At 41.8% G+C, this 128,973-nt stretch overlaps 3 protein-coding genes across 3 annotated transcripts; 1 reads left to right on the forward strand and 2 right to left on the reverse strand.

Annotated features, from left to right (window-relative positions):
* Positions 1 to 37,886: 37,886 nt before the first annotated feature.
* On the forward strand, positions 37,887 to 67,581 carry LOC130550687 (RNA-binding motif, single-stranded-interacting protein 2-like). Its single transcript, XM_057328187.1, has 14 exons — positions 37,887 to 38,046; positions 40,961 to 41,077; positions 58,437 to 58,495; positions 58,574 to 58,665; positions 58,789 to 58,946; positions 59,549 to 59,628; positions 59,714 to 59,823; positions 59,911 to 59,954; positions 60,080 to 60,173; positions 64,143 to 64,193; positions 64,287 to 64,397; positions 64,481 to 64,555; positions 64,643 to 64,731; positions 65,263 to 67,581. Exons 1-13 carry the CDS (start codon positions 37,910 to 37,912, stop codon positions 64,715 to 64,717), a joined length of 1,203 nt encoding a protein of 400 aa, XP_057184170.1. The 5' UTR covers positions 37,887 to 37,909; the 3' UTR covers positions 64,718 to 64,731; positions 65,263 to 67,581.
* Positions 67,582 to 73,736: 6,155 nt separating this feature from the next.
* On the reverse strand, positions 73,737 to 75,383 carry faim2b (Fas apoptotic inhibitory molecule 2b). Its single transcript, XM_057328188.1, has 6 exons — positions 75,360 to 75,383; positions 74,899 to 74,936; positions 74,456 to 74,543; positions 74,190 to 74,285; positions 74,001 to 74,054; positions 73,737 to 73,886 (listed from the first exon to the last, which is right to left on the reverse strand). Exons 1-6 carry the CDS (start codon positions 75,381 to 75,383, stop codon positions 73,737 to 73,739), a joined length of 450 nt encoding a protein of 149 aa, XP_057184171.1.
* Positions 75,384 to 77,406: 2,023 nt separating this feature from the next.
* nr1d4b (nuclear receptor subfamily 1, group D, member 4b) lies at positions 77,407 to 95,802 on the reverse strand. The gene is made up of 8 exons (XM_057328186.1): positions 95,335 to 95,802; positions 86,646 to 86,969; positions 86,470 to 86,558; positions 86,215 to 86,359; positions 83,710 to 84,191; positions 83,428 to 83,613; positions 82,903 to 83,113; positions 77,407 to 78,748 (listed from the first exon to the last, which is right to left on the reverse strand). The coding sequence occupies exons 1-8, from the start codon at positions 95,348 to 95,350 to the stop codon at positions 78,552 to 78,554; spliced, it is 1,650 nt and encodes a 549-aa protein (XP_057184169.1). The 5' UTR covers positions 95,351 to 95,802; the 3' UTR covers positions 77,407 to 78,551.
* Positions 95,803 to 128,973: the final 33,171 nt, after the last annotated feature.

Genomic DNA, 128,973 nt, shown 5'->3' on the forward strand with positions numbered 1-128,973 from the left:
ATTAGTCGCTACTGGGATGTCTGGGTTATTTTCCATAGCTTGTTTTACTCCATTTGGGGCTCCTGTCATAACTGCTGTTCTAAATATGTCTCGTGTCACTGGGTTGTTTAAACTATTTTCCTCCACCATTTGTTCCCACTCAGCAGTACAACGGAAATAATAGGCTGCTCCAGTCTCACCAGGTTTAATGCGGAACTTAATGTTTTGGTATACTGTTGGTGGCACAGGATATAAACGGCGCAGCGCTTTGGCTCACAGCTGTAATCACTCTAGTGAATGGCGTCTCATTTGCATCATTTGTGGTTTGGGCATCTAGCTCTAGATTTTGCATCTGTGATGCTGTTAATATCTGTCCTAACAGACATCTTAGGTCACCCAAAGCCAACTCAGTTCCATGACATAATGCTGTCAGCTTACTCAACCATCTGCTGCCCCCAGAAGTAATGGGTGGCAATTTGCTTGCTATTGCTGTCATGTCACTATGTGACCATGGCTGGTACAGGCGATTTCCACCTGCTCTCACTACTAATGGTGCCTGTATTTGGGGAATTTGTAATTGATGGCTCGGCGTATAATCTATGAAATTTTCTCCCAGGGATTCTAGTAATCTCGGTTCACCACTAGGATGACCTGCAGTACCACTTCTAGTTCTCTTAGCAACGGGTTCATACACTGCCATTTCTCCAGTGATTTGAATTTGTAATGGGCTCCCTTCTATTGTTTGTCTGTGTGGGGTCACGTGTGGTGACTGCACTGGGCTTGGTTGTGGTGTAATGGCAAATGGGGTACCGGGTGGTGGCTTGGTTAGGAAAATACGTGGTGAAGTTGATGGCCACATTTGTATGGGTGTTTTACGGCCTTGTCTCAGCTCACCATCATTTTCCTCCTTGTCTTTTACCTCTTCAATATCTAAGGGCCCACCCTGTGCTCCCTGTTGGCCCTTCAATTGTGGTTCATTTGGTTCATTGTATCTCTCTTGCTTTAATTCCTGTACTTCTCTACGTAACATGCTCAATGTATCTGTTATTTTGTCTAAGTTCACATCTACTGCTCCATCCTTGATCTCTACCACCACCTGCTGGTTCTTAACCTCATACGGAGGGGGAGGATTCAGTGACGGATAAATTGAGGGTATGTGTCTCTGAGGGGGAGGAGCAGAGGGGGTAGCCTGAATGCTTCCTGATTTTTCTCTCTTTTGCTCTCTGGCTACTAGTGGTCTGCTTTTTCTTAATTATTTATGTCTTATACACAACCTTTTCTATCTCCTTAATTTTCCTATTTAACTCTGCCCTTAATAACGTTTGCTTTTACTTTTATTTCCTATGCTATCCTTACTGTCTGCTCTTTGGTCTTACATGGCCCCATCTNTTCTTCTTCTTCTTTGGTTGTTTTTTCTACTGTTCTATCAGTGTGATGTACTAAGTGTCTTTCCCATACCTCATTAGTCGCTACTGGGATGTCTGGGTTATTTTCCATAGCTTGTTTTACTCCATTTGGGGCTCCTGTCATAACTGCTGTTCTAAATATGTCTCGTGTCACTGGGTTGTTTAAACTATTTTCCTCCACCATTTGTTCCCACTCAGCAGCACAACGGAAATAATAGGCTGCTTCAGTCTCACCAGGTTTAATGCGGAACTTAATGTTTTGGTATACTGTTGGTGGCACAGGATATAAACGGCGTAGCGCTTGGCTCACAGCCGTAATCACTCTAGTGAATGGCGTCTCATTTGCATCATTTGTGGTTTGGGCATCTAGCTCTAGATTTTGCATCTGTGATGCTGTTAATATCTGTCCTAACAGACATCTTAGGTCACCCAAAGCCAATTCAGTTCCATGACATATTGCTGTCAGCTTACTCAACCATCTGCTGCCCCCTGAAGTAATGGGTGGCAATTTGCTTGCTATTGCTGTCATGTCACTGTGTGACCACGGTTGGTACAGGCGATTTCCACCTGCTCTCACTACTAATGGTGCCTGTATTTGGGGAATTTGTAATTGATGGCTCGGCGTATAATCTAGGAAATTTTCTCCCAGGGATTCTAGTAATCTCGGTTCACCACTAGGCTGACCTGCAGTACCACTTCTAGTTCTCTTAGCAACGGGTTCATACACTGCCATTTCTCCAGTGATTTGAATTTGTAATGGGCTCCCTTCTATTGTTTGTCTGTGTGGGGTCACGTGTGGTGACTGCACTGGGCTTGGTTGTGGTGTAATGGCAAATGGGGTACCGGGTGGTGGCTTGGTTAGGAAAATACGTGGTGAAGTTGATGGCCACATTTGTCTGGGTGCTTTACGGCCTTGTCTCAGCTCACCATCATTTTCCTCCTTGTCTTTTACCTCTTCAATATCTAAGGGCCCACCCTGTGCTCCCTGTTGGCCCGTCAATTGTGGTTCATTTGGTTCATTGCATCTCTCTTGCTTTAATTCCTGTACTTCTCTGCGTAACATGCTTAATGTGTTTGTTATTTCGTCTAAGTTCACATCTACTTCTCCACCACCGATCTCTACCACCACCTGCTGGTTCTTAACCTCGTATGGAGGGGGAGAGTTCAGTGACGGATAAATTGAGGGTATGTGTCTCTGAGGGGGAGGAGCAGATGGGGTAGTCTGAGTGCTTCCTGATTCTTTAGTTCTCTGTCTTCTAGCCTCTGAGGCGTCAACTTCCTCTTTCTTTCCTACACTGTGTTTTCTCTGTGCTCTCAGAGCGGTGGCCGTTAAAGCAACCCTAGTCCACACTCTAAGTTTCTTTTTTAAACTCTCTCCCTCACTCTCATGTTTTCCTAATTTGTACCATTTTATTTTATCTTTCCCTTCTATATGTCTGTTCCACTTACCGTGTGCTTTCTTTTCCATTTCTCTAACTTTCGGTGCCAGAGGCACTCTTACTTCCTCTGCATTTTCCCACCCATAATCATCACATAATGCTACCCAACATTTGTCTATCTCCTTTTGTCTCTGCTTCTTATCTTTTGGTTCTGTCTGTGCTATCAACATATCAGTAACATTTTGCCATTGCACCATTACTGGTGGACAACCATATTCATCACACTCCTTTTGAAATTCAGTCATTTCACACACTTTTCACAACAAGCACAACTACACTCAGTTTTCAAATATCCCGCACACCACACACACAGATCACAATTTCTCACATACAATCACAACCCTTCAGCAATCCTTATTAAAATCGTCAATAATACGATTCACACTGTTTATACAAGAAAATTCACTGTAACATACATACGGCCGTTAAAACCACTTTGTGAGGTCTCTCACTCACGGAACTTCAACCAAACAGAATTTGTGATATATTCAATCACGGGACTCTAACCCGACAGAATTCTAATATATTTCAATTACGGGACTCTAACCCAACAGAATTATTCTTTTAACCGAGCCTCAAACCCGGAATTCCTCAATACCCTTCTTTTCAAATCTGATTTTTCCAAACTTCAGTATCTTATTCTTTAAATTTATCCTTTAAATTTATTCTCGAGATGATCATCAAATTCAACACAATAATTTAGTCTTATTCAATAGCAGAATTTGAATAAACAGGCTTCTGCTTACCTTTTTATTTGTTGGTCATGACCTTTGTGTTGAATCTGAATCTGCGTCTGCGAAAAATGCAAAATAAAGCAGGGCTCGACAACAAGGACGCATTTTTCAAGAGGACGCAAAAGAGAACTCGATTCGGTTCTCACGACTGTTTGAGATATGCTGCATCTTAGACAATGCACAAAAAACTGAATTAAGTTCTCTTTCATGTCTTCTTTTTTTGTTGGTTTGTTTCCTGTTTCCTGCATCGCTGCCGGCAGCTTGTTTGTATCAGTGCGCTTACCACTTTGCTCTAATATTAGTGTATTTTATTATCGTTAATTATTATTGTCGTTGCTAACTTATCCTGATATCTCAATAACCCTGTTCCTGTTATTTACTTGGAAGAGTCTAAACCAAAAGTGATAGTTAACTTAACGCCGTTAGCATAGCAATAGCGTGTTAGCTTGCTTTCTGTTCACACTGTGGAATATCATCTTGCCTCTGGTTTGTCTTGTGTGCTAACTGTTTCTCTTTTTAAGCGAGTATACTACGATCCATCGAGCAACCTTGGTAAGTTGGAATTGCACTTCAAATCCGGTGAGTTATGGCTTCTATTCCTATTATTGTTACTTGCACCTCATGTCATATGTTTAGCTTAGCCTTCTCTGTCAGCTGCGAGGGCTTTATATGCGATAAATGCAGGGAAATAGTTAGGCTGACAGAGAAGATCTTAGAATTAGAGTCTCGCATCCAATCTTTATCTGAGGATAGTAAGAGTTTAACGACGATAGAAAACACTTTGGATGCGAGCAACATTAGCGCACACAGCTCGGTTCCGGTTGAAAATCCCCCGCAGCTGGGAAACTTCGTGACTGTGAGACGGCGTAGTCGCAGGACAAAACATCACTCGACCGTTCCGATTACAGTCTCGAACAGGTTTGCCCCGCTCAGTGACGCACCGACTGAGAAACCTGCTGAAAGTGCCCTAGTTATCGGTGATTCTATTGTTCGGAACGTTAACATAGAGGCACCAGCCACCATAGTCAAATGTTTACCGGGAGCCAGAGCGCCTGACATCAAGTCAAATTTAAATGTGCTGGCTAAGGCTAATCGTAAATTCAGTAAGATTGTCATTCACGTCGGCACAAATGATGTTCGACTCCGTCAATCGGAGATCACAAAAGATAACATTAAAGAGGTGTGTGAGCTCGCAAGCATGATGTCAGACACTGTAATATTCTCTGGCCCCCTCACTGCTTATCGTGGTGATGAGATTTATAGCAGATTATCATTCACNATGCTTATCGTGGTGATGAGATTTATAGCAGATTATCATCACTAAATGGCTGGTTGTCTGAGTGGTGCCTGCAGAATGATATAGTTTTTATAAATAACTGGAAGAGTTTTGAGGGCAGACCTGACCTGTTGAAACGAGATGGTCTCCATCCCTCCTGGGCTGGGGTTTCCATCCTGTCTAGAAATATGGCAAAAAGTCTTAATGCTAATGCTAAAACTTGACTCGCTGGGGCCCAGGTCAGGGAGCAGACAGTATGGCTTAACCAACTGTCTGCTTGCTGTCTCACGTCGCAGAATACACAAAATGTACAAACATCACAAAATAGAGACTGTGTCTGTCCCCCGGATTAGCAAACATAAAATAATGCGTAAACCTCTTGAAAGTAATTTAATAAACGTTAAACAAACTAAACATGAACAAAATACAGATAATCAACTGTTACGACTCGGATTGCTAAATATTAGATCTCTCTCTAATAAAGCACTTTTTGTTAACGATATGATAACAGATCATAAAATAGACATGCTCTGTTTGACAGAAACATGGCTAAAACCAGATGATTATATTGCTTTAAATGAATCTGTCCCCCAAGATTATTATTATAAACACGAGCCTCGTCTAAAAGGCAGAGGGGGAGGTGTCGCAGCACTTTACAATAACTCTCTTAGCATTTCCCAGAAGTCGAACTCTAAATATAATTCTTTTGAAGTCATGGTTCTTCATGTTTCAACACCTAATACTAAAGATAAAACACTTTAAAAATTGATTCTAGCTATTGTATATAGGCCTCCAGGGCACCACACAGATTTTATTAAAGAATTTGGTGGGTTCTTATCAGAACTAGTACTGGCCGCAGATAGACTCCTTGTTCGTTGGTGACTTTAACATCCATCGTAGATAACGTTACAGATGCCTTAGGAATGGCTTTCAAAGACACTCTTAACTCCATGGGCGTTAGTCAAATGTATCAGGACCCACTCACCTTCGTAATCATACTTTAGATTTAATACTGTTTTACGGTATAAATGTGAGACGATGTTAAAATCCTTCAGCAGAGTGAAGACATTTCGGATCATTATCTGGTATTATGCTTATTTCACTGGCCTACGGCTGCAAATAAAACTCATTGTTACAAATATGGTAGAAAATAACTTCAACTACCAAAGATGCGTTTCTCGATAATCTGCCCGAATTGTCTCAAATCTGCTAGCATGAGAAATAACGTTGAAGATCTTGACATTACCACTGAAAATTTTAATTCCACCTTCTCGGTAACGCTAGACAACAGTTGCTCCTCTACGTTTAAAGAAGATTAAAAATGGCAGCCCCACACCGTGGTATAATGAACACACTCAGGCTCTAAAGAAAGCGGCCCGAAAAATGGAGCGCAACTTTAAGAAAACTAAATTAGAGGTATTTCGTACAGCATGGAAGGATAGTATTCGAAAATACAGGAAAGCCCAATAAACTTCTAGATCCGCCTACTTTTCATCACTAATAGAAGAAAACCAGCACAACCCATAGGTTTTTATTTAACACAGTGGCTAAATTAACAAAAAATAAATCGTCAGTGACTTCTGATCCTGTATATCAGCATAGCAGTGATGAATTTATGAACTACTTCACATATAAAATCCAAGATATTAGAGAAAAAATTATAACAATGCAATCAGAAGTGAAACCCGCTGAACAAACTAACTACAGCGCCCTTAAGGAGAAAATGCAATTATTTTATACCGTAGATCAAGATGAGCTGTCTAAAATTATTAGATCATCTAAATCAACAACATGCATACTAGACCCTATACCTACAAATCTACTGAAAGAGATGCTCCCAGAAATTATAGATCCTCTTCTTGGTATTATTAACTCATCTCTGACATTAGGACATGTGCCTAAAGCATATAAGTGGCTTTATAAGGCCCCTTGTCAAAAAAACCCAACTCGACCCTAGAGAACTAAGGAACTACAGGCCTATATCGAATCTACCTTTCATATCTAAAGTTCTGGAAAAAGTAGTTCTCTGTGGTGTTTGTTGAATAGAACACTCTGAAAAATAATGTAGAACTGGTGTAGCATCTTTTATTTCTTCCCCCTCATCCGTGATGTAATCACTTATTTCACTATTGCCATCTAGTGGACAATAATAGGAACATCAACTAATCACTACATCTCCTTTCTTTTGAAAGAAAACACAAAATGTAGTGCAAAAAACAGAACGTATAATATTGTCACTAAACAGCCATTTAAAACAAAAACAAAGCATTTGTTTAGTTCTTTGCAAATGTAACTAGGCATAGTCATTTACAAATTCAGTCGATCAGGTTTCTTTATAATACGCGATGATCTTCTTAGTATAGGAGAGTCATCATTGGTTTCTGCAGAATGACCATTATCCAAGGGAATGGAAGAAGACTGCAAACTTGGTGGTATTTGTTCTCCAGGTGAGACCAGAATTTCCGCTCCTTTCGTGTTAGCCAGTGTGTTGTTTGTTTCTTGTGTCTTAAGAAGACTTCTGCGATTCCTCCTAAGAATTTGTCCATTCTCTGTTTTGACAACATATGATCTTGGATTTACTTCTTCCAAAACAACAGCCTTCTTGTCCCAGCAGTTTGCATCTTCTACTCTCACAATGTCATTCGTTGATAACACTTTCAGCATCTTTGTTTGTTTGTCATAGTTTGTCTTTTGTCTCTTTTGGAGAGCTTTCTGTTGCTGCCTTACAGTTACACTGCCCATGTTGTCCTGTTTTGAATTCATTCTGAATGGAAGCGTTGTTCTTATCTTACGATTCATTAAGAGCTCTGCAGGAGATGCACCATGCTCAAGAGGTGTTGCTCGATAGCTCAGTGAGGGGGCCAGAGAATATTACAGTGTCTGACATCATGCTTGCGAGCTCACACACCTCTTTAATGTTATCTTTTGTGAACTCCGATTGACGGAGTCGAACATCATTTGTGCCGACGTGAATGACAGTCTTACTGAATTTACGATTAGCCTTAGCCAGCACATTTAAATTTAACTTGATGTCAGGCGCTCTGGCTCCCGGTAAACATTGGACTATGGTGGCTGGTGCCTCTATGTTAACGTTCCGAACAATAGAATCACCGATAACTAGGGCACTTTCAGCAGGCTTCTCAGTCGGTGCGTCACTGAGCAGGGCAAACCTGTTCGAGACTGTAATCGGAACGGTTGAGTGATGTTTTGTCCTGCGACTACGCCGTCTCACAGTCTGTCTTGGTTACGGATGTAACCTATCATCTTCTGAGTATTTAGAAAAGGCCAATGAAAATTGGCGAATGAAATTTGCATGCCGGACTCCTCCCCGGATGTCCGGGTATAAGAGGGTCATTCATTCACCTTTGGTCTGAGGAGCCTTAAGCATCCTCCCCCGACCGCTGGGGTGGGCGGCCAGTGTTGTGGCATGAGGGACACAACGTCTCATTCCCTCCATCAGGGAACCGAGGTTACATCCGTAACCAAGACGTTCCCTTTCTGTCGGTCTCTCGACGTTGTGTCGAACCGACAGAATGGGGTTCCTATGTAAGACGCCACAGCACTGAGCCGCGTCACACTCTCTAGCGGAGCGACGTTGACTGGCCTGGGCGAGTCAGACGAAGACGCTAACGCGAAATTATGACCATCCAGTGAAGAGGAAGGGGGACCCAGAGCTTTACCACAAAGTTGGGAAGCGCCTGGCGGAGGCCTAGTTCTCTAAATGGCGAGAAGCCGCCCGGCACCGTAAGGGCCACTGGGTAAGCATTATTCCCCCTGGGGGAAAAACGCTGAAGAGACCACTACCTACCGTAGGGAGGAATTAGTGGAGACACCACATGGTCTCACCATCAGGGGAGAACTCATGGGAAAATGTGCGGACTGCAGGAGTTAATCGCAAGGTGGGAGTCCACCTAGGGAGGTCATGGGTTGCCGAGGTGGGAACCATTCATGAGGATACATCAGACAAACAGCCCACGGAGGGGGGGTTACCATGTCTGGATCACTAGGTCCGGTTAGAGCTATGTGGGAGATAACTCAACTGTTCCCCGGCCTAAGAGGGCAGGGCTGCTCTGCCCAGCCTGCCCCGAGGAAGGTCCTAGTGATGGATAAAATGCCTGTTCTTTACCCAGTGGCAGAAAGAGGGGAGGCGTAATAGCCGCTGATCCCCCTAAGGAAGGGGGAAGGGATTTCGCAGGCGTACGCCCTACCGGCTGCCAGTCCTACACCTTGCCAGGATACGGGCTGACACCGGTTCCGCGCGTAGGTATTAGAACCTCACGGAGTTGTTGGGCATAGCCCAACCCGCAGCTCTGCAGATGTCTGCTAGAGAGGCGCCCTGAGCCAGTGCCCATGAGGAGTAACCTCACTCCCAACGGGCAAGGGCGAATTGAGATCGGTATGCCCTAACGAGGGCATCCACGATCCAGTGCGCCAGCCTCCGTTTGGAGACAGCCCTCCCTTTTGCTGACCTCCGAACAGACAAAGAGCTGCTCAGAGCTTCTGGGCTCTGCATGCGGTCCAAGTAGAAGCGCAGTGCGTGTACTGGACACAACATGGAAAGGTTGGGTCTTCCTCCCCGGTGGGGAGCGCCTGCAGGTTCCGAGAAGCCTGCAGGAATCCCGGCCCCGAGTTCTAGGCAATCTGTGGACACAGAGGGCTTGCAGATGACCTACCCTCTTGGAGGTGAGCGCCATCAGGAAAGCCGTCTTTATCAAGACTGAGAAAGAGCGGCAACCCCGAGAGGCTCAAAGGGGGTGGGGCCTCTTGAGGCCCGCCACCTAGGTCGCAAGAGGGTACGGAGCGCGGATAAGGTGGTCACCCTCTCGCACCCCTTAGGAACCTAATGACCAGGTCGTGCTGTCCCAGAGGTTACCCAGCACTTGGGTCATGATGAGTGACCGTAGCGGCTACATACATTCCCAGTGTGGAGGGGGAGAGGTTACTCCCCAGTCTCCCTTGAGGAAGGGACAGCTCGTACCCGACCAAGCAACTCCGCGGGTCTTCTCGCCAAGAAGAGCACCAGGACGAGAAGAGGCGCCACCTATGGGCGTATAGCCGCCCAGTGGCCGAAGCCCTTGCCTGAGTGACGTCCCAACCAGACCGGGGGTGGGTCACTCAGGATCTCCTCGTCCCGTCCAGACATGGAGACCAGGTTCTGCCTGGGATGCCGCAACGTGCCCCTTCCCCTGGGAAAGCAATTCGCCAGGGGGAGCGGCCAGGGGGGAGTTGTTGCCAGAGCCTTAGCTCCGAGAACCAAGTCCTGGTTAGGCCAAAGGGGCGTAACTAGTACCACTTGATGCTCCTCTTCCCTGGTCTTGCACAGGACCTGTGCAATGAGGCTCACTGGGGGGGAAGCGTACTTCCGCTTGTCCCGCGGCCAGCAGTGCACAAGGGCATCCGTGCCAAGGGTTGCCTCGGACAGGGAGTACCAAAGCGGACAATGTGTGGAGTCCGGGGAGGCAACAGGACCACCTGTGCCTGGCTGAACTGCTCCCAAATGAGCCGGCTGCGCGGGGATGGAGTCGCCACTCTCCGCGAGGCGTCGACTGACGAGAGAGCACATCGGCTGTCTGGTTCAGGATGCCTGGGATGTGTGTGGCTCGCAGGGAACTGATCACCTGCTGACTCCAGAGGAGGAGGCGCCAGGCGAGTCATGTTAGCTACCGTGAGCGAATGCCACCAATGATATACGCCACAGCAGCTTGCTGTCCGACCGGATCAGCACGTGCTTGCCCTGCACGAGAGGTAGTAGCCTCCTCAATGCAAGTAGCACAACCAAAAACTCTAGGCAGTTGAATGCCAACGCAGGCGGGGGCCCGTCCACCGCCCCGACACTGCGTGCCCGTTGCACACGGCACCCCAACCCTACAGGGAGACATCCCTAAGGGGACCCCTGTCCGCAAGAAGGTCATGGGAGACCAGGGGGTTAGGGTGTGTCGGCAGAAAAGCGTGATGACCATACGCCTGCTGCCGGTGTGCCAGGCTCTCCAAGGAACTTGACTCTGTAGCCAGTGTTGGAGCGGTCGTATGTGCATTGACCCAAGGGGGACCACCCCCGCCGAGGATGCCATGTATCCCAGGAGCCTCTGAAATGTGTCAGGGTGACCGCTGACTGCCTGAGAGCTTCAGGCAGTTCAACACTGATCGGGCGCGCTCTGTAGTCAGACGCACTGCCTCTGGGAGGCCGCGAGGGCGCAGGCTTCCTTGTCGCGGGTCTCGCGCCCCCCGTGGGGGGTGAGCGGGGCCGCTCATGAGGACAGAGTCGAGTTCCATACCGAGAAAGAGGACGCTCTGCACCGGGGAGAGCTTGCTCTTCTCAGTTGACCGGAGCACCAGGTCCCTGTGTGTACACAACAGATCTCGAGAGTGCGCCAAGCTGAGCCAGTCATTGAGATAGTTTAGTACCTGCACACCTCCTTCCCTAAGGGGAAGGAAGGTGGCTTCCACGACCTTCGTAAAGACTCGTGGAGACAGGTACAGACCGAAGAAGAGGACCCTGTACTGATATGCCCGTCCCTCGAACGCGAACCATAGGAACGGCCGATGTCGAGGGAGGATCGAGACATGAAGTAAGAGACCTTCAGGTCGATTGCCATGAACCAGTCCTGACACCTGACGGACGTCAGGATGAGCTTCTGCGTGATCAACCTGAAAGGCAGCTATTGAGTAGGTGCCTGTTCAGAACACACAGACCCAAGATAGGGCGCAACCCCCCGCCTTTCTTGGGGACAATGAAGTACAGGCTGAAAAACCCGTTGAACATCTCGGCTGGTGAGATGGGCTCGATCACTCCCTTCGTCAGAAGGGTGGCGACCTAGGCCCGAAGTACGGAAATATCCTAGCCTCTGACTGAGGTATATCGGATGCCCTGAACTTGGCGGGCGTGAGGCGACTGGATCGCGTAGCCGAGACGGATCGTCTTCCCTAGCCAGCCTGACAGTCTGGGAAGCCGGACAGGCTCCCAAAATGAGACAGGGGGACTAAAGGTACGATCTTTTTTATTGTCCCCCCCGGGGGGTGGTTCGATGGCTATCAGTACCGCTTCCTTGCCGGGGGAGGTCCCCCGGGGAGGAGATCGGCTCTGCTGTTTTTCCTGCCTGGCGACTGCGCAGCTCAACGCACTGTCTGACTGAGAGTGCTGAGGGCTGGTATTTATACTCGACATTGCGATTCGCCATGACACAACGTCGAGTTTGCCGTTCACTGTCGTGCAGAGGGTGGGAGCGGCTGTGATAACCCAGAGAGAGAGGAAACTCTCTTTTTTGAGAGTAAGTGGGCGCCAGCCCCCCGGAGGGGGCCAGCAGATGGAGAGACGGGGCAGGATCCGTCCTTATCCGACTTCCCAGCGATGTGGCTGGGGTCGGGCCCAATGGTAGCCTCGATCCCCCTGAGGTCTTCCCATGAGGGCCGCTTCGCCGCGGCTGCTAATGGGGCGATGGTCTCCTCTTCGCTGTTTCCTCCAGGGGGGGCCACCTGAGTGGGGGGCGCCAGAGCTGGAGGGCGTCGAAGAGGACCATGGCTGCTGGGAAGCAGCACGGAGGACTACTTCTTTACTGTCGAGAACCCTCCGAAGGAGGACGCGTGTGGGTCTCATGCCCCCCGACAGGCGGGGGTTGAGCGGGGCCGCTGCGGCTCGACAGTAACACCAACCAGCCTCCCCTTGCGAGATGGGTGCGTCGAGACCGTTAGCTCAACGAAGTGCTCAGCAATGCAAAGAAGATCTGTCATATCGCTTATATATTACTTTTTTTAATCTAAAAAAACACCCATATTTGCCGGCCAAAAATCCTCACTGGCGCCATTTTGTGCAACTAGCTGCGCTGTCAAAACAATAAATATGGAGAGTGACACCGAAGTTAGCAGTGTCAACAGTAGGGCAGAGCTCTGATGACGTGGAGGACTACTGGTCAGGAAATATTTTACAGTTTTTCTCGATTGCTTGAACACATTTCTTGAAATTATGCCTCATATTCTCAAAACAGTAAACACAAATCCATAATATCTCACCCAACTCCCCAAACATCCTATTTTCAGGTCAAAATGAAGCTCTCTTCTCAAAACCATTCAAACTTGCTGAAAAATCAAACTTTTCCCCCAGATATGACACACAAGCTCTCAAAATCACCCACACTACAACATAGTCTTAGACACTGGTGAGATCAATTCAAAACACTGTTACTAAAACCTTATTGAAGTTCAAGAATAATTTGACAGCTTAGTGTTTACTAGAATATACAACATAAAAGAGTGCACAGAGCAAAGTGCAAGAATGAGCTTTAGGAAAAAATAAAAATAAAACATTACACTACTGTAAAGTTGATGAAGATGATCTTACAAGACAAGAGAAGTTCAAAAACCAAAGAACAATATACAGTAAACTGGTCATGCAACACAATACGGTACACAACTGCACAAATAACATTTACATTCAGGCATTTAGCAGATGCTTTTATCCAAAGTGACTTACAGAGACGATGAAGGAAACAATAGGAGGCAATGTAAAAAAATATGGCATCCTCTGCACCTTTGGCCCAATTTTGTAAAAGTATTCCGTATTTTCTGCAAAAATACAGAACCGGTAAAAAGGGTGTACACGTGCTGCAGTTTACTGGATACAGAATAGAAATTTCTCTCATATAAAGTTATACTGTATGTTTACAGTAAGTAGTATAAAGCTCTGTAGATGATTCTAGGATGCACAATTACCTGTGCTCCTATTGATATTATATCCTGAGATCTGATTGGTGTGTCATCAGTTTTGCAACTGAATGTTTACTGATGGACAAATGTGTGCTATTTGAGTTTACATATTGACACTTCAGTTCATTATATTGTGTGTTTGTGTTTTCTGAATGAGAACATGGTTAAACCTTTGCAAATTGAGGCTGTTCTTAGAATGTGTTTATAGTTGTCAGAAAATGGTGAGTTGTTTCATGAATTGTGTGTTAGCAATTGAGAAAAACTGTAAATGTGTTTTTTAAAGAAAACAAAGGTGTGTTATAGGCTATATAGGATTGTTAAATGCATTACAGTGTTAAACACTAAAGAACAGCAAAGTATGGAAAAGCATGAGAATCAGTTAGGTGAGAAAAAGTATTGTAAAAGTACTTTCAGTTACTTTCCACAAAAAGTACCCAAGTAACGTATTTAGTTACTTTTTTATAGAGTAACTCAATATTGTAACTAGTTACTTTTAAAAGTAACTTTCCCCAACACTGGTTACCACACATAGCCTACATACTCTTTATTAGAGACATTGCCGTAAAACATTATCCGATCGAGATATCTAAAATGTCTTTGCACACATGAACAGAAACTGCACAACAACAGGTCTGCTATGAGACACTTGGAAGAATACACTTGGACATGGAAGCGTGTGAAATTATCCACTAGTAATCACATTTAATGTAAATGCACTGGATGAAGCTGATAAGAGCTTGAGTTGTTTGTCAATGAGACTCGCACAAACCAGCTCAGAACGCCGAGAGAAACCAGCGCATTTCACAGAAGTCTACGCAAGCATTATGATCAATGCGTTTGAAACTAACTTTGCAATGCATAGCACGTGGCATTTCGAATGCTTAAATTATAACGCATATTTCATAGATGCTGCTCTTATATACTAAGAGTTTAATGAAAAGTCATCAATTGGATTTAGGGATCCGGGATTGAATCAAACCAAAAGTGCATGCTCATGTAAACGCAGTGAGACACGCATCTCACGCCATCGATACGTGCCTATCATGCCCATTCAAACAGCACCGTTAGGTAGCCTACAGGTACATCTCAAAAATTTGAATATCATGAAAAAGGTCAATATTTTTTGTCACTCATTTCAGAAAGTGAAACCCATATATTATATAGATTCATTACACATAGAGTGAAATATTTCAAGCCTTTATTTCTTGAAATTTTGATGATTATGGCTTACAGATAATGATAACCCAAAATTCAGTGTCTCAGAAAATTAGAATATTAATAAAGAAAAAGGATATTTTAAACAGAAATGTCAGGGTTCTGAAAAGTATGTTCATTTCTATGTACTCAATACTCGGTTGGGGCTCCTTTTGCATGAATTACTGCATCAATGCAGCATGGCACGGAGGCGTGTAATGGAAGCCCAGGTTGCTTTGATAGCGGCCTTCAGGTCATCTGCATTGTTGGGTCTGGTGTCACTCATCTTTCCTTCAGCGTCTGCGTCTGAAGCCACAAAGATGTTGTGCTGTAGTAGTAGTTACAGCAATGCTACACAGCATTATTATAAAAATGTAATTACACATAAATAAGGAAATAAAAGTATAAATACTCATTTACTTTTGCTTTTTTACATTTCTTCATGGATTTATTTTTGTATTTTTTATTAAGTCAGGTTTGGAATTCCATAAACCCTGAACTCTCGGTTGATTAACCCAAACCTTGCTTACTCGGGGTATGTCGGTTCCAAATCACCTGAGAAGAGTTAGTTTAATCAACCTCCCCGAAAGATACCCAGAGTTAACACGCGCTCACAGAAACAACATGAAGACATTGTCAATGGATCACAGATTTCACGAGTCACCATGGAAACGGCCGGGAAGCTTAACGTTTTTGACTGTAAAACAACGTTATAAATCAGAGTTAGACTTAAATCTGCATCAGTGTATAAAGTGTGAGAGAAAAATCATAAAATTAAATTATTTAGGTTATGTGTTTATAAAACTATAAACGCTATAAATTAATTATTTAATTAAAGATATAAATATTTTAAATATATGCACTATTTTTATACTATAATATTTAAAATATATACTCATCATGGCTATCTTTGTTACATAAACTGTAGATTTGTTGAGATGTTTGTAACTGTAATTTTAACGTGTTTACCATGGTATTTTATCAAAATTGTGTTGTGTATCACATTGGTCATTTTGAAGGCAGTATTAAACCTCTTTTTTGTTCCTTCTCTGTATGTTCCTTAAAAAATATACCTTTATTTGGTTTTCTGAAAACTGACTTTGCATTGTATCCGCTTTATTTGCAACAGTTGCTGATGTAGTCATATTAATAGAGACTCTTTTAATTCTAGAAACATTGGTCATAATTTTGGAAAAATAAAATGTGCAATGCTTTTCAGTACACTACACTATGTATGATAATTAATTTACAGCAGAGGATGAAGGTCTGCTGTGACATGAGGTAGAGGTTTAAAATGTTAGGCCCAGTCATATACTGTATACATAATAATCATGTAGGCTTTATATATACCTTTCAAATACACATACATTTTGATTTTTTGTTTGTTTCTTTTGACTTTGTTTGCTAGAAGGCCATGGCTTTCCAAATGTTAAAAGAGGTGGAAACGGCCTATCCTGAAAGGCTAATTGTAATTTGGAGAAAGGCCTTTCAATGCTAAACTGTAGGAGGAGGCTGATGATCAGAAAGACATTTTTATGGAATACAGTCAGTATGAAACACCTCAAGTCTAAGTTTTTTTATGTATTTTTTATGTAAATTGATTTAAAATTATAATAAGAATTTAAATATGTGAACAATATGCCATGGTAATCCCATTGGGGCGTCACCTAATAAAGCCTTGGAAACCTGCCAGCCTGGGAATCGAACTTGCAACCTTTGACGTTTTAAATCTGTCTCTCTGACCATTAGGCCACAACTATCTTTCACCCAATGCATCAAATATTGCCTAATAAGTGAACAAGAGTAATGATATGCAATCCTCGGGAGTTAAAATACTTCACTATTAACATCCTTTAACTGTTGGAAATTGTAAGATGTGTATATTTATCCAGTGATATTTGGAGATGTTTTAATAAACCTAATTCAAAGTATATACAATATTTAATATAAATTGCCTACATACAGTTTAACAATAACAGCTTACATTATTTTATTTAAAGATTATTTCATTTTAAAAGGTTAAATTTGAAAGTTAATAAAAAATTAGTTGTGAATGCTAAATTGCGATGGGTGAGACTGGAACTGTAATTGTAATATTGCTGTAAAATTATAATATATTATACGTAATCTGTGCTTCCACGCCCACTTGACGCTCATCAAAAACGACATTTCCTTAAAATGAACTAACCCTGGAACATGACCTGCTCCGGAGTAGGTTATCTTCAGAGAGTTAGTTGCTATGGTTACTTGCATACACTGAAAGTTATCTCTGTTTTGGAACCGAAAGTTGGGGTTCCCTTTCTGTCGGTCTCTCGACGTTGTGTCGAACCGACAGAATGGGGTTTGTCTTGAGAACCTATCATCTTCTGAGTATTTAGAAAAGGCCAATGAAAATGGGCGAATGAAATTTGCATGCCCGGCTCCTCCCCGGATGTCCGGGTATAAGAGGGAAGCCGGCGTGCTCATTCATTCACCTTTTGTTCTTCAGAGCCTACGCATCTGATGAGCTTCTCTACGATCTTGGTGATCATTCTTTCTGCTGGAATCTACGACGTGGACAGCGGACGGTCCCTTCCTACAGTGACTCTCCCCTGGGCGTCTCGGCAGTTCCGGAGGTGTTCGAGCAAATTTCCTTTTCTAAAAGAGCAAATTTCTCCTGCGTGGCTTGTCTGCTGTTCTCATGGGTGCAACACACTCATCGAGGAGGGGGACGGACACAATGCCTGCTTCCAGTACGCTGGGGCAGACGTTGTGGATACGTCCTGCCCGCACTGCGGGCGGTGACGATTCAGACGTTGCGTCACAGGTGGCTGTGTTCCCACGGGACTCAGCCACCACCTCGTTTGCTCCCCGTTCCGTGGCGGCAGGACTACGGCCCTGCCGTCCACTACGGCAAGCAGCGAGGGTGATATGGGGATTACTGTGAGCGATAATCCGCCAGCCACGGGCTCACAGACCGTTCACACCTTGTCTCGCTCGTCTGACCGTTCCCCAGGAGACAGTCCGCCGTCTTATTTCTCAATCACGTATTCGGACACGATGCGTGATGATGAGATGTCTCCTGCAGCATCGGGGGGTGACGTACTGCCATCCGACTCCGACGATTCCTCAGGCTCCCTCCCTCGGGGGTCGAGCCCAGGAAAAAGCGGACGTCGAGATGTCGGCCATGCTTTCCCGGGCCGCTGTGAGTGTTGGGTTGCAGTGCCCGCACTGCCTCTCCCGGCGCTCGCGGCTGGCTACATGGCGCCTCGGGCTACATGGCGCCAAGCCGTGCACGCCCCCAGTGCCATGTTTACCGGAAGTGCATGAGGAACTTTGTAAGACCTGGAAAGCCCCTTCCCGGCACGTTTCACGTCAAACAAAGTTCTGTCACCCTCTCTTCCCTCGAGGTTGAGACAGCTGGAGGATATGTCGGTGTTCCCCAGGTGGAGTATGCCGCCGCGGTGCACTCGTGCCCGTAGGCGGTGGCCACCTGGGGGGCTCGACCTAGAGCATGTGGTGTCTCGGAATCTCTGGTGTCGAGAGCTTACATTGCGGCGGACCAAGCTGCCTCCTCTCTCCACGCTATGGCTCCTGCCAGGCCAGGGCGTTGAGAGAGCTCCACGAGGGTAAGACCGACCCAGCGCTTATGCAGGAACTCCGCGCCGCCACCGACCTCACTCTACGGGCGACCAAGGTGACCACGCGGGCCCTGGGTCGGACGATGTCCACACTTGTGGTCCATGAGAAACTCCTCTGGCCGATCCTTGCACAGATGAGTAACGCTGACAAGGTCCGCTTTCTCGACGCACCCGTCTCGCAAGGGGGGGCTGGTTGGTGTTACTGTTGAGCCGCAGCGGCCCCGCTCACCCCCGCCCGTCGGGGGGGCGCGAGACCTGCACGGGGCCTCCCGTGGAGGGTTCTCGACAATAGGAAGCAGTCCTCCGTGCCGCAACTCGGCCGCCTCGGCCTGGTCCTCTTCGATGCCCTCCATTCTGGCGCCCCCCACTCAGGCGGCCCCCTGGAGGAGACAGCGAAGAGGAGACCATCACCCCATCAGCAGCTGCGGCGAAGCGGCTGTCATGGGAAGACGTCAGGGGGATCGAGGCTACCATTGGGCCCGACCCCAGCCACATCGCTGGGAAGTCGGATAGGGACGGATCCTGCCCCGTCTCTCCATCTGCTGGCCCCCTCCGGGGGGCTAGTGCCCACTTACTCTCAAAAAAGGAGAGTTTCCTCTCTCTCTGGGTTACCACAGCCGCTCGCACCCTCTGCACGACGGTGAACGGCAAACTCGACGTTGCGTCATGGCGAAGCACAATGTCGAGTGTAAACACCAGCCTTCAGCACTCTCAGACAGACAGTGCATCGAGCCGGACAATCGCCAGGCAGGAAAAACAGCAGAGCCGATCTCCTCCCCGGGGGTCCTCCGCCGGCAAGGAATCCGTACTGCTAGCCATCGAACCACCCTCTGCGGGGGCGATGAAGCAGATCAAACCTCTAGTCCCCCTGTCACAGTTCTGGGAGCCTGGTCTCAGCTTCCCAGACTGTCAGGCTGGCTGAGGAAGACGATCCGTCTCGGCTACGCGATTCAGTTCGCTACACGTCCGCCCAAGTTCCGAGGCGTCCTTTTTACCTCAGTCAGAGGCAGGGATGCCCCCGTACTTCGGGCGGAGGTCGCCTCCCTTCTGGTGAAGGGAGCGATCGAGCCCGTCTCACCGGCCGAGATGTTCAGCGGGTTCTACAGCCCGTACTTCATTGTCCCCAAGAAAGGCAGAAGGTTGCACCCTATCTTAAATCTGCGTGTTCTGAACAGGCACCTACACAAGCTGCCTTTCAGGATGGTCACGCAGAAGCGCATCCTGGCGTCCGTCAGGCGTCAGGACTGGTTCATGGCAATCGACCTGAAGGACGCGTACTTTCATGTCTCGATCCTCCCTCGACATCGGCCGTTCCGACGGTTCGCGTTCGAGGGACGGGCATATCAGTACAGGGTCCTCCCCTTCGGTCTGTCCCTGTCTCCACGAGTCTTTACGAAGGTCGTGGAAGCCGCCCTCCTTCCCCGTAGGGAAGGAGGTGTGCGGGTACTAACTATCTCGACGACTGGCTCAAGTTTGGGCACACTCTCGAGATCTGTGGTGTACACACAGGGACCTGGTGCTCCGGCACCTAGATCGGTGGGGCCACAGGTCAACTGAGATAAGAGCAAGCTCTCCCCGGTGCAGAGCATCCTCTTTCTCGGTATGGAACTCGACTCTGTCCTCACGAGCGGCCCCGCTCACCCCCCGGGGGGGGGGGGAACCCGCGACAAGGAAGCCCGCACCCTCGCGGCCTCCCAGAGGCAGCGCGACTGACTAGCGCGCCCGATCAGTGTTGAACTGCCTGAAGATCAGACAGTCAGCGGTCCCCCTGTAACAAGAGGCTCCTGGGATACATGGCATCCTCGGCGGGGGTGGTCCCCCTCGGGTCGATGCACATACGACCGCTCCAACACTGGCTGCAGAGTCAAGTTCCTTGGAGAGCGTGGCACACCGGCAGCAGGCGTATGGTCACACGCTTTTCTGCCGACACACCCTAACCCCCTGGTCTCCATGACCTTCTTGCGGACAGGGGTCCCCTTTGGGATGCCTCCCTGCAAGGTTGGGGTGCCGTGTGCAACGGGCAAGCAGTGTCGGGGCGGTGGACGGGCCCCCGCCTGCGTTGGCATTCAACTGCCTAGAGTTGTTGGTTGTGCTACTTGCATTGAGGAGGCTACTACCTCTCGTGCAGGGAAGCACGTGCTGGTCCGGTCGGACAGCACAGCTGCTGTGGCGTATTCTTTCACTCACAGCAGCTAACATGACTCGCCCGACGCCTCCTCCTCTGGAGTCAGCAGGTGATCAGCTCCCTGCGAGCCACACACATCCCAGGCGTCCTGAACCAGACAGCCGATGCGCTCTCTCGTCAGTTGACGCCTCGCGGAGAGTGGCGACTCCCTCCCCGCGCAGCCGGCTCATTTGGGGCAGTTCGGCCAGGCACAGGTGGTCCTGTTGCCTCCCCGGACTCCACCCATTGTCCGCTTTGGTACTCCCTGTCCGAGGTACCCTCGGCACGGATGCCCTTGCGCACAGCTGGCCGCGGGACAAGCGGAAGTACGCTTCCCCCCAGTGAGCCTCATTGCACAGGGCCTGTGCAAGGCCAGGGAAGAGGAGCATCAAGTGGTACTAGTTACGCCCCTTTGGCCTAACCAGGACTTGGTTCTCGGAGCTGAGGCTCTGACAACAACTCCCCCCTGGCCGCTCCCCCTGGCGGACAGCTTCCCCAGGGGAAGGGGCACGTTACGGCATCCCAGGCAAAACCTGGTCTCCATGTCTGGACGGGACGAGGAGATCCTGAGTGACCCACCCCCAGTCTGGTTGGGACGTTACTCAGGCTAAGGGCTTCGGCCACTGGGCGGCTATACGCCCATAGGTGGCGCCTCTTCTCGTCCTGGTGCTCTTCTCGGCGAGAAGACCCGCGGAGTTGCTCGGTCGGGTACGAGCTGTCCCGTCCTCAAGAGAGACGGGGGAGTAACCTCTCCCCCTCCACACTGGGAATGTATGTAGCCGCTACGGCCGCTCATCATGACCCAAGTGCTGGGTAGCCTCTGGGACAGCACGACCTGGTCATTAGGTTCCTAAGGGGCGCGAGAGGGTGACCACCTTATCCGCGCTCCGTACCCTCTTGCGACCTAGGTGGCGGGCCTCAAGAGGCCCCGCCCCCTTCGAGCCTCTCGGGGTTGCCGCTCTTTCTCAGTCTTGATAAAGACGGCTTTCCGCATGGCGCTCACCTCCAAGAGGGTAGGGGATCTACAAGCACTCTCCGTGTCCACAGATTGCCTAGAACTCGGGGCCGGGATTCTCACGTTATCTTGAGACCCCGCCCCGGCTACGTGCCCAAGGTTCCCACCACTCTCCCGAGAGACCAGGTGGTGAACCTGCAGGCGCTCCCCACCGGGGAGGAAGACCCAACCTATCCGTGTTGTGTCCAGTACGCGCACGGCGCCTCTACTTGGACCGCACGCAGAGCCCAGAAGCTCTGAGCAGCTCTTTGTCTGTTTCGGAGGTCAGCAGAAGGGAGGGCTGTCTCCAAACAGAGGCTGGCGCACTGGATCGTGGATGCCCTCGTTAGGGCATACCGATCTCATTTTGCCCCTGCCCGTTGGGAGTGAGGCACACCGCTCATGGGCACTGGCTCAGGGCGCCTCTCTGGCAGACATCTGCAGAGCTGCGGGTTGGGCTATGCCCAACAACTCCGTGAGGTTCTAATACCTACGTGCAGAACCGGTGTCAGCCCGCATCCTGGCAAGGTGTGGGACCGGCAGCCGGTAGGGCGTACGCCTGCGGAAGCCCTTCCCCCTCCGGGGGGAGCAGTGGCGATCCCGCCTCACTTCTTTCCCCTCGGGTAAAGAACAGGCATTCCATCCATCACTAAGCACCCTTCCAGGGGACAGGCTGGGCAGAGCAGCCCTGCCCCCTTAGGCCGGGGAACAGTTGAGTTATCTCCCACATAGCTCTAACCGGACCTAGTGCTCCAGACGTGGTAACCCCCCCTCCGTGGGCTGTTCCGTCTGATGTATCCTCATGAATGGTTCCCACCTTGGCAACCCATGACCTCCCCAGGTGGACTCCCACCTTGCGGTTAACTCCTGCAGTCCGCACATTCCTCCCATGAGTTCTCCCCTGATGGTGAGACCATGTGGTGTCTCCACTAATTCCTCCCTACGGTAGGTAGTGGCCTCTGCAGCGTTTTTCCCCCAGGGGGGAATGATGCTTACCCAGTGGCCCGTACGGTGCCGGGCGGCTTCTCGCCATTTAGAGAATCAGGCCTCCGTCCGTGACGGCCGGCGTTAGGGGGCTTCCCAACTTTTTGTGGAAAGCTCTGGGTCCCCCTTCCTCTCCACTGGAAGGTCATAATTTCGCGCTAGCGTGTTCGTCTGACTCGCCCAGGCCAGTCAACGTCGCTCCGCAGAGATTGTGACGCGGCTCAGTGCTGTGGCGTTTTCCATAGGAACCCCATTCTGTCGGTTCGACACAACGTCGAGAGACCGACAGAAAGGGAACGTCTTGGTTACGGATGTAACCTCGGTTCCCTGATGGATGGAACGAGACGTTGTGTCCCTCATGCCACAACACTGGCCGCCCACCCCAGCGGTTGGGGGAGGATGCTTTAGACTCCTCAGACCAACAAGTGAATGAATTAGCACGCCAGCATCCCTCTTATACCCGGACATCCAGGGAGGAGCCCGGCATGCAAATTTCATTCGCCAATTTTCATTGGCCTTTTCTAAATACTCAGAAGATGATAGGTTCTCAAGACAAACCCCATTCTGTCGGTTTGACACAACGTCTCGTTCCCTCCATCAGGGAACCGAGGTTACATCCGTAACCAAGACGTTATCATCTAACTAACCCTTAAACTTACCCAGGTATGTCACATAACCACCTTTCTGGAATACCCCCCTGAACAGGAACGTAAAAACAAAGACCGACCCCAAACAAAGGAAACACTAGGGCATAAATACACTGGGATAACAAGGAAACAAGAAACACCTGGGGAACTAATTACACAAAAAACTACAAAAGACTACAAACATGGTACGCAAACAGGAAGAATATGGTGCGGAGATTTTAATGCACATAATAATCTATGGAGAAGTAATCACACACATAAAAATGGAGAATTAGTAGAAGAATTAATGTATGAGAGATCACTTGTTTGCCTTAATGGTGGAAGTGGTACTAGGGTAGACGCTACAAGAAACACAGAATCATGTCTAGACCTTACTTTAGTCTCTGGAAATATGAGCAATTCATGTGAATGGAAAATATTGAATAACATTAACACAGGTAGTGATCACTATATGATATTATGCACAATTAATTTTGATCTACATGTACAGGAAGGCTACAGAATAGAGAGATGGTGTTTTTCTAAAGCGGCATGGGAGAAATTTAGAGTACTGTATGCTGCAAGGAATCTGCTGAAACTATATCAATGGAAGGAGATGTAGATACCTGCACTAGTGCAGTGAGCTGCTCAATTATTAATGCTGCATCAACTTGTATACCAAAAAGCATAGTGAAGGGGAAAAGAAAAATGGTTCCATGGTGGAATAATGAATGTAAAAATGCAATAAAAGAAAGAAATCATGCATTTAGAGTACTAAGGAAGTATTTGAGTCAAGACAATGTGATTGATTACCAAAGAAAGAAAGCTAAGGCACGAAAAATAATTAAGTCAGCAAAGAAGAATGCATGGAGACAGTTCTGTTCAGCTATTGGTAGAGAAATAGATTTGAATGTTATATGGTCAATGATTAAAAAGATGATTGGAAAAAGGAAATCTGTTAAAATCCCTGTGTTGGTAGATGGAGAATACTTGGCAATAACAAACAAGGAGAAAGCAGATTTATTAGGTAAGAAGTTTGCAAGTATTCATAGTGGAAGTCACTTAGATGAAGAGCATAAACAACGGAAAGAGGATATTATTAGGAAATGTTCTGATGTATTAAGGAAAAAGGACACTGATGGATCAGCACTTGACATGGAATTCACAATGCATGAGTTGAAAATGGCATTAAAGAAAAGTGGTTATACAGCTCCAGGGCAAAATCAACTGTGTTATGCTATGTTTAGACATTTACCAGACGAATTTATGGAAATTATAGAAAGGCTGTTTAATAAGATATGGAGAGAAGGCAAATTGCCTCATAATTGGAAAAATGCTTTGATATTGCCTTTTAGTAAACCTGGTAAAACCCCAGACAATGCAGGAAATTACAGACCTATAGCGTTAACATCTCACTTGTGTAAATGGATGGAAAAGGTAATGGTTTACAGACTGTCATATTATTTAGAACAGAAAGGATTGATCTGTGCACAAGAAAGTGGTTTTCGCAAAGGTAGATCTATAAAATAGATGCTTTAGTGAAGTTAGTAATGAAGCTGAAAAAGCAATTAGTATGAAAGAGGTCATGGTTATAGTATACTTTGATATAGAGAAACCATATGACTCAATGTGGAGAGAAGGACTACTGATTAAATTACAGAATTTTGGTATTGGTGGAAGGATGTATAACTGGATTTTAGACTTTTTATCAAATCGGACATTTCGTGTTAAAGTTGGAGATGATATTTCAAATGATTTTAATATAGTAAATGGTATTCCGCAAGGTAGTGCTATTAGTCCAATTCTGTTTAACATAATGATAAATGAGATCTTTGAGAATGTTGGTACAGGTACTGGGTATGGGTATTTATCTATTTTCATTATTGGTAATGATCAGAAAGACAATTTTATTTTACCTTAAAATAAGGTAATTTTATTTACTTTAGGTATAGCACTAAAGTCACTAAGCCGAAGTGTAACTTTAAATCTTTTTTATTGAAGTGTAACAATCCTATTCTGCCAATAGAAAATGTAACAAATAACCAGCAAACACTTGAATATGTTCCCATTCTTGAACTTATGACTTAGTGTCCCCCAAAGTAACCAACCCCCCACTTTTTTAAGGAACTTTTTAACACCTTTGTGTGCGTGCGAGCGTGCGTGTGTGTGTGTGCGCCTGCCCGTGCTCGGGCGCAGAGGTGGACAGTAACGAAGTAAATTTACCCGAGTACTGTACTTAAGTACACTTTTTGAGTATCTGTACTTTACTTGAGTATTATTTTTTCTGTACTTGTACTTTAACTTCACTACATTTGAAAGACAAATATACTTTTTACTCCACTACATTTATAAAAAGGTCCAAAAGTAGAAAATGGTTTCTATGCAGCGGGGTTTCCTGTGTGCGCAATTTATCTGGCTTGCGATCTGCCAGGACCTTTTACTGTTGCCAAGTATTTCAGTTTTTCTAAGCTTGCGGTTTTCTGGCAAGCTTTGAATGGCCATTTGGCAGATTTTTTTAACGCAAATCTAGCAACTCTGGGATTTTTCCCGCTAAACTAATGTAAACGTTGGCGCTGCTACACCATTGATAGCGCTCTAAAAAGGCAAATAGAACAATAAAAGACGAAAAAGCCACATGTTAAAGTGTGGTGTAATCATCTGTTAGTTACGATCAGTCAAAGATCGTAGAAACATTGTCATAAAAATGATCGGCATAACGGCTAAACGGTAAATAAGCATCACATACACCTTGAGCTACGTGTGCGTGTTAACTTCTGATCTGCTGCTGTATCATTTAAAGCTATTTGGAAAATGAATGATGTTTTTACTGAAGTAACTATAGTTGAAGTATTCCTGTTGAAATAAAAACAGTAGAACCCTGCCCAAAATACAACATAAAATGGATTTAATGGTTATAATGGGAATTGTACTATCGATACTTGTTGTCTACTTGTATGTGATGGATTCTATTGCTGGGATGGTAAATCCTATTGGAATTAAACCCAAAACACACTACAAAGAGGAATTTAATTTAAAAATCTCATTCTAATTCAAAAATCCACTGTTTTTTTCAGCAGGGATGGTATTTGCAGTAAAACCACAGTATCCACAAATTTACCTTTTTCTATATACAGGAACCATACTCCAATTAATAATCTTTAGTAAAACCACAGCAACTAAAAATACCATAGTTTCATTATACTAGCTATAGTTTATGTTTGCAGTTAAATTATGATAATACAAATGGTAATAAATCCAACAAACACATGGCTTCTACACTTTACTATTTACAAGAACCTTACTACTTACTGGTAAATTGCTGCTAAAACTGGTAAAGGGAATATACAAAATAAAAGAACACTGCTCATAAATACATATAGGACTAGGGTTCTAATTAGGATAATTAGGCTAAATGATCATACAGGATTATATCTAAACTAAACATATATGTACTAAACATATGAAGCTCTTAATGGAGTTGCTCACTGCAAAATTTGCCCCCATTGACTTTCCATAGTAGGAATAAAAATTACTATGGAAAGTCAATGGGGGCAAATTTTGAAGTGAACGTCTTGGTTACGGATGTAACCTCGGTTCCCTGATGGAGGGAACGAGACGTTGTGTCGAACCGACAGAATGGGGTTTGTCTTGAGAACCTATCATCTTCTGAGTATTTAGAAAAGGCCAGTGAAAATTGGCGAATGAAATTTGCATGCCGGACTCCTCCCCGGATGTCCGGGTATAAGAGGGAAGCCGGCGTGCTCATTCATTCACCTTTGGTCTGAGGAGCCTTAAGCATCCTCAACTCAACTCAACTTTATTTATATAGCGCTTTTACAATTTTCATTGTTACAAAGCAGCTGTACAGGAGACACATTGACTACAAGCAAAACAATCAAAGTTGTACCTGCAAAAACAAGAAAAGGTTGAAAACACAGAAGACAGACACACCCACACACAAAACACTCCACACACACAACACGCACACACACCAACACACACACACACACAGACACACACACACACACACGTACGTACACAGACAAGTACGCACACACACACACGCTCAGTGAGAGCACACATTTAGGATAAAGGAGAGAGAAGCACAGGTCAAATATAACAGATAATAAATTCCTATATGCAATATTAATTAAGTAAAACTTTAAGATTCTAAAGCAGCCCCCCCGGTCAGGCAGATAGTGCAAAAACAGTATGCAAACGGTGGCGAGGAACCCAAAACTCTAATCGAGAAAAAAAACCTCAGGAGAACCCAGGCCCAACCAGGGGATTCCAGTTCCCCTCTGGCAAAAGCTGCTGCCTCTGCACAAGCTCCAGAGAACTTGCACAACAAGGCTAAATAAAATAAATAAACTTAATAATAAAATAAATTATAGTTTAAGATTATCATTAATAATCTAATAGCATTTGAAATTTTGTGGTGAAGACATGTCAAGAGACCGCGTCCTTCTTTATCCAGCTCTATCATCTCAGCTCTTGTCAGGTCCCCACTTCCCATTCTCCGCTCTACCATCAGGTCAGGCCATGAACTGCATCCTGCTCGCTGTGGTAACCTTGGAACAATGAGACAAGACTGGCTGAGAGTAGAGTACTGTTCTGTACTCTTTGATGCAACAAGTACATCAGTTGTGTTTTTGGTTCCGGTTGATCTAACTAATGCAGCCTAAACCCTCTGAAGATTTATATTATGGAAGAGTAGTGTATGCAAGATTAAAAAGATGCGTCTTTAGTCTAGATTTAAACTGACAGAGTGTGTCTGCCTCCCGGACAGTGCAGGGAAGACTATTCCAAAGTTTAGGCGCTAGATAGGAAAAGGATCTACCACCTGCACTTGATTTTGAAATTCTAGGTATTACCAACTGACAGGACGCCTGAGAGCGTAATGCACGTGAAGGACTGTAATACAAAAGGAGTTCATTCAAGTACTGAGGAGCTAAACCATGTAAGGCTTTATAGGTAATAAGCAAGATTTTAAAGTTAACGCGATGCTTTATAGGTAACCAGTGCAAGGTTGACAGAACCGGGCTAATATGTTCATACTTTTTTGTACGTGTAAGAACTCGAGCTGCCGCGTTTTGGACCAATTGGAGTTTTTGTAATAAGCCTGCAGGGCAACCACCTAACAGTGCATTACAGTAATCTAGTCTTGATGTCATGAATGCATGAATTAACTTCTCTGCATCTGAGATTGACAGCATATGACGTAGTTTAGATATATTCTTAAGATGGAAAAACGCAATTTTACAGGTGTTGGCGACGTGGCTCTCAAATGACAGATTACTATCGAATAGAACGCCAAGATTCTTTGCTGACGACGAGGGTTTTATGGAACATCCGTCAATAGTTAAACAGTATTCTTGGTTGTTACTTATAGCAGTTTTCGGTCCAATAAGTAACACTTCCGTTTTGTCCGAGTTCAGTAATAAAAAGTTGTTACTCATCCAGTTTTTTATATCGACTATGCATTCCATTATTCGATGGAACTGCTGTGTTTCATGAGGCTTCGAGGAAATATAAAGTTGAGTATCATCAGCATAACAGTGAAAGCTAACTCCGTGTCGCTTTATTATATCTCCTAGAGGTAGCATGTATAATGCGAAGAGCAGAGGCCCTAAGACTGAGCCCTGTGGTACACCGTACTGGACTTGCGATTTGCGTGACACCTCATTGTTTATTGCTACAAATTGAAAACGGTCGGATAAATAAGATTTAAACCATTTCAAAGCTATTCCCTTAATGCCGACATAATTTTCGAGTCTATGTAGGAGTGTGCTGTGGTCAATGGTATCGAATGCAGCACTAAGGTCTAGCAGCACCAATAACGAGATACAACCTCGGTCAGACGCCAATAGCAGATCATTTGTAACTCTGATCAAAGCAGTCTCTGTACTGTGACATGCTCTAAATCCAGACTGGAATTCTTCATTGATGTCATTCCTTTGGAGGAAGGAGCATAATTGAGTTGAAACTACTTTTTCCAGAACTTTAGATATGAAAGGTAGATTCGATATAGGCCTGTAGTTCCTTAGTTCTCTAGGGTCGAGTTGGGGTTTTTTGACAAGGGGCCTTATAACAGCCACCTTATATGCTTTAGGCACATGTCCTAATGTCAGAGATGAGTTAATAATACCAAGAAGAGGATCTATAATTTCTGGGAGCATCTCTTTCAGTAGATTTGTAGGTATAGGGTCTAGTATGCATGTTGTTGATTTAGATGATCTAATAATTTTAGACAGCTCATCTTGATCTACGGTATAAAATAATTGCATTTTCTCCTTAAGGGCGCTGTAGTTAGTTTGTTCAGCGGGTTTCACTTCTGATTGCATTGTTATAATTTTTTCTCTAATATCTTGGATTTTATATGTGAAGTAGTTCATAAATTCATCACTGCTATGCTGATATACAGGATCAGAAGTCACTGACGATTTATTTTTTGTTAATTTAGCCACCGTGTTAAATAAAAACCTAGGGTTGTGCTGGTTTTCTTCTATTAGTGATGAAAAGTAGGCGGATCTAGAAGTTATTAGGGCTTTCCTGTATTTTCGAATACTATCCTTCCATGCTGTACGAAATACCTCTAATTTAGTTTTCTTAAAGTTGCGCTCCATTTTTCGGGCCGCTTTCTTTAGAGCCTGAGTGTGTTCATTATACCACGGTGTGGGGCTGCCATTTTTAATCTTCTTTAAACGTAGTGGAGCAACTTTGTCTAGCGTTACCGAGAAGGTGGAATTAAAATTTTCAGTGGTAATGTCAAGATCTTCAACGTTATTTCTCATGATTTGAGACAATTCGGGCAGATTATCGAGAAACGCATCTTTGGTAGTTGAAGTTATTGTTCTACCATATTTGTAACAATGAGTTTTATTTGTAGCCGTAGGCCAGTGAAGCAAACATAATACCAGATAATGATCCGAAATGTCTTCACTCTGCTGAAGGATTTTAACGTCGTCCACATTTATACCGTAAGACAGTATTAAATCTAAAGTATGATTACGAAGGTGAGTGGGTCCTGACACATGTTGACTAATGCCCATGGAGTTAAGAGTGTCTTTGAAAGCCATTCCTAAGGCATCTGTAACGTTATCTACGTGGATGTTAAAGTCACCAACGACAAGGAGTCTATCTGCGGCCAGTACTAGTTCTGATAAGAACCCACCAAATTCTTTAATAAAATCTGTGTGGTGCCCTGGAGGCCTATATACAATAGCTAGAATCAATTTAAAAAGTGTTTTATCTTTAGTATTAGGTGTTGAAACATGAAGAACCATGACTTCAAAAGAATTATATTTAGAGTTCGACTTCTGGGAAATGCTAAGAGAGTTATTGTAAAGTGCTGCGACACCTCCCCCTCTGCCTTTTAGACGAGGCTCGTGTTTATAATAATAATCTTGGGGGACAGATTCATTTAAAGCAATATAATCATCTGGTTTTAGCCATGTTTCTGTCAAACAGAGCATGTCTATTTTATGATCTGTTATCATATCGTTAACAAAAAGTGCTTTATTAGAGAGAGATCTAATATTTAGCAATCCGAGTCGTAACAGTTGATTATCTGTATTTTGTTCATGTTTAGTTTGTTTAACGTTCCTCCCCCAACCGCTGGGGTGGGCGGCCAGTGTTGTGGCATGAGGGACACAACATCTCGTTCCCTCCATCAGGGAACCGAGGTTACAACCGTAACCAAGACGTTCCCTTTCTGTCGGTCTCTCAACGTTGTGTCGAACCGACAGAATGGGGTTCCTATGTAAGACGCCACAGCACTGAGCCACGTCACAATCTCTAGTGGAGCGACGTTGACTGGCCTGGGCAAGTCAGACGAAGACGCTAACGCAAAATTATGACCATCCAGTGGAGAGGAAGGGGGACCCAGAGCTTTACCACAAAGTTGGGAAGCCCCTGCCACCGGCCGTCACGGGCGGAGGCCTAGTTCTCTAAATGGCGAGAAGCCGCCCGGCACCGTAAGGGCCCCTGGGTAAGCATTATTCCCCCCCGGGGGAAAAACGCTGCAGAGATCACTACCTACCGTAGGTAGGAATTAGTGGAGACACCACATGGTCTCACCATCAGGGGAGAACTCATGGGAAATTGTGCGGACTGAAGGAGTTAACCGCAAGGTGGGAGTCCACCTAGGGAGGTCATGGGTTGCCGAGGTGGGAACCATTCATGAGGATACATCAGACGGAACAACCCACGGAGGGGGGGTTACCACGTCTGGAGCACTAGGTCCGGTTAGAGCTATGTGGGCGATAACTCAACTGTACCCCGGCCTAAGGGGGCAGGGCTACTCTGCCCAGCCTGCCCCGAGGAAGGTGCTAATGATGGATAAAATGCCTGTTCTTTACCCATTGGGGGAAAGAGGAGAGGCGTAATAGCCGCTGATCCCCCTAAGGAAGGGGGAAGGGCTTTCGCAGGCTTATGCCCTACCGGCTGCCGGTCCTACACCTTGCCAGGATGCGGCTGACACCGGTTCCCTGCATAGGTATTAGAACCTCATGGAGTTATTGGGCATAGCCCATCCCGCAGCTCTGCAGATGTCTGCTAGAGAGGCGCCCTGAGCCAGTGCCCATGAGGAGTGACCTCACTCCCAACGGGCAGTGGCGAATTGAGATCGGTATGCCCTAACGAGGGCATCCATGATCCAGTGCGCCAGCCTCTGTTTGGAGAAAGCCCTCCCTTCTGCTGACCTCCGAACAGACAAAGAGCTGCTTAGAGCTTCTGGGCTCTGCGTGCGGTCCAAGTAGAGGCGCAGTGCGCGTACTGGACACAACACGGAAAGGTTGGGTCTTCCTCCCCGGTGGGGAGCGCCTGCAGGTTCACCACCTGGTCTCTCGGAAGAGTGGTGGGAACTTTGAGCACGTAGCCGGGGCGGGGTCTCAAGATAACGTGAGAATCCCGGCCCCGAGTTCTAGGCAATCTGTGGACACGGAGGGTGCTTGCAGATCCCCTACCCTCTTGGAGGAGAGCGCCATGCGGAAAGCCGTCTTTATCAAGACTGAGAAAGAGCGGCAACCACGAGAGGCTCGAAGGGGGCGGCCACCTAGGTCGCAAGAGGGTACGGAGCGTGGATAAGGTGGTCACCCTCTCGCACCCCTTAGGAACCTAATGACCAGGTCGTGCTCTCCCAGAGGCTACCCAGCACTTGGGTCATGATGAGCGGCCGTAGCGGCTACATACATTCCCAGTGTGGAGGGGGAGAGGTTACTCCCCAGTCTCTCTTGAGGAAGGGACAGCTCGTACCCGACCGAGCAACTCCGCGGGTCTTCTCGCCGAGAAGAGGCACCAGGACGAGAAGAGGCACCACCTTTGGCTTATAGCCGCCCAGTGGCTGAAGCCCTAGCCTGAGTGACGTCCCAACCAGACCGGGGGTGGGTCACTCAGGATCTCCTCGTCCCGTCCAGACATGGAGACCAGGTTCTGCCTGGGATGCCGTAACGTGCCCCTTCCCCCGGGGAAGCAGTTCGCCAGGGGGAGCGGCCAGGGGGGAGTTGTTGTCAGAGCCTTAGCTCCGAGAACCAAGTCCTGGTTAGGCCAAAGGGGTGTAACTAGTACCACTTGATGCTCCTCTTCCCTGGCCTTGCACAGGACCTGTGCAATGAGGCTCACTGGGGGGAAGCGTACTTCCACTTGTCCCGCGGCCAGCTGTGAGCAAGGGCATCCGTGCCGAGGGTACCTCGGACAGGGAGTACCAAAGCGGACAATGGGTGGAGTCCGGGGAGGCAACAGGATCACGTGTGCCTGGCCGAACTGCTCTCAAATGAGCCGGCTGCGCGGGGATGGAGTCGCCACTCTCCGCGAGGCGTCGACAGACGAGAGAGCGCATCGGCTGTCTGGTTCAGGACGCCTGGGATGTGTGTGGCTCGCAGGGAACTGATCACCTGCTGACTCCAGAGGAGGAGGCGCCGGGCGAGTCATGTTAGCTGCCGTGAGCGAATGCCACCAATGATATACGCCACAGCAGCTGTGCTGTCCGACCGGACCAGCACGTGCCTGCCCTGCACGAGAGGTAGTAGCCTCCTCAATGCAAGTAGTACAACCAACAACTCTAGGCAGTTGAAATGCCAACGCAGGCGGGGGCCCGTCCACCGCCCCGACACTGCTTGCCCGTTGCACACGGCACCCCAACCCTACAGGGAGGCATCCCTAAGGGGACCCCTGTCCGCAAGAAGGTCATGGAGACCAGGGGGTTAGGGTGTGTCGGCAGAAATGCGTGATGACCATACGCCTGCTGCCGGTGTGCCACGCTCTCCAAGGAACTTGACTTTGTAGCCAGTGTTGGAGCGTTTGTATGTGCATCGACCAGAGGGGGCCCACCCCCGCCGAGGATGCCATGTATCCCAGGAGCCTCTGAAATTGTTTCAGGGGGACCGATGACTGCCTGAGAGCTTCAGGCAGTTCAACACTGATCGGGCGCTCTCTGTAGTCAGTCGTACTGCCTCTGGGAGGCCGCGTGGGCGCGGGCTTCCTTGTCGCGGATCTCGCACCCCCCCGGGGGGTGAGCGGTGTCGCTCATGAGGACAGAGTCGAGTTCCATACCGAGAAAGAGGACGCTCTGCACCGGGGAGAGCTTTGCTCTTCTCGGTTGACCTGTAGTCCCACCGATCTAGGTGCCACAGCACCAGGTCCCTGTGTGTGCACAACAGATCTCGAGAGTGCGCCAAGCTGAGCCAGTCGTCGAGATAGTTTAGTACCCGCACACATCCTTCCCTAAGGGGAAGGAGGGCGGCTTCCACGACCTTCGTAAAGACTCGTGGAGACAGGGACAGACCGAAGGGGAGGACCTTGTACTGATATGCCCATCCCTCGAACGCGAACCGTAGGAACGGCTGATGTCGAGGGAGGATCAAGAAATGAAGTACGCGTCCTTCAGGTCGATTGCCATGAACCAGTCCTGACACCTGACGGACGTTAGGATGCGCTTCTGCGTGATCAACCTGAAAGGCAGCTATTGTGTAGGTGCCTTTTAAGAGCACACAGACCCAAGATAGGGCGCAACCCCCCACCTTTCTTGGGGACAATGAAGTACAGGCTGTAAAACCCGTTGAACATCTCGGCTGGTGAGACGGGCTCGATCACTCCCTTCACCAGAAGGGTGGCGACCTCGGCCCAAAGTACGGGAACATCCTAGCCTCTGACTGCGGTATATCGGATGCCCTGAAACTTGGCGGGCGTGAGGCGACTGGATCGCGTAGCCGAGACAGATCGCCTTCCCTAGCCAGCCTGACAGTCTGGGAAGCCGGACAGGCTCCCAGAAATGAGACAGGGGGACTAAAGGTACGATCTTTTTCATCTTCCCCCCGGGGGGTGGTTCGATGGCTAGCAGTACGGATTCCTTGCCGGGGGAGGTCCCCCGGGGAGGAGATCGGCTCTGCTGTTTTTCCTGCCTGGCGACTGCGCAGCTCAATGCACGGTCTGACTGAGAGTGCTGAGGGCTGGTATTTATACTCGACATTGCGCTTCGCCATGACGCAATGTCGAGTTTGCCGTTCACCGTCGTGCAGAGGGTGGGAGCGGCTGTGATAACCCAGAGAGAGAGGAAACTCTCTTTTTTGAGAGTAAGTGGGCGCCAGCCCCCCGGAGGGGGCCAGCAGATGGAGAGACGGGGCAGCATCCGTCCGTATCCGACTTCCCAGCAATGTGGCTGGGGTCGGGCCCAATGGTAGCCTCGATCCCCCTGAGGTCTTCCCATGAGGGCTGCTTCACCATGGCTGCTGATGGGGTGATGGTCTCCTCTTCGCTGTCTCCTCCAGGGGGGCCGCCTGAGTGGGGGGCGCCAGAGCTGGAGGGCGTCGAAGAGGACCAGGGCTGCTGGGAAGCAGACAGTGCACGGGACTCGACGGCCGAGGCGGCCGAGTCGCGGCACGGAGGACTACTTCTTTATTGTTGAGAACCCTCCGGAGGAGGCCGCGTGCGGGTCTTGCACCCCCCGACTGGCGGGGGGTAAGCGGGGCCGCTGCGGCTCGACAGTAACACCAACCAGCCCCCCCTTGCGAGACGGGTGCGTCGAGAAAGCGGAACTTCTCAGCGTTACTCATCTGCGCAAGGATCGGCCAGAGGAGTTTCTCATGGACCACAAGTGTGGACATCGTCCGACCCAGGGCCCGCATGGTCGCCCGTAGAGCGAGGTCGGTGGCGGCGTGGAGTTCCTGCATAAGCGCTGGGTCGGTCTTACCCTTGTGGAGCTCTCTCAACGCCCTGGCCTGGCAGGAGCCATAGCGTGGAGAGAGGAGGCTGCTTGGTCCACTGCAATGTAAGCTCTCGACACCAGAGATGCCGAGACCCCAAATGCTTTGGACGGGAGTCTAGGTCGAGCCCCCCAGGTGGCCACCGCCTACGGGCACGAGTGCACCTCGGCAGCATACTCCACATGGGGGACAACGACGTATCCTCCAGCTGTCTTAACCTCGAGGGAAGAGAGGGTGACAGAACTTTGTTTGATGTGAAACGTGCCAGAAAGGGGGCGTTCCAGGTCTTACTAAGTTCCTCATGCACTTCCGGTAAACACGGCACTGGGGGCGGGCGCGGCTCAAAGCCTAGGCGTTATGTAGCCAGCCGCGAGTGCCGGGAGAGGCAGTGCGGGCACTGCAACCCATCACTCGCGGCGGCCCGGGAAAGCATGGCTGACATTTCGACGTCCGCTTCTTCCGGGGCTCGACCCCCCGAGGGAGGGATCCCGAGGAATCGTCGGAGTAGGATGGCAGTATGTCACCCCCTGATGCTGCAAGAGACATCTCATCATCACGCATCGTGTCCGAATACGTGAGTGAGGAATAAGACGGCGGACCGTCTCCTGGGGAACGGTCAGACGAGCGAGACGAGGTGTGAACGGTCCGTGAGCCCGTGGCTGGCGGATTATCGCTCACAGTAATCCTTATATCACCCTCGCTGCTTGCCGTAGCGGACGGCAGGGCCGTAGTCCTGCCGCCACGGAACGGGGAGCAAACGAGGTGGTGGCTGAGTCCCGTGGGAACACAGCCACCCGTGACACAACGTCTGAATCATCACCGCCCGCAGTGCGGGCAGGACGTATCCACAACGTCTGCCCCAGCGTACTGGAAGCAGGCATCGTGTCCGTCCCCCTCCTCGATGAGTGTGTTGCACCCATGAGAACAGCGGGACATGCCACGCTGGAGAAATTTGCTCTTTTTAGAAAGAAAATTTGCTCGAACACCTCCGGAACTGCCGAGACGCCCAGGGGAGAGTCACTGCAGGAAGGGACCATCCGCTGTCCACGTCGTAGATTCCAGCAGAAAAATGATCACCAAAGATCGTAGAGAAGCTCATCAGATGCGTAGGCTCTGAAGAACAAAAAGTTCGAATGAATGAATGAGCACGCCGGCTTCCCTCATATACATCCGGGGAGGAGTCCGGCATGCAAATTTCATTCGCCAATTTTCATTGGCCTTTTCTAAATACTCAGAAGATGATAGGTTCTCAAGACAAACCCCATTCTGTCGGTTCGACACAACGTCGAGAGACCGACAGAAAGGGAACTACTCCTTTAATACAACTGATACTGTGAGCTACTCTGTGTATTCAGTAGGTTGATTCAGAGGCATAAGGTATACGGCAATAAAACAATGCACAACTGACATAAAGGAAATTTACTTTTAATACTTGAGTACTTTTAAAAGCACGTACTTGTGTACTTTTACTTAAGTAAGAATCTGTCTTTACAACTTTTACTTGTAGTGGAGTAATATTTGACCAGTAGTATCTGTACTTTCACTCAAGTAAGGAAGTTGTGTACTTCGTCCACCTCTGCTCGTGCGCATTCGATAGAGGAGCTGCCAGAAAGAGCAGAGGCCCCATGGCTTGTTTAAAAGCACGTTTCGGTGCCCATACTTAAATAACATGTTCATATCGAAATGACAATAAAAATACGATCAATCTTATCTTGAAGCCCTACTTTCTAAACTCATAACTACTTTCTAAAAATATTCAAATGCAACGCTAACTCTGAAACATGGCATTAACTTACCTCTCTTTGTGATGCCTTTGCAGGTTTCTTACAAATTGGATGTCGTCCCACAGGTTTCGGAGAAAGTTTTGTTGCAAAAAGTTTCCTTTTAAGCGCACTGTCGATAAATTCTTTATGGTTTGTAAAACCAATGTTATTATGCCGCTGCTCGCTGACATCGTGCCTGATGAATGATTGATGCTGTTCAGTTCACGCCGCCGACGAATCGTTCATTTGAACCGGTTCTTTATTTTAAGTGAACCTGTCGAACCAGTTCACCTGAATTGTTCGTGTTTGGCGTCTCCCGTAAACACTTAATATTACCCACAAATTAATTCAGTTCTTCACTTTCTGGCATGCATGACAGTCCCGGGGACTTGAACCAATATACCGGAGTTATTTAGTTACACCAAAAGCACACACAGATCTGAACTGCTGTGTGAAGAGAGAACTTATGAACATGTGGCTCTCGTTCTTGAGTCGAGAGTCGGCAACAGTTTTCGGATCACAAGAAGCATGCTCTATCAATGTTTTGTTTTGAAGGAGAAAATATATATACTGTATATATATCTGGACTTGGTCGAGACCACAGACGCAAACAGGAAGTAACCTAAAAGTCCAAAATACAGGGAAACACAGAACAGATCCTAACAACTAGCTTATGTTTGGTTGTGCTTCTGAAGGAATATCTGCACAAAGACCGATATTTAAAAATAGTTTCACCTAAATAGATTTGAATTTGATGTACCAAGTTTGTCTCATAGTGAAAGTGTTGTTTGTTTGTTCTACAGCAGGCCTATGTGTCCTCCACACACCAAATGGCACCGCCCAGTCCCAACACCAGCAGCAGCACAGGTAGTGTGGGAGGCGGTGAACAGCTGAGCAAAACTAACCTTTACATTCGTGCCTTGCATCCAGGAACCACTGACCAAGACCTGGTCAAACTCTGCCAACCGTAAGTCTCAAAAAACACACTTTTAGTGTGCTGCATTGTGCTCTAATGTTATGCAATAAGACATTTCATGTGTTTTGCACCACGCGGCATGTCTCCGGATGAGGCGTTTCAACTTGATGAACATGTGCAACCTGTGTCTTAATGCTTGTTTGTAGTTACTTTAGTAATTCAATTCTTTATGTACAAAATGATCAGACACCCGCTGAAGGGTCAATTATCCTTCTTTTTAAATTCCTCTTTGTGGCAGGTTTTGATACTGTTTTTACCCCTTATTACACGGCTCATTTGAATGCTTGATTCTGATTGGCCAGTTGCGACATTCCAAGGGTTGTTCTTTTCAAAGAACAACCCCTCAAAACAGGGTAACACCCTGTAACCCGGATGCTGCAAATCATTTTGAGAGGGGCAGTTTAATATTACACAAAAGTTAATTATAAATATGTCTTTTAATAACATATGACATTATATTTACAAATGATTAAACCAATTTGCCTGTTCGTGACGTTTGAACATCGTTTCTTACTTTAAAACCGAAAGTAAACGGCTTTTCCTCGCGGAAGGTCTGCATTCGGTAAAAATGAGCTAATAAAATATTTCAAATTCACATTTTATGTCCAGTTTTTTTCTCATGTGGCAAGTAGCCGTGTAATAAGTGGGATAATGTACAAGCAGCTGGCTGTTATCGTGAAATAAGCCCCTTCAGGGGGCTCATTTCTGCGATCACAACCGGCTGCCTGTGCATTATCCCTTACATAACATTCCCTAATGCTACATGTCTGCAGGGACAACTAGAATGCAATTTTTTAATGTACAGATATCCAAGTACATATTTGCTTGAGTGTTTTTAATTTGAATTGTGGGCTTCTAACATAATTACAAATGTAATTGACTGTTTTGAAACTAATTTTAAACTGGCCATTGTTTAGACAAACATCGAGTCCTGTCTCAAATTAAGATCACTGGATTAGCCATTGGTTTTATATCAGATGCAACCTGGCAACTTAAACTAGCAGATTGTTACTTTATTTAGTGCAAAAATCTACTTCACTCCAGACTTTGAAGATTTTTTACATTATGATCTGTGCGATAAATTACGCTTGGGATACTAATAAAATAATGCATGGAGGAGCTTTTATTTAGACACTTCTTAGACATCTCTAAACTTGGACACAACTTGGACTTGGACACAACACTAGAAATCCATTCCAGACCTTTAGCGTGCTTGTTCATATTCTTTGTTTACAGTTCTGAGATCTCAGACTCAGTGTGTGTGTGTTTTTGTTGTTGTTGTGCAATCTGCAGGACACTTTGAGGTTTGAACTTCAGCCATGTGCTGTTCAGAGGAGGAAACATGTGGGTAATGATGGAAAGATCAATCGAATAGGAGGGGCAGAAAGGAAATGATTCAAGCCCTGTTATTATACCAAATTACTTTAGTATTATACAAAGTTATTTAGCTCATTCCTTTAGCTCATTCCTAAATAAAAATCTCAAGTGGAGTCAGTGACATGTTTTCCATGATGGATTGGTCAAGTTTTGTGTAATATGTAATGTATGCTAATGCTTGCGCTATATACTGGTGAGTTTGATTAAAATTGTAAATTCTCTCAGTATATTCTCATTTGATCAATTTCTTAAACCCAAAAACTGGTTTTGTGTGTGCGAGTCCAGACTGATCTTGTGTAGACTCATTAATGCTTAAACAGACACATTCTTTGGTTCAGTTCAGATGTGGGTCAGCGTGCTGCTTGAGCTGTCGGAGATGAACTGGAAAACTGTGACGCTGCTTTTAAACGTTTCTGAGAAAAACCGACACCTCTGATGGCGATTTTCCACAAACATCAGCACAGCCAGGGTGTGAAAAAAGTCTACCCTTCTTAGAATGCTAATGCTTCTAGTGCTATACTGTGCATGCTAATTTGTATGAAAAACATACAAATATTAGAAAAGAGTTACTTCATTAAGTAACAATAATGAAGGCCCAGTCTTTCAGAGGTGGGAAAACAGTTTGCACTTTTGAATGATTGTATGAATTCATATGAATAAACCCCGCCTAGTTACGAATTGTCCTGATATTGCTTTGTAACTACCAATTAAATCTTTGGTTGCCTTTAAACTTCTGTTTTGTTTATGCTGTATTTTGCAGATTAATGTTTTAATTGCATTATTAATGCTCAGTGGTAAGAGCAGGGCGCTAACAACGCCAAGGTCGTGGGTTCGATCCCAGGGGATTGCACATACACATACAGAAACAAAATGTATAGGATAATGCAATGTAAGTCGCTTTGGATAAAAGCTGTCAGGGTTCCTGTCTAGTGTGTCTTTGTTTTCACTCATGTCAATGTTTTGTCTCTTTTTGAGCACATGGTATGGGTTACAGCCTGCCATGTGCTTTTATCTTCATGTCAATGTTTTGTCTCTTGTTGAGCACATGGTATGGGTTACAGCCTGCCATGTGCTTTTCCCTTTATGTCAATGTTTTGTCTCTTGTTGAGCACATGGTATGGGTTACAGCCTGCCATGTGCTTTTCCCTTTAAGTTTGGTGTAACTCCGCCCCCTCGTTACCCTGTTGTCTCCTCGTTATCGGTTAGGTCTTCTCACTGGTACTAATCAGTGTTTTATCTCTTTTCTCTCCTGCCTCGTTTCCCTGATGACTCTCACCTGGTTTGCTCTTTGTCTTCGTTCTCTCCCCTCCTGTTTCTAGTTTGGGTTTTGATCTCCTTCCCTTTATATTTCCTTCTGTTCTTCAGTTCTTTGTCAGACCGTTGCGTGTTTAATGCCAGCTCTGACTGCCACAGTCTTGTTAAGTTTATCTTGTCTTTGTCTTAGTGACCTCCTAGTCGTGTTTATTGTTTCTGTACTGCTCCAGTGTTTTTTGCTCTTGGCTACTCTCTTCTCCCCTGTACCCCTCAGTGTTCTCTGGCGTCTCGGACCTCCGCTCTCATCACCTCCCGGCATCTCCTCACAAGGGATCACCACAGTCGTTCGGATTCTGCCAGCGGGTCGAGGCCCCTCCCCGCTGAGCGTCCGGTAGAGTCAAGGTTTCCTGTCCGGATTCTATTACTGTTCTTACCGTGAGTACCGCTGGGTCGAGTCCTCTCCCCACGGGCTCACGAGGTACCTGTAGCTGGTGATTCCGGTGATCTGTGTGGACTATTGTGTGCAAATAAACCTTCTTTACCCGCATTTGAGTCTCCGAAGCTCTTGTTCCTCCCGAGTTATCACAAAAAGCGTCTGCCAAATGCATAAATTTAAATGTAATTATCATTTGTTTTAGATGTAATGCAATGTGTACACACGATTTGAGGTTCAAAAACGCTGTATTTTCCACATACCTCAACTCAACTTCATTTATATAGCACTTTTTACAATTTTCATTGTTACAAAGCATCTGTACACAAGACATATTGACTATAAGCAAAACAATTAAAGTTGTACCTGTAAAACACCACATACAAAACACTCCACACACACAATATGCACACATACTAACACACATAGACATAGACACACACACGGATGCGCAGACACACGGACGTGCACGTACGCACACACACAGACACGCACGCACACAAACATGCACGCACAGTGAGAGCATCATGAATGCATGCATTAACTTCTCTGCATCTTACATTGACAGCATATGACGTAGTTTAGATATATTATTAAGATGGAAAAACGCAATTTTACAGGTGAAACACAGATTTTTTACAAAGCTCATCGCTCTGAAAAGCGAGGTGTGCTATGATTGGCCAGTTAACCAGTGCGTAGTGATTGGTCGAATACTGCAAGCGTGTGACAGAAATGTAATGCCTCCTACCATATTTTGAACATTAGGTTCTAAAGCAATTCTACTGACAGGTACACCCACCTTACTTGCGTATACATTTGGGCGGTCTTGGTCAAATCATAAAACCAACTGATGTAGATTTGTGGGGGTGTGGTTACACGAGGCGTTTCAGGCAGGTCTGGGTGAGCATTTGCTTTTACATACAATGCATATTTTGTTCCGAGTCCGACACTTAAATTTTTCTGTCTAGTACATGCATGGGCAACTTATGACACACGAAAGACACAGAAAAACACGTATTCACGATATATGACCCCTTTAAAGCTATTGATTTGTAGGGGTGATGAAAAAATCTGTTCCCATATGAATCATGATTAGATTCTTTAAAATGTTAGTTAATATATTAATGTGCTGTTATGGAAACAAAAAAGACAGAAGTCAACTGTGAGAGTGGTGCAGCATCTGGACAGTTAGAGAGTGCTTACCTCACACGCGCATCAAGTGCAATAGAGCAGAGAGGAAGAGAATACCAAAATAAGGCTACATCCATTCCCAAAACTATACTGACTGTTTAGACAAATGAACGTGAATATACTCCATCTTTAACTCTACATGAGACAAATTAAGTTGCCAAAATCACAGCATAGGAAATTATTTTGTCAGATGATGTCACTGTTATAAATCATGGCCCGTATTCACTAAACATTTTATCTTAACACTAAGAGCTCTCCTAAACAGCAGTAAAAGTTTTTAATTAAGACTTTCCACTTAAAACCTATTCACAACGCTGCTGAGAGCAACTTTTACTGAGGAACAGAAAGAAATGTTAAGCTAAGAAAAAGGGCGGGGTTGACCTTGTTGCTATGGCTGATGTCAGCTAGTTTGCTGACTATGACCACAGTGACCTGCTGATAGAAGATGGGTCTCTGTCAGTCGTTTAATCATAGAAATATTATAGAATGAGGTCTCATGCTGACATATTCAAATTAAGATCTTAAAATCAAAATGTAGTCATATTCACATAAAATATTTGAATATATAATTATTGCCGTATTCAAATTAAAATGATAAAATATACACTAAGTTACTAATTCAACAAGTGAAGAGTTCATTTACAAAAACAGATAACTCCATTTTTTTCAAAATTCAAGTTTTTATTGTGCATTCCAATTAATATTAATCAAACTGTTTGTTTTTTATTAAGTAACAATAATTTAAAAAATACACCTAACAAATACAATACAACACAATAAACATGATAGCACAATAAACAACATGATCTTTTTTTTAATAATTAAAAAGAGTTATATTTTACAAAAAACTATATGTTCATATAAAGTATATGTTCAGCTAATTGTAAGCATTTTGCCTGCCTCATGAACAGTTAGCAGATATTAGTAGTCTTTATGGTAAAGCTCATTGTCATGAAATCTTTCTAAAACGTTTCAAGGTACACTGCCAGTGTTACAGCCATTTTAGGATTGTTCCGAGTTGGTCTTAGTGACTTAGGAGTCCTCTTCACTACCCCTAATGTCTCACAGCTTTAGGAGCTATTTTTATTGCTAAAATGAAAAATAGTCTTAGCAAAAAAATTTAGGAGTCCTAAAATAGGACAGACACCCCATTAATTTTAAGAGTTTCTCCTAAATCAGCAAGTTAGGAGCTACTTTTAGCCTTAAAGTGGTCATTCACTGTGATGCCAATTTTCAAACTTTAGTTAGTGTGTAATGTTGTTAGAGCATAAACAATACCTGCAAAATGATAAAGCTCAAAGTCCAATGCCAAGCGAGATATTGTCTTTAACGGGCATGTTCAAGCTCAAACCGGTACGAAACGTTTTGCTATGGTTTCCAGGTTGAACGACACGTTTCCTGGAAACGGTGTCACGGAAAGCAGGAAAGAACCCAAATGCAGGCAGACGGTGGTGAAGGGGTTAAACGCAGATATTTATTAATAACAAATAAACACAAAACAAAAAACCCACAATAGGGTAACGAAGACCGAACTAAATATAAAAACAGAAACAAAAGTACTTCCCACGAGGGGGCAAAAACAGCAGGACCAAAATAGCAAGAACTAACACGACCAAACGTCAAAACACAAGGCTGGACTTACGAGACAAGGAGCACACGAACGAGGTACATGGTATACATGCATACACAACGCAAGAGCACAGGACAATGAAACAAGAGGGCATTAAATAGGGAAGACAAATGAAGGGTAATGACACAGGGCAGGTGAGGGTAATCAGACACGGCCGGGAAACAATACAGGAAACGAGAGGGGCGGGGCCAATGACGAGACACTGGAAAGAACATATATTATTGTCAAAAGGACAATAATATGTTTCTCTCCACACATAACCAAAGGCTTTGTCATGGCTCTGCTACAGGACCAAGAAAGACATGACTAAATGAAGCAGAGCCATGACAAACGGTTTGCAAAGGTGTGCAACAGGGTTTGAGATACGTTTTCTCTTGTTTGGTGGGTGTGTCAAGAATGTCAGCCCAATCAGCAGCAACATGTATATAAGCCACGCGGTATTAAAGAGACAGCTCGCACAATGGGTCCAAGTAAAGTCGTTTAAATGTGTCCGCTGCAGCTCGGTAAACGCAACAATTGCAGATATTAGAAGATATGTATTTTGCAGTATTCAACACGTATTTATACCGATTTCATCAGGCTCCGAAAATTCTTCAAAAAGAACACAAAGAATGGCCTTCTCAGCTGCAATAGTTCAACTCTTGCGTCTTCACAACAGGGTGTTCAACCGCACCACCATTTCCGTTTAAAAAACGTTTTGCAACGTTTTGTCGGGGCTGAATGCAGCCCTGAATTCGCTTTTCAAGGACTACAGAGAACGGCTGGAATCGGACTGCAGCCCTCTACTTCCCGGGTAAATTTTATCACTATTCCCCGTTTTTTAAAAAACCTCCGCCCAAAGCAATACGCCAAAAAGGGGGCAAGGCCTTCCTTAGAGAAGAAGAAGAAGAGCCGCTGGAGTAGTGTTTGGTTATCAGAGATTGTAAACATTTGACTGAGCTATGCGCTAAACTACTTTCACTTTCATCACAGTCCAACAGCTGGTAATAAAAATTCAGCTACACACATTCTAAGATAACCAACGGTCAAATAACAGCTTCCATGACTTTAACATCGGCTGTGAAAGCTGTTCTGTGTAATACACTGATATTGTGTGTGTGTGCGCATACCTCTTAAACACTTCTATGAAACGTCCTTTGAAGTCCTGCTTGCAAATGTCTCCTGGTCAATCTGCTTGTTTTATTATTCAACTTAGGTCCAATATAAAAAGGCAAAACTAACGCTTCTGTTATTAGTGTTAATTAATATAACCGGTGTGACCCAATCGGTCCGGCGTCATTTCCCTCGCCATAGTAGGAAAAAATCGCTATCTCTAACAAAGACTGACATTTGCCCATGCACTAGCAGACCCCCGTTACACTTCGATCGATTCGCATGTTTTTAACTGATAAAGTGAAGTTGACGCCATTTTTTATGATGCCAACTGTTTATTGCTCAAAGCCAAAGTTTATGAATACACATGCACTGAGAGGCATGGGCAGACTGGGATGCAAATTCGGTTCAGTTACTTTGTATTTCTGTTATTTATTGTGTTTTCTTCCTTTTATACAGTTATTTTGCTGTTACTTATAGGCCATGTATTAAAACATGCACACAAATATTGCATCCAGTATTTGTGCCTTTTCATGATATTAAATAAAAAGGATATTGTTTTTTTAATTGTATTTTATCTTCCTTAATGCATTACTTTACCCAAAAATTGCTACTAATTTACTCAAAAGTACTTCTAAAACTTATAATATCAGACAATTGATCACTTGCAAGAGTACACATGTGATTTACATCATCATCTGTCAATGTTCACAACTATATGTTGGCAAAACCACACGTGCATTACGCACAAGAATGATTGAACACACCAGTGCCACGAAGAGACAGGATGATACATCACCAATTTCTCGTCACTTTAAGTCTGCTAATCATTCTTTGAGTGACATGAAGTTCCTGGGCATCGAGAGGATTCCACCTCATAGAAGAGGTGGAGATAGAGACAAAAAAGTTGTTACAAAGGGAGGCTTTCTGGATTTTGAACTTAATTCTTTGTTCCCTGAGGGTATGAATGAAGAATTAGAACTCTCTTGCTTTGCATTTGCAGTTTTCTTTCTTTCATGTATCTATATATTAATATTCATTCATTTATTTATATATGCTTTTGCAGATAATACTTTCTTCGTTGTCTGTTGTATTTGTTTGACCATTCTTTGTATTTTGATGTTGGTTATACTTTGCTGATTAGACCTCTTTGGAATTGAACTTGTAACAATTAAGGTTCACCTGTGTCAATTGAATTCAGCTGACTGTCGTTTGCTGACCTATTTAAAAAGGCTGAATGTTGTCTGTTATGTGAGCACTGAAGATAGTCATGTGCTGAAACGTTTGCTCGTGTGTCTGATTTTATGCACTTGCACTTTTTGCACAATGCAATTCACAAAATAAAAAATATTAATAATACAAACAACATGTCCTTATAGACTTTTTTTAGTCTGGAGTTGGTCAGTGTGCGTCTAGTCATTCTCCTGTCTATTTTCAATTATTCTACTGGCTTTATGCACCTGCAGAACAAGGAATCTACTTTTCTATTTATCTGGAGCGCTACAATATTCCCTCAAGTTCTACTAATTTACTCACCCACAGTCCTCCAGTACATCCAAGATGTGGGTGGCATTGTTTTTTCAAGAAGATATTTATGAAGATATTTGGTTGAGTTAAAGTTAAATCAATAAAAGTAAAAAATGCAAATACTTTCAACACAAAAGTAATCCCTGCCCCTTGTGACATTAAATTTGCTTCTTAGAAAGCGAGTCAATTGATCTGTGCAAGAAACTGAACGCTATTTTCACATCTCCGGGTGAATTCCAATCGCATTCATGTGCCCCACGCACTTGTAGGGCAGATCCTTTGTATAGTGCGAGTTCTGGGGAGATGAACAGCTGTTTTTCGTAAATATAGCCGTTATACATAATGAATGCAGTAATAAAAACAACACCGTTTCCCCCTTATCTGAGACAACCGTTCACGTGGTGTACCCTTCCTACAGTTAGCCTACTTTCAAGGACGCGAAACACATTTAGAACGCGACCTATTGCGTGCGCAAACCGATTGCCTTTGACTGTGCAATGCATTGCTGATTATAACATTGTAAATAACATTAAGTTTCTTGGACTGACCGATCAAATTGCTTTGTAAGACGTAAATCATTATGAGCCGCAGGAATTACTTTCGTATTGAATGTAGCAGCGTTTTGGACTTTTAAAGATGTGGCTTCTCAGGAGGACGTGCATTTAAAGCACACCGTTCTTAAAGTCTCTCCACTTATTTGAAATGTTAAGGCGGGCCAGGTAAAGATGATTGACGGGCCGCCAGTTGACTAGCCCTGCGTTACATGCATACGTGTCCGACTCGCTAATGCCTTCGCATTGTGTGCATTCGCGTTTATAATAAGTCCACAAGTCTGCCACTGGTCACGGCCATAGGCCGTCGGTGGGACAGCCGTTCTGGACTTTGACAGAATGTCCTACTGGTCAGTCCGCCCCTGCTGAGAGGGTCACCGACCAATCACAACAGCCTGAGAAGCGGAAGCTCGCTGATATGGTATGGGTGGGACATCTTCAGAGACACGCTCTAAGCGGGGAACCAATCATGACAGACTGGGTCAGCTCTACTAATCAGAGCGTTTCGGAAGGAGGGACTTTATATAAACCGGAAAAAATCCAGTCGTTTTGTTAGAAGAGGGACAGCGGTGAACAATAGACTTGTGAAATATAAAGCGTTTTTTGAAACTAGAAACATGAACATCCATTGTTAAACACCCAACAAACATAATCAAAGCCTCAAAAACAGCAAAAGAACGCCCCCTTTAAGATGTTTTGTGAATACGGGCCCAGGATTTTAGCGTATTGTGGAAGTGACTGCTGGTTAACATGAAGCATTGAGTCACTTTGTTATGCTTGATTTGAATCAAATCGTGAGGTACCAAATAATCCCACCCCTGCTAGATATATTTTGGAGCAGAGCTAGTACATTGAAATACAGTATATTCAATTCAATTTTATTTATATAGCGCTTTTCACAATGTGCATTGTTCCAAAGCAGCTTCACAGGAGCAAATAAGAAAAACACAAAAAGGTAAAGCACAGCACAGTGCATGGTGTTTATAGACCAAGCAAGATCATTCTAATAAATAATATCTAATAAATAAATGAATAAATAAATGCAGTCTCCCGGTGAGCATATATGACTGGCAGTGTAGATGATAGCAAGGAAGATAATGGGTAACAGTGAATATCAAGGCATAGTTTTTTTTACCTATAGCTTTAAGGTTAAAAAAACAATTATAATATGTATTCTATATATATATATAGTATATAAAATAGGAGCAGAGAAAAGACCACAAGTTGGGAATCAAACTCGGGTCGCCCAAAGTACTGCTGCACAACATGTAGGTGGACAGTCCACTGGACCACGGGCGCCAACAGTACCAAGGCAAAGTTAAAATAATGTTAACTGAGATTAAAAGAAGTTAATGACTTCTTGCATTTTATGCAATAAAGCAGGTCAAGTAGTTTGGCCTTGTAATTTACTCTGCCCTGCTGCTTCAGGAACCTAGAAGTTTCAAATGCTTATTTGTGAGATTGTAAAGGCTTTTCCCTGTTCCTGGTCCACCCAGTTTTTCTCTCCCTGGCAGGCCTTCGGGTAAGAGGAGAGTTAACGGTGATTTCATGATGTAATCTGTGTAAAAGTTCCTTGTTTATGGCCTCACATGCTGTCTCCAACAGTAACAAGAGTGGTCTTTATTCTCCTCAAAATGAAGAAACTTTATCAGACTAAAATGTGGTGTTTTGCGTAGACAGAAGACTTAATAACTAAATCGCCGTAATGCCAGTTTTGATCAATATTTCCTTTATTGTGCGTTATATGTATTATCATTTGCTTCAATGTGTAGTTGGCTAAATATGTGCTTCATGTTTGACTTCAAATACAGTACATTCTTGTTTCCCAGTTTGATGTTGTTACGTATTTGTTTTGGTTTCTCTTTGGTCTGGTTTGTTTTGTATTGTTTTGTACCATGTATTTTTGCAGGTAGAGCTCAAGAAGTGTATTCTGCTCTTTCCGTCTCGGACTGTGAAAATTACGCTGAGGTTAAAACGGCTGTATTGAAGGCATATGAACTGTTACCTGAAGCGTATCGACAAAAGTTTAGAACATTGTCTAAGGGGTCTAATGAGGCACATGTTGAATTTGCCAGAGAGCTTACTACAGCGTTTAATCATTGGTGTATGGCGGCTGAGGTTTCTACCTTTGAAGAGTTGTCTAACTTGATGGTGTTGGAGCAGTTTAAAAACTCTATTCCTTCTCGAATTGCAACATATATAACTGAGCAGAAGGCTGGTAACGCGGCTGAAGCTGCGGAATTAGCTGATGATTATGTCTTGACGCATAAGAGCAACTATTTTGATTTTCGTAAAATTGGAGAAAATTTTGACGGCAAAAATAATCGTATGCCTAGCAGTTCAGGTTCAACTTGTAACTACTGACGTGGAAAAGGCCACTGGAAGAGTGAGTGCCCAGTGCTTAAAGCTAAGGGTAAAAGGGAGGAAATACTTCACATATTAAACCATTTGCTTCGGCTACACCAGTAATTAATTCTGTTAACAAAACTGGTGAGATAATTCCTACTAGGGGGATTCCCTGAAAGATGGAACTTTTGCACCTTTTATCACCCATGGCTCTGTGTCAGTTGCTGGTAGTGACACTAAAGTCAGTGTGACAATTTTAAGAGACACTGGAGCAGTCTTTTATCTTGAAAAACGTGTTGCCCTTTTCTTCAACGAGTTACACTGGTTCTAATGAATCGGATTAGAAGTGTTATCTGTTCCTCTGAATAAGATTAAGCTGACTTCTGATCTTGTAAATGGTGAAGTTGTGATTGGAGTGCGTCCGTTATTGCCAGTAGAAGGAGTAGACATGATTTTGGGAAATAATTTGGCAGGGGAATGGTTTGGCCCGATTTGGTTTTACCTCCTGTGGTACCTACATCTCCTTTTTCAGGTTCTGATCAGAGTGCCAAGATGTTTCCAGAAGTGTTTAAGGCTTGTGCTGTGACTTGATCTATGAATTCTCCACAGTCCAGGTTGTCTCCTGAGGATGCTGTGGTTAAACCAACATTTACCTTACCTAACGATTTTTCTGTTTCCAAGTCTGATTTTAAGGTTTTCAAGGTTCAAGGATTAGAAACTTGATTCTACTCCTCAGAAATTGTTTGAGAGTGTTTTGTCCGAAAATGAAATTCGAAATGTTGCTCATGGTTATTTCTTACAGGATGGGATGCTGGTGAGAAAATTGATTCCTCATGGCAAAGATTTTGCTGGGGACCCTATCATGCAAGTGGTGGTTCCAGTAAAATATCGTTCTATTGTTTTGCAGACTTCTCATGATGAGATTGTTGGCCATTTGGGGGTCAAGAAGACCTATGACCGGATTTTACGCTACTTCTTTTGGCCAAAATTGAAAAAGATATCTCTAGGTATATTAAGACATGTCACACTTTCCAGTTAACAGGCAAGCCTAACCAGAAAATTAAGCCTGCACCATTGTTCCCTATCCCTATTGTCAGTGCTCCGTTTGAGCATCTAATAATTGATTGTGTTGGTCCATTGCCTAGGTCAAAGTCTGGTTGTACTTACCTACTTACAGTTATGTGTGCAACAACTCGTTATCCTGGTGCTTATCCTCTTCGCACCATTACTGCTAAGTCCGTAGTGAAGGCTTTGACTCAGTTTATTGCTATCGTTGGCATTCCTAAGACTGTACAGAATGACCGAGGTTCAAACTTTACCTCTCATTTGTTTTCTCAGGTGCTACGACTGTTGAACATTAAGCACAATCGAGCTAGTGCTTATTTTTTCATCAGACGCTTAAATCCTTACTTCGTGCATACTGTACCAAGTTGCAAGGTGATTGGGAAGAGGGTTTGCCGTGGCTTATGCTGTCTAGCTAGTAGCTGAATTAACGTCATCAGTAGGGGAGAATGAAGGTGTTCGATCCCCTGATGATTCTGTATTGTTGGGTCGTCTTAAAAATTCTGAGTTTCTTAAAAATTTGAGGGTGAGGTTGTCTCATCTATCAGATGGTAAACGTGCTGATTTGATGGCTCTTATGGATAGATACTCTTCTTTGTTTGGGGATGTGCCTACACGCACCCATTGGATTGAGCATGACATTGGCATTGGTGACGCTGAGCCTATTCGCCAGCGGTTTTATCGTGTACCTCCGATTAAGCGACAATACTTGAACAAAGAAGTTCAGTATATGCTAGCAAATGATATTGCTTGGCCGTCATTCTCTAGTTGGACGTCGCCTTGTTTGCTTGTTAATAAATGAGATGGAAGTTTCCGATTTTGCACGGATTATCGAAAAATAAATCAAGTGACTAAGCCAGACTCTTTCCCACTTCCTCGTATGGAAGATTGTGTTGACCAAGTTGGCTCTGCTAAATTTGTGAGCAAATTTGATCTGCTTAAAGGTTATTGGCAAGTCCCGTTGACCCCATGAGGACAAGAAATCTCTTCATTTATTACGTCAGAGGGAATATTTTCCTACAACGTGATGAGTTTTGGTCTTCAAAATGCCCCTGCAACTTTCCAGCAACTTATGAATAGAGTTGTTGCTGGATAGAAGGGATTTGCAGTCTATCTGGATGACGTTGTAGTCTTTAGTGACTCCTGGGAGCAACATTTGTGTTACATTTCAGATTTGTTCACACGTTTTAAAGAGGCAGGGCTGACTGTTAACTTATCCAAATGTGAGTTTGCCAAAGCCACCGTGACATATCTTGGCAATGTGGTGGGGCAGGGTGTGTGTGGCCAGTCCGTGCCAAGGTTGAGGCAATCGATTGTTTTCCTCCGCCGACCACTAAGAAGGGGTTGATGCGGTTTTTGGGTTTGGTTGGGTACTATCGGAGTTTCTGTCAGAATTTTGCTCCTGTGGTAGCTCCACTTACCGATTTGCTCCAGACAAAAGCTGTTTTTGTTTGGACTTCTGCCTGTCAGGAGGCTTTCAAAGCTGTGAAATCCTGACTTACGTCTGCCCTGTGCTAGCAGCTCCACGTTTTGATCATGTATTTAGCTTGTGTGTGAATTCTAGTAATGTGGGAGCTGGTGTAGTTTTGCTAAAGCCTGATGATGAGGTTATTAATCGCTCTGTTAGCTACTTCTCAAAGAATTTCTCTTCATATCAGTTGAATTACTCCATAGTAGAGAAAGAGGCTTAAGCCCTAATAAGGGCTTTACAGCATTTCGAGGTGTACGTTGGTTCGGTGTTGGCTCCATTGATTGTGTACACCGATCATAATACACTTACTTATTTGCATTCTTTGCCGTCCCCTAATCAAAGATTGACTCGTTGGTGTTTATTTCTTCAGTCATATGCCCTTGACATCCGCCACATAAAAGGAACTGACAATGTAGTGGCAGATACGCTGTCTAGAACCTCTTCCTTACCTTGATTTTATCTAACTGTGTTATTTTGGTCTCTTAAACCGCATCTACTGGGCTCGAGGTTGCTGGGGACTAATGAACCTGAAAACTTACATGGTGGGTTCTATCAGTAGGAGTTATATGTGATTTGGGAATAAAGATATTTTGGGTTCCATAAATGGATACCTAAAAATCGTTTTTTTCTATGGGGGAGGATGTTACGTATTTGTTTTGGTTCGTCTTTGGTCTGGTTTGTTTTGTTTTGCAGGAAGCCTCTATTGATGACATAATTGTCAAGAGTGGTTACACCTGGATGAGGCTGAGGCCGGCACTCTCTTAAGCAGCCTCCATTCGCTGCTCTGGGTACTTATGGAGTTACTATGCTTCCGGGGTGCCATTGGCTTCATGTTTGTTTAGTTCCAAGGCTTGTAGGGTGGCTTGTGTTCCTTTGTTCTTAGTTATTTTACCTGTTGATTCATTTACTTGTTGTTATTATTATGTTAATAAATTCATAAGTATTTCAACTATTACCAGCGTGTAGTTTCCTTCTTTACACATGTCACAGCCGGCTCTAAGCAGTGTCAAAGACTAACACTAAATCTTACGTTGACTTCCTAAAGTGGTAAACAATGTTACTCTGTGGGGTTTTCAAAACATTTGTTTGTTTTATTGTCATGACATGTCACTGTGTGTCACAACCAATGGCGTAAGTTAACAGTGTGATTGGGAAACCTGTTTGAAATCACGCAGTGCTGCTTGGTTGTGCTAGTGCGTAACAATCATGTGATTTATTTTTATTATATGTGAATGAATGCAAGACTGTTTGAGTCAGACAATAATGATCAATATGTTGTACAATTTATTTAGTCTCAAAGAATAAATGACGAGCAGCCTTGTTCTCACAATTTTACAATAATTATTTTTTTATTTAACGAATTTCATCGATTCTTATAAAAATAATACAATGAAAATGAAAAATGAAAAATGTTAATGGCTGAATTGTATTATGCAAAATATTCTATAAAATTTCACAATTTTGTTTTAAAAAAAAGTATAAATCCCCGGACTGCTCTTGTCAGGTTTTGTTAAATTTACACTGAGGTGGTGGGAGAACAGCAGCTACTTGTCACGAAATGAGTGGAAGAACCCAGATGCAGGCAGGCAATGACGGGGTTAACAGAAGTTTATTTGACAAGAACAAAACAAAAACCCACAGTGGGGAGACAAAACACTATAACCAAAGACTTCAAAAGATAAACAAAAACTTCCCACACGGGGGCAAAACGGGAACTAAAACAAAAAACAAACCAAACTCACAAGAACCGGACAAGGCAAGGTAGGAACACGGGAGAGGCAGGGACACGAACGTGGAACAAAGAACACGACGAACTGGATACAATAGCAACATTGGACATCAGCACACAGAACGCAAGGACACCACGCACATAGACGGATGAGACAAGACCGACTGAGACAGTGACATGAACAGACAAAACATGGAGAACAAAATCAGTGGCAGACAAGACAAAATAACAAAGGGACTTGGGTGGGACAATAAAAACAACAAACATGGGAGGGGGGGTGGGGGAACAAAAGAGTTCATGGGGGGAACAGTTTTAATCCCCGGCTGCGCTCGAGGGCGCGGAGTCCTGGGGGATTCTGTGGGGGAAGTCCTGGGGGGGACAGTCTTTGGCCCTGGGAGTTTCCCAGGGGTCGGCTTGGCTGCCGGACTGGGGACCGGCTGGAAGACCGGCTGGAATGCCGGCTGGACAGGGCTTGACGCCGGCTGGAAGGCCGGCTGGACAGGGCATGACGCCGGCTGGACGGCCGGCTGCTGTACCGGCTGGATCACCGGCTGGATCACCGGACTGGACGCCGGCTGGATCACCGGACTGGACGCCGGCTGGATCACCGGACTGGACGCCGGCTGGATCACCGGACTGGACGACGGCTGGATCACCGGACTGGACGCCGGCTGGATCACCGGACTGGACGCCGGCTGGATCACCGGACTGGACAACGGCTGGATCACCGGACTGGACGCCGGCTGGATCACCGGACTGGAGGCTGGATGGATCACCGGACTGGACGCCGGACTGGATGCCGGCCTGGATGCCGGCTGGGATGCTGGACTGGATTCCGGCTGCACCGGACTGCATACCGGCCTGGACACCGGACTGGACTCCGGCTGCACCACCGGACGGGATGCCGGCTGCACCGGACAGGACGCGGGACTGGACACTGGACTGGACGCCGGCTGCACCGGACTGGACGCCGGCCGCACCGGACTGGACGCCGGCCGCACCGGACTGGACGCCGGCCGCACCGGACTGGACGCTGGCCGCACCGGACTGGACGCCGGCCGCACCGGACTGGATGCCGGCTGCACCGGCGTGGATGCTCCTCCGCTGCGCCTCTCCCTCCTCCTCCGCACCATCGGATCCATAGCCGACCTTGGCGAATCCGTGGGGACCGGAGGGAGTTCTGCAGCGGAGGAGTCAGCCGACGTCATCCCCGGATTCCCCCTCCCCGCCCGCTACTGGCTCCACCAGAGTGAACGGGGACCGTGGAGCTCAAGCTGGAGGGTACTGAGTCCCCCTGGGCAGCGGCAGTCAGGTCGAGGCCCTCTGGCGTGATCGACTGCGAGGTGGAAGTCCCACGTTGAACCCCACCCCCGAGATCGTCCCGGTTGGCCACGAACCTGACCATTGCCGCGAACCCTAGGGGACCCAGCAGCCTCTTCTCAGATGGGGTGAGGCGCTGAGTGAGGCAGCAGTTGAAGATCGTCTTCAACTCTGCCTCGTTGAACTCAGTCGCCTCAGCCACCGCCGAGAATACCCCGGCGAACTCCCGGTTCCCGTAGTTCCCCTGGCGGAAACCTAGGAGCAAGCGGGCTAGGGCGGACCGTGAGGACGACGCCGTGCCGTCCATCTTGCTGCCCGCTGGGTTCTGATTGGGGTCGGTCATTCTGTCATGAAATGAGTGGAAGAACCCAGATGCAGGCAGACAATGACGGGGTTAACAGACGTTTATTTGACAAGAACAAAACAAAAACCCACAATGGGGAGACAAAACACTATAACCAAAGACTTCTTAAAAAGGTAAACAAAAACTTCCCACACGGGGGCAAAACGGGAACTAAAACAAACCAAGGCAAGGCAAGGTAGGAACACGAGAGATGCAGGGATACGAACGTGGAACAAAGAACACGACGAACTGGATACAATAGCAACATTGGACATCAGCACACAGAACGCAAGGACACCACGCACATACAATGACCGACACAGGACAATGAAACATGAGGGTATTATATAGGGAATACAAACGAGGGATAACGACACAGGGCAGGTGTGGGTAATCAAACACTCAGGGAAAGATAAAAAGGAAACGAGAGGAGCGGGGCCAATGACGAGACACTGGAGAGAACGTATATTATTGTCAAAAGGACAATAATATGTTTCTCTCCACACATAACCAAAGGCCTTGTCATGACTCTGCTACAGGACCAAGAAAAACATGACTAAATGAAGCAGAGCCATGACACTACTAGATTACATTGAGTCGATCAGCGAGTGAGAGAGTTGAGGCAGTCAGCAGTAGAAATTAGAAAAGAATTAGTAGAAACAGGGAAACAAATACCAGAGCATGTGAGGATAAGAACAGCCTTCAGTGATAACTGGGTCATGGTTGAACGCTAGCTGCTCAGAGGTCCCTCACACAAATCTTTTAGTGTGAGAAAAAAAGTATAGCTGTTGATAGGGCTGGGCGATCTTCCCAAAAAAGCAAATCTCGATCCACTGAATTGGTTGTACATTAACTTTTTTGCACATATCACTGGTATCACTTGAGGCACAGGATAAACAGTTGTACAGGTGGCACAAGAATAAAACGTCTGTTATCATATTTAAAAAACACAAATGCAGGTCATCACATAGACTGGTTAACGACAAAGGACATTTATGTTATATACAAATGGATCAATTAGGGCCATATCATTTTTAGTTGTTTTTTTTTTGTTCTGTTTTATCCATTCTTTACTATTCAGTAGTAATACAGGTATATTTGTCCACATAAAAATACAGTACTTTAGTATGCACTAGGCCTATAGTAAACTGCAGTAAAATTCCTAGATAATATAATGTTTTTGAACCTTACTACAGTACTGTCATGATTCTGCCCTTCTTGTCTTGCTTTCCTTGGCCTTGTGGCAGAATGACGGCATAGCCTCATGTTTTGTGTGGAGAGAGACATATTATTGTTATCATGACATAATATGCGCTCTCCAGTCTCGTCTATGGCCCCACCCCCCTCGTTTAGCTTATGTATAGGTGCTTTATTAAAAATTAGTTAAAAAATCTTAGACTCACATCATTAGAGCAAATATTTAGCTTTATTTACAGACTTATTCACAGAAAGTATATGAGGTAGTGATTTAGCTAATTAAAAATCTGAAGTTTATTTGTATATGAACTCAGTTTGAGCAGTTTGATACTGTATGTGTTAGTGACTCATCATGACAAACAAGATTTGACAAGTTCATTGTTGTAACAGAGAAATGATGTGTTAATAACACTCATACTGTTCCAGGAGTTGTATTTCATGTAGAAAGGTAGGCTTCATTTAGTCACTCGTAACTTAGGAGCTTTGCCAAAAGCACTTAACTATGGCCAAATGACAGACTGCTCACATGTCAGCGTGCTAGGAAATGAGTCGGAGACAGACAGGAATGTCTGTGTGTGTTGCCAGAGGCAGTGAAGTGTTCTTTATGATCTTAATACCAGAAGTGTGTGTAAAGTAACTACAGACGAATGAAGGAAGGAATGCAGATTACAATGAGATTTTGGCCATTTTGCGATTAAACGTGACCTCATGAACACAATACTTCAGTCTAAATAATGCGATTAAGCTCATAATCGTAGTAAACAATCTAAGATATACGACCTAATCACAATAAGAAGGCATGTAAACACTTTAATCGCATCTCTTCCATTCTGAGCAAAATGCACATGTGCTTGTGTGACGCACCTTGAGCTCAAATTTGTAGTAACCGTTGTAGTGAATAGCAAATAATGAGTAAAATAAAAAATGTATAAACTCAGATTGCATTTGATTGTTTTCAGAAAGTTCTCGACATTTTTATGAGTGTTATTCCTCAAACAGAACTCAGAACTACCCAACTGTTGAGATTTGTGGGGTAACACATTATATAAAATGGTTAGTTCTGGTCCTTGGTTCTGATTGTTTGCACCGTATTCGAAGCCATTGTAAATATCCCAAAAACCAACACTTGACTGCATTACATAAACTAACCTAATTCTTATATTTTCTTTGATGAAACCAGACTTAATATCTTGGGTCTTTTTTTCTTGTCAAATAAATCTATCTTGATTTAAGAAGTTTTGTACTAGAAAACGAGACAAAACTGCTTATTAAACTACATGTTGCCTTAATAATATATATTTTACACAACGTTAGGCAGAATTTGTTTGGCATGATTTGTCCATGATGCTCTAAGGTGTTATTTGCATTGTAATTCAGGCACTTTTTAGTCTATAAAACATACTGGTAGAAGTTGTACTTATTACTGTATGTATTGGAAAGTTTGCCAAAGAATCGATAAGGTAATCCAAAACATAATGATTAGATTAATAAAAAGTCAGATTAGTCGACTAATCAACAAACATAATAAATAGATTAAAGGAGTAGTTCATGTCAGAATGAAAATTCCCTGATAATTTACTCACCCCCATGTCATCTAACCATGTCCTTATTTCTTTAGTTGAAAAGAAATGAAGGTTTATGAGCAAAACATTCCAGGATTTTTCTCCACATAATGGACTTCAATGGGTTTATGGTCCAAATGTTAGTTTGCTCGCAGCTTCAAAAGGCTCAACATGACACCAGCCAATGAATAAGGGTGTTGTCTAGCGAAACGCAAATCACAGGTCAATCACAAATCACAGGTTTTTTTGTTGATTGGTTGGGCCAATTTTAACATGTTTTTTTTGTTGTTTTTAAGATATGGGAAGATTGTGTCTACTAAGGCAATTTTAGACAAAACTACCAACAAATGCAAAGGTGAGTGAATAAGATCAACCTGATGTTTTTCAAAGATCAACCAACATTTTTCACTTTTTCATTTGTGTGCGATTGTAGGTTACGGCTTTGTGGATTTCGACAGTCCTACGGCAGCACAGAAGGCTGTGACAGCACTTAAAGCCAGTGGAGTCCAAGCTCAAATGGCCAAGGTACCTAATAAACCAACCATCCTGCTCCTCGTGTACAATCTGAAGTGACTGCATTCATTCATGTCAAAATACAATATGTACACACTTCATTGAGGGAGATTTAATTTGTGTATTTCTTTCTAGCAACAGGAACAGGACCCTACAAACCTGTACATCTCCAACCTGCCAGTGTCCATGGATGAAGAGGAGCTGGAGGCCATGCTCAAATCCTTCGGTCAGGTTATATCCACACGCATCTTACGGGATGCTAATGGCAGCAGTCGGGGTGTGGGCTTTGCAAGGTACTTTATTAATCATGCTAGCCAGCTGAACTCCAGTCTTACATTGGAAAGCGTTTACAGTTTTTTTATTTGTAACAAGTTTGACCGTAGAAAAATGAAGAGAGCCAACGTAATCCTGTGGCAGTTTAAGGTGGCTATTTTGGATAAATGTGCACAATATCATATTCATATTAGGTACTAATACAATTCCTGTTACAAACAGACCCTATTTTTAATAATAAATCTGAAACCGAATTCGACCGAAAACCTATAGAACATTTCTGAGGGAACCCATAGCTGGATTTTTAGAATACTGAACTCCATTGCTGCTGAGGGTTATGATCAGTTGTCTTGTAGCCTTGTTGTACAAAACTGAGATGCTTTAAAATTAAAAGTGATTTTTTAATGTATATTTATCCTCTTTGCTGATGTATGTCTCAGCCCAAAGACGGGACTATATTGACTCACCAGTGGCCAGCCTTTCCAAATTCCAATAATCTCATCAATTCCCGACAGACGAAATCTGGTGCCGCCAGCTATGTTAGCTGTGATCTGTCTGTCTGAAAAAAAATGAAGCTGTACAACATTTTAAATAATTTATTCAAGTGTAGTTTGTATTACAGGATGGAATCCACAGAGAAATGTGAAGCCATCATTCAGCATTTTAATGGCAAATACATCAAAACCCCACCAGGAGTGCCAGGTTTGCAATGATTATTTAACCATTCTTCAGTAATTTAGATAGATGTCCAATAATTGAATGTAATGTTGTTTTCTGGTCCTCTCAGTTCCCATAGAGCCTCTGCTGTGTAAGTTTGCTGATGGAGGGCAGAAAAAGCGACAGCATCAAGCAAAGTACTTGCACAACGGTCGTCTGTGGCCTAGAGAAGGTGATACGGTACGAAAACAAGACGCTCTCGAGGATCTCCATTGAATTGGTGCAGACCCACATGTTTTACATTGTTACTCTTTTTATCTGTCTCAGGGAGGAATGACACTCACATACGACCCAACAGGATTACAAAATGGGTGAGCACAGAGCCATTGTCACAGACTCGATGCCTTTTGTAATAAAGTTTTATCTGTGTTCTGAGATGATTGTTACGAGATCTGCTGTCATCATAATATAAACTGATTATCGCAAACATTTTTAGGTTTTTTTCTCAGCCGTACAGCATTGGCCCAAACAGAATGATCGCCCAGACCTCTCTGTCTCCATACATGACCTCACAAGTCCCGTCCTATCAGGTCAGTATTCTTGAAAAAATATTCTATATTTAAATGGCCATCCCTTATGGAACAAAAATATAGGGGCATATACTGCGAAACATAATGCAATATATTAACATAATAAATTTCCATACATTGGAAACCGGTGCTAATATTTTGCAATATACAGCAATATATGCATTTGACAATAAATATATAGCTATTGAACATATAAATATATTTAGAAACGAAGACAAAAATAAATCTAATAATCATCACATTTGATCTTTTATTGAGTATATATTGCACAAAGATGTTCCTGTATAAATGTGATTGTATATTATACACATATGAACACATTCACGGAATGAGTTAAAGGAGATTTCCAGTTCCCAACATGCTTTGCTTCTGACTGTTAAAGGAGAGTTATTTCATGTCTTTTTGCTGAATATTAATATAGGGGGAGATCTGTTAGTGTTTAATGTTGTTCACTTTGAAATTTAGAAGGGTTTCTAGTATGTGTAAATTTGGGTTACTGTGGTGTTGAAGATAATGATTGGCCAAACATCATTAAGATTATATATAGCTTTATTAAAAAAGTGACAGCTGTGCTGTTTTCAGTGCTGTTACTGCCTGTTCACTAAGTGCTTTAGTATGAGCAGGTGTGCTTATGCTATTGTAAACTAGCTATGTTTTAAAATATGAAACATGTATAATGTGGTTGTTAAACATAAGAAATATATATTTTCCATATATGTGTGTGTATATATGGCACGAGTAAATATATTATGGTCAATATATTTTTACACATCCAGTACCATATCTTATCACATGTTCAGCAATAGATTATAAAGTGCCACGATAGTCGCGGCGGAAGAACCCAAATGCAGGTAGGCAGTAAAGGGGTTAATGAAACAAAACTTTATTTAAATAATTAACAAAACAAACACCCTCGATGGGGAAAAAACGAAACTTAAGAAATATATATATATATATATAAAACAAAGACTTCCCACGTGGGGGCAAAACAAAAAGACAGGAACAAAATAAACTAACTATAAAACAATGACACAACGTCTTATAAAACACAGAAGGTAAAAAAGCAAGGTACTCACAAACGTATAATCCACAGACAAGGCAAAGAACAGGAACACTGACCACAAGTACATACACAGTACAACGTACGTAATCCACGAGCAACAAGACAATGAAACATGAGGACTATTTAAAGGGTAGACAAACGAAGGATAATTAACGAGGGCAGGTGGGAAACATTAGACACGCAGGAAAGCAATACATGAGACGAGAGGGGCGGGGCCAATGACAAGACACTGGAGAGAACGCATATTATTGTCAAAAGGACAATAATATGTTTCTCTCCACACATAACCAAAGACTTTGTCATGGCTCTGCCTCAGGACCAGGAAATCCAAGACTAAAAGAAGCAGAACCATGACAATAAAGTGTATTACTGAATATAAAATTACATATATTGTGACATAAGTTAATATATCGTCACATATTTTTCAATATATGAAAAGCGGCAATTCCTTATGTATTATTCAATTATATTTACACAATATACTATTCTGTATATTTTCTAATATACAATTATGTTATTGAATATATTTTTAATTCATATATTAGGAAATATGTTTTCTTTCCCTAAGGGATATGAGCAGGTTCATGGAAAGATTTATAAATGAGCAACTTTATAAACCAATCGAGATCTGACTTTCTTTCATTTTTGTTTATACTGTATACTACGCTCAAGTTGAATGTTTGCCAAAGCTAACAGCAGTCAGATGAAAACAGATCGACTCACAACATGTGTTCAGTGATTCATATTAGACTGCAGTGACTCAGCTGAACTGTGGGAACTATGACACCTATTTAGATTTAACTTTATTGTCATTGCACATGTACAAGTACAAGGCAACGAAATGTGACCTCTGCATTTAACCCATCCAGAGAGTAGTGAACACACGCACAGCAAGTGGTGAACACACGTAACCCCGGAGCAGTGCAGCGCAGCGCCCGGTGTCTTGCTCAAGGGCACCTCAGTTGTTACACCTTCTGGTCATGAGTCCGACTCTCTAACCATTAGGCCACAACTGCCCAACTATCTAAGAGCTAGTGGATGAACAGACACAAATAAATAACATTCAGTGAAATCATATAAGTCTAAACAATGAAAACACAGAGTAATATCATTTAATTGGTTCATAAAAGATCAGAGGAGAAATAAAAATGTAAAACCAAAAATTCTAATTCATCAGAAGTCCTATAATATCCGTAATATTAGAGACTGGAAGAGAAGATGGCAACACAACCATATTTAAAATAATCTAAATTCCAAATAATCTGTATGTTTGCTAGCAGGACTTTGCATATACTGTATTTCACGAAGAGAAGATGGTAGAATGACACTTTACTGCAAAATTCATGGACACATTTCTGGTTGTAGCGAACGCTCGAGTTGTACACTTAAATACAATTCACACACTCCAAATCAGCCCTCAATAACACAAAGCCTATTGATTTTCAGTACATATGTACCTCGTTCGTACATCTTATATACAGTTTACACGCATGCAAACAAATACATTTACATTTATTCTTTTAGCAGACGCTTTTATCCAAAGCGATATAAAATGAGAGAGCATTTAAATTTTACATCTACATTTTATGCATTTGGCAGACGCTTTTATCCAAAGCAATTTACATTGCATTGTACTATACATTTGTTTCTAACTATGTGCAATCCCCTGGGATCGAACCCATGACCTTGGCGTTGCTAGTACCATGCTCTAACCACTGAGCCACAGGAAAAAAATGAACAACAGTAAGAAACAGACCCAACCAGTTAATTTTACATGCTTTGAAGCAATGACAATTAAATTAAATTTCACTTGATTTCTAAATCACTTTTCACAATTTTGACTTGTTGTAAAGCCGCTTTTACATACATTTAGAAGTGGTTACTATAGATTAGTATTACAATATGCATGGTACACAATATCAGTAAATCATCCTTATTATGATGGTAACTTTCCTTCCACTGTCAGTCAGCTGCTAGTTCTGCTGCGAATGAAATAGCCACGTTTAAACATCCACGCAATTTGCAGTGGAAGAAAAACAAGCTATGACCCTTTTTCCTTATTCGATACTCCATACTCCAAATACATCACAATACTAAAGTTTGTTGCGAAACATGGATATATTTAGTCCCTTTCATTATCATTCACGTTGTCCAGTGGTTTAAAGACAACTATCCGAGTTTACCGTTGTGTACGTACGCTGTAAAACTTTGCTGTAGTTTTTGCAACAGGTTTGCCAGTAACTTAATGTAGATTGAATTACTACTTAATATACTTTCCAATTAGTACTGTTTTCAATTACTTTAATCAAAATTAAAACACTTTGACTTTTGAGATTCAAAATGAGCAAGAAGAGACTGGCATGAGCACAGCAACATTGCAAAAAATGACGTTCTTTCTAAACATTGTTCTCTTTTTTTCTGTAAAAATATTTAAAACTTCCTAAATTACGATACATTTACATAACAAGAAAAGTGACCCAAGATATTTAGTCTTGTTTTATGAAAGAAAAATATATAAACTAGGTAAGTTTATGCTTACAAACTAAATTGTACGTTAAATCTACAGTAAATTACTGGCAAACCTGCTGCGAAATTACAGCAAACTGTTTTACAGTGTAGGTTTGGTTTGCTATATACACTTTGGGGACAGTTTCCCCAAATTTAGCATAAAATCCAAACATGTTCTTTGATGCTGCAGTTTAACATTTTAAATGGGTGAGCCATTTCAATTTGAATAAATTTTTCTTAAAATGTGGACTACACTATTCTCTTTAATTGAGAACGATTTCTATAATCTTATTTTATGTTAATTCTTATTGTTCTTGGTGTGAACGGGATTTAAGAGTCTGTGTAGTCTGGACCACTTATTCTGTGTTACGTATAATTGGTTGTCTGTGTGTATTAAGGTGCACAGCCCCTCCTGGATGCACCATCAGTCATACCTCATGCAGCCCACTGTAAGTGATCACATATGTCTTCATCTCTGTCTCGTAACGTTATCAAACTTGTGGTTTGGATAATGGGCTTATGATGTGTCTCTGTCTCTGAAGGGGACAGTTCTGACACCAGCAATGGATCACCCCATGTCCATTCAGCCCACATCTATGCTCGGACCCCTGACCCAGCAGATCAGCCATCTGTCACTTGGCAGTGCTGGCACGGTGGGCACCCCCTCTCAATGGAAACATGACAATTTATATGCAAATAAACATGTGTTTAACTATTTTTTATTTTTTGCCGACAGTATATGAACACGGCTATGCAAGGGACGTACATCCCACAGTACACCCATGTGCCTCCCTCTAGTGTAACAGTAGAGGTATGACAGCAAAAGAGCCCATCTATTCCCATTGCACATGTCAGTCTTTTTGTTTTCCACTATTAACTCTCATTTCTTGTCCTACAGGAAACCAGTGGACAACAGCAGCCCCTGGAGACGTCTACGGAACACACAAGTTACTCCTATCAACACAGCAAATGAAGCTAATAGTCTCTGTAAGAACATAGGACGTTAGGAGTTACTTGCAAAAGACATTACTCATTACCTCATTACCTCATTATATTCATACAACATACAAGTGTAGTTTTCATATTTTTATTGTAGTTTTTCAGTCATTTTGTGTACTAATAAATGTAACTGTGTGAATATGTGAATTATAAATGTATTATTATTTGATAATAATATTAATAATAATGCTATAGATTATATCCTGTATATTATAAATCGGTATACATTTTTGTTAGAAAACATGTTTTGGCCTTGTCGATGAGACTCTGGGAGTACATAAAAACACAAATATCGTTTACTACTGTATACTGTACAGTACTGTACTGTTTTATATGATGAGCATTGTAAAAACCATTTCAGCTTAGGCATGACTTTAAATTATATTTCGAATTTAAATCTGAGATTGAAGATGCAATGAGATGTTTTAAGTTGCTTTATATAGTTCACTATAAACTATATATATATATATATATATATGAGAGAAATGTTAAGCTCTATCCATTCTCTACCCACTGTAGGTCCTCTGGAGGTGTCAGCGAGTGCTGTGGACAAAGGAAATCTCAAAGAGATTCACAAATTACCACAGACAAAGAGTACCAGACGGGACACTGGTCACGAAAGGAGCATTTTTGTTTTTCTAAAAACAGTAATAAAAAGACATCCCCGTTTAACTCCTCTCTCTTCAGGAGTCATTCAACCAAAGGTGGGAGACTGCATGAAAGGGCTGCCTGTCTTTAATCTATTTTGATAACAAAGAAAAAAAAAACATAAAAACAGACAAGGTAAGGAAAAACACAATGTGTTCTTATTTGCACACAACATGGCAAATTCTCCTTTTTTAAGAGACAAAAATCAAATTCACAGTGTCTTTTATTGTAGTAAAATATGCAGCTTTTCTTTTTTTGTCTTCAGTCAGCAGCAATGAGATATTTTTGTACAGGTTGAGATGCGAACAATTTTTTTTGTTTATTTTTTATTTGTTCTTTGATATTTCGCTGTTAGTAGAAGAAACCATTTAAAGCCACTTCTGTAAATATCTGTAGAGAAATAGTGAAGAAATCAAGTCAATCACAGTGTCTCCTAGAGCAACATCATTAACTTAAAGGTCCAGTCAGTGAAATGTAACGGCTCGCTCCACCATTTCCCCCCCTTTCGAAACACTGCTGACAACATGGCGAATTACATGCAAGGGGACCCACGGTGTATGTAGATAGAAATAGCTCATTCTAAGGTAATAAAATCACAACGCTTCATTGTGTAAGCTCTTTGAACACCTCTGAAGACATAGTAATGTATATTATATTGCATTTCTGCCAATAGATCCTCCAAAAAATGACACACTGGACCTTTAAAATGGGCAAGTTTTGCATACAAGTCAGTAGTTTTGTTTTAGCAAAAGATATGTTCAGGTTATCAGATTGTTTTCAATGTAGCTACGCTATTTAGGTTTATTAATCGATTTTAAATAAGGAATCACGTTTTATTGGTCATCTGTAAAACATATTAGGAATAATTATTAGTATTTTGTAATATCTTACAAGGCACATTTTAAAAATAAGGTAGCGTGGGCATCGCTTCCCAGATTTTCCATCAGATGTAATCTAACTAGGTGGTTCATAAAAACATTTGGACTTTATATTTAATTACCTCAAGATAGCATCAGCTTGCTAGTTAGCTAGCTAGCCAGTTAGCATTAAATAACATTTTTTAAATAGGCAGAGTTTATAATTGTTTTCTTTTGTCATTGTCACTGAAAACTGGGATACTATTCTAGACACATGTACATTTTGTTTCACTGAAAAAATTGCAAAGTGCTTTTTGCAAGTGTTTTGCCCCACTCTACCCTAACACTTATCATTAAAACTATAGGGAAAAATGTAGACAAATTAAATTTGAAAGTTTGAAGATCTTTTATTTTATAATTATATTTTCATATCTTCCCTTGATATATAAATAGATATGCAAAATATATAATTGTTTTGTATTTGAGCTAATCTTTTTGTTTTCCTTTTGGTGTAACATATCATGTCACCAAAAAAAAATCTGATTTTTGCATTTAAATGCAAATTCTGACATAAAGAGGCATTCCCTTTACTTACAGGATACTGGTCTAGATGAAGTGACTTTAAGTGGTTTTAAGTTCTTTTAGTATCCCAAATATTTTATAGAACTAATGATAATATATTGACCTGATGAGGCCTCATACGTGTACTCTTAAAAAAAAGTGCAAAAGTGTGTGTTATTATGTGTTTTTTATCTCATTTTGTGTTGATTTTGTGTGAAAAAAATGAAAGGGGCGACACAAGTTGTGTTAAAAGTCCCAGAAAAAAACACTGTTGAGGACAACACACAAAATGTGTTGTTTTAACACAACCGTTTTGAGGGTGTAACAATGTCATGAAGCTGCAGTTTTCCATCATGTTGTTTAGGTATAGAGTTTGGTTGTAAGAAACACTCATCCTCTGACAGACATTGTCACATGACTGAACTGGATAGAGTAGGAAAAATGAAAAACAATTAATTTCACATGAGAACAACAATGTCCATTTCTGTGGATAAACAGAGACTGGTAAACATAATCATTTTGTTACTGTAAATCTTGAAGTTAGTCAACATTTAACGTTGAACTAATAATAATATAGTTATCTCCATGTCCTCAAGTCATTCAAGAAATAAATAAGTGCGATATGTTTGCGAGGAATTTTAATTTGAGAAAATGAATCTAAGAAGATGGTTACAAATTGTTAAGCTTCCATCTGCACACCAGCAGAGATTTCTAAAAGTTTAATCATTTAAGCACTTCAGGAATATTTTTGTAGTTTTTAAACATATATAAGTTTCACATATATATATATATATATATATATATATATATCGAAGTAGTTTCAAAATGGGTTATGCCCAGACATGAAGATGAAGTGGACGACAATGCTATAAAATGACAAAGCAGATAAAGGAAAAACAGAGATATGCAATATATTACCAACTGGAGTATTGGAAAGTATAGCTTTCAGTTTCTGCATTCATTTAATGTCATTTGATCTTCATCACAGTCACAGTTATAGACAAAACATAATGTGCAAAACATTCATGAACACATGCCATTAAATATTCACAGTGCTGAAGAAATAGTAAGCAAACTTTGTCAGGAACTGCCTTGTTGTTATTTGGATCATTGACTGTGTTTATGTTTTGTGACAGTTGTTCATGAGTCTCATGTTTGATTGGATCCACTGATATTTAGAAAAAATATCAAGAGACTCATACAAATATCACAAAAGAGTTTGGGGTCTGTTTTAGGTATAAAAGGATGATTAGATATTTAAACAAAGCATTTTTTTTCAGTATTATGGCAATAGTGTATACAGTGGAGTAGCCTCATCAGGTTGTGTATGTGTTATCAGGACTTTAGTTGTGTACAGTACATATATTTGTTGCTGGTGCTGATGTAATACATAAAATGTTTGATCAGGATCATAAAGGACCGAAGCAGTTCTTCACAGTATGACGTCACTTTTTATCTCATGCTGCTGTCTTGTTTTTAAATGATTTGTTTTTACGAACATTACATGTTTTTATTTTTATTAACTGTAGTGTTTTGGGCGAAGCTTTAAATGTCTCAACAGATCCTCTGGCTATAGTGAAGGAACTCTCTGTGTGTGTTTGATCGTGTTTGTTTATAAATCCACTGTGTTGGATCAATTTCCATGCAACTCCAATGAAACACAAGTTTTCTTTCCTGGCCATCCATGATGTGTACTTCTAAGAGAATTTTACATCTAAAATGAAACATAATAATACCATTATTAATCTAAAAAGAACATTTAGTTTTTGTTCAGTTTGCGATGTAGACAGCGGCCTGACATAATAAAAAGGGCTTATATACTGTAAATACAAAGCCATGCCAATGTTACTTCTATTAAGGGCTATACAATGGTGCAGTTTACATTGTATGAATGTAAAGGCATGGTCTTGATCTAAAAACAACTGGTTTTATTTAGACTTTTTTTTTTACAATATTTTAATCGGAAAAAGGTTTAAGGTAAGGATACATTGAAATGAAACTTAAAGTGGTTAAAATGGATGTATACCTCATCACTGTGACTTAGGCTGAAACGCAAGCTTTAACTAGTCAATCATTGATGTGATATTCGTGTTTATTCGTGTTTCCAAAGATGTTCGTGTTTTTCAATTGTTCTTGCTACCAAAAATTGCAACACCATCCACCAAGAAGCAACATGCTTACATCAAAAGTGATTTAGATAAAAAAATTCTGAAGGATCTGATGAGGTCTGAAACAAAAGTTGTTGTTTTTTGGATGCAGAATAAATTAAATATCAAGCTTTTAGCCATTAAAATAAAAAAAAATATTTTAATTTTCTATGTTTTGCCCACTTTGTCAATGTGATTTTATTGTTACTGAATACACCATGCAGTTCACCTCATGAATAATATCAACCACAAATAAAATTTGGTTTTGGAACTACTCCTGTATGAAATGCTCAAGTGGTTTCAAATAATTCATGTTGGTTTAAATCACATTCATATATCTAAATTGGGGGTGGGACTGGACATTCAGTGTGGAATTTCCTGGGAATCATTTATACCCCAACACACATTAAAATGTTAAAAGATGGAAGACAATAGCAGGATGTATATACAGTATAATGCCTTTTTTCTTTCCAGAGCAAATACTTCTTTTATAGTTTCAAAAGGAATTGCTGCTATCATGATGTTTATCAGATAAAGCCATAAGCATCAGAACCATTGTAGGTTATTGTAGCACAATTTGTTTCAAAGATGCAGAGTTGAGAGTCTGTACAATGTGCCTCAAAGAATAAATGTTTAAGTTTCTTCAATTTAGTCGATTTGATAGATATAGAAATTGGTAGCCGTGCAGCGGTCACTTGGTGTGTGTTGTTAATATTGAGCTAATTAAATGACTTGTCTCTTGAACTGCTTTTTAAAACCATATTTCTTATTTATACGATAACACATTTTGTACAGGTAGTTAAAGATACAATTTCATATTGGTTTGTTTGTGTTCATCAGAGTTGCTATAGCCAGCAGTGTGTCTTCTTGTGCCTCAGTTTCTATTGCTGTTTTTCATTTGATGGAAAAATGAATCATATTGTTCTGTTGAATTTCCTTTTTTAATAATAAAAACATCTTGTTTGTACTTTTTTGTAGATTGTTTTTAATATTCACCTACAGTATAAGGAGTGTCCCCTAACTTCATGATATGCATCTTGTGTTTCTTTTAACTTGACTCACTATCAAGTGCACTCCACCTCATCTAATGATTAAATACAGGAGTTCATATGCAAAAACAATTTATCTTCATAATTTGAAGCATTCAAGTGTTAAAAACACATGCAGTCAGTTGTGTCCAAACTTTGACCGAGGGGGGTATCCATGTGGATGTAGATGTGGTCTCACCAGCCAGGCAGGGAGAACGCATATGGGAATGGTTGGGCAAGAAGCTCCAACTGAGGGGTGCACAATAATGAGGTGGACTAGCATCCATCTAGGGGAGGACACAGGTTAACTAACTATGGAGTATGGAATACTAGCTCAGGTACAGTAGGGGTTCACCTAAAAAAGGCCACCTGTCTCGCCTGTTGTTATATATAGAAATAACGTTGAAGATCTTGACATTACCACTGAAAATTTTAATTCCACCTTCTCGGTAACGCTAGACAAAGTTGCTCCACTACGTTTAAAGAAGATTAAAAATGGCAGCCCCACACCGTGGTATAATGAACACACTCAGGCTCTAAAGAAAGCGGCCCGAAAAATGGAGCGCAACTTTAAGAAAACTAAATTAGAGGTATTTCGTACAGCATGGAAGGATAGTATTCGAAAATACAGGAAAGCCCTAATAACTTCTAGATCCGCCTACTTTTCATCACTAATAGAAGAAAACCAGCACAACCCTAGGTTTTTATTTAACACGGTGGCTAAATTAACAAAAAATAAATCGTCAGTGACTTCTGATCCTGTATATCAGCATAGCAGTGATGAATTTATGAACTACTTCACATATAAAATCCAAGATATTAGAGAAAAAATTATAACAATGCAATCAGAAGTGAAACCCGCTGAACAAACTAACTACAGCGCCCTTAAGGAGAAAATGCAATTATTTTATACCGTAGATCAAGATGAGCTGTCTAAAATTATTAGATCATCTAAATCAACAACATGCATACTAGACCCTATACCTACAAATCTACTGAAAGAGATGCTCCCAGAAATTATAGATCCTCTTCTTGGTATTATTAACTCATCTCTGACATTAGGACATGTGCCTAAAGCATATAAGGTGGCTGTTATAAGGCCCCTTGTCAAAAAACCCCAACTCGACCCTAGAGAACTAAGGAACTACAGGCCTATATCGAATCTACCTTTCATATCTAAAGTTCTGGAAAAAGTAGTTTCAACTCAATTATGCTCCTTCCTCCAAAGGAATGACATCAATGAAGAATTCCAGTCTGGATTTAGAGCATGTCACAGTACAGAGACTGCTTTGATCAGAGTTACAAATGATCTGCTATTGGCGTCTGACCGAGGTTGTATCTCGTTATTGGTGCTGCTAGACCTTAGTGCTGCATTCGATACCATTGACCACAGCACACTCCTACATAGACTCGAAAATTATGTCGGCATTAAGGGAATAGCTTTGAAATGGTTTAAATCTTATTTATCCGACCGTTTTCAATTTGTAGCAATAAACAATGAGGTGTCACGCAAATCGCAAGTCCAGTACGGTGTACCACAGGGCTCAGTCTTAGGGCCTCTGCTCTTCGCATTATACATGCTACCTCTAGGAGATATAATAAAGCGACACGGAGTTAGCTTTCACTGTTATGCTGATGATACTCAACTTTATATTTCCTCGAAGCCTCATGAAACACAGCAGTTCCATCGAATAATGGAATGCATAGTCGATATAAAAAACTGGATGAGTAACAACTTTTTATTACTGAACTCGGACAAAACGGAAGTGTTACTTATTGGACCGAAAACTGCTATAAGTAACAACCAAGAATACTGTTTAACTATTGACGGATGTTCCATAAAACCCTCGTCGTCAGCAAAGAATCTTGGCGTTCTATTCGATAGTAATCTGTCATTTGAGAGCCACGTCGCCAACACCTGTAAAATTGCGTTTTTCCATTTTAAGAATATATCTAAACTACGTCATATGCTGTCAATCTCAGATGCAGAGAAGTTAATTCATGCATTCATGACATCAAGACTAGATTACTGTAATGCACTGTTAGGTGGTTGCCCTGCAGGCTTATTACAAAAACTCCAATTGGTCCAAAACGCGGCAGCTCGAGTTCTTACACGTACAAAAAAGTATGAACATATTAGCCCGGTTCTGTCAACCTTGCACTGGTTACCTATAAAGCATCGCGTTAACTTTAAAATCTTGCTTATTACCTATAAAGCCTTACATGGTTTAGCTCCTCAGTACTTGAATGAACTCCTTTTGTATTACAGTCCTTCACGTGCATTACGCTCTCAGGCGTCCTGTCAGTTGGTAATACCTAGAATTTCAAAATCAAGTGCAGGTGGTAGATCCTTTTCCTATCTAGCGCCTAAACTTTGGAATAGTCTTCCCTGCACTGTCCGGGAGGCAGACACACTCTGTCAGTTTAAATCTAGACTAAAGACGCATCTTTTTAATCTTGCATACACTACTCTTCCATAATATAAATCTTCTGAGGGTTTAGGCTGCATTAGTTAGATCAACCGGAACCAAAAACACAACTGATGTACTTGTTGCATCAAAGAGTACAGAACAGTACTCTACTCTCAGCCAGTCTTGTCTCATTGTTCCAAGGTTACCACAGCGAGCAGGATGCAGTTCATGGCCTGACCTGAGTTTGGTGCGTGTGCGTGTTGTGTGTGTGGAGTGTTTTGTGTGTGGGGTGTTTTGTGTGTGGGTGTGTCTGTCTTCTGTGTTTCAACCTTTTCTTGTTTTTGCAGGTACAACTTTGATTGTTTTGCTTGTAGTCAATGTGTCTCATGTGCAGCTGCTTTGTAACAATGAAAATTGTAAAAGCGCTATATAAATAAAGTTGAGTTGAGTTGAGTTGAGTTGAGTTGTTGGTACCGTATAAGACACGAGCTGACACCGGCTCCACATAAAGATTGTAAAACCCTGTGAAGGTCTTTCAACCGGCTTTCTACAAAGTAAACGCCATATTATGCGACTATGCATGAACTTTCTGCTGTTCTGAGCATTTTCACTCTCCTGGTTTATTGATCATTGTCTGTGTCTTGTGAATTACTCTGTTTGCCTTTACCCCTCGAATTTTTTGTGTTTGGACTGACTACCTGTGTTTCGACTCTGTGCCTGTTTGTGGATTATGACCTTGCATTATGTTTAATTAAGATCACTTTAATTAAAACAACCACAACCCGTGTAAAGCATTTAATAAATATTAGCTGGACTTTATAACATACAGTGAAAAGTCAAACACAGAAACTTAGGTGGAAGTTGCAATTCCACAATGCAATATTATATTATTATTTTATACTCTATATTGTTTTAAATAACATTTATAGATTTTATATTTGACACGATAATTATATGACACAAAAAGCGCTTTGGTAAAAAAATAAAGTCTGGTAAATGTCAATGGTACAATACTTTCTCATCCAACCATGAATAAATTAGCAACAAAAAAACGACATAAAAGCTACTCTTCATAACAAACCCAATCTGTCAACATGTGAAATGTGTGTTTTTGGTACATTTTTGTGTGGTTCATACAAAAAAAGTTCCAAAAACACACATTTCACATGTTATCATGTGTTTTTTTTAAACGTAAATTTCATGTGTCTTTTCTGTAAGGGTGAGAACATTTGCAGTGTTTATTTTCCTTACCCTAATACTATAAAAAAGGCCACATGTTATTCTAAAAAACACTCAGGCTCTTAATATCGTACACGATAGAAAATATATACCAACAGTGGTTTATTCTCTCCCATAGCCAAACATATCCAACAGGAATGTAAACAAGTACACAATGTCCATGTAAAGACTTAGAGTGGCAAAGATATATTCCTCAGGATTTATGGTGTATTGCTTGTTTCCCATCAACAGCTGTGTATCAAAGGCCAAGAACTAGAACAGTGCAAGAAGTAAAAAAACACCATGAGAAGAGAAACAAATGATGAATTGTTTATCACCATCATCACATTTAAAACTATAACGCTGTTAAAGCTAATCTGCTCTTACCATGGTGAAGACAACAGCTCCTATGCTGGCATACACAGCATGTAACCAAGGAACCTTTTTACAAGAGAAAGCAGTCAGAAAGCAAATCGATGAGCTACTAACTAAAAGCCTGCCAGTATCTCAGTTTGTTAAACTAGGCCGATGCCCAAAGTTGTGCTGTAGTCTTTATGTTTATCATTAGATACTTACATAGCCAAAGGGAACCACCAATCCCATTACAAGAGCACAGAAAAACATCACCATGCATAGAATAAAGAGAAGACCTTGGAAAGAAGTGATGTCAATCTATGGAGACACAAATATCACATTTTTGATACCACCTGTCTGTGTGTTTTACCCACGTAACCATATTTTGGGGCAAATTTCAAATGAAAACTGAAATCTATGAAATTAGATCAGAGTTAAAATATGTAAACGTGGGCGTGTGTGTTCGTGTGTTTTCATGATTGTCTCACCTTGCTCTGAAAACTAAAGATGGTGACACACAAACACACTAGGGCAGTGACACCTGTGCACAGCACTACGGACTTTGTGTTGTAGAAACTGTTGGAAATAACAGAAGAAAATATTATAATGAGTACATTAAGTGCATGTTGCACAATGTTTTGAAAGTGTAATTTTTAAAGGAGTAGTTAACCTTCAAAATAAAAATTCTGTCATCTGTTACTTGCATTGGTTACAAAAGAAGTGAATGGGGGGCTGTGCTGTTCTGTTACCAACATTTTTCAAAATATCTTCTTTTGTGTTCTGCAGAAGAAAGAAAGTCATACAGGTTTGAAATGACAAGAGAGCATGTAAATGATGACATAATTTTCATTTTGAAGGTGAACTACTCCTTTAAGGATACATGTTGGCACATATAGAAACTCAACACACCATATACTGTATGTTTCATTACCTGGAGATAAAGCCCAACATGCAAGCCATGCTTAATGTCTGCAAGCCACAATGTTTGAGAGAATAAATAATGGAATATTAATTAGTTAAAGATGAGTCAAAGAAAACAGAAATAATAATATATTTTCACAAAGTCTGCTGCCTCAGTTTTTATGATGGCGAATTGCATATACTCCAGTATGTTATGAAGAGTGATCAGATGAATTGAATTTTATTGTGCAGTACCTCTTTGCCATGAAAATTAACATAGTCCAAAAAAACATGTACATTCCATTTCAACCCTGCCACAAAAAGACCAGCTGACATCATGTCAGTGATTATCTGGTTAACACAGGTGAGTGTTGACGAGGACAAGCCTGGAGATCACTCGGTAATGCTGATTGAGTTAGAATAACAGACTGGAAGCTTTAAAAGGAGGGTGGTGCTGGAAATCATTGTTCTTCCTCTGTTAACCATGGTTACCTGCAAGGAAACACGTGCAGTCATCATTGCGTTGCCACAAAAAGGGATTCACAGGCAAGGCTATTGCTGCTAGTAAGATTGCACCTACATCAACCATTTATCGGATCATCAGAAACTTCAAGGAGAGAGGTTCAATTGTTGTGAAGAAGGCTTCAGGGCGCCCAAGAAAGTCCAGCAAGCGCCAGGATCGTCTTCTACAGTTGATTCAGCTGCGAGATCGGGGCACCACCAGTGCAGAGCTTGTTTAGGAATGGCAGCAGGCAGGTGTGAGTGCATCACACCTATTAGTATATTAGTATTCTGTTCTATTTTGTTATTTAAAGAGTTTTGTAACATTAGTGATTTTAGGAGGTTACCATTGTGCAGACGAGTAGAGAATTTGCTTAGGATGAAAACAGACTCATTTCCAATCTTAACTGTTTGATCTGAAAGCATTACATTGGTAATACTGCAGCTGTAATTGGTTGTTGTTCATTCATGACAATATTGATTATTGTTCAGAATGAAACTCGAATAAATGTAACAATGACAAATTAATTTTATTCAAAATCAATTATTTTGAGTAAGAGTTTAGTGTTCTTTACTCAAAATAATAAAGTTTATCAACCTAAAAGTTAATACTGAGTTATCTTTACTTATCGGGGCATACTGTCACGGAGCTGACAGAACCCAGGCGCAGGCAGACAAAGGGTTAACAAAAAACTCTTTATTAAAAGAGACAAACAAAAAGCCCACAATGGGGGAAAACACTACAAACCAAACAAGAATCAAAACTAAAAACTTCCTCGAGGGGAATAACAAAACAAGGTCCAAGGAAACTATAATAATAAATAATAGTCCTAACACGAAGGGAACAGGGTAATCCAAAACACGAAGGGGAGCAGGGTAATCCAAAACATGAAGGGAAACAAGGGTAATCAAACAGTAAATCCATGGTTGACTCACGGGCAGGAAAACACGCAGGATACGGGAGACAGGAAGGAATGAGCCGACAAGGTGTGAGGGAAACAGAGACACTAAGAAGGGAAACTATAATGAAGGGAGATTGCACAGGGACGGTGAAGGACAGGTGACAAGACTTAAAACTAATGGGAAAACAAGCGGGAAAATGACGGGACAGGTGAACGGGATAACACTAATGGGAGCTGATGGAGATACAAGGGGGCGGGGCTAGAAGACGCGACACCGGAGAGAGAGAGCATGGCATTACAAAATCAAAACAATGCCATGCCCTTCTCTCCACATAAAACACATGGGTCTGACATGATCCTGCCACAAGACCTGAAAACCAAGACAAGGAGAGGCAGGATCATGACAGAACCCCTGCCTTAAAGAACGCCCCCAGGCGTTCTCCAAGGGGACACACTAACAGGACAAGACCGACAGACATGAGGACAGACACCATAAACACAAAACAGAACAATCTAGGGGAAACTTGGGGACACTGAACTTGGGCGGGACAGGAGGTGGGGATTTAGGAGAGGTATGGGGTTGCTTCCTAGAGCGGGGTTGAGGGGCGGGAAGGGAAGAGCTAGGATCCTGCCACAAGACCTGAAAACCAAGACAAGGAGAGGCAGGATCATGACACATACAGATGGATGAAATCCACCAGAAAGCTGTGGAGAAAATAAACTTACTAAATTATGACTTTTTAAACTTAGGTATTTTGGTATCAGCACATGCAAAATAAATAGCATAATAGGGAATAATACTTATTATATAAAGTGAAAAAATGATGACTTTAACCCCAGCGGTGATAAGGAGTCTTGAGAAGGGATGGATTTTTTTAAACATCTAATGTGCACCAACCAATCTCAACCTCCCCCAATGAAGTAACCTTCAATTTAATTTCTCTTATAAGTAATTTTTATACATTTATGTTCTGCCACATCATTATTCCACTCATGGTATCAATCACAGATACAATGTGCATGAACTCTGCATAATTTATACCGCATCTGTTCTGAAGTGATATCTGGGTTAAAACCACAGCATAGTGTAATTGTAAAAAGGGAGCAAAGCGATTTGTCAGTCTTTAAAACATGAAGGGGAAGTCATTTAAGCATATATATACATGCAAGTTCTGTAGAACACCATCAGCATTCTGTGTGAATAGGACGGTGCTGTGTTTAAGAGAAAATATAAATACGGAGCCTAATGCCTTGCAAAGTTATAAGGTAATCTTTTAATATCACATAATTTGTCATCTTTTCATCACATCACATTTGGTTATTAAGTCCCAGCTGAAGACACATTTCTTCAGCCTGGACTTTGAAGTAGGGAAAGTTTGATGTGAAATGTTGTCGTACGTGTATGTTGGTTATATTTTTATTTTATTGGATTTTAAAATTGTGAAGCACTTTGGGCAACAACGTTGCATTTAAATGTGCTATATAAATAAATGAAGTTGAAGATCTCTATGGAAAAGGGTAAACATAACCCATTTCCAAATACACATTTAAATGCAGGTGAAACATTAAAACTACAATTCTTTCTGATACAAAAACTTTCTTTTGTAAATATCACATCCATGCAAAACTGAAATAAATGACATTGGTTATTCACAAGAAAATCAGGCCTCTTTTAATTACACAACTCATTGTCCTTAACTGATAATGGCTGATCTTACTGCATACGGTTATAAGAAAGTATTGGATATTGCAAATATATGACATATTCTTTAACCACCAAGGTTTTTACAGCCATCAACAAAAACAATATTTATAAAGGTCCATAAAGGGATGTAGGAATGTTCTACATGAAGTTATTGCATTGAAATTGTCCGATGGGTAGCTGATGATGAAATATAAGAACTCTGTATTATTTGTTGAAAATATGATGATAAATGCATAGCATCTGGAGTGAGAAATGTCTTCATAATGTTTATAGTCACTATAGTGGTTATATAAACAACCATCATCACATAATCTGAACTGTCCATTCCATACTGTATATAATGATATTAAATATTTATTTAACTTCTGTTTTAAAATTTCTTAATGAAATAATGTATCTCCTGAAAATACAATGTCGAACAAATGTTGATTTCTGTTCTTCTTCTATTACAAGACTGGCATGTTGGTTTTATCCTGTGGCGAAGCAGGTGTGAGATGGCTGTGTCAAAGCCAGATGTTTCTGCGGAGTAACACATGGCTTATTTGTTTAATGAAAGTATATTCTTCAGGTCTCTGATCAGGGGTCAATATGAAAGACGAGGAGTTTTTCTGAATGATGGTTGTTGAGAGTACAGAGGTCAGGTAGACGCAGCAGTAGTTTGGGGAACAGCGAGCTGACATCTGGTCTTCTGTGTGTAATAAGAGAGCGAAGAGCACCTATCAAATCCTCCTGAAGCTGTTCTACAGCCCCCACGTCTGAAACACCTGAACGATCTGACAGAAACAGAACAGAGGAAAGAGGTCCCTATTAACACTATAGCTCTGTTACAAAACCTTTGTATCGACTGTCTATTAAAGGGATAGTTCACCCAAAAATGACAATTCTGTCATCATTTACTCACTCTCAAGTTGTATAAGCTGTATAAATGTCTTTGGACTTTTGACATTTATAAGATATTTGGAAGAATGTTAGCAATTTCAGATCTCAGACATCATTGACTACCATAGTAGGAAAAAATAAAAAGGTAGTCAAAGCTCCCCCAGAACTGTTTGCTTTCCTAAATTCAGAACAAAAACAAACAAACAGAACAAAAAAATATACAATATTTGTTTCTACTATGGTAGTGAATGAAAATTGCTAACATTGACCACGTTTACATGGACGTCAGTAATCGAATAATTTGCCTTATTCTGAGAAAGCTAATATTAAAGGGCACATATTTTGCAAAATTCACTTTTATAATGTGTTAAAACATTAATACGTGTCCACAGTGTCTGTAAACAAGCAGTCTAAAATGTAAAAAATGTGCTCACTCCTTTTTAAATAATTTGTGTAATTCAAAAACCCTGTTGGTAAAAGCAAAGATTTGAATTCTGCCGTTAATGTCGTCACTCAACGGCAAAGCCCGCCCAGCAGTGGTGACGATCTGCCCTATTTGCTTAGACACAGTCCCATGTGGGAAGTACAACAGTCGCCATCGTTAGATCGTCACTGGAGCTACACAATGTCTGCGCCACGGAGGCACTACAGTTGTTTTGTATTAGGATGTACCGACCAGCATAACTGTCTCCATAGACTCCCGCAAGCTGAGTTACAGAGAACAGCATGGTTAAATTTAATTAATTAAGGCAATGTCCCGCTGAGAATTGGTAAAGTATTTCACGTTTCCGCCAATCATTTCATGCCGGACTGCTTCACGAATGAGGGCCAGTACAACACTGGACTTTCAACGAGGTTGCTACTGAACCGGGAGCAATACCAACACTTCGTGCCCAGTCCTCATATCCAGCAGAAGCAGTAACGTTAAGTATCACACCTCATATTGTTGCTGATTAGTCTTTCAAAATTGCCACTCTTAATGGGCTTGTTATCGCGCTATATTGGTAATGTTGCTAACAATAGAAGTACAGCGTCTAACTGTATTTATTGATGCTGCCCTCACATGCTGTCGGGATTATAGTAAACAATACGTAAAGTAAGTGTGACAGTACATGATAGAACAACGTTGAAAGCGTAGTATAACTGCAGTAACGCTAAACTATACCTGCTCAACCTCCATGCAGCATTTATTCTCTGGCTCTGTAGTCATTTTACTGCAATTCCCACACGAGCACCTGCACAGCAATTTATACATTATCATGACGGACCATGCTAATGCTTATCGATCACTTGAAGAACGTTAATTTCACAATAACTGCAAAATTACAACTAACCATTCTGAAATGTCCTGTTCCATTCTTAAGGTTGTCACTTCTTTTTGTGTCTCTCCATCAGTGTCAGACTCCGGTTCGTACATATAGGGCTGAACACCACTAACAATTCCTGACATTTTGATGTTTTGTTTTGGCCGGTACACTAGGGATGGGGAGTCGACTACAAAAGAGTCGATTCCTCGACTCTTAATGTCCCTAAAGTTGGAATCGACTCCAAGACAGGAATCGATTCGTCGACTCCGTAATTTTTAATGTTGTCATTGACTCAAATCGGTTACATTGTCTTTGTGATTGGCGCAAAGCAACGAATAACATTTAAAAACCAATCAGGTAAAAGTCATTCCTCCACTCTCTCTGATTGTACACATTTACAGCCGATCCAAAACACTGCGTTAATCAGAGCATGAGCGACACTACTTGTTCGCTCACAAAAGTACACGCAATATTTTCCGTTCATTCTTCACTTCAATCCGATCTCATTAAATTCTAAAAAATTCTTATTAAAAACTCTCCTATATTTCGTCTGTCCCTCTTCAAGCTTTTATTTCTCTAAACGACTGTTAAGACTTTGTAAGTTGCTTTAAATGAAAGCGTGGCGCTATGCTTAAATGTGAGTCTGTGCGAATAATGACACAAATCACAATCAAGTTTGTGGAAACAAATTTTAAAGCGTTTCATCCAGCTTAAAAACTTAAAAAATCAGCAACAGTCAGGAAGTCACAAATCATATATTAAGTTATGGTTGCTGGGTTATTATTATAGCATATTTGTTGGTTTTAAAATTACATGTTGATATTTGGAGTTATTTTGCAATGAGTTACATTAAGAAAAGAACACAAGGTAGGCTCAATGCCTTTTTTTAAAGTGTTGAATTTAGCCCAGGGTGAATATATATACTCTTAAACGAAAATAAATAAATAAATGCTTTAGACTTGTTTAGCGCACATTTACGGAGCCTCAATTCAAAACAATTAAACGCGGTGTCTTTACGTACAAAACATATTCATTTGTGTAACTGTAACTCTCCAAAATCGATGCAATAAAAAAATATAAAAACAATAAAGGAAACTAAATGTCTTAGCTTTACCATAAGTCTACAGCTACGGTTAGACCTGGGCCGTCATGTCCTTGTGTTGCGTGCGCTTGGAAAACCACATCGGTTTAGGACCAGAAAGGAGTAACTGGTCTGACAGTACAAAAAACTCTCTGTGGTGTTAGATGCACAAATGCATGTGTATTTGCGTATTCCTGAGCCCATTTTGAATGACAGTAAATGGAGTCGAAGTGTCGATTCCATCGACTCCAAAAGTGGGAGTCGAGAATCGGAGTCGACTCCAAAAAACCCGGAACCGAACACCCCTACGGCATCAGCACGAGTTCCTGAAACTCCGCCCTCCTCTGGAGAGGGGCTGGGATGAAAAGATCATTAACATTTAAAGAGATATAAGCAAAATCGGGGCGTTTATAAACACACTCAAAAACGGGCAACGTCAACATGCTATAATAAATGATCCGCTGGGTATTTTGAGCTAAAACTTCACATACACACTCTGGAGACACCAGAGACTTATTTCACATCTAGTAAAACCATTCGAACAACCTCTCCTTTAAGATTAAGGAATTTACATGAGTTGCTTTAAGAATATACCTTTCATGTTCCCGTTTTACATGTTACACTACATAGTTCGATTTATGGCATACGTCATTACGTCCCTAAGTGACACCGTTCGACGTTCCCTCCATCATTTCATGTATCAACAAACAGTTCGTCTTCGCCATGGTACCACATACAGTTTTTGGTGTTTCGTTTATTTTCTAGAATTGTTGGCATCTTTCTCGTTTCCCGTTCAGACCAAAAATGTGCTTTCTTGCTTGAAGTCATGTTGTTTGCCATAAAACGAAACGGCTGTCCACTGCCGTACGTGTGTGTAACCTGTCACAAAGTGCCGCGAAAGTTCCTACGCGCTGGTAATAGTGCGATTAAGGTGTGTACATGTCTATACCGCACTTCAATAATGCGACTAAAATAGGAGTACCCCACCCGTCTCAATTCGATTTGTGTTTACTACGATTATGAGTTTAGACGGATTAAGCTAATCAAAAAGCTCTGTTTACATGATCCATTCTTAATCAGAGTATTGTCTTAATCGTGTTAATATCGGATTATTGTTGTCCATGTAAACGTGGTCATTCTTCCAAATATCTTCCTTTGTGTTCAACAGAACAAAGAAATTTATACAGGTTTGGAATAACTAGAGGGTGATTAAATAATGAGAGAATTTTCATTTTTGGGTGGCGTATCCATTTAATAAAGTAAGACAAAATCTCATTTCAAATCTCACACGTAAAAATAATTTTGCTTCTTGGATAGTTAATTCTTAACGCCATTCCAGCATCTAAGGCTTTCATGGCAAAAACTAGTCAATCTATACACAATTCTGTTCTATACACAAGTCGTCGGGACAATTTGGAATCCTCAATCAACCTACATGTCTTTGGGCTGTGAACCGCAGCACACGCTCGCTGACACAGGGAGAACATGCAACCTCCACATAGAAAGGCTTCCCGTCGCAGCCAGGGCTCGCACCGAGGACCTTCTTGCTGTGAGGCAACAGTGCTAACCACTGAGCCACTTACTAGCAATTGGAAAACTGCCTATAGTATTACATCAATAACTATGGCCATTAAACACACATTCTTTCCGTGTAAGATACCTGCAGAAACCAGCACCACAGCCATGAAGAGTGCCACCTCGTCTGCCTCCAAATTCATGTTCCCCAGTTTCTGGCTGAACTCAAACATAGCATCAAGAAGACTGCCCATGCCAAGGGCTCGCAGCGATGCCAGCGGGTACGTCTGACCATTTAGGAATGTTACAGTGCGTTCCTTGGCATCAAACAGTGAACAGAACCTCACCGTTAAAACCTGCAATACACCAAAAGATAAAAAACACATTTTGTTGATACTGAAACTGATATAGTTTGATAAAGAAATAAGTTTCTTATCCAAAAACCTTGCGTAGTCCATCTCTCTGACCGCTATGCATTCCAGTCATAGAAAATCGAACGCATTACCTATTTTCTATTTCTTTGTTTATTTTCTTTGTACATTACAGAAGCATATGCTACAGTAGATTGAATTTACGGTTATCCGAAGTGACAGCATGTCAGGGAATCAGACACATGAATAGTTGATACTAGTTGAGCTACCGGTTGGCAACAGATGTTGAGGTTTCTCACCTGAAAGGTTCCTGCCTTTAGCAACAAGACCTGATCGTGTTGGCTCAGGGCCTGAAACCCTGGGATGCCCTTGGCAAATTCCACCACTTCTTTAACAGCTGGAGTAAAGCACTGAGAAAACGCCTCCCAAACCTGCTGACTTGAGCAACTGGCTGAGGAGACGGGCCAAGCATTGAGAGGACATGCCTACAGAGGGACCAAAAGACACTGTTTTAAAAAGCTTTTAACCAAGTGCCGTGACATGCATCCTATAACAAATCGCACACTTTCATAAACACATACCAAAACTTTAGCGCCGAGACTTGGTCTCCACGGACAAGACGTCCGATAGGAATAATCATTGTGATTGGGCGGACAGCTCTGAAGTGGGGCGGTTCCCTGGCTTGGACTGGAGGACTGTGGGAAATGATAATGACTGTTGTCAATAACGTGGGCTGCTGGTTTGTTGTGGTGGTTGGCAGTAGGGCATCTGGATTGGGTGAGACAGCTTGTTGTGGACTGAGTGTGAGACTCAATGTAGCCGGAAGGATTGTTATTATTGATGTCATCATTGCTAATCTTCACAAACTTCTCCTCATTCGCAAAGATGTTGCAATAAGCTTGTGACATGGCCTCTTCTGATTGGCCCTCTCTCGGGCTGGTGGGGGAGTCTGTGGGTGTGGTACAGTCCATGGACACTGATTCATTGAGGCTGTTCATGTAACTTTGCATTTCGTCCAGCAGTCGTTGTTTCTCACGCTTTGGAATGCGTCCGAACCGCACAGCTAGGTTAGAAAGAAAGAGGAGAAACTACTGAGTGAGTGAATTTCACGTGTATGACAAGAAACAGGTGTGAAAGATGAAAGAAGGTCATTTTGCTCTTACTATTTTCAACACAAGCATGGCAATTCGTAACTATTTTATGAGGTGGCTGAGTCAAATGGTTACAAGTTCCTGTGAGAAGCTGTTATTTCAACAAAACTAGAATGCTGTATTAACCCTTCAGCACACACTGCAACAATCCAATTTGCCATATTTTTTTCAACAGGATAAAGCCATAGTGATCAAAGAGCACGCAACATATTTTATTTGTTGAAGCTCACTGTACGATGAGTAAAAAGCTTCTTTCTGTTCAACATCTCCCACCTCTCTGTCTTCAGTTATTTATAGATCTTGCTACTGTATAGCTAGACCTCCCCACCCCCTGATTCCTCATTTTCTCTGGGAAGTGGGTCAGTCAGAGCAAAAGTGATGTCATTGAGTCAAGGAATGATGGAGTAATGAACAGAAGTAGAGAAACATATCTTGTCACAAGGTAAAATGTTAATAGGTTATGAGTGAAAGGAAAGAGTGGGGAAGGTTTTAGTTTAGTTAAACTGTGTAACATGATAGGTGAACGAAAACATGATGTGATTATACTGGATATGCTAGTGTTGAGCAACAAGGGGTGCCCTTATTCACATAAAACAGCTAACACAAGCATGAACTCGAATACAAACGCAAAGCTTTGGAAAATCACTTAATAGGACATCAAACAAATGTTACTTATTTCTGGGGAAGTATAATATAGCACCTGCTATCAGGTGATTGTTACAGGAGTCAGGAGTACAGTTTAGACACTCCAGAATCTAAACAAGAGACGTTTTAGCTGTGTAGTTTTTTCAGTCAAGGATGGGGCAATTCCAGAGTACTCCTAGTATGATTCAGACAAGTTGCATGTTTCTAAATAAATGAAAATGTAAAAGTATAATTACAATTTAAGTACCAAAAAGGGAGAGGTTCACTTTTCACATGCTGAAAAAGGATGCTGCATATCATTTACTTTCTAGCTTTTTAGGTCACCTAAATATGTACAGTACACTATAATTTATTATTAGCCCAGTTTACAAAACTCCCCAGAGACAACGCTGTCCTGTGTGCTAGAGGACAAAATGAGAAATATTTTACTCATTATTATGTTTTTCAAATGTTGGACTTAATTGAAAAGGGCTGCAGGCTTCTGGGTCACTATGGTCCCATCACTTGACTCTTAATTATTCCTACAGTACAATACAACAAATGCTTAAGACCTCAGAACATATTGAACTGCAGTGTAGGAGGTGCTCATGCACTTTGTGTTCCCTGTTCCTTAAATTAGCCTGATTTGCTGCCGTTTTACAGTGAGCGATGACTTGTGGGATTTCGGTGTGCCCATGCTAATAAATCAGAGCTGAAAAAAAGAGGAAACTGCTAAAACAGAGTGTACAAGCCATGGATGAAAGCATTAGAGAAAGGATCAAATGTGTGCAACAGATAAAATATAAAGGAGAATAATACGCATGCAAAGATTGTTGGCATGAAAAATGCAATCGTTAAAATCAAAGTTAGATGGCTGGAATCGTCCTTTCTTTAAACAACACGTGGTTGAAAAAACCTTTATCAGTCTTATGATATTACCTAAATATTTGCTTAAAGGGATAGTTCACACAAAAATTCTGTCATCATTTACTAACCCTCTTGTCATTTTAAACATGCATGACTGTCTTTCTTCTGCGGAACACAAAATATATTTTGAAGAATGTTGATAACCGAACAACGGCGGTACCCATTCACTTGCATTGGTTTTGGGTCTACACGATAGAAGTGAATTGGTATAGCTGTTGATCGGTTACCAATATTCTCCAAAATGTCTTCTTTTCTGTCCTTCAGAAGAAGAAAGTCCTACAGGTTTGAAATGACAAAAGGGTAACAATAAGCTTGCTGTAGCATCATACCAGGATAATAATGTTGTTTTATATTATTTCATAATGGTTTGATTCAAGAACATACCATCTCTGGACATGCCGACAGCGAGACACTTCTTAAAGCGACAGTGCTGACAGCGATTACGGTTCATCCTCATGATCAAACAGTTCTCGTTCTTCACACACATCTTGTAATGGATGTTCTGCTGGATACTGCGGCGAAAGAAACCCTGAGGATAAAATCAGAGTATGTATGAGTAAAACATTTTAAGGCACATTTAAATAGCAACTCCAGTATCAGACAATAAACACTGTTTACAAAGTGTGAGTGTGTTCTTACCTTGCAGCCCTCACATGCGTGAACACCATAGTGAAATCCTGATGCAATATCCCCACATACTTTGCAAAGCAACACCATGCCACCTGTTTCTATAGAAACACAAATTGGCAGCAGTGAGCAACAATAGTGAATGAGCATTTGTAGAACTTTAATAGAATGATTTAAATAGGACTGACTGGTAAAGGCACCCGTGTACCCACAGGGTCTCCTGCCGACAAGGGGGTGGGTGTATGTATTTTGCCCTGATGATGTAAGGGTTGGCGTAACAGGGTTGACAGCAGCATCGCTGCTCACCTCGGGAAATTGAAACACCAGTTTATTGCCTCCAGTGATTCTTGTTGGACTTTTTGTAAAGGTGCCAAGGTCTGTGAAGGAGACCTCCTCTGGGGATGAGGGCTGAGAGGATGGAGACTGGGTCTGGTACCCACTGGAGGGGCTTCCTGGACTGGGACTGGGGCTGGGGCTTCCTGTTGATCCTGCATAGAGGATCACTCCTCCACCTGTCAAAAATCAAAGAGAGAACAACATCGCCGATTTGACATTTAGCTGATAGTTTATCCAAGGTAACAGTTTCAATAATTATAAGCACAGGTCCACTTGCCCTGGCAATAATGGGGACCGCTCATGTTTACATCCATGGATTGTATAGGCTTCGCACATAGAACAGTGGGGTTGCCAGAACATTTAAGCACAAAACTATTTATAATCCTTTTAAATTATTTTGCCAAAAAAGGTTTTCTAGAGTTTAAAATGTCTACAATAAAATAAATGTGACGCTTCAAAATGAGTGTGGAAAAAATGAAAACATTGCCTGGCCTCTATTTTTAGTGTAAACTCATTACTCACATGTGTGAACTCTGGTCTACTCTCAGCCTGTCTGGTTCATCATTATGACTCGCATGTTTAAACCTCAGACAGGCAAAGATTTAAACGTGAGAAATGAGCAAGGACAACAAGCGAAACTGACTCACGTGTAACTGTAACTGTTCACGTTCTAAGTTCACTAAAGCCAGAAAGAATCAATGAGTCGATTCGTTTGAATTATCAATTATCAAAAGTTGTTTATGTCTCTAACATGTCATGTATTTTACACATAAACGGCTCAACAGAATTATTTAAAAGAACAATTCGCTTTCGATTTGGAAAAAACAAAGCCTAACGCGCAGTATCAGTGCCATGCGCGCTCCATGGCATCGCGCCAGGGAACGCGCTCTAGGGCTGCCAGCCACCTGACCACCGGCTCACATGCGCTCTAGACTGAGTGAAAACACGAGCCTCCTTCCGCAGTCCCGTGTCGAAAACAGCCGCAGTCAAATGCTGCCAGCACGCTGCTCACGTTTGAAGTGGGCTCAAAAACAGAAACCGAAGACATATTTAAGATAGTGTTTATCAGTCAAATTAGTGGTTTAGGCCTTATAAATCCAACTGTAAACAAAGAAATGTTTAAAAAATCTTACGTATGGAATGTCACATGGATTGAAATTCTACCTGATGATACCTATACCGATTAAATTACTAGATAAAATCGATAATGACATTTCATTATCGATTAGTTGGTCTGTGACGTCACTTGCGAGCTGCGCAGTTATAAATCAAACGCATCTTCTTCCCTTTGAAAATTACCGTTTTAGATGTGTCTCTCCGTGCAGCATGAGCTGCGCAGTTTAAAGTCAGATGTGGTTCTCCGTGGATGCGTCTCTTCGTGCAGCGCGAGATGCGCAGTTTAAAAGTCACACGTGTCTCTCCGTGCTGCAATTTTAAAATCACACTTGTCTCTCCGTGCTGCGCGAGATGCGCAGTTTAAAAGTCACACTTGTCTCTCCGTGCTGCGCGAAGTGCGCAGTTTAAAAGTCACACTTGTCTCTCCGTGCTGCGCGAAGTGCGCAGTTTTAAAGTCACACGTGTCTCTCCGTGCTGCGCGAATGCACAGTTTAAAAGTCACACTTGTCTCTCCGTGCAGCACAAGTGACGCAGTTTTAAAGTCACACTTGTCTCTCCCTGCAGCACGAGTGACGCAGTTTTAAAGTCACACGTGTCTCTCCGTGGATGCGTCTCTCCGTGCGGCACAAGTTGTGCTGTTTAAAGTCAGACGTGTCTCTCGGTGCATGCGTCTCTCCGTGCAGCACGAGTGACGCAGTTTTAAAGTCAGACGTGTATCTCCGTGGTTGCGTCTCTCTGTGCGGCACAAGTTGTGCTGTTTTAAAGTCAGACGTGTTTTGCATGCATCTCTTCAAGCTGCGCAGTTTTAAAGTTTAAAGGGGACAGATGTTTTAAATGACAAAATTAAAGATTATATTGGTAAAACCCAATTTGTGACGTTTGCACTTTGCAAAGTACATAATAGGCTAAATACCCTGATTTGGTGGCTTATTTGGTTCAGAGGTGGATAACGAAGTACATTTACTTGAGAACTGTACTTAAGTACACTTTTTGAGTATTTGTACTTAAGTACTACTTTTTCTGTTTACTTTTTTCTGTACTTCACTACATTTGAATGACAAATATCTCACTTTTCATGGCACAAAAAAATGATTTCTTTGGCCGACCCTCACCTCGCTCCCACGTTTGGGAGAGACTATTGTCAGTTGCTTCTAATATGACACCTGAATCAACTCACCAGGTGTGTTAATTATGGAGACATTCACAACATTTTGGGAGAAGGCTAATGAGTTCAGTTGTGTATACTTTTCCCATATCTGATTTACTTAACCCCATAGAAAATCTATGGGGTATTGTGAAGAGGAAGATGCGATATGCCAGACCCAACAATGCAGAAGAGCTGAAGGCCACTATCAGAGCAACCTGGGCTCTCATAACACCTGAGCAGTGCCACAGACTGATCGACTCCATGCCACGCCGCATTGCTGCAGTAATTCAGGCAAAAGGAGCCCCAACTAAGTATTGAGTGCTGTACATGCTCATATTTTACACGTTCATACTTTTCAGTTGGCCAGGATTTCTAAAAATCCTTTCTTTGGATTTGGTATTTTCATTAGTTGTCAGTTATAATCATCAAATTAAAAGAAATAAACATTTGAAATATATCAGTCTGTGTGTAATGAATAAATATAATATACAAGTTTCACTTTTTGAATGGAATTAGTGAAATAAATCAACTTTTTGATGATATTCTAATTATATGACCAGCACCTGTGTAGCTTGGGCGAGAATATTTTATTTTCTGCCCCATTTTTAAGGTTTGTGCAAAAGCTGGTTGCCCTCAGATATGTGTGCTGTGCAGTGCTGATGAAATGTAGGTCAGTGATACTACTGTTTATGTCCATGAAGAAATTTGGTCACATTCAGCAACAACCTGTCAGGACCCGGGCTTGAACTCGGATCTCTGGTGTAAGGGATATTCACAACACCAGTCAAGCCACGTGGGACGAGATGGAACCCAGAAGATATAGGCAGACACAGCAGGTTAAGTATTTCAGTTTAATAAACAAAAAGGACCAAAGGCAAACGCAGTGTCTTCACAAAAGAAAGTAATCCAATAGGTGAAGAGGTAAATCCACAGAGTCCAAAACAAGGCACAGGTGAAAACAACTACTCAAATTAAACAGGGATCAAAAACAGAACATAGTGGGGACTCCTAGTGGCCAAAACAAGACAAGACAGGCAGAATGGTGACAGAAAATCCCCCCTCTAGGAACGACTCCTGACGTTCCCACCGGGTCTATCGAGACCATGGGCCTTGAACTGTCGAATAAGGTCCGGGTCCAATATATCCTTGGCAGGAACTAGGGTTGGGAATCGAAAATCAATTCCAATTTGGAATCGGAATCGAAAGGCTACGAATTGGATCGGAATCGAAAGGAATTGGAATCGGATACTTGAGATTAAAATTTGAATTCCTCTTATCAATTCCTGTGTGCATTTTTTCATAAAAGTACATGCGTTGCATGATCTGCTGATATCTCAATAAAAGCCCTTATGAAAATTATCGATATTTTTTACTATAGTGAGCTAGTTTAGCTATAGAATTTGCATTAAAGCACAGGAATCACAAATTAACCATAGTTGCATTATAGTAACTGCAGTTTAACCATGATGTATTTCAACTATGATAATACAAATTGTAATAAATCAGAAAAGGTTTCTATGTGTAAATATACACAAAACGCTGCTCATAAATGTATATATATATTGCAAACAAGTCAATAAGCAGGCTAAATGACCATACAGGTTGATATCTAAATGTTTTACTTCAACTGTGGAATCGAAACTGGGAATCGATAAGAATCGAAATCGATAAGCAGAATCAGAATTGGAATCGGAATCGATCAAATTGAAACGATTCCCAACCCTAGAAGGAACCCAGGAGTGCTCCTCAGGACCATAACCCTCCCAGTCCACCAGATACTGCACGGATCGTTGCACTCGGCGGGTATCCAGTATCCGGCGGACGGTATAAGCTGGTTGGCCCTGGATGATGCGAGGTGGAGGGGGGTCTGCCTGCCGGGACAAAGGGAGAAGACACAACAGGTTTTAGCAAGGATACATGGAACGTGGGGTTCATTTTAAGTGAGCTGGGCAAGTATAGCCGGTAAGTAACAGGGTTTACTCTCCTGGCTACTCTAAAGAGTCCAATGTATCTCTGGGCAAGTTTGCGGGACACCACTCGTAGGGGCAAGTTCTTTGTGGCGAGCCATACCCTCTGACCAGGGCGAAGGGTGGGACCGGGTCGGCGGCGTCTGTTGGCCTGCCGTTGGTAAGACTGAGAGGCGCGTAAAAGATTGTGATGGACCTTTCTCCACGTGAGTCGACAGCGTCTGACGAACGATGTGGCTGAGGGAACTCCAACTTCCACCTCTTGGTCAGGAAACAACAGGGGGGCATAGCCAAACTGGCATTCATGGGGAGACTGGCATTCATGGGGAGACATCCCAGTTGCAGAAGAGCGTAGGGTGTTGTGGGCATATTCTGCCCAAACAATGAATGAAGACCAGGTGGAAGGGTTGCTCGAGACCATGCACCTGAGAGTAGTCTCCAGTTCCTGGTTCATCCGCTCCGTCTGCCCGTTAGACTCAGGGTGGTACCCAGAAGACAGACTGGCTTTGGTTCCAAGGAGCTGGCAGAATGCTTTCCAGAATCTATAAGTGAATTGGGTGCCTCTGTCCGAAACTATATCCTGGGGGATACCGAAAATCCGAAAAACGTGGATTATAATCAGGTCAGCAGTCTCTTTAGCAGAGGGTAATTTGGGAAAAGGGATAAATCTGGCCGCCTTGGAGAACCTGTCAATGACGACCAGAATTACCGTGTTGCCTTGGGATGAGGGAAGACCAGTGATGAAGTCCAGTGAGATGTGGGACCAGGGCCGATGGGGAATGGACAGAGGATGGAGTAACCCTTGAGGGCAGAGACTGGAGGTCTTATTCTGGTTGCATAAGTGGCATGCCTTGACGAAGGTGCTGACATCCTCTTTGATCGTGGGCCACCAGAACAGTCTTCGGAGGAACTCGAGGGTGCGATCGATGCCAGGGTGGCAAGTGAGGCGGGAAGAGTGTCCCCAGAAGAGAACCTGAGCACATACAGCCTTAGGGACGAACAGACGATTGGGAGGCCCCCCTCCCGGATCCGGTTCCCTGGCTAGGGCTTGTCGCACTGTTCTCTCAATAACCCATGAAACAGGTGCCACGATCTTGGTGTTGGGGATTATGGGTATGTCAGTGTCCTCTCGAGTGGTGGGAGCATATACTCGGGACAGGGCGTCAGGCTTGAGATTTTTAGAACCGGGCCGAAAGGTCAGGACAAACTGGAACCGGTTAAAAAAGAGGGACCAATGTGCTTGTCTAGAGTTCAACCGTTTGGTTTGTTGAATATACTCTAGATTCTTATGGTCCGTGAGTACTTGAAAAGGGTTGCTGCCCCCTCGAGCCAATGTCTCCACTCCTCTAGTGCCAATTTGACCGCCAGGAGCTCACAGTCTCCTACGTGATAGTTCCTCTCTGTGGGTGTAAGCCAGTGCGAGAGAAAGGCACAAGGGTGGAGTTTTTTGTCATCACCTCTAAGGGACAGTACTGCTCCAACCCCCACTTCAGATGCATCTACCTCCACCACGAAGGGCTTGTCCGTGTTGGGAAGCGTCAGGATGGGAGCAGAGATGATCCGCTGCTTTAGGTTCATGAAGGCTGCCTCAGCTTCCACCCCCCACCGAAACTCAGCGATGCCACCCTTGGTAAGGGCAGAGAGAGGAGCTGCTATAGAGCTGAAGTTTCTGATGAACTTCCGGTAGAAGTTCCTGAACCCGAGGAAGCGTTGGACTTCATTGAGGGACGTGGGGGTGGGCCAATCTGCTACTGCCTCAACCTTCTTTTGGTCCATCTGGACACGGCCAGGTTCCACTATGAATCCCAAGAACTGTACTCGAGAGGCATGGAACTCAAACTTTTCGAGCTTGACGTACAGGTGGTTATCGAGAAGACGTTTGATCAGGTGCTCGAGACCTTCTGATGGTTCCCGGGTAGCAAGTTCATCTTGAATTGAGCCAGAGAGACCGTTAAGGAAGCATGCCATGAGTGCCTCGTCATCCCAGCCGCTCCCTGCTGCAATCGTCCGGAACTGGATAGCGTAGTCAGTCACACTGCGATGGCCCTGTTGGAGATTTAGTAGCTTCCTGGATGACTCTGGGCCACTGGCAGGGTGTCAAAAGACTCGCTTGAACTCCTCCGAAAAGGCAGAGTAGCTGGAGCAGCAGGTACCTTGAGCCTCCCAAACAGCGGTGGCCCAAGCCAGGGCTTTCCCAGACAACAACGTGATGATATATGCTATCCTCGACCAGTCAGTGGGAAACGAGGAAGGCTGCAGTTCAAACGAGAGTGAACATTGGGTTAAAAAGCCTTTACAGGAACTCGGGTCACCTGAAAATCGCTGAGGTGGTGGAAGGCGAGGTTCCACCCCGGGGTTTATTGCCATGGGGACTTGGATAGACTGGGCTTGAGCGGCAGACGCAGCAGGAAGCCGATCCGACATCTGTTGAACGGACTCCAGCATCTGTGACAATAGCTGGAAGTGTTGCGCCATTAAAGTCTCCTGTTGTACCAGCATGGCCTCGTGGCGTTGGAACGCCACCTCGTGGCGAGAGTGTAGAAAGAATCTCCTGTGAGCTGGCTGCCTCTGGGTTCATGGTGGCACTAAGTTTCTGTCAAGACCCGGGCTCGAACTCGGTCTCTGGTGTAAGGGATAGTCACTACACCAGTCAAGCCACGTGGGATGAGATGTAACCCAGAAGATATAGGCAGACACAGCAGGTTAAGTATTCCAGTTTAATAAACAAAAAGGGCCAAAGGCAAACGCAGTGTCTTCACAAAAGTAAGTAATCCAATAGGTGGAGAGGTAAATCCACAGAGTCCAAAATCAAAAATCAAAAAACCTCGTGATCAAAAATAGAATAAACTCAAAAAGCAGGGTTCGCAGGGGAACAAGCACATACCAAAAATGGAGGTCACAAAAGTAATCCAATCTTGGGACGCAAGCAAGCAATAGTCCACACGGGTAGAACATACAAGGTTGAGTACTACACAATCAAACTTAGTGCAAGGAACTGAGGGAAAAAGTAAGGTTTAAGTACTACACGGGAAAACAAGGCACAGGTGAAAACAACTACTCAAATTAAACAGGGATCAAAAACAGAACACAATGGGGACTCCTAGTGGCCAAAACAAGACATGACAGGCAGAATGGTGACAACCTCTGTGTTTGAAGACTTCATGATACACATGAACCTGTTCATATTCAACATAGCCACCTTATAGTAATGGCTAGGAAAGAGAAAACTTAACTGCCTCTTTGACCCAGTGACCAACCTCCCTCTCTCACTCTTAAGAGGCTGCATAAGACACAGGTTGCCAGAACACAAACAAACGCAACGGTGTGTGTGCCTGGGAAATCACGCGTGGCACGTGGACTTTGAAGTTGATCCCCGTGACAGTGAAAGAGAAAGTCGATCTGTATGAATACCACTATGCAGATTGCAGTAGGCTATGTCATCATGGCATGCAGAACGTGCTGGGGGCTGTAAGTAGGAAATCACTGGCACCATAATTACAAAACACTTTATGGACATAACAAGCCTATCTGTATTGTTTTAAAAGAAAAGAAAATGTTTAAGTACACTAGGCTAAAAGTTTAGTTACATTTGTAATAACAACTGAAAATACTATCTAGCATAGTGCAGTGTGGTCTGAACGAGACTGCAGATATACTTAAGAGGCTATAAAGATGATCTATATAATGTTAGTTTTCGTGATCAGGATAAATGTTGTGCTTTTACATGTTAATAAACAGTTCTTGTTATGCACGAACGAGCACGAATGCTCAACGATGATGTCATTCGAGTACGAATATACCAGTAACCACTCAACTTACCCAATGTAAAGCACGTGTGGTACCTCGATCAGATTTGCCAAACATACAGCAAGAGTCAGGGCTGCCCTTACTTTCACCAGTAAAACTTAGTTTAGAAAAAGTATATCGAGACTTAAAACGAACAAGTGATTAATTTGTGGAAAAACATGCGCTACGGTGAACAGACACCGTACAGGCTACACGTGAGTTTGTTTACATGCAGCTTGAGACCGGAAGTATCTACCAAATCTGCTCGATACGGATCGACACGAACAGTATACTACTATAACAGACGAACAGTCACACTATAAAGCATTATTATGCTTTATTAAAAAAATAAAATTAAAATGTAGTACAAACTACGAGCATTTAAATGAAAGAACAGTTCACTAAAAACATTATCTAAAATAGACAATATGCGATGAATGAATTTGAGTACAGATCTGGCTAAGATAAAAAAGCCATAAAGACTAAACATTTCATACTTTAGTTATTCTATTTATTTTAACTCACCTGGACTGTTGTCCATGGTTTATGTCCCTGGTGTTGCTAAAGTAATTGCAGGTGTTTTTAAATTCCGTCAATAGATGAGCTATCCAAAGCAGGTCCTTCAGGTATCCGGGCAATGCGCTATCCTCACTCTTTGAGAGAAGACCTTAAGGCTGCCTCGTGTACATTACAGTAAGCGTTTCCTTCAACACAAAGCAATGACAGTGTACTGGTGTCATTCCCCAGGACCGAACTGTGCAGCTAGTTTGATACATGCACGAGCATCACACACACCAAACACGTTTTCAGGTGTCTTAGAAATCTGACTAATACAGTATCCCCCCACGAGTCCCCCCCCCCTCCTTTCAACGTCATTTAACTTGTTTTTGTCATTCGATGCCAATGAATATGATTCCGTGTTACACACGCCCTCTGTCTTTACCAGTCGTGCTCTTGTAGTAATGTTGCTGCACCCTGCTCTATATCACACATTGACATTGGAATGGCTGCTGCATGCGCGAGCTGCATGTGAGCTCTGCCCTACTGACACATATTTGTTCCTCCGCTCTGGGGAAAGCACATGGTGTGGAGGAGGAGCGCACCGTGACTGCTGTTTATTTCCTTCCAGCTCTTTATATCTAACCAATCTCCTTATTCATCATCATTTACACATATGGGAAAGGTACATTGTGTATGAAATTTTCATTTAGCCTCCAACGTGAATACATTTTGAACAGAGAACATAGGGAAGAGCTATCATTGTTTAAATGAAAACTCTTAGCGCCTATACTGTACACCAGGAGTCTTCAACTAAAATCGCTTGAGGACCAGTAAACAAACCCTCCTTACCAGCTGAGGTCCGGACAATTAAATACCTATAAACATGAATTTATGGTTTTTGTCAGACCAAAGAAATAAACATGTCTTTTCATATCAATTTCAAGGTACTTTATTGGCATGATTGCGTGTTCTTACAATATTGCCAAAGCATTGAACATATAACAAAAGACATACATTAAGTACAAACATGAGATTAAAATTAAACTAAGGTGCTGAGTAAGGCATAAATATAGAATGCAATATAAAATAGAGTATATGTAAGTAAACAAATTAAATATGGAAATAAAATCTCAATATCAAAAGTAGATTTCAGGCAGAAACATGAGAATGTAATAAAGTCAAGAGTGTAGATGTGCATTGATTGTAGCAGATGAAGGCAGTAGTTTGTTTCTGAGGGTGTGCAGCTGATAGATGAATGAAGCAGCAGCTGATGTGTGTCTCTTCTCCCCCAGTAACATCTGCATTCGCTCTGTTTCTGAACACCTATCAAACTCTGGCATGACCTTTGACATTTTGTGAAAGTGTTTCTCTCTCACATCTTTAAATTGATCACAATGAAGGAGAAAGTGTGTCTCCACCTCACCAGTGTCACAGTGTGCACAGACTCGTTCTTCCTTTGGAAGCCATGTTTGTCTGTGTCTGCCTCTCTCTATGGCCAGACTGTGATCACTGAGTCTGTATTTGGTCAGGATCCATCTCTGTTTCACATCTCCAACAGTGTAGAGATAATCTGCCAGATTGTATTTTCTGTTTAGGGTCCAATAGCATTCTAGTTTACTTTGGTTTTTACTTTCCTTTTCCCAATGATCTAAATATGACTTTTTACTTTCTTTGATCATTTGGTTTATTCTGATTTGGTTCTGTTCGGTTGTGCCGGTCGGAAGTTTCAGAGCCAGCTGGCAGAAGGGACTGGCTTTAGGTCTCAGCTCTTGGGTTTTAAGTGCTTCATATTGAAGTGTGTTAAGAGGACTTGAGTTAAGGTGTGTCCAGAATTTGAGAGAACGTTTTTGGATGTGTATTATCAGGGGGTGTTATGGTGGTTTTTCTATTACAGTATTAAGTTTTTCTATAATTGATTGAGTTTTTATATGAAACAATGCATTTAAACTAGATGAAGGTCTCACACAGTTCCCTAACACAGAAAAGACTATGAGTCTCATAGCAAAAAGACCATGATCTCATGGGTCAAAGGTTACAGGCCAGGTTAAACATCAAACAGCACCATAAGACATCTTTCGCACACAAATGCTTTGAGCACACACACAATATGCATTCTTCACACGAGATCTGGTCTAAAATGCATGGTAGTTTTTGAAGTACATGTAAACTAGGGGTAGTAAATGTCAATATGACATACATTCACATTTTAGAGATGGATGTATTTGTCTTTCATACAGAAGCAACTGACAAAATGACATACATCTACATTTTAAAGATGGATGTATGTACATATATTTTTTAATCCTTTAAAAGGTTTCGCCACAGTTAAAAGTTAACATAAGAAGTTTGATATATAACTGTGGAAAGTCAAAAGAGGATGGACAAACAAAAATAAGTGATGTCATGTAGAACCTGATTGGGGGAAGGTGATGTCAGGTAAATATGATTGGCTTAAACTGTGATAACGACTTGAGAACAGTGTATAAAAGACGGAGTCAGAAGTGTAATTGTTAGGCATCTACAGATGAACTCTGTCTGTCTCACTTTGCTTGCTCGAGCAAATAAAGATTGAAACCTCTAGAAACCTGGCTCTCTGGTCTTCGTGAATTCTTTCAAAATTGGCTGATCGACTTTTCGCCACGACATATTGGTGACCCCGACGTGATCCAGGTTAGAGGGCAGGAGGCTGACGATCATGACGGGTAAGCCAGACAAGCTGACCGCACAAAAAAGGGCCCTAAAAACCGGTGAGCATATTTGCTTTATAGTATATGTTTTGTGCGGTCTGCTAAATTAATCCCTGAATGTCGTTGGTCCTCGTAAGCCAACGAGTAATATATGTAATATGTAATATATTTTAATTTTGGTGTGTGTCATAATATATTCTAATTTTATTGTGTGTTGTGATGTTCTCAAAAGTGGTCTAGAAGCAAGCAAGGGAGAGGAAAATCTCAGCTGGTGAGATTTTGTCTTTGAAAAAAAGGTGGGGGCTTGAGGCCTCAGCATGTGGGTAAACCTGAGAGAAGTGATTTATTTGACGGGAGAAGGGCCTTGAGAGTGTGTGTGATAAGAATGGGTGAGACCAGAATGCTGCTGTGAAAGAATAAACTGTGTAGCGTTAAGTAAAAAGTACAAAATATTGCTGTTTGTGTTTTATGAATTTCTTTTTCATGATATTAATGTTTCGAAAAACACATGGCTGAAGCTGAGCTGTTGGATGGGGAAAGTTTACACTCATACTTTGAGAGAGTGAGAGAGCGAGGGAGAGCCTGAAGGGCTCTATGTGTGTGCGAAGCCAAGAAGAGGTAGAGAGAGCGAGGGGCTCCGTCTCTGTGTGTGTAAGTTTGTATGAGGGCTCAGAGAAATCCATGATGTGTGAGTGTGTAGCCAGGAAGTGAATGAGAGCGAGAGAGAGGTGGAATTGTGTTTGCCTTTGTGTGTTTGTGCACGAGTGAGTGAGAAGAGACAAGAAGCAGTTGATCTGAGAAAGTGAAGTTTTGACTAATTCCAATAATTTTATTTTTACTCTTTATTATTTTATATAGTTATATGGACGTCCTAGTATATATAAAAAATAATAATAATTTAGATAATAATGCTAATAATAATATAGTGCGCATTTATTATCATAATTACATATATATTGCTTAAGACATATTGATATAAGATTATAATAAAAAATAGTTATTTGGAAATTATTTATGCACAATGCATATTTTTAATATTAAGCCTATAATGAATTATGGGCTTCAGTGATAAGGACTGTATGAACTTTTAATTATAACAGCCTTTAAATATGAGATATTTAAAGAGTACCTGAAATATGAAATGGGTTGGATTTGAACACAAATACAGGCAAAGGAAGATAAAAATGTGTTTTTATTTTTATAAATAAATTCTACAGCCCTCATCTAGTAATCCTTGTGCTCCAAATAATAATAAAACATCTATAATGTATGTTTTTGAGAGGTGCACCTTCTAAATCTCTCTTTAATGAACCATCATATGTAAACCAACAGAATTACAAACTTGAGCTTTATTAAATGCTTACAGGCAGAGTAATGCCATTATGTTATTTAAGAGGCTCTTATAAAGGACATTTTTTGGAACGGTTGCAAGATTGAACTAAGAATTTATATGAGACAATGAATTGTTGTGTATCACGTTACGAGGTGGAAGAACCCAAGCGCAGTTAGGCAGTAAGGGGTTAATGAACAAGACTTTATTTTACAAACAAAAACAGAACCAAAAACACCCACAATGGGTAAAAACTAAACTAAGAATATATATATAAATAAAACAAAAACTTCCCACGAGGGGGCACGACAAAACAAGGTAAAAAATAATAAGAATAATATAATAACAAAATACAAACACTAGACGGGGAACAGGATCAGGAACAAGACACGAGACTGGGTAAGCACAGCACGTACGAGGCACAAGGCACACATGGGACGAACACAAACTCAGAACAATCCACGAGCACAGGACAAAGAAACAAGAGGGTATTTAAAGGGAACACAAACGAGGGATAACGACATGGGGCAGGTGTGGGTAATCAAACACTCAGGGAAAGATAACAAGGAAAAGAGAGGAGCGGGGCCAATGACGAGACACTGGAGAGAATGTATATTATTGTCAAAAGGACAATAATATGTTTCTCTCCACACATAACCAAAGGCTTTGCCATGACTCTGCTACAGGATCAAGAAAAACATGACTAAATGAAGCAGAGCCATGACAGTTGTGTATGAAGCTATATATTCACAGTAGCACAGACGAGGACCTCAAGAGAATAAGACCAATAGTTCCTGAGGCGGCTTTACCAACAATCGACTTCACAATTGTCGAATGGACACCACCAGACTGACACATGCTGTGGGAACTACCCAAGTGTGAGAGACAGTTGACCACTGCAATTCACGATGAATGGTTTACAGTAAATGGACACATTTCACAGTGAGTCAATCTGATCTAATTCATTATGTGATAAAGGGTTTGTTAAATATTGGGACAATTGGGTCAAGAATTTTTAATCAAATTTATAATAGAAAATATGTTTCTGACCTGATTTCTAGACTTTCATAGACCTAGGATTTTATTTTCAACAATACATTCAGTAATAAATCCGAAGTCCAAGTTTTTTGTGGGAGCCATGTGCTGAGGTCTGTGAGAATTTTTTACATTTTTGTTGATAAAGTGCGTGCTATCAGTTCTTCTTTCGCCTCACAGCTCCCAAACCTGTCTTTGAATCTTTGGGCACTGGTGTGGTTCCAAACTGCTATAAGCATGCGGTTGTTCAGCCTTTGCTTGAGAAGCAAGGTTTGGATGAGAGCTGCGTTAATAACTTTCGACCTGAACAAAGTGATCTTTTCTCTCAAAACTTTTAGAAAGTCATGTCACAATTAATCCCGTTTTAGAATATAGCTAATTTATTAGAAACCATTTAGAATCTGGATTCACTGCTTTCCATAGCACAGAGTCCGCCTTGTTGAGAGTGTTTAATGTAGTTTTGCACAATAGACTGGGATTTGACATTGGTCGACTGCGGAGCCGCATTGTCACTAAAGTTTAATGCCGTTTACTTGACTTACTTAAACAATAAATACGTTCTGTTTAAATAGTTTTCTAAACTGTTCTTCATTGTTGTCACTCTCATTGCTACACTGTCTATTGCTGTCTACAGGAAGATCACTTTTCTTAGAAATACACCAGAATATACAATTAGCCAATTAGTATTACTGTATGTTTAATGGCATCTAAAATCTGGATAAAAACGACTTTTATATACATACATATTTATGCCTACAATTTTAAAACTATTGTATGTAGGACAGAGTTATTAATAGACCTTTATAACAGTGCAGCCTTAATATAACTTTAGCATAATCATGTTTTAAAAGCCTAATAAACTGTGACCCTGCCTCTCCACAACATGACAGGACTGCTTCTGTCACCTGACCTGACATAATAATGCATTAATGCATTCCATATGATCACATTGCTAATATATAGCTTACTATAATCATTACAAATTCCATAAACAAAAGCAATTAAGAGAATGTTTAAGTGGCTTACTTTGGTTTGTTTAACATTTATATCATGTTCATGATATACATTTTATATTGCCTCACACAGCAGTACTGATCACTAACGGTTAGACAGAAACATTATTTTTAGAGCATAATTTAGAAAAATGCATATAAAATAATATATATACAGTGGGTACGGAAAGTATTCAGACCCCCTTAAATTTTTCACTCTTTGTTATATTGCAGCCATTTGCTAAAATCATTTAAGTTCATTTTTTTTCCTCATTAATGTACACACAGCACCCCATATGGACAGAAAAACACAGAATTGTTGACATTTTTGCACATTTATTAAAAAAGAAAAACTGAAATATCACATGGTCCTAAGCATTCAGACCCTTTGCTGTGACACTCATATATTTAACTCAGGTGCTGTCCATTTCTTCTGATCATCCTTGAGATGGTTCTACACCTTCATTTGAGTCCATAGCTGTGTTTGATTATACTGATTGGACTTGATTAGGAAAGCCACACACCTGTCTATATAAGACCTTACAGCTCACAGTGCATGTCAGAGCAAATGAGAATCACGAGGTAAAAGGAACTGCCTGAAGAGCTCAGAGACAGTATTGTGGCAAGGCACAGATCTGTCCAATGTTACAAAAAATTTCTGCTGCACTTAAGGTTCCTAAGAGCACAGTGGCCTCCATAATCCTTACATGGAAGACCTTTGGGACGACCAGAACCCTTCCTAGAGCGGGCCGTCCGGCCAAACTGAGCTATCGGGGGAGAAGAGCCTTGGTGAGAGAGGTAAAGAAGAACCCAAAGATCACTGTGGCTGAGCTCCAGAGATGCAGTCGGGAGATGGGAGAAAGTTGTAGAAAGTCAACCATCACTGCAGCCCTCCACCAGTCGGGGCTTTATGGCAGAGTGGCCTCTCCTCAGTGCAAGACACATGAAAGCCCGCATGGAGTTTGCTAAAAAACACCTGAAGGACTCCAAGATGGTGAGAAATAAGATTCTCTGGTCTGATGAGACCAAGATAGAACTTTTTGGCCTTAATTCTAAGCGGTATGTGTGGAGAAAACCAGGAACTGCTCATCACCTGTCCAATACAGTCCCAACAGTGGTGGCAGCATCATGCTGTAGGGGTGTTTTTCAGCTGCAGGGACAGGACGACTGGTCGCAATCGAGGGAAAGATGAATGCGGCCAAGTACAGGGATATCCTGGACGAAAACCTTCTCCAGAGTGCTCAGGACCTCAGACTGGGCCGAAGGTTCACCTTCCAACAAGACAATGACCCTAAGCACACAGCTAAAATAACGAAGGAGTGGCTTCACAACAACTCTGTGACTGTTCTTGAATGGCCCAGCCAGAGCCCTGACTTAAACCCAATTGAGCATCTCTGGAGAGACCTGAAAATGGCTATCCACCAACGTTTGCCATCCAACCTGACAGAACTGGAGAGGATCTGCAAGGAGGAATGGCAGAGGATCCCCAAATCCAGGTGTGACAAACTTGTTGCATCTTTCCCAAAAAGACTCATGGCTGTATTAGATCAAAAGGGTGCTTCTACTAAATACTGAGCAAAGGGTCTGAATACTTGGGACCATGTGATATTTCAGTTTTTCTTTTTTAATAAATGTGCAAAAATGTCAACAATTCTGTGTTTTTCTGTCAATATGGGGTGCTGTGTGTACATTAATGAGGAAAAAAATGAACTTAAATGATTTTAGCAAATGGCTGCAATATAACAAAGAGTGAAAAATTTAAGGGGGTCTGAATACTTTCCGTACCCTTCATATTATTATATAGTATATAATTGTATATAATATTATGTACCGTGTCACTGTATATATATATATATATATATTATGATTATATATTATGTAATTTATATATATATATAATAAATGCATAAACTGTTGGTTGCATGATATTTAACTATATTTAGCTATCCTTGTAGATGTAAACAACTAACGCTTAAGTTAGAAGACAAAGCCAATCATAGAGCAATGTGGTTTAGAGGCAGAACTCAACGAAGGTAAAACCAATCCTATTGGCGACACATTGCAGAAAATGAGACTTAACCATGTGTACCACAAACTGAGCTATTTTTTCAGAATGCGATTTGTAAAAGATTTTTAATTTCAATTAAATAATTCCTGGATAAATAAATGTTGAATAAAATAAGTAATAAGTAAAAAACACAAGACGTCAGTGGTTATATATAAGTGTAGATTAATTGTTTGGTTGAAATTATTGGTAAGGACCATTTAGTGTTTCTGAATATTGGCAGGGACCTGCCCCTACCCAAATGGGAATGATAACAATAGCATATGCATTCTGATTTATTTTGTGACAGGCCAACATGCGGCTTACCAGCTTTGATATCACTTTACAATTAGGTTCCATTTCTAAACATTAGTTAGCCAACAATGGGTAATACTCCTACAGCATTTATTCATGTCAATGGTTCATTTAAACAGATTTAATAAATATTTAAAAACCATTTAAATATTAACTGTCATATTTGTTAACATTTATCAATGAACTAACACGAATAAACAACTAGATTAGTATAGGTCTTATCTAGTATTTATATAGGCTATGTAGAAGAACTGTTTTTATCAATTACGGGTCATATCCAAACTTAAATCGTTTTTAACTTTTCAAGATCTGGAGAAGGTCATTCATGCTTTTGTACCTCACGTTTAGACAGATGTAATTCGCTGTACTCAGGTCTCCCTGAGTCGTGGCTTCCATGCCTCCAGCTGGTACAAAATGTAGATGCAAGGCTGTGGACAGGAGCTAAGAAATATGACCAGGTCATCCAAATTTTAGCTTTGCTTCATTTAGTTTCTGGCCCAGCTTAAAGTTCAGTTCAAGATTCTGTTGTTATTAGTTTTAATGATCAAGCACCATCTTATTTGAAAGATCTTCTTATCCCTTTGTCATCTTCCAGACTTTTAAGATCCAATGACAAGGGCTTGTTACATGTCCCATGATGTCGGTTAAAATCTAAGGGTGACAGAACTTTCTGTCTCATTGCCCATCGTTTGTGGAACCAACTCCTTCTGGACATCCATCTTGCATCTTCCATTATTGTTTTTAAATCGAGGATGAAAACGTATCGTTTCTCATTGGAATTTTAAAATTATTTTATTTCATTTTATTGCTGTCTGTTTTGTCCGATTGTTAATTGGTATTTTATTTTACATTGAACAGCACTTTGGATAGCTCTGCTATATGTAAATGTGTTATATAAATACAATTTACTTACTTACTCCTACTGGAAAAATCACTTAAACAGGTTTTAAAATATTTTATTAAGTTCATATAGCTGTTTATTTTGGTGATATTTATTAAGCACTGAAATATTCTTCCAAAGTGTGAAGATCTGGTTTATCTGGATTCAGTTGTTCAACCATGAAATATATCTAATAAGATTAAGGCTGGAAATGAAATTAAGTCTGGTTTTGAATTTATATTTGTTTGTAACTCAAAATAATTATTTAATAATTATTTACCTGTATTACAATGATCAGAGATTTTTTAATGAATGCAATTCATTCAATTGGAAACCCCCTTGAAGTAAAATAACTTGGAAAATCAGACACAAACTGATTATTTGCAGTGTATTAAGTGTCTGTGTAATGCTTGATCACTGACGCACTTACAAAACAAAAGGGATTTTTATAGTTGACAAATCTTATCTAATTTATATATGTCAATACAACACAATTAAAATAGATTTTTTCTTTTTTATGTTCAGACATTTATTGAACTTTATCCCTGACATTTAACACTAAGAATGGATATAAAAGGGGTGTCATTTTCTTTTGATACATTTTATTTTACTGTTTGCTCTGTTTTTGGATAGTAAGGGAGGCAGTGTATAATTGTATACTCTCACATGGGGACTAGTATAGATAGCTTCATAGAATTGGTAAGGCAGACAGCTAGATGTTTTGTTTTGTTTAATGTTTTTGCATCTAAAATATATAAAATGTATTTTTTATTTATTATTTTATTGATATAATCAAAACTGTTATGCGAGTACACCTGGTGCTCAGATTCCGAGAAGCTGCCAACCAACTGAGCTGCTGAACCTGATCTACATAGCAGCAGATCTACAAGTGGTGGCGCCAACGGTACAGGGCCAGTGGCTGTTAAATCTGAAGACAGCGTCACCCAGACGGCTTCCATCTGGGCCAGCTGGAGTGTGGGTCCCTGGGCGTGCACAAGGCGACACGACACGAAAGATCCAAGCATCTTGACAAGCCTTCACGACCGCATCGAAAACAGAAAATAACTCCGAAGAACTAATATCTTCAGAGAATCAGGCTCACCTTTCATCTACGAGCTGGTCGATATTACTGGATATTTGACATTATCGCATACGGACATCAATTCGTACTTCTGGACCTATTACACAACTTTCTAACACAACAATTGAACTTTATTAAATGTGGAAGCAAGTAGTGCCTTGGACAATAGATGATCACAGCCGACGAGAGTTAAAGACTCCAGATTCCAGACGATTTCTGTTTGATCCATATTCATTGGAACAAGCTCCTTGGACAGAGGACAACAGGACAACAGCATCTTAGCAGCAGCAGCAGCATATACCACAATAGCTAAACAAAACCCATTCTCTATAACCACACTTGGAATGAACGCAGTTGTTGGTTGAACAAGACCTAACCTTAGACCCGTGCTTGATAGAGCCACAGGACATTTAACAATACAGCACACCAAGTTTGGCTGCTCTATCTGGCGATATACCAACACCTATTACAATCTAAATTAAGACAATGTGTGATCATGGAGCTTGACATCACGACGGCTGCCAACAAGAACTTTGACACTCTGAATGACACTACAATCCTGTGCAATGGATCGACACTTTGCAGCAAAAGACAGATCAACGATGGATTCAGCACTACCTTAGACACCTGGATGGTCCACGATGGTCTGCCGCAACCTTATGCAGCCAACCTGTGGTGGAGACTGACAAACTATACAGCGAGAATCTAAAATCAAAGAAACTCTTATGTCTGTGCACAGTTTCCTCATAGCACAGCTGCAGGAGACTGGTGGCCTCATCAGGACCCAGACACAGTGGAGAACTTAGCTCTAGTAGCAGTCCTTCACAGCATCTGACACTTTGTATTTCAGACAACATACAAATGAAACACTGGAAAAAATCAAGATTATCAACTGTGTGTTTGGTCAAGTGGCTACAGTACGAAACATACCAGACAAGTTGGTGTGCTACGAAAGAACAAAGGGACTACATCGTGTGGGAAAGATTCCAAGGGAGAAGTGCTCTATTGCTCATAATGAAGTTACAACTAATCAGACTACCCGACAGATGTGTCTGACATGTCTGAGGATGACAGCGTTAATAATCCATTAAAAGTGGACGTCAATGAATGGAACCGACCTAATTTGACACAAACATTCATGGCATTTGAGTTCTTGTTTTGCGCTGAATGGATCAGGAGTCAGTGCTTAGCAGTTTGCTCCTCACTACATATACCAGATGGACAAGGAGCTGGAATATTACAAGAACATTACTGGCTGTGCGGTTACAGAGTATACTTATCACTACCTAGAGTGGACAGGACTGTGTTCCTTGGTACAGCTACACGGTGGAGCGATCATCATACCACATGAAATGATAACACGACAACAGAGGACACGAAGAGGACTGTTTGATTTCTTATCTAATAGCCCCGTGCCAAAGAATCATCACATCTGGACTGTGGCAGAGAAAGTTTCAGCTGCTTTTAGTCCTATGTTGGGAGTCAGTTCTTCGATGAATGAAGTTGAGATCACTAGATTTGAACTTACATCGTTTCTGAATACCACGAACATTGTCATAAAAGGCATCAAGGAGGAGCTACGTGGACTACGATTGACTGTGTTGCAAAATCGCTTAGTCTTGGACCAATTGACAGCAGCAAAAGGAGGAGTTTGTGCTGTCATTGGAGAAACCTGTTGCACCTATATTCCAGAGAACGACGCAGATGGACATCTCATCGATGAAGGGATGAAAAACATTTCATTGATGGTTGAGACTTTGACCAAATCTGAGATTACCTCAGACACTTTTAACTGGGACTGGATCAAGGGTGTTTTTACCAATATGAAAAATGTAATGTTACTTGTGGTTTGCATTATTGAATTTCTTTTATTGACATTATGCATTTGGCCATGTATAATGAAGTCATTTCAGCGAACAGCTGCAGCCGCTGTTCCGAGCCAGATGATTGTTTATGCTGTATCACAACATAGCATGGATAATACTCACACATATGCTAATATTTACTAAGGGTCAAAAATTATATTAAGTTTAGAGGGTTTAAAAACAGAAATACTCATGGTATGAAGTATTTACAGAATGGCGGAAGGATTTTTTAATATTGCTTGCTAATAATAACCTAAGAATTATTATAACATTCACTAAATGCACACGCAATTAAATTTTTTAATTTTTAAGAAAACACTTTTGAGCACTTTTATCTATTATTTGATATTGCATTTTATGTTAGTATGAGACTCCCTATAGTTAAGGATAGCATCTGATTGGAGTGTGAGGCTTTTCAGCCTCAAAGGGGGGATTATATGGTGGTTTTTCTATTACAGTATTAAGTTTTTCTATAATTGATTGAGTTTTTATATGAAACAATGCATTTAAACTAGATAAAGGTCTCACACAGTTCTCTAACACAGAAAAGAATATGAGTCTCATAGCAAAAAGACCATGATCTCATGGGTCAAAGGTTACAGGCCAGGTTGAACATCAAACAGCACCATAAGACATCTTTCGCACACAAAAGCTTTGAGCACACACACAATATGCATTCTTCACACGAGATCTGGTCTAAAATGCATGGTAGTTTTTGAAGTACATGTAAACTAGGGGTAGTAAATGTCAATATGACATACATTCACATTTTAGAGATGGATGTATTTGTCTTTCATACAGAAGCAACTGACAAAATGACATACATCTACATTTTAAAGATGGATGTATGTACATATATATTTTTAATCCTTTAAAAGGTTTCGCCACAGTTAAAAGTTAACGTAAGAAGTTTGATATATAACTGTGGAAAGTCGAAAGAGGATGGACAAACAAAAATAAGTGATGTCATGTAGAACCTGATTGGGAGAAGGTGATGTCAGGTAAATATGATTGGCTAAAACTGTGATAACGACTTGAGAACAGTGTATAAAAGATGGAGTCAGAAGTGTAATTGTTAGGCATCTACAGATGAACTCTGTATGTCTCACTCTGTTTGCTCGAGCAAATAAAGATTGAAACCTCTTGAAACCTGGCTCTCTGGTCTTCGTGAATTCTTTCAACATTGGCTGATCGACTTTTCGCCACGACAGTATCTGCCTAATTCAGCCCTGCATGCATTATTTGGTGTTCTTCTCTGAACTCTTAAAATGTTTTTACAGAATTCAGCATGCAGGGATTCTATGGGGTGTTTATCCCATTTGGAGTAATCTGTCAGACACCGTGGACCCCAAACCTCGCAGCCATATAGAGCTATAGGCATAATCACACTATCAAAGATTTGACACCAGACTGGAACTGGAATATCTGTTTGGGTGAATCTGCCTTTGATGGCGTAAAACGCATGTCTAGCTGTACTGTTCTCGTGCAGTGTTGCAACTCTGACTAAACACCAAGTTAAACCGTAGCCAATGAAGACAGAGTCGTAGTAAGGTTGATCATTTACTGTCACTCTTCATCACTAACATATTGCGATGAAAACTGTAATAAATCAATACAACAACATTCAATGTCTATGTCTTGAATAATCATCGAATTATAGATGTATGCAACAAACAATCACTGCTGTTCTTGCTGCAGTAACAGCTATAGTGGCTATTAGCATCACTGTTAGCTTGATTTTAACAACTTATTAAACATCATCATTTATCAAAATCCTTACTAATATATCATCTTTAACATATCTAATGTCACATAGATAAATTTACGGCATTGCCTCTATGATGGATTATAGTGGATGCGATGGATTATTAGCGAGAGCACACCATGTCTGTCTCACTGTTTTCATGTAGAACCAAGAAGTACTAACAGGAAGTGACATCATCACATAACAAATAATATTAATTTTTACAAATGAGGTATATAAACAGAACAGTAATTATGAACTTCACATATTACCTGAGAATATGTTTCAACAAAAATAAAGCGGATATTTGAAAGTCACTTTTCTTAAAGGACAACACACTACCTTTCTCTTTCAGTGCATTCACTGCCAGACCAAAACCACCTGACGCGCTGATTTTTAGGCCGAGATAATCATAGTGTAAAGTGTGTTCTATTGTAGTGTTTCCCAGAGTGAATGTGTATCTGTTATCCTGTAATCTGACTTTTTCTGGAAAATCATAATTTGAGTTTTGTTCAGATTGACTGTCAGGGCCCAGTTTTGACAGTATTTCTCCAGCAGGTGTAGGTATATGGGATGAATTTAATATCAAAATTGTCATGATTCTGCCTCCCTATGTCATGTAATTCTTGATCTTGTGGCAGAGTCATGACAAAGCCTTAGGTTTTATGTGGAGAGAATCATATTATTGTCTGTCATAACATTTTATGCGTTCTCTCCGGTGTCTTGTCGTTGGCCCCGCCCCTCTCGTTTCCTGTATTGTTTCCCTGCCGTGTTTCATTACCCTCACCTGCTCTGTGTCATTATCCTTCGTTTGTCTTCCCTTTAAATAGTCCCCATGTTTCATTGTCTTGTGCTTGTGCATTGCATTCTATGTGTTGATGTACCCTGGCTACCTGTCTCTCCCATGTTCGTGTTCCTGTTTGGATTGTCCCGTCAAGTCTTAGTAAGTGTTTAGGTTTAGTTTATGTCAAGTGTTGTTTTAGTTCAGTTTAGTGTCATTTAGTCTTCTTGTTTATATTCCTGTCTTGTTTTTCCCCCATTGTGGTGTTATGTATTCAGCGATATTGCCCAGTGGTATTGCCTTTCTCTCTCTTTTTAGTCTGTCTCCCTCCTTTGGTGGCGGTGCAACCAAATTGAATGGCGTTCCTGATTGGACTGTTCCGTTCCAGGTTTTGTTTTTAAGGGCTACCTTAAACACCCCTAATGGGCCATTTGGGTTCTCTTTAAGTTTACCTCAAGTTTGGTTGTTCCTTTAACATTTGACCTTTGAAATCTGATTCTGTTATGTCTTCTTAGTTCTTATTTAAGATGTTTGTTTGAGAATCTTTGATATTCTGTTACTTTGTCTTTTCTTTAGTTTTGATGGTTTGTCATTGTTTTTAATTTAAGGGAAGTAGGGAGTGTGTTGCCATCTTCATTTGTATGTATTTATTCTCCCTCTGTTTGAGTTTAGGGAGTTAGGTTAATTGATTGTCTTTTGTTTATGTTAATTAAGACGTTTAGGTTATTTAGTTGGGTCTTTATTAAAGTAATGGTTTTGTTTATTATTTTGGCATTTGACCACTCCTGAATAGAAACCCTTATTTATTTTTGTTTCATTTATACAATAAAAATATTTCTTTACAAAGGTTACATTTGTGTGGATTTCCGTTTGTTGCGATCGGCCCTAGAAGGTCGTAACAGTGGGTTTTTGTTTGCTGTTTATTAGTCTCTTTGTTAACCCCTTCTACCCCGCCTGCCTGCAATTGGGTTCTTCCACGCCGTTCACAACACAAAATGATTAACAAATGCATGCACAGTCATCCGTGAACGTGATACAAGTAACACTTGTATTTTAGTATTCACAAACAAATGCCGTATGATTTGAATCTGTGAAATTTAGATCGTAATAAACATGAGGCGATTTGTGAATACAGCATTTTATTTTGTGTTCATGTATAATCATTTTGCGCACACCAATGAGAAGTTGTGTATCCTGCAACGCGTGCGTCCATTCATCCTGTTCTGTGCATTCGGATTTTGAGACGTTCTTTACGTGGTTTTGCATTAGACAATCCACACACAAACAACTTCAGATCCACGCACAACCGTGCATAAACTACGGCCTACCACTAGATGGCAGTCTGACGGAGCGACGAAGAGGTTTGCTGCAGAAGTTGCGCTAGACTTTTTCATTGTCCGTCATTTTGAACAACGTTATCGTTGTGTTATTATAAAAAGTGTAATTTTTCTTTTTAATATGGTGATTCTGATGAGGGAATGTAAGCTGCACAAATGTAGAGGTCTTTATCACAGTCTATGGTGCCTCTTTTGAGCTTAAGCCAGACATGTATCCTGTAGGGCAGTAAGTGTCGATGTCTGATCTGCACCATGTTTCTTGCAGGATAATGGTGTCTTGATTATTAATGTTTTTTAGAAACTCTGTTTTTAGAGTCTTGGTCCCTAAGGTTGTAGAGTAGAGGCCTTGTATATTCCAAGAGCTTATAGTAAATGATGCCATAGTAAGTGGAATGAAGTATTTTTGGTAGTCTAGATGGCTTAACCTGGTATTTTGCAGATAAGATTTAAGAGATGCTTCACCTCTATAATGTCTGTGGAGCCAGTGTGTTGTTTGCCTTTCACCATCTCAGCATAGGTGGACTGTTGTGATGGTGAGAGGGGCTGTGATGTTCTGTCAGGAACCTTTGGTTGGTGGGTGGAAGAGCCCATGTTTGTAGGTTGGCTGATGCAGAGCTGAGAGGTACTTGGTTGAGTTTCAGTTTGTTGTGGTGTGGTTGTTTGCTCTGTTATTGGACGACTTTTTGCAGTTGTAAGATTATGATTGCGATGGCTACTGCGTCTTGTGTTCTGGTGCTGTGGAAGAGATGATGGTGTGTTTCTTCCAAGAGCTGAATCTTTCAGGTTTTTAGCAAAGGTTCTTACTCTCTTGGCTTAGATGCACATGATCATATAAGTCTTCTGTTGTTAGGATTGGATGATGTGCAACATTCACTGCTGTGAGGCTGGAGCATGCAGAAGTGATCTTCTGGTTAATGTTGCTAATCAGGCCAGCGGGTAGTCCTAGGGGAAGTTGTGGCCTAATGGTTAGAGAGTCGGACTCGTGACTGAAGGTTGCCGGCGGGTAACGACTGAGGTGCCCCTGAGCAAGGCACCCTACCCCTACTTGCTCCCCGGGCGCTGCAGTGATAGCTGCCCACTGCTCTGGGTGTACGTGTGTTCACAACTTGCTGTGCGTGTGTTCACTACTCTCTGGATGGGTTAAATGCAGAGGTCACATTTCGGGTATGGGTCACCATATCTGACTAATAGGTCACTTTCACTTCACTACCACTTCACTTTCTGTGGAGCAATGTGGAAATGGTGATATTGGCCTGTGGGAATTCCCTGTGGGCTTTCTTTGCCATGTTTATGACACAGTCAGCCACTCTTTCTCTCTGGTTATAAAGATCGTTGGTTCCTGTGTGGATGATGATGTTCTGTGGGTTGTGTAAGTTGTGTAAGTTGAACTTCAACTACCAAACTAACTTCAACTACCAAAGATGCGTTTCTCGATAATCTGCCCGAATTGTCTCAAATCATGAGAAATAACGTTGAAGATCTTGACATTACCACTGAAAATTTTAATTCCACCTTCTCGGTAACGCTAGACAAAGTTGCTCCACTACGTTTAAAGAAGATTAAAAATGGCAGCCCCACACCGTGGTATAATGAACACACTCAGGCTCTAAAGAAAGCGGCCCGAAAAATGGAGCGCAACTTTAAGAAAACTAAATTAGAGGTATTTCGTACAGCATGGAAGGATAGTATTCGAAAATACAGGAAAGCCCTAATAACTTCTAGATCCGCCTACTTTTCATCACTAATAGAAGAAAACCAGCACAATCCTAGGTTTTTATTTAACACGGTGGCTAAATTAACAAAAAATAAATCGTCAGTGACTTCTGATCCTGTATATCAGCATAGCAGTGATGAATTTATGAACTACTTCACATATAAAATCCAAGATATTAGAGAAAAAATTATAACAATGCAATCAGAAGTGAAACCCGCTGAACAAACTAACTACAGCGCCCTTAAGGAGAAAATGCAATTATTTTATACCGTAGATCAAGATGAGCTGTCTAAAATTATTAGATCATCTAAATCAACAACATGCATACTAGACCCTATACCTACAAATCTACTGAAAGAGATGCTCCCAGAAATTATAGATCCTCTTCTTGGTATTATTAACTCATCTCTGACATTAGGACATGTGCCTAAAGCATATAAGGTGGCTGTTATAAGGCCCCTTGTCAAAAAACCCCAACTCGACCCTAGAGAACTAAGGAACTACAGGCCTATATCGAATCTACCTTTCATATCTAAAGTTCTGGAAAAAGTAGTTTCAACTCAATTATGCTCCTTCCTCCAAAGGAATGACATCAATGAAGAATTCCAGTCTGGATTTAGAGCATGTCACAGTACAGAGACTGCTTTGATCAGAGTTACAAATGATCTGCTATTGGCGTCTGACCGAGGTTGTATCTCGTTATTGGTGCTGCTAGACCTTAGTGCTGCATTCGATACCATTGACCACAGCACACTCCTACATAGACTCGAAAATTATGTCGGCATTAAGGGAATAGCTTTGAAATGGTTTAAATCTTATTTATCCGACCGTTTTCAATTTGTAGCAATAAACAATGAGGTGTCACGCAAATCGCAAGTCCAGTACGGTGTACCACAGGGCTCAGTCTTAGGGCCTCTGCTCTTCGCATTATACATGCTACCTCTAGGAGATATAATAAAGCGACACGGAGTTAGCTTTCACTGTTATGCTGATGATACTCAACTTTATATTTCCTCGAAGCCTCATGAAACACAGCAGTTCCATCGAATAATGGAATGCATAGTCGATATAAAAAACTGGATGAGTAACAACTTTTTATTACTGAACTCGGACAAAACGGAAGTGTTACTTATTGGACCGAAAACTGCTATAAGTAACAACCAAGAATACTGTTTAACTATTGACGGATGTTCCATAAAACCCTCGTCGTCAGCAAAGAATCTTGGCGTTCTATTCGATAGTAATCTGTCATTTGAGAGCCACGTCGCCAACACCTGTAAAATTGCGTTTTTCCATTTTAAGAATATATCTAAACTACGTCATATGCTGTCAATCTCAGATGCAGAGAAGTTAATTCATGCATTCATGACATCAAGACTAGATTACTGTAATGCACTGTTAGGTGGTTGCCCTGCAGGCTTATTACAAAAACTCCAATTGGTCCAAAACGCGGCAGCTCGAGTTCTTACACGTACAAAAAAGTATGAACATATTAGCCCGGTTCTGTCAACCTTGCACTGGTTACCTATAAAGCATCGCGTTAACTTTAAAATCTTGCTTATTACCTATAAAGCCTTACATGGTTTAGCTCCTCAGTACTTGAATGAACTCCTTTTGTATTACAGTCCTTCACGTGCATTACGCTCTCAGGCGTCCTGTCAGTTGGTAATACCTAGAATTTCAAAATCAAGTGCAGGTGGTAGATCCTTTTCCTATCTAGCGCCTAAACTTTGGAATAGTCTTCCCTGCACTGTCCGGGAGGCAGACACACTCTGTCAGTTTAAATCTAGACTAAAGACGCATCTTTTTAATCTTGCATACACTACTCTTCCATAATATAAATCTTCAGAGGGTTTAGGCTGCATTAGTTAGATCAACCGGAACCAAAAACACAACTGATGTACTTGTTGCATCAAAGAGTACAGAACAGTACTCTACTCTCAGCCAGTCTTGTCTCATTGTTCCAAGGTTACCACAGCGAGCAGGATGCAGTTCATGGCCTGACCTGATGGTAGAGCGGAGAATGGGAAGTGGGGACCTGACAAGAGCTGAGATGATAGAGCTGGATAAAGAAGGACGCGGTCTCTTGACATGTCTTCACCACAAAACTTCAAATGCTATTAGATTATTAATGATAATCTTAAACTATAATTTATTTTATTATTAAGTTTATTTATTTTATTTAGCCTTGTTGTGCAAGTTCTCTGGAGCTTGTGCAGAGGCAGCAGCTTTTGCCAGAGGGGAACTGGAATCCCCTGGTTGGGCCTGGGTTCTCCTGAGGTTTTTTTTCTCGATTAGAGTTTTGGGTTCCTCGCCACCGTTTGCATACTGTTTTTGCACTATCTGCCTGACCGGGGGGGCTGCTTTAGAATCTTAAAGTTTTACTTAATTAATATTGCATATAGGAATTTATTATCTGTTATATTTGACCTGTGCTTCTCTCTCCTTTATCCTAAATGTGTGCTCTCACTGAGCGTGTGTGTGTGTGCGTACTTGTCTGTGTACGTACGTGTGTGTGTGTGTTGTGTGTGTGTGTGTGTGCGTGCGCATCCGTGTGTGTGTGTGTCTCTGTGTCTGTGTGTGTTGGTGCGTGTTGTGTGTGTGGAGTGTTGTGTGTGTGGGTGTGTGTGTTGGTGCGTGTTGTGTGTGTGGAGTGTTTTGTGTGTGGGTGTGTCTGTCTTCTGTGTTTTCAACCTTTTCTTGTTTTTGCAGGTACAACTTTGATTGTTTTGCTTGTAGTCAATGTGTCTCATGTACAGCTGCTTTGTAACAATGAAAATTGTAAAAGCGCTATATAAATAAAGTTGAGTTGAGTTAAGTTGGACTGGTGCAGCAGTTGGAGTGCACTGTTGGTTGTAGGTCACCAAAATTTTCCGACAGCATGCTTGGGAAAGAGCTTTTGGAGGTGTAGGAATTTTCCATTTGAGTCTATTAAAATTGCAGTTTTTGGTGGTTGCAATTTCTGGGCTTGGTGTTTCTGGGAGTGCTGTGGGGTCTGATGGGTGCGTTTTTGAGAACCGTGCTGAGCTGGCTGTGTGACCGTGTTGTCGTTGGTCCTCTGACAGTTCTTTGTAGTGGTTTGTTCTTTGTCCGTCTGTGAGCCCGTGGATGAGCATCTGAGAGGGTTCATTTGAGTGATTTGAATAAAGCTCTCCAGCTTTGCATTAATGTTGTGTATGAGAGTGTCTTTTTCTAGTAGACATTTTGTCAGTGAGAATCTTGTTGTCTTTTTGGAGGTTTTTTTTACAGTTGTCTCTAGTACTCCTGTTCTGATTTCGTTCACCTCTTTAAGGGCCTTCATTTCCTCTCTTAGCTGTTGAGAGGTGTCTGCTTTCTTTAAATTCAGTGATTTCCATCTCCAGTTGTGAGAAGCATTCCTGAATGCGTTGAATAGACACATTTGATATGGGTGTGTGGGGTGAGGGGGGTCTTTTTGTGTTTGTGGCAGTGATGTCATTTCTTCATCTGTTGCTGTTGTTGGAGGCAGAGAAGACTTCTCTTTCTCTGCTAAAACTTTCAGGCTTGCAAAGTCTTTCTCAAATTGTTCGAGTCTGTATTCTGAGCCCTGAATCATAATAGTACCATTGTGGTACAGGTTGATGTTGAATTTTGGTGTGGTGTCCAGGTATAGTTGCCTCATGGCTTTGTTTCCACACATTTTAAAGTCTTTGTAGGCAGAGCAGAGTGCTGAGTGCCAGGCATTTTGGGTGGTCTGTGTAAAAAAGCAGGTCTGCTTTTACAGTGCTGTCATTTACTTGCATGAAGTCTGCTTTCAGTGTCTCTGGGGATTCTTTGATCAATTTAGTTTTGCATTTCTTTTTTGCAGTCTCACTGGTTATGTCATCTGGGTAGGTGATGGTCAGGTTGCTGATGTCCCATCCCTCTGATGAAGTATAGCCATCCATGGTTCGCTGTATTGCCTTTAGTCTTTGTAATTTAAATGAATGTGAGGTTTACCAAACAGCGATCTAGATAATCTTCCAATCATAATTTGTAGTTTGACTTGCCGTTCACAGGCTGTTGACCTTTCCGTGGGCAGTTTATCCTTTTGTTTGGTTTAGAATCTTTCACAGTTGCAGTTCACACCTCTAGAGAAGAAATCTGGATTGTTCTCAAAGTTTGTGACTTTGTTAGCTGTTGTTTTCCCTGAGTGTTTGTTTTAGGTTTTCCACAGTTGCCAGTCCAGATATAAATATGGTTCTATATTTTTGTTGGTTAAATGAACACNAAGTTGTGCATTTGTGTATCCTGCAACGCGCGTCCATTCATCCTGTTCTGTGCATTCGGATTTTGAGACGTTCTTTACGCGGTTTTGCATTGGACAATCCACACACAAACAACTTCAGATCCACGCACAACCGTGCATAAACTACGGCCTACCACTAGATGGCAGTCTGACGGAGCGACGCAGAGGTTTGCGGCAGAGGTTGCGCTAGACTTTTTCATTGTCAGTCATTTTGACGAACAGGCTCATAAAAATCCGTCATCTATTTTTACCCGTCACTATGGTCCAAGGTTGATGTTACGTGCTAATCAGCATGTTTGTGACATCATCACTATGTACACACGTTTACTCTCTGAACTGAATACCCAATAAAGTCGTTTACATATTTAATGTTTCTGTTGTCAGACATAAAACAATAATTACAGACAAATGTTTATAATCATAACAGTATGACAGGTGCTTGAAAACGCTGTTTTTTAATCATTTATTAATTTACTTACAAGTTACTTTAAGATGCTGTTTTGTTATGAATGTGCTGCTTCTGCCACTCACTGAACGGAAAAGACGCAGAGAAACATTTCCCCCGTACTTAAAGTTAAGGTTTATCCAAAATAACGCTAGTCGCTATCTCTCTATCTGAAGGAAAAAAAGTCTGTAAACACCGCACCACTGTGCGCGCTGTGTGTATGTGAGCACGCGACGCGGGTGTCTGATTAAGTGACAGATGCATGCATTGCAGAATCAGATCCTCAAACAATGTTATCGTTGTGTTATTATTAAAAGTGTAAAAATATTTTCAGTTCGTTTCGAATCTATTGCAAAAAAATAGATTAGACGGTGGTGAGACGGCATAGTCAAATGACTGATCCCGTTTTCCTGAATGGGCGAGACCTTTATGAGTAATGAATGGGGAAACATGCGCCCTTTCCTCCGGTCACTTACGATCACGTTCTGATGAAAGGAAATGATTGGATGCTACCAATTTGACATAAAGGGGAATTACAAATTGCCCTCATTGTAATCCGTCAAAATGACTCTCGCCCATTCAAGAAAACGGGATCAGTGGAGACACGTGTATAAACAAGTCATTAGACTATACGGCTCACCACCGTCTAATCTGTTTCGCCATAGTTTCAAAACGAACTGAAAATATTTTTACACTTTTTATATTAACACAACGATAACATTGTTCAAAATGACGGACAATGAAAAAGTCTAGCGCAACCTCTGCCGCAAACCTCTGCGTCGCTCCGTCAGACTGCCATCTAGATGTATATGGCGTTATTATAATGACAAATGTCGCGAGCGCATTATTACAAGTCGAGAGCGCATTCTTGTAATACGAGCGCGCGAATCTCTCCGCTCGCACGCCGGTTTCCTTTGCTCATGCACAAAACTGGACGCGCGCTTTCAGTTATACGCTGCTCTCTTATGAATTTTCTCTCCTCTCGCTCAGTGAGCGTGTGCGCACTCAAAATGCGTGCCATGCGTCCACGAATCCTTTGGTACTCTTGCTCTCGAGAGGTCATCCTGTGCGCTCCAGGTATTATAGGCTGTCAAAAGTAGTCAACCAATCAGGGATAGGCTTCCACGGCGGGCCAATGAAAACGCGACCTCTTAACTACAGTAGGCCTAATTGTTAAAAATGCTTGATGAAGAGTTGTTTTTTGTGTTCTTTTCTACAAAAGTTTCATGTTAATGTGTAATTCTTGTAAAATAGTATATTGTAAATTGCTGAGTTTCATTCTTATAAAATCTTTTAATATATAAATCTTTTAATGAGTGGATTCTTGCGTGTGGGTAGGTGGGTGGATGCGGGGCACCATGAGGTCTTAATACGCCTCTGGATCCACCACGTTCTCAGGTAACAATTTTTATATATTTGATGCAACATTATTAATCAAATGTATATTAGAAATGAACGGTAAGGGAGCGTTTGGTATATTGCATAGAAGTTCAGTTTTAGTGCCCTGAACTTCTGGAACACTGAATGCAGAACACTTACAGTGTCTGTCTGCAAATCGCATTAAATGCATAACCAAATAGGTATAGAATATTATATGATATTTCCAAATGCTCCACTGCTATTATTGTTTTGATATGTACCGTTACTTGTAGTAAATATTATTTTAGAATAAAGCTAACTTAAGACACCAATCTAAATTGTTCGGTAATCAATTTAGTACTATTTTGACAATACTATGTTAAGTGTACGACATGCACGAGGACCACATGAACTTGAGGGTGTTGGCCTGTTTTGTCTGAATAACATGGTAGTTAACTGACGTTTATACTGTATGTAGCCTACAAAGCATCCTAATGCCCTGTTCATTTCTAATATATATTTGATTAATAATGTTGCATCAAATATACTAATATTGTTACCTGAGAACGTGGTGGATCTATCTTGCTTCGTTGAATACGTCAAGTCACTTTCAACCAATACAGATTGCCATGTAAAGGTCGCGTTTTCATTGGCCCGCCGTGGAAGCCTATCCCTGATTGGTTGACTACTTTTGACAGCCTATAATGCCTGGAACACACAGGAAGAAGACAAGATATCATTGGGAACCTACTCGACGAGCGAAGGTTACAGCGTGTTTAGGATCCATTTCTCATTGATACCAAGCGAACCAAAATGGTCTAATTCGTGTGGCCAGTAATCAAGCGGACCGCCACACGAAAACCGCACTGCGCATTGGTTTCTGGCATAGAAGTGCGCAACAACGCTTCTCACAAGCTAATATACACATACGATCGAGCCGATACGACGCAAGTAAGCCAAAATATTACATAATGGTCAAAGTGATCCGAGGTCACAGCAGCCAGAAAGTTGAAAGCGCAACGGATTAACACTTTACCCACCTCTTCAAGCCGCTAAAGACGGAACTAACCCTCATCAGATGGCAGCATTAACTTTATTACCATACACGCTAAGCTAATTCCCTTCGGAGCACTAGCACCACTAGCACCCTTTCAGATCCATAACATCTCGAGCCCGACTAGTGAATATCAATCGAATATATCATTTTAATGATACTAATGCTCGCGTGTCACAACTCTGTCGTCAATGGAGCAAAGCGGAAAATCGGCGTTCACCACAGATAAAGAAACAACATTACACTATAACACTACAGACTTGCCAGGAGCTCGGTTCGAGAGAATAGTCGCGCCCGTCTCTCGTATTTACCCATTAAAGAGATTGTCGCTCGTCGGCCTTGTCACTATAAATACCTAATGCCTGACGTCGCGAACATTACTGGTGATCTGCACAGATTTTAGAAAAGATATCACTTATTTTACAGTATCATCTCGGCACATTTCGCATACGGTAAACGCCCTGTACAAACGCACATAGGGTTAGGCGTAGTTTATGCACGGTTGTGCGTGGATCTGAAGTTGTTTGTGTGTGGATTGTGCAATGCAAAACCGCGTAAAGAACGTCTCAAAATCCGAATGCACAGAACAGGATGAATGGACCAACTTCTCATTGGTATGCGCAAAATGATTATACATGAACACAAAATAATACATTGTATTCACAAATCTGTCTCTATTTGTACAAATCGCCTCATGTTTATTACAATCTAAATTTCACAGATTCAAATCATACGGCATTTGTTTGTGAATACTAAAATACAAGTGTAACTTGTATCACGCGGATGACTGTGCATGCATTTGTTAATCATTTTGATATTAAATTCATCCCATAGTTAAGGGGTTACCACAGAAAGCTCTTTAAATTAAAACAGATGTGCAAAGACAACTCTTAATAACAGGATGTGTGAGATTTGACTATTCTAAATGTTTTAAAGAATATCAGTTTAGAATCATATAAACAATTATGTTAAAAGGCATACCTTTGATAGAATCACTTTTATTTTGAATGTAAAAAAAATATTTTGAAAACCTTATGCAAACTTATTTTATGATACAACCTGGAGGCATGATATAAAAAACATTCATGAAATTGAAAACATGACATACATTCAATTTAAGGATTCTTGCTGTTCAATCAAAATCTGCTTTATGTGTTTTAAGGAATCACCCAACTGCCTGCTATGATGCTATGAACACTAGCAATAAAGATGTTTTTTTCACCCTTGGTTGGTGGACGCACTGGCATCTCAGACAGAAGGAAAACAGTCAGGATAGGGGCAACATCATGGACACCATTTAAAGACACCGCTCCATGCAGTTAGGAAAAACATGTTGGCGTGTGCTTTAATTATACAGTGATGTAGACACAGTTTGAAGAATGGATACTCAGATTTTTTTTTTCATTTTTCAGAAACATGAATGCTGGAAGGTAATTGCTCTTGGTCAACACTCGTGCACGCATACAAACATTTATTTGGCCATTTTCATGAAGCCCCCTGTACAATTAGACACACATTCTGTGAGGGTTCTGCCGAGGCACGTGTGAGAATGGTCTGAGATTTAAACAAAACAGATAATGGTGAATAAAGTGTGTTTTTATTTCATTTTACACGCGGATATGTTTAGAATGTTAATGGAAATTAGTATCATAAGTTGTTTTCTGATTAGTTAGAGATATAGCGAGATTATAGATTATAGTTTGTCATTAACCCTATATAGATTGCATTGGACACTCTTGCATGACACAGATCGATTAGTCACACATTGCTTCATGTGATTTACAGATGTCAGGTGGGAAACAATGCTTCGCTGTGTTGAGATAATCCGCTCGTAGCATATACTCACGTACATGAAAAGGGGGCATAGCCCTGTCAATTTCATGCCATGATGTAAAACAACTCATAGAGGATTAAAACGTCCAACACTGTTACAGAGCCGGACGTAAACAAGTTGAAATACACCCCGTTACAACCGCGCGCTGTCACAACAATTTAAGAGTCAGCGTGTTTGCATCTTGTAACAGAGGCCTTTAGTATAACGTCAGGAATGCTGTCTTTCCTCTCTGGAAAACGTAAGTTTTATCACATCCTATATATATATATATATATATATTGAATGCTTTATTTAATTACTTATTCATTTATTTAATCACTTATTTATTTAATCATTTATTTATCTATTCATTGCTTTATTTATTTAATCATTGCTTTATTTACTTATTATTTGCTTTATTCATTTATTTACTTATTCATGCCTTAATTTAATCACTCGTTTCTTTATTTATTCATCATTCATGCAAAAGATACATGTCAAAACCTCATAAAAACATGCTCAGACATGCCCCCCGGAAAAATGGAGTCAAATGGGCTGTCCCTACAATATGGGAGGATACGGTCAAAAGGTCAACGCGATGTGGGCAGTCCCTCGCAACCTGGGTGGTCCGGAAGTAATTCAACTCCCACGCAAGTCAAGGTCACCATCAATCATACCTGTCAATCATTTTGACAGAAGGTCCCCTATATATACTACTAACACATGTGAAATCAAAAACACAGATACTAGACCAAATCAAAAATGTCTTCGTTTGGTGTTTGTAGACTCTCTGACTATTGAAAATTTGCAGTGAAGTCACAGTGCTATGCTTTCTCTCTCTCATGCAATAACATGGTGGAAATGTTATTGCGAGATCTGGCAGCGGTGTGTCGCGTTACCCGAGGAGCGACAACCTGCCACCATGTCTCAGACCTCCGTGAAGTTGGCACCCCATTTAATAAATTGTCACCAAAACTATACCATTCGTTTGTGCTGTGTTTGTGCTGATTTGTGCCGCAAAAATGACCGTTTGTGCTGGTTTGGCGTTCAAGATATTAAACATTCTTTTTCTTGGCTGTGTGACGTCACTCTCCACCCCATGTCGTCCAACTCTTATCAAATTGGTGCCGTTCGTTTGTGCTCGATTTGTGCCATTAAAACAAACTCTGTAACTACTTTCCTTACCGAGATATAACAAGAAGAATTTTGGGGCAGTGACGTCACTTTCCACCCCATGTCGTTTAAATCTCCCCAAACAGGTGGCGTTCGTTTGTGCTCGATTTGTGCCCGTTTGTGCCGTTAAAATCACCACTGTATGTTTTTCCCTGGCTTGGAAATAATAAATATTATTTGCGGCAGTGACGTCACTCTCCACCCCATGTCGTCCAAATCGCCCATAACGTTGCTCGATTTGTGCTGTTAAAAGAAATTTGTGTACAATGATTTTTTTCTTTAATATAACAAGACTGTAGCCTTTAGGAGTAGATGCGCCACTCTCAACTACATGTCGTCCAAATCACTCTAAACTGTCGAGTTTGAACTCGATTTGTGCTATTAAAACGAACCATGCAACTTCTTCCCTTCGTCAAATACAATAAGAACATTTCGGGAGCGGTGACGTCACATTCCACGTAGTCTAAATCGCTTCTTACCGGGGCCGTTCGTTTGTGCTTGATTTGTGCCATAGATAGAAACAACATAACTTATTCCCATCTTCAGACATTAGCTATGTAGATTTCACGCGGCGCTACGCAGACTCCAAAGTACCGCGAGAGCACAGTTCTGCGATCAGTACTGCTGCGTAATTCTCGAATCGTTCTCGCGGTACTTGATGTCATACGCCCATCGGTCGCGCTGACCGATGGGCGTATGACATCAAGTACCGCGAGAACGATTCGAGAATTGGAATAATTTAAGTTTTTCAATAGCACAAATCTCTGACGGCGCTGCTTTCCTGTCCATTGAATGGTGCTGGTTGTTATGGTTACGGTCATAATTTATGGATTTTTTTGTTTCATCTGACCTGCAATAACCTACTGAACACACTATGTATGGGCCTGACCCTTGATTTTAAAATAAAACTGAAATTAAAACAATATAACTGTGTGATGTCTTATACCTTTGAAAAAATGTCTTCCTGCCCCCTTAAAAAAAGTTTATTTACCCCAAGCATTGCATAGTGGGAAAACAAAACAGGAAATAACCTCTGGTTGTGGAAAAAGGTAAGCATGTGCTCGAAGATAAAACACTTAAGAAAAAGAGTAAAAGCATATGTGCTGGTTAGAATAATTTACAGGATCCTTATTGATATACATATGTTAAAGATGCCAAACTTAATTTTGAGCTCCAAAAATGTTGAGCTACGTGAACATACCACACATGCGTTCCTAGTTTTGGCATCTCTGGCTTTGATAAACAGAATGAAATTTCAATATTATATATATTAAAATTATAAAAAGACATCCAATGATCTGGATCACCAATTCATTGAATTCAGAAAATAGCAGATTCATTAAGACCCATTCTGTGAATTAAATCAATCAATTTATTAAAAAGATCCAACTCAAATGAAAAACAAATTTACTTGTCATAAGAAAAGTAGTGGTAACTAAACATACAGTACAAGTCTCATGTTATAGTATTTTCACCCCAACAAAATGTTTTAATACAGTTATATAGTATGTCAGTGGGAAAATATAAGTTTGCATTTCCAAACATTCCTTTTTGCCATTTTTGGAATAATCTAGTGCGATTTTTGTATGCAGAGGAGAGTATACCCATTTTTTTACTCTTACTCTACTCTAACAATGGGTATACTCCACACAGAGATCTGGTCTCACACACTACAGTAAAATATGAATCATTGTCTTAAAACATTTTGGGGGTGAAAACACTATGACGTATACCTAAACTTTTGCAAGGTACTGCTTATCCTAACAGTTGTCTGACTTAAAAATATTTTTACCCTGAAAATAACCACAGTACAGATAAACATGAACATAACTTTAGGATGTGTTACGTGCACTGTTAGTAATACATTAGTGCCACTGGCCCAGAGATTAGTTCAAAATCATTCCTGTTTTGATCAGATGCCAAGGAGACCAGCCTGTGAAAGTGATGACATCATAAATGTCATCAGAGCTGCAAAGGAACGGATTGTTTCGGGATCAAATGTAGCAGTTCCCTCAGAAAAGGTGTGGGTGGACTTAAGCCATCAACTTAACAACGAAGTTTCACCAAAGAACCTTTATACTATTGTCAAGACAAACAGGCACAATATATGGCAAATCCTTGAGCTATGCAAAAACACCACCGATGTCCAAGATAAACATCCAAACAGTGACAGCTCACCAGAAACCTCAGTTTTGGACTCCACAGTATCAAACACAAATCAGCAATGTCAATGCTATGACATTCAGTTTGAGATCAGTCTTTCTCATCAGAAATGGGTTGAAATCTGGCCTGAAAAAGTTGTTTACAAGGACAAATCACTTCACACATGTCAAAGGGAATACACCATCCTGAAACCTGGTGCATGGACTCACACTCTGTATGAAGAGATATGGAAAAATACCAAGACCTCGTGCACTCTTCGATTCAGGAGAGCAAAAATTTACCCAAATTTTACATCTCACTATATAGACATAATTGGGTACTGCTCAGAGTGTGACGCACAGCTGTCTATAACCGCCAAAAACATGCCAGCAACTAATGAACCTGTTGTACTTCAATGCATGATTTGTAATGTCGATGACAGTCTCCACACTGGCAAAGCAAAACGCAAGTTATCAGGGGACCTGAGAACACGCGTGTCGAAAGAACTCTGGGAAGGACGAAAACCAGCACATGTCTGGCGAGCAGCTGAGGCTTACAAAATGATGGATGTTGGTGACCCAGAGCCTCGACACTTACCAAATCTGGCAACTTTGAGAAAAGCCAAACAAGAAATGGGTAACAAAGAGCTTGGAGACAAAGACCCAATCATGTCATTGCATCTACTTAAATACAGCGTCCCCCACAATGGAAGCATCCATGATATAGGCCTTGATAGGTTTTTTGTCATTACTCCATCTCAGATGCAAGTTTATCAAATGAAATCCAAGCCCTCTGGTTCCTTTGCGAGTTTTGATGCAACAGGTACAGTTGTGAAACGACTGAAAAAACCTTGTGGCAATTCTGGGCATATCTTCCTGTACCAAGGAGTTTTGTGCTCACAGGGAGATCACATTCCAGTAGTGCAGATGCTGTCAGAGAACCACACTATCCATTCCATTGCAAACTGGCTCACTGAAAGGCAACGAGCAGGTGCTAATGTGCCCAAAGTGGCAGTCTGTGATTTCTCCTTGGCTTTGCTTGAAGGATTGGTTAAGGCCTTCACTCCTTACTCAGACCTAAAAACATATGTCAATCAGTGCTTTGGAGTACTGACAAAAAAGTCCAAAGACTCACAGCTACCACCCTGATTCATCCGAGTTGATGTTGCACACTGCATCAAGCTCATTAGCCGGTGGGAATGCCTAAGACAAAAAGGAAACCGAGTTAGAGAATTCTATCTCCGTGCAATGGCACAACTTCTACAATCGGATTCACTGGAAGATGCAAGGGAGATCATTTATTCAATTGCAGTGGTTGCCTATAGTGAATCAGAAGGGAATGATGGCAAAGGAATACCTGTTGTCTCAGAAACATGCAAAGCACAGCTGAAGAGACGAATTGCAGAGGGGGCCTTGCCCTGTGTCACTGAAGACGACCATTCCGGAGAGGCGACTGGAATTGACGAGACACTCCACACAGATCTGAAAATGTGGGTCACAGAAATCTGTGAAGAAAGTCATATGAATGCAGCACACCATGGGGACAGAGACAATCTGCATTTCCTTCCAGAGCTTGTTCCAAATATTATAAGAATGGCATGCTACCTCCCTCTTTGGACAGCTGTGATGGTTCCACACTTCAAAAGTGTACACAACACAGCAAGCTCTGCAAATGTTGAGGCTGAATTTAAGAACATAAAACATGGTCTCTTTAAACATGAAAGCCTGCCAATCCGAATTGACCGTTTTGTCAAACGCCATCTTGAATTCCTTGAGGGCAACATGAGGATTTCTGCTGCACCAGTGAAAACAACAGAGCACACGGAGACAAATAATCTTAATACTGAGCCAGAAGCAGACCATAGTGAACAGGATACAGGGGCTGAGTCATCATCACTAGAAAAAGACCCTGTTGAAAATTGGAAAGGACTCAGCATTCCTCCCAAAAAGCGACTGTCCTACCTGACCCCTTGCTCTGAGTGGTTACATGCAGATGCAAACCTAAAAAGAAAAAGGACCAAAATTAATGTCTTGAAAAATGGCAACTACTACGCTAAAACACCCATCAAAATTGACAAAATGCTTGCGAGTGTAACTAACACCTGTGCCTTTGACTCCTTTTGCCAGTGCCTTTGCTCTGCATTCTGTGACAGTGGATCATTTTGCCACTATCTCAACAAAGAGCACACAAAAATTGAAATATTTGATTTGGTGAAGACCATTGTCACAAAAGGAGTTGGAAAAGATGCTTACACAAGGAGGGCCAAAATGCTGTTGGAAACATTTCAATATGTTTACCTGAAATCAGGTGTGAGGCAGGTTAATGGAGATTGCAATGTTGCTAACATAGTTACATCAACAATGACACAAGTACCAAGTGCAACAATCACCACAGAATGCTCCTCTCCATACTGCACTCGAAAAACGAAATCTTCAAGAGCCATTTCTCTGCTACCAGTCAACGTAGACATTCTACAAACTGGTGGAATGAAAAGCCTCCAAGCAGCACTAGAAGATGGACTTCACCTGAACAGGTCCAAGTGTCTGAAGCCACTGAAGTCACCACAAGAGTGCCCAGATAGCTGGAAAGTAAAAGATGATTCATCAGATAAATTCCTCTGCAATGGCTCAGTCACACACGGATGCATCACTGGTCAGCTACTGTGTATTGAAACAAGTACGGATACCAACCATCCACTGTCTGAAATCCCTGTTAACATGGACCTGGACAATCATTTGTTCACTCTGCGAGGTGTCGTTGCATTCATTCCAGGACCTACAAGAGCATCTCTTGGACATTACGTTGCTTACTGCAGAAGAATGTCGCTTGGCTGGGAGAAATATGATGACATGTCTGAGCGTGTCACAACAGTCTCAGCTAAGACCAAAATACAACCCCATGTCATATTGTTCACAAAGGAGGACTAAACTCTTTTGGTTATTCATTTAGTGGACTGGTCTCTGCAGAAAATATTAGTTCACAAAAACATGTCATTTACTGTCAAAATGCCCATTTAAAAGGCTCCATGATTTTTGAGCAGCAGTTAATTAGTTATCTGTTCATTTACATATTTAGATTACAGTTGATTTATGCTTTAACTGACAATACCCATTTAAAAGTTTCTATTGTTCTTTAAAATAAAACTCTTATGTTTGTACATGTTTCTTCTTTGCATATGACAGACACAATTGATTTTCATTATACAGACAAAAATATTTTTTAAATTACATTGTGTGGAACACTTCTTTTGTGTTCCTGTCAACAAAAAGGTATATAGATTGTTATTTGTAAGATGACATATGATGACATCTGACTTTGTCCAAATTTGTCCATGTAAAAAAATCGCACAAAGTCTGGTTAAACAAACTGAAAAGCAAACTAGCACACAAGTGTTCGACTTATTGTTTAAACAAATATTTTAAACCAAATGAAATCTTACCTGTTACCGTTTCACTGGTTAAACTTTCTCAAAGCTTCGTATCTTCCAAAATTGTTGTTTAATCATAATTATTTAATCATCTGCAATACACGTTTTATATTATGAAAATTTAAAACAAACACTATAATCATGCACTCGAGTAAGTTTGTTACAACGCAAATCGTTTGTCATTCAAACGATTTCAAGT

Source organism: Triplophysa rosa, unplaced genomic scaffold, assembly GCF_024868665.1.
Source record: "Triplophysa rosa unplaced genomic scaffold, Trosa_1v2 scaffold39_ERROPOS3857510, whole genome shotgun sequence".
NCBI classification, from domain to species: domain Eukaryota; kingdom Metazoa; phylum Chordata; class Actinopteri; order Cypriniformes; family Nemacheilidae; genus Triplophysa; species Triplophysa rosa.

Bases quoted from the DNA above. Each gene is read 5' to 3' on its own strand.
- LOC130550687 (XM_057328187.1), top strand. From the start codon at position 37,910: ATGGCACCGCCCAGTCCCAACACCAGCAGCAGCACAGGTAGTGTGGGA. The intron at 38,047-40,960 runs GTAAGTCTCAAA...TGTACCCCTCAG, and splicing joins CTGGTCAAACTCTGCCAACC to TGTTCTCTGGCGTCTCGGAC. The intron at 58,947-59,548 runs GTACTTTATTAA...TTTGTATTACAG, and splicing joins CGGGGTGTGGGCTTTGCAAG to GATGGAATCCACAGAGAAAT.
- faim2b (XM_057328188.1), bottom strand. From the start codon at position 75,383: ATGACTGCACGTGTTTCCTTGCAG. The intron at 74,937-75,359 runs GTAACCATGGTT...TGTGGCTTGCAG, and splicing joins CTGCACGTGTTTCCTTGCAG to ACATTAAGCATGGCTTGCAT. The intron at 74,544-74,898 runs GTAATGAAACAT...TATTTCCAACAG, and splicing joins ATGTTGGGCTTTATCTCCAG to TTTCTACAACACAAAGTCCG.
- nr1d4b (XM_057328186.1), bottom strand. The intron at 86,360-86,469 runs GTAAGAACACAC...TTTTATCCTCAG, and splicing joins ACGCATGTGAGGGCTGCAAG to GGTTTCTTTCGCCGCAGTAT. The intron at 83,114-83,427 runs GTGAGAAACCTC...GGTGTATTGCAG, and splicing joins TAAAGGCAGGAACCTTTCAG to GTTTTAACGGTGAGGTTCTG.